Source organism: Panthera onca, chromosome B4 (genome assembly GCF_046562875.1).
Source record: "Panthera onca isolate mPanOnc1 chromosome B4, mPanOnc1 haplotype 2, whole genome shotgun sequence".
Lineage (NCBI taxonomy): Eukaryota > Metazoa > Chordata > Mammalia > Carnivora > Felidae > Panthera > Panthera onca.
Window position 1 is genome coordinate 110,268,471 of NC_138345.1, and position 144,179 is coordinate 110,412,649.

General features: G+C 38.1%; 1 protein-coding gene and 2 pseudogenes across 7 annotated transcripts; 1 reads left to right on the plus strand and 2 right to left on the minus strand.

Annotated features, from left to right (window-relative positions):
* Positions 1 to 19,645: 19,645 nt before the first annotated feature.
* LOC132695290 (ras-related C3 botulinum toxin substrate 1 pseudogene) lies at positions 19,646 to 27,730 on the minus strand (annotated as a pseudogene).
* A 455-nt stretch (positions 27,731 to 28,185) lies between these two features.
* KITLG (KIT ligand) lies at positions 28,186 to 113,140 on the minus strand. Of its 7 annotated transcripts, none has more exons than XM_060656818.3 (11): positions 112,935 to 113,138; positions 87,789 to 87,929; positions 78,741 to 78,854; positions 68,047 to 68,109; positions 54,120 to 54,290; positions 51,816 to 51,975; positions 50,988 to 51,071; positions 42,036 to 42,145; positions 40,997 to 41,064; positions 39,960 to 40,036; positions 28,186 to 31,674 (listed from the first exon to the last, which is right to left on the minus strand). In XM_060656818.3, exons 2-10 carry the CDS (start codon positions 87,810 to 87,812, stop codon positions 39,997 to 39,999), a joined length of 834 nt encoding a protein of 277 aa, XP_060512801.1. In that variant the 5' UTR covers positions 87,813 to 87,929; positions 112,935 to 113,138; the 3' UTR covers positions 28,186 to 31,674; positions 39,960 to 39,996. The 7 variants fall into 7 exon arrangements, with proteins under 7 accessions (XP_060512801.1, XP_060512800.1, XP_060512799.1 ...); XM_060656817.3 differs by lacking the exon at positions 28,186 to 31,674 and adding an exon at positions 31,709 to 33,276 and having other exon boundaries at positions 87,789 to 87,862; XM_060656816.3 differs by lacking the exon at positions 28,186 to 31,674 and adding an exon at positions 31,709 to 33,276.
* Positions 113,141 to 127,690: 14,550 nt separating this feature from the next.
* Positions 127,691 to 128,556, plus strand: LOC144616796 (small ribosomal subunit protein uS2 pseudogene; annotated as a pseudogene).
* The last annotated feature ends 15,623 nt before the right edge of the window (positions 128,557 to 144,179 follow it).

A 144,179-nucleotide genomic window follows, 5' to 3' on the forward strand; every position in this document is an offset into this window, starting at 1 on the left:
GAGGGGTCTTTGGTTTTAGAATCAAAGTAGTGCTGACCTCATAGAATGAGTTTGGTAGTTTTCTTTCCATTTATACTTTTTGGAATAGTTTGAGAAGAATAGGTATAAATTCTTCATGAAATGTTTGGTAGAATTCCCCTGGGAAGCCATCTGGCCCTAGACTCCTGTTTGTTGGGAGATTTTTGATTACTGATTCAATTTTTTTGCTGGTTATCAGTCTATTAAAGTTTTCTATTTCTTCCTATTGTAGTTTTGGTAGTTTATATATTTTTACAAGTTTTTTCCATTTATTTTAGATTGCCCAATTGGTTGGCATGTAATTTTCTATAGTATTCTTTTATAATTATTTGTATTTCTGTGGTGCTGGTTGTGATCTCTCCTCTTTCATTCATGATTTTATTTATTTGGGTACTTTCTATTTTCTTTTTGATATGTCTGACTGGAGTTTGTCAATTTTATTAATTATTTCGAAGAACCAGCTCCTAGTGTCATTGATCTGTTCTGATTTTTTGTTTGTTTGCTTGTTTCTTTCTATATCACTAATTTCTGCTCTAATCTTTATTATTTTCCTTCTTCTGCTGGCTTTAGGCTTCATTTATTATTCTTTTTCTAGCTCCTTTAAATGTAACGTTAGGTTGTGTAATTGAGATTTTTTTCTTGCCTCTTGAGGTAGAACTGTATTGCTATATACTGCTCTTATGACTGCTTTTGCTGCTTCCCGAAGGTTTTGGACTGTTTTGTTTTTATTTTCATTTGCTTTCATGTATTTTTTAAATTTCTTCTTTAATTTCCTGGTTGATCCATTCATTATTTAGTAGGATGTTCTTTAGCCTCCATGTATTAATGGTCTTTTCAAATTTGTTTTTGTGGTTACTTCAAATTTCATAGCATTGTGATGAGAAAATATGCATGTTATGATCTCAATCATTTTGTACTTGTTGAGAGCTCATTTGTAAACCAGTATGTTATCTGTTCTGGAGAATGTTCCATGTGCACTTGAAAAGAATGTGTTTTCTGCTGTTTTCATATGAAATTTTCTGAATATATCTGTTAAGTCCATCTGGTCCAATGTGTCATTCAAAGCCATTGCTTCCTTGTTGAGTTGTTCTTCTGCTTAGATGATCTGTACATGGCTGTAAGTGGGGTGTTAAAGTCCCCTACTATTATTGTATTATTATCAGTGAATTTAAGTTTGTTTTTTTTATTAAAAAAAATTTTTTTTCATTTACATCCAAATTAGTTAGCATATAATACAACAATGATTTCAGTCTTTAAGTGTTATTAATTGATTTATATATTTGGGTGCTTCCAAGTTGGTAGTGTAAATATTTACAATTGTTCGATCTTCTTGTTGGATAAACCCCTTTATTATGGTCTATGTCCTTCCTCCTCTCTTATTAGAGTCTTAAATTACAGGTTTAAAATCTAGTTTGTCTGACTTAAATATGGCTACTCTGGCTTTCTTTTGACATCCATTAAAATGATAAATGTTCTCCATCCCCTCACTTTCAATCTGCAGCTGTCTTTAGGTATAAAATAAGTCTTTTGTAAGAAGTATATAGATGGGGTCTTATTTTTTTAACCCATTTTGACACCCTATGTCTTTTGATTAGAGCATTTAGTCCATTTATATTCACAATGATTATTGATAGATATAAATTTAATGCCACTGTATTACTTGTAAAGCCATTGTTTCTGGAGATTTTCTCTGTTCCTTTTTATTCTTTGTTGCTTTTTGGTCTTTATTCCCAAAGACATCACTTTCATATTTCTGCAGGGCTGCTTTAGTAGTCATGAACTCCTTTAGTTTTTGTTTATCTAGAATACTCTTTATCTCTCCTTCAATTATGAACATCAGTTTTGCTGGATAAAGTATTCTTTGCTTCATATTTTCCACATTCAGCATGTTGAATATATTATGCCAAGTTTCTGGCCTGTCAAGTTTCTGTGAAGAGATCTACTGCTAACCTTATTTGTCTTCCCTTGTAAGTTAGGGATTTCTTTTTTCTTACTACTTTCAGGACTTTTTCATTTCTGTATTTTGCAGATTTTTACTATGATATATCTTGGTATTGGCCTGCTTTTGTTGAATTTGATGGGAATTCTCTGTGCCTTCTGGATTTGGATGTCTGTTTTCTTTCCCAGATTAGGGAAGTTTTCAGCTATGATTTGCTCAAATAAACCCTCTGCACCATTTTCCCTCTCTTCTTCTGGAACTTCTAAGATAAATGTTATTACACTTTATGGAGTCACTGAGTTCCTTAAGTCTACCTTCATGATCCAATATTTTTCTTTCTGACTTCTTTTCAGCTTCATTATTTTCCATAATTTTATCTTCTATATCACTTATTCGTTCTGCTGTTTGTTCCATCCTTGTGGTCATTACAACCAACCAGTTTTGCATCTTGCTTATAGCGTTTATTTGGCTTTTTTTTTTTTTTTTTTTTTTTTTGGTCTTTTGTCTCTGCAGTAAGGGACTCCCTGGTGTCTTTTATGCTTTTCTCTAGCCCAGCTAGTGTTCTTATGATTATTGTCTTAAATTCTGGTTCAGGCATATTATTTATATCTGTTTCGATTAGGTCCATGGCCATGACCTTTCCTTGTTCTTTCTTTTGGAATGAATTCTTTAGGCTTGCATTTTGTTTAGGTCTCTTCTGTGTGTAGGAAAGCCTGTTATGTTTCCTGTTCCTGAGAGTAATGGCTTTATAAAGAAGAGGTCATATACTGTCCAGGGCCTGGCGCTTCAGGAAGCATTTCTGGTGTATGCTACACGCACTCTGCTGTTATGTTTTGGCTACTCTTTCACACTGGTCAGTCCTCTGCAGAGTTCTCCTTGCCTGTAGTGGGAAGGGTTTGGACGTTGTCCACTGTGTGGCAAGTTTTAACTAGGTGTGTTTTGGTCAGCTTGTTAAAAGAGGCTAGATCCTATTGTGACTAAAGCTGAAGCTTTGCCACTTTCTATGGTTCGTAGACTTGGTGCATGTTGGGGTGGGTGTTGCTGGTCTTTTGGGGGAGGAGCCCTGCTACTCTGGCTCTCAGGCATATTTGCCCTAGTAGAAAAGTACCTATAGAGCACAAGAGGGTGGGGCTTGGTGTAAGTGGCTCCAGCCTCCAGTGAGGGTGCTGTATTGCTCACTGGCGTCTCCTCATGCTGCTGGGCAGGGGAGGGTGGGAGTGGGAAGGAAATGGTATCAGCTCATTCTCTAGTCTCTGGAGGAGGCAGTTTGTACCTGCTGCTGTTCAGGAAGCCCTCACAGAAGAGCAAACATTTTGTGATCCTGGCCTCCCCCAAATCCCTGCCTTCACCCTGTGTCCAGGCTGTCTGCCCACATGGCAATGTGGTGCTTTTGTGTTTTATCTCAGGTGCACCGACTGGTTTCAAAACTCCATGTTTTAGGGACCTGGTGCAGCATGGACCCACACTGATCCTTTGGGAGAGGGTCTCACCATGCTATGGCTGGTGTTGGTTTGTCCCAGAAGGTCAGTCACATGACTGTGCAGGGGCTTGAAGTTCATGGTAAAGTGCAGCAAAGAGACGGCATCTGAGCTAGCTGCCCTCAGCAGCTCCTACACTAATAAATCGCAGCAAAATGGTGTCCCCCAGCAATTTTGTCCCCAAAGGGTCAGTGCCACCTCTCCCACTCCAGGAAGAGGAATTGTCTCTCTCAGTGTGACCCAGAAGATCCTCAGACCATGCTGTCCATTCCTGGGCCTCTGCCCTCCTTCTTCACAGGATCACCACTACACCTGCCAGGCAGCATCCCAGCAATGATTTGGACTTCTAAAACTTCAGTCTTTGAGCTCCACTGCTTGTAAGAACTTGTGATAATCAGCCCCTCTCATTTCCCCAGTCATTGGTTTTGGGGACATGTTTTTCTTGTGCAATCCCCTGCATGCTGTTCTCTCCCTCACTCTCTCTCCTGTCTGTCATCAGGGTTCCCTCCCCTCCAGAGCACTCGTGATTCTTTTTTTTTTAATTTTTTTTAACGTTTATTTATTATTGAGAGACAGAGAGACACAGAGCATGAGCAGGGGAAGGGTAGAGAGAGGGGGAGACACAGAATCTGAAATAGGCTCCAGGCTCTGAGCCGTCAGCACAGAGCCTGACGCAGGGCTCGAACTCACAAACTGTGAGATCATGACCTGAACCGAAGTTGGTCACCCAACCAACTGAGCCACCCAGGTGCCCCTCGTGATTCTTTTCTCCCACAAATCATGTCTCCACACCTCCTACCTTCTACCTTTTCTCCCTCTAGTTGTGCAATTTGTTCTCTCAGTCCTCAGATCAATTTATTGTGTGTTCCAAATGATGTGATATTTATCTAGCTCTTTTCAAGGGATAAGGCAAGCATAGAGTCCACCTACTACTCCATCATCTTAATTCTCTCTACCAGAATCTTTTATAGGCACTGAAAACACAGAAATAAGCAAGCTGACAGAAGTTTCAGCTCTTGAGAGCTTATATTCTAGGGTGGGGGCAAAACAAAAACTAACCACTAATAAAATGGTAAGGTGTATACTGATATAAAGTATTATGGAGATAAATAAATTGTGGCAAAAGTGCTAAGGAGTGCTAGGAAACACTGGAATGTAAAATAGGGTGGGCAGGGAAAGTCTCACTAAAAAAGTGAAATTTGAGCAAAGATTTAAAAGAAGTAAGAAAATAGGTGTTTATCTGGAGGGAAAGTAAGACAGGAATGTATGTATCATGTTAAGTGACATTCTGTTATTGAAGAGCAAGTACACCAACATGGTGGGACAGGAGCCAAGAGGGGATGAGAGTGTGCAAATTAAAATAAAAGCCAGATCATACAAGGCTTTGTAAGCCATAAATCATTGACTCTGAGTAGACAGTTTGGGCAGAGAATTGCTGACTCCCCCAACTCCACCCCTTTCTCTCTCTCCAGTTAATATGTGTGTGGTTTCATTTTTTTTTAAATCAAAGTGTAGTTGACACACAATGTTACATTAGTTTCAGGTGTACAATTTAGTAATTCAGTAAGTCTGTACATTATGCTATGCTCACCACAGGTGTAGCTACCATCTGTCACCATAGAACACTATTACGATTCCATCAACTATCTTCCCTATGCTTTGCCTGTCATCTCCGTGACTTATTAATACTTCCCTTTCTAAAAGATCATTCTGGTTGCTGGACTGAGAACAGAGTTTTGGGAAACATTTATCACACAATATAATTATAAATTGTTTATTCATCTTTAGGATCTCTTCTCCCTCTGAAAGCAAAAAATATATGTTGTTTATCTTACTATATTTGTGACTTGTAAGTGTTTGAGAGACTTAATGTGTAATCATATATTTGCTGCATTAGTTCCATTTCCTTCATCAGGCATAAGAGAAATGTTTATATTCAATTCAGTCTGAAAAGATTACATTAAATTTAATTACATAGAAAAGCAACACTAAATTGATAAAGGCAATAGAATGTGGAAAGGGAAAAAGAGAAGAGAATTAAATAAACCTATGCATAGGTAAATAAACATAGGGTGCAGTTTAAAATAAAGAACAATTTGTTTTTAGATTTTTAAATGGAGTAAGAGCTAATGGAATGCAGAATTATAGCTTAACCAAATATATTAAACATCTAAAATGACACTGTGTAAACTATAATGGTATGTGTCTCCAGTAAAATCAAAGTATTGGTGAAATGTTGGAATGTTAGTCATTTCCACATGGCTGTGTAACGGCAGCATAGACAAATCATCAGATAAATATCCCATAGTTAAATAAACTTATCCCCTGAATCTAAGTCAAATTATGTATTTGATGCATGTGTATTACTTCCAAATACAAATTTGCAACTTCATTCAGTTTTCAGGCAATTCCTAGGTTTCCCTGAATGTATTCTTTTGCACCATCATTTGTCTGGTATTTGAAAGGCTGTATTCACAAGTTCAGCTAGAAAATGTTTATAAGCCCTATGGTGCCAGGCATTGGCAAATGTCCTCTCTGGACATGTGCTGAAGGGAACAAGCCATATAACTGCTTCCCTCCCACATAATCCCTGTGGCTCATTGAAATTGGATGACCTTCCTGGGAACTCTTTACTGTGGCCTCCCTGGGTGCCAAAAGCCCAAGAAAGCTTGCTGGGTTGTTCTCATTCAAATACTGAGCTTGCTGGGTTTTCATTCAGGCATCTTTAGACACACTTCCTTCTTGCTCAGCGACACTGCTAATTGGCACGGGAAACATCCCAGCTTTGTCTATTTTCTATAGAAGTTGGAAATACTTCTAACTCACTGTGCTGGCAGAATTATATTTTCAATGGTATGAATGCCGCAGACATTTCAATGATAACTTTGAAGATAAAATAAAACACATAATACAGTTAGTTACTCTTAAACAGCCTCATGCCACAGAATAAGTGGTTACAAGCAAGAGTCCTCCAAAATCAGGAGCTAAAAAAAATGTGTGCTTGGGATATAGTTATTTAAATTTGATAAAAACCGCACAGAGTGACTTTGTGTTGCTTTGCTCTTTACCTTAATTGTGCCATTTGCACAATTATACATTTAATCTGTTTGCCTCTAGTTATAAATAAGAGAATGCTGTGGTCAGTTCCCAAGGACTATTTTTCCATCAGTTCAAGAAAGCATGTTACATTTCCAAGAGTGAAGAAAATTGTCCTTGTATTTTTCATTGGCTAAGAGCCTATGTCTCCCATATATATACAAAGGAGCAAAATAAAAACAAAAACCTCTCTAATCTGTATTTTAGTTCTTGCCTGCTTGTAATGGACTTGTATACAGTGACAGGCAGAAAGGAGATAAAATTAGTGGTGAGAGCACTTGTTGAAATTACTGAAACCTTTTTTAAGTCAGTCTTAACATTTTGTAAGTTTATGTCAAATTGCTGAAAGCTATTTTAAATTCTTTGCATATGTAAATATGTATATATGTCTTCTTTGAATTCAAGTAGATGCAACAAGGTTTTGTCAAGTCTTTTGAGGATAATGATGCTCTTTAGTTGTGAAATTCACATTAAATATATTGATATGAGCAAGGCCCACTCAAAAATATCGTTAAATAGATTATTAATGTTTTATTCTGTGTTTTTAATTCCATATTGTGAGGTTTTGGAATATTCACTAAGAATAAGATATCAATTCATTACATTACTGTTCTTGTGTTTAAAAGATCATGACAGGATAACTGACCAGGTTGCCAGTCATGTACAGGAAAATCCAGTCATTTCTAGTTTTTGCTTTATGTATAAAAAGTTCATTCATGGTGCCCTGTTTCCAGTGCTGGAAGGTATTTGATTCATTGAAATTCTGTGTGCCCACAAAATGTCCGGAACTGTAATAAATACTTGAATGGACAAAAAAGAAGTCTCCTGGAGAACTTTTGTTTAGGTCCTCTTTGAATTATGATTTCTAACTCTTGCCAAGTTGTGTGGTTGAAATCAGCTTTTGAATGGTTTCAAAGGATAATATTTTATGCCTCCCAAAATTAAAGATTCATTAGTTTGTGAAACAAAACTAAAAACAATTTTCAAGATCACAGTAAGTCAAAAGGTTGATGCTTGAGAAGGAACAAAATGATAGCTAAAATAGAGTTGACAGTTCTAGAAATAGAGCCAAAGTACACATAGGAATTTAGTGTGTGGCAATGCTGTTATTTCAAAGCAGTGTGGAAAGATCAATTATTTAATAGACAATGTTGAGGCAGCCATCTAGCCATTTGGAAGAAGATCAAGTTGGATCTCTACACTAGAGTCCTGATAATTTTATCTCTACACTAGAGTCCTGATAATTTTTTAGTAAAATAATAATAATAGGAATCCTAATAAATTAGGAAAAAATGGATATAACATTTTATTTATTTATTTATTTATTTATTTATTTATTTATTTATTTATTTAGGATGATGAAATGGGCAATGTCTGTTTAAACATAAAACATCACCTAAAGGCTATAAAGGAAAGGGAAGGATTGATTATATAAAAATTTAAACTATCTATGCAGCAAAAAGTACCATAAAAATGTCAAAAGAAAAACAAACTGGAAAAATATATGCTGAATATACAATAAGCAAAGGCTGATTTCCTAGATATGCAAAAAATACTCCTAAACCAAAAACAGCACCTGAAAGAAAATTGACAAAAATATAAAGTGTTCATAGAAAAACATAAATGGCCAATAATCATTTATGTCATAAATGTGTGCTGAAAACCTACATGGCCAGGATTATTCAAGGTGTTTATAATATATCAAAGAACAAAATAGACACAAAGTCTTATACTTCAGCTCATTCTATCATGAGGGATGGTGGTGGAGAAGACCATAAATAATACACTTAAAAAAGTATGTAATAAGGGGCACCAGTGACTGGGTGACTCAGTCAGTTGAGCATCTGACTCTTGATTTCAGCTCAGGTCATGATTGCATGTTCATTCATGTGATCTCATCAAGGAACCTACTTGGGAATCTCTCTCTCCCTCCCCCACTTACACATGCATCCCCTCTTTCTCTCTCTTTCTCAAAATAAATAAATAAACATTAAAAAAATAGTTACATGGTAAGATCGACCCATGGTTTCCAAACTTTTGGAATTACAAAAGTTTATGCAGGTTATCTAAATTTTTAAGGGAAGCATGGCAACATCTATCAGAAAATGTACAAATTACTAGCTGAGGTAGCTGAAAGTTTCAACATGAAATCGTGCTAAATTTCTTTTGGTGACATCATGTCTTTTTAAACTCAGCTTTTCAGTGGTTGCTGTAATAACAAATACTATTTACAAAAATCAGTGTGCATCAAGAAATGAGGATGGTGTTGTCCATTATGATTCCAAGTATTGACAAGCCATTCAAAGTCCAACAGGCACACACATCCTATTATTACTTTTTAAAATGAATAGTAAGTTGTTTGGACATAAATACTATTTAGTTGTTCGGACCTTTCTGTTTAATTAATGGAATTGTTAGATATTTGTTTTGGCTAGAGGTGCTGTGAACATTTTTTAATAAACTAAGGGAACCATGAACTGATGCAGTTTGGGAACCTCCATGCTAGAGGGTGATAAATGTTATGAAAAAAATGCCGAACACACTAAATTGGTCTAAGTGCTGAGGGTAGGAAGGGGGCAGGTTGCTTTTTGATATAGGGTGTATGGGATGAACTTCACTGAGAAGGTGACATTTGAACAAAGCCTTGAAGAGGTGAGGAAGTGAGCCATATGGATGGATACCTGAAAGGAGAATGTTCCAAGCAGAGAGTACAGCCAGTGCAAAAGCCCCAATATGGTAGAGAGCTTAGAACATCCAAAGAGTGCAGTGTAGCTAGGAGCAGAATGAGCCAGGGAAAATGGTAGAGGGAAAGGTCAAGTAGGGGTCAAGTAGGCATGTCATAGAGGCAATTATAGAACTTTGACTTTTGCTCGGAGAGAAATACAAAATGATTGCATTTTAATATGTGTTTTAACATATTTACATTCCAAAATAATAGTTTAGTTAAAAAATAAGTACTTATATTAGACTCTTCTGATATTTCAATAAACTCTACACCAGGTAGAGTTCAGGTACATAAAGTTTGAACCATTACTGTGCATATCTCACAATTCACATTTTTTTTTAATAAATATATCTTTTTGTCTTTAGAAACTTAGCTTTATATCTGAAGTGAATCACGTAATAACATTATTGCTTAGAATCTAAAAGTTGTCCTTCAGATTGTCAGAAGCTATAAACATTTCATTCCCCATCCCATTTTCTCCCACAAAAGAAACACTTCCAGCAATTAAGCCCAGCAGTACCTAATCTTAAATTTAAAAACACTTATGCATAAAGAGTAGAGGGAGATAATTTATTTGACAGTTTTCACCATCAAACATCTAAGGACTTATAAATAGTTAATGAGTTATTTTTGAACAGTATTCTTTAAGGTTACACTATTTTCTGAAAGTCTTTAGAGGGAGGGTTATGCTAACACATTTTAAAATATTTCAAATGATGGGGCACCTGGGTGGCTTAGTTGGTTAAGCCTCCGACTCTTGATTTTGGCTCATGCCTTGATCTTACGGTTCATGAGTTTGAGCCCTGCACTACCCGTGCAGAGCCTGCTTGAGATTCTCTGTCTCCCTCTCTCTCTGCCTCTCCCTTGCTTGCTTTCTATCTCTCAAAATAAGTAAAGAATTTACAAAAAAAAAATGTTTAATGTTTTATTTATTTTTGAGACAGGGAGAGACAGAACATGAGCAGAAGAGGGGCAGAGACAGAGGGAGACACAGAATCCTTAGCAGGTTCCAGGCTCTGAGCTGTCAGCACAAAGCCTGACAGGGGGCTTGAACCCACAGACTGTGCGATTGTGACCTGAGCCGAAGTCAGATGCTTACCCGACTAAGCCACACAGGGGCCCCAATAAGTAAACATTTTTAAAAAATAAATAAATAAAATATTTCAAATGATAAATATATGAATATTACATGAATATATTTAATTACATACATGGTTTTCTTCTGAGATTAAAATCCTAGAGAGTCTTTATGACCAAACATAAATACCATATTTGAGTGAATTTATTTCAGAATGAGAATTAGGGTATTTACAAAAAATAGGCACTAAAATCACCGCTTATATTCAGAGAACAATATACCTTCATGTATGAATGTACTTAAGTGGCAGCCAAGATATTATTTGTGTCAAAATTATCCTACTGAATAGTTTTTTACTATGGCAAGCAATCAATACTAGTCATTAAATAACCTCCAGTTAATAAACCTAAGGCATAATTTTTTAATATTTCTAAGACTTCATTTGGGTAATAGCTGCAAAGAACTCCTTCTAAAATGTCCAGTTAAGCAGAGCTTTTATGGGTTTTGTTTTGTGTTTGTATTTTTGCAGTTGGATCAGAAGTTCAGTCTGGGATGCCAAATTTGAGATTACACTCAGATGTCTAAGAGGAAAGGGATCTGGGCTGGAAAAATTAATTGGGTGTACTTGCTGCATCTGTGTTACTTAAGGAGAGTGTACTGAAGGGGATCATTAAGAAACGCATGTGTTCTAACAGAAGAGGCCAGAGACTGAGCCATGGGATATTCCTTCAGTGACAGGATAGGAAGATGAAGAAGGAAGAGAGTAAGAAAGAGCAACAACAAAAGAAGCCAAAATAAGACTTTAAAAGTGTAGCAGGGAATGTACGGCAAATGAAGGTTCCAAAATGACCATTAGAATTCATTCCATAAAAAATCTGGATAACAGTAGCTTCAGTGGAAATGAAGACCCCGGTGAGTTTAACAAAGAATGTAAGATAAGATAGAGGATTTCCATTCTAGTAACCCCATAAGTAAACCGAATCAACCCTCCAGATAAGGAAAGCAAACTTGAAAAAATGGCAAAAAAAAAAAAAAAAAAAAATTTAGGGTACTAGAGAGGAAACAACAACATCAAAAAACCTCAGAGAGATAGGCAAGGCATTCAGGGACACATTTTTCTTTCATTTTCAGGGATATCCACTGATAATGGAATGGCTAGCTAAAAGGTTCAGAAGTTGAGTAAAACTTCCAACCACTCTCAGGTCTGGTAGGCAAACATTGGACTCACTGCTTGCCAAGGAGTATGAGCCCTGGTTTAAAAAAAAATCCAAGCATTATATTGGGATCTTGAAGGTGTGAGAAGGAACAGATGGGCTGTTCAGGGACCCAAATTAGTGTCGAAAGATCTCAATTTCTGATTAGGTTAAGGCAATCAATGGGGGGGAGGCTGATTTTACCCCTCCGACGATATTTGACCATATCTTAGACATTTTTATTGTTATCCTGGGGGATGCTGCTGGCATCTAGTGGGTAGAGGCCAAGGATGTTGCTAAAGATCCTAAAATGCACAGGCAGCTCCATAATAAAAGATTATTCAGTTAACAGTGTCATTAGTGCCTAGGTCCGGAAGCCCTGGATTAAGGACATCTGGAATTCCTAGTGCTCCTAGCTGTTCTAGGAGACTAACAAAACCCTCTTAGAAGAAAAATAATGCTATTCTGGGACTCAAGCTGTATCTATAATTGGTTTTATTTAACATCTAATGAGAGGTTGAAAATAATCAGGTACATGAGGAGGTTAGACAATGAGATCAAAATTAAAAGAAACATGACACAATGAAATTATCTGATGAATTTTTTATTTTTAATTTTCTTATGGAAAATTTCAAACATACAAAAAAATTGAAAAAAATAGACATGATAGAAGGAAAAATGAACACCCTTCTAAATATCTCCCAGGGATAACAATCAATATTAATTCATAAACACTCTTTTGTTTTATCTATGCTGTTTACCACCACTGAATTCTTCTAAGAAATTGTCACAATTTTCACCTGTAAGTATTTCAGCATATATCTCTAAAAGATAATCTTTTTTTTTAAATATGTCATGGACTGAATGTTTGTTTCCCCCCGCCCCATTCATATGTTGAAGCCCTAAATTCCAGTGTGATGGTATCTGAGATGAGGCCTTTGGAAGGTATTTACGGTTAGATGAGGTCATGAGGGTGCACATTCATGATGGGATTAGTGCCCTTCTAACAAGAGATACCAGGGAACTTGTCCTCTCTCTCTCCTCCCATGTAAACACAGAAAGAGGACACATGGGCATAGAGCAACATGACAGCTGTCTGCAAGCCAAAAAGAGAGCCTTCTCCAGAGTCTCACCATACTGGTACATCAGTTTCAAACTTTCAGCATCCAGAAATGTGAAAAAATAAATTTGTATTGTTCAAGCCATCCAGCCTATGGTATTTTGTTATGGCAACATAAGACAAGGAATATAATATATACCAATAATACCATTATCACTCCATGAGGAAAAAAAAAAGACAACCCTAGAATCCATTTTCCAGCTTGAGTTTTACCTTCCTAAATTGCTTCAAAGACTTTTTCTCATCAGATTGTGAACATTAGAACCCAAACATTAAAACATATCTATAAAACAAACATATTCAGAGAAGTTTAGCTTCTTGCTTTTTCCTTCCAAAAGAGGCAGGAACTCCTTTCCCCATAGACAATTAATTTGTCTTATGATTTAGCATTCCATATTTTAAATATGAGCAAAGACACACATACTTATATTCATAATACCTTCCCATTTAAAAAGAAATTTAATTTTTTACATTTATTTAGTTTTGAGAGAGAGAGAGAGAGAGAGAGAGAGAGAGAGACCGCACATGCACGAACAGGGGAGGGGCAGAGAGACACAGAATCTGAAGCAGGCTCCAGGCTTTGAGCTGTCAGCACAGAGCCTGACATGGAGCTCGAACCCATGAACCATGAGATCATGACCTGAGCTGAAGTTGGACGCTCAACTGACTGAGCCACCCAGGTACCCCAATATCTTCCCATTTTTAAGATAAATAGTAGCATATTTACATTTTCTTCTACAGCTTTTGATGTAATATATTTTTGTTACAGTTTTATTCTTACCATCAGAGTAATTTAAATGTATTTCTTCACATCTTTATTGACTTTGTTTCATATGTATTTATTTTTTTATTTAAATAGTTTTTCATTTTTATATTGATGTATAATTGGCACACAATGTTATATTAGTTTTAGGTGTGCAACATATTGATTTGGCAAGTCTGTATAATACTCACTGCTCATCACAAGAAATGTAGTCACTATCTGTCACCATACAGCATTACTACAATATCATTTACTATATTCCCTATGGCGTACTTTTCATCTCTATGACTTATTTATTTTATAACTGGAAGTTTGTGTCTCTTAATCCCCTTTATCTATTTCACCCATTCCAACCCACTTCCCCTCTGACAACGACCAGTTTATTCTCTGCATTTAATTATCTGTTTTTTGTTTGTTTTGTTTTCACATTCCACATGAGTGAAATCATATAGTATTTGTCGTTCTCTGTCTGACTTATTTCACTTAAAATAATAGTCTCTAGGTCCATCCATGTTGTTGCAAATGGCAGGATCTTATTCTTTTTATGGCTAACATTGTTTTATATATACATTTCACATCTTATCCATTCATCTATTGATGGACATTTACTTCCTTATCTTGACTATTATAAGTAATGTTGCCATAAACAAAGGGGTGCAGATATCTTTTTGAACTAGTGTTTTCATTTTCTTTGAGTAAATTATTGGATTTACAGTAGTGGAATTATTGGGTCATATGGTATTTCTATATTTAATTTTTTTGAGGAACCTTCTATACTGTCTTCCACAGTGATTGCACCAATTTACATTCTCACCAATAGTGCAAAAGGACCCAAACATTAAAACATATCTATAAAACAAACATATTCAGAGATCCATATCCTCCACATCCTCAAAAACACTTGTTATATATTGTCATTTTAATTCTAGAGATTCTGACAGATGTGGTTTTGATTTGCATTTCCCTGACATATAGTGATGTTGAGCATCTTTTCATGTGTTTGTCGGCTAGCTGTATGTTTTCTTTGGTAAAATGTCTATGTAGGTCCTCTGCCATTTTTAATTGTGTTATTTTTTGGTGTTGAGTTTGGTGTATAAGTTCTTTATGTATTTCGGATATTAACTTTTTATTGGATATATCACTTGCAAATAACTTCTCCCATTCAGTGGGTTGCCTTTTTGTTTTGTCAATGCTTTCCTTCACTGTTCAAAAGCTTTATATTTTGGTGTAGTCCCAATAGTTTATTTTTCCTTTTGTTTCCTATGCCTGAGGAGACATATCCATAAATATGTTGCTAAGGTAAATGTCCAAGAGATTTCTGCCTGTGTTCTCTTTTAAGAGTTTTATGGTCTCAGTTCTCACATTTAGGTATTTAATCCATTTTGAATTTATTTTTGTGTATTGTTTAAGAAAGCAGTCCAGTTTCATTCTTTTACATGTAGCTAGCCAGTTTTCCCAGAACCATTTATTACAGACTGTCTTGTCCCCATTGTATATTCTTCTTTTTTATTAAAAAATTTTTTTTAACATTTATTTATTTTTGACAGAGAGAGAGAGTGCGAGCAAGGTAGGGACAGAGAGAGATGGAGACACAGAATCTGAAGCAAGCTTCAGGCTCTGAGCTGTCAGCACAGAACCCGATGCAGGGCTCGAACTCACAACCGTGAGATCATGACCTGAGCCAAGGTTGGATGCTTAACTGACTGAGCCACCCAGGCACATGCCACCCCCACCCTCCCACCGACATAGTATATTCTTGCTTCTTTTGTCATAGATTAATTGACCTTGTAGGTGTGAGTTTATTTCTAGTCTCTCTATCCTGTTCCATTGATCTGTGTGTCTATTTTTTTGTGCCAGCACCATACTGTTTTGATGACTATAGATTTGTAGTATATCTTGAAATCTCAAGATTGCTTTGGCTATTTGGGAGTCTTCTGTCGTTCAGTACAAATTTTAGGTTCATTTGTCCTACTTCTGTGAAAAATGCTATTGGTATTTTGATAGGGATTGCATTGAATGTGTAGATTACTTTGGGTATTATGGACATTTTAAGAATATTAGTTCTTCCAATCCATGAGTGTGGAATATCTTTCCATTTGTTTGTGCCATCTTCAATTTCTTTCATTGATGTTTTACAGTTTTCAGAGTGTATGTCTTTTACCACTTTGGTTAAATTTATTCCTAGGCATTTGATTCTTCTTGCTAGAATTGTAAATGGGGTTGTTATTTCTCTTTCGTCTACTTTATTGTTGATGTATATAAATGCAACATATTTCTGTATATTTTGTATCCTGAAACTTTTTGCATTGGAACTTTTCAGTTCTACTAGATTTATGGTGAAGTATTTAGGGTTTTATATATATATACATATACATATATATATATATATATATATACACTATACATATATACATATACACATGTATATATACTATATACATGTGCATATAGTATATATACATATATATGTATAGTATATATAGTATATATATGTATAGTATGTATAGTGTGTATATATGTATATAGTGTGTATATACATATATACACATATATATATGTATATGTGTATATATATAGTATCATGTCAACTGCAAATAGTCACAGGTTTACTTCTTCCTTACCAATTTGGATGCTTTTTACTTCGTTTTCTTCTCTGATTGCTGCAGCTAGGACTTCCTGTGTTGAATAAAAGTGGTGAGAATGGGCATCTTTGTCATGTGTCTGATCTTTGAGGATTTTTGAGGCAAAGCTTTCAGTTTGCACCATTGAGAATGATGTTAGCCATTGGTTTTTCCATATAGGTCCTTTATTAAGTTAAAGTATATTCCCTCTAAACTCACTTTGGTAAGAGTTTTTATTATGAATGGATATTGCATAAATTCCAAATGCTTTTTCTGCATCTCTTTAGGCGACCATATTACTTTTATGCTTCCTGTTGTTAGTGTGATATATCATGATTGATTTGCAAATATTGAACTACACTTGTATCCCTGCAGTAAATCCCACTTGATTGTGGCAAATGATTTTTTTAAATTTATTGTCGGATTCAGTTTGCTAATACTTTGTTGAGGATTTTTGCAATTATGTTCGTTAGAGGTATTGGCCTGTAGTTCTTCTTCTTTTTTTTTTTTTTTTACAGTGTCTTTGTTTGGTTTTGGTATCAGGGTAATTCTGGCCTTGTTGAATAAACGTGGAAGTTTTCCCTCCTTTTCTACTTTTTTGGAATAGTTTGAAAAGAATAGGCCTTAACTCTTCTTTAACTGTTTGGTAGAATTCATCTGTGAAGCCATCTGGACCTGCACTTTTGTTTGTTAGGAATATTGTGATTATCAATTCAGTTTCATTACTAATAACTCATCTATTCACATTTTTTTTTATTTCTTCAGTTTTGGAAGACTATATGTTTGGAAGACTATTGATTCAGTTTTGGAAGACTCTATGTTTCTAGGAATTTATCCATTTCTTCTATCCATTCTTCCAATTTTTAATATGATTTTTATAATCTCTTATAATTCTTTGCATTTTTGTGGCGTTGGTTGTTATTTCTTCTCCATTTCTGATTTTTTTTAAAATATGAGTCTTCTCTTTTTTTCTTAATGAGTCTGACTAAAGATTTATGAGTTTTGTTTATCTTTTCAAAGAACCACCTTTTGGTTTCATCGATCTTTCTATTGTCTTTTTAGTCTCTATTTCATTTATTTCTGCTCTAATCTTTATTATTTCCTTCCTTCTACTAGCTTTGGGCTTTGTTCTTCTTTCTCTAGCTATGTTAGATGTAAGGTTATGTTGTTTGAGATTTTTCTTGTTTCTTGATGTAGGCCTGTATCACTATACATTTCCCTTTAGAACTGTTTTTACTGTATCAGATTTTAGTCCACATATTTTCATTTTCATTTGTCTCTATGTATTTTTTTTATTTCTTTGTTGACTCATTGGTTTATGATAGCATGTTACTTAGCCTCCACGTGTTTCAGTTTTTTCCACCTTTTTTTGTAATTGATTTTGAGTTTTATACCATTATGGTCAAAAAAGATACTTCATATGTTTTTAATCTTCTTGCAATTAATAAGACTTGTTTTGTGGCGACACATGTGATTTACCCTGGAAAATTTTCCATGTGCCCTTGAAAAGAATGCATATTCTGGGGCTTCTGGTTGGCTCAGTAGGTTAAGTGTCCGACTCTTGATTTCAGCTCAGGTTATGATCTCCTGGTTCATGAGATCGAGCCCCACGGTGGGCTCTGTGCTGACAGTGTGAAGGCTGCTTAGAATTCTCTCTCCCTCTCTCTCTCTCTCATCCCTCCCTCCCCTGCTTGCACGTACACACACTTTCTCTCTCACAAAATAAATATTTTTTTAAAAGAAAAGAATTCATATTCTGCTGTTTGGGGATAGAATGTTCTGTGTATATCTGTTAGGCCTATCTGGTCTAATATGTCATCAGAGCCCCTGTTTCCTTGTTGATTTTCTGTGTGGATGATCTATTCATTGATATAAGTAGGGTGTTAAAGTCTCCTACTCTTATTATATCACTGTCAATTTATCCCATTATGTATGTTAATACTTGCTTTATATATTTAGGTGCTCCTGTGTTGAATGCATATTTATAATTGTTATAAACTATTGTTGGATTGAACCATTTATTATGTAATGTCCTTCTTTGTTTCTTGTTATGGTCTTTGTTTTAAATTCTCTTTTGTCCGATGTAAGTATTGCCATCTCAGCTTCCTTTTTTTTGCTCTGTTTATATGGTTAATATTTTTCCACCCTCTCACTTTCAGTCTATATGTGTCTTTAGGTTTAAACTGAGTCACTTGTTAGGTAGCATATAGATGGCTCTTGTTTTTGTTTTGTTTTTTATCCATACAGTCATCCTATATCATTTGATTGGCTCATTTAGTCCATTTACATTTAAAGTAATTTTTTTTATGATTCAAGGATTTATTAAGTTATACATGCAAAACATACTGCTAATTGCATTAGCAAAGATCAATGTAAAAACACTCCACAAGTCTGAAACTGTCAATTTAAAAAATTTTGTTCTAGTGGTTGAAAGGCCCAACCTTATATTCTTGCTGGTGGGTAAACTGTACAGAACTTGGTTAGCAGCAGCAGGGGCTTACAGAGCCGCACAGACCCAAAAGAACTTAGGCAGAGCAACAGGAAGGTTGTGTGTGTCTGGGGGGTGGGAGCAGGGGAGTGAGGTGAGGAGGAGGGTCAGCATTAGTCAAGGTACAGTACTGGTGATCTAGTGAGACAATGATGTTAAGAAAGTTCATAGTTTAGGAATATCTAAAATATTTCAAAAACTATAAAGCTGCAACACATGATTTTTTTTTTTTTTGCCTAATTACTAGAAAACTAAGGAAAACACTTATTAGCTTTGAATAAAGTAACAAGGGAACAGGAATGCACTTTTACTAATCTAAAAAATAATCTAATGCATTATCAGAAAGATTTTATAATACAAGGAGGCATATTGTTCATTAAGAAGGGGTTCTAAAATAAAAGCACTAAGTTAGCAACTATGGGAATGACCAGTTCAAAGATGAACTAAATGCCCCACTTTAGGAGGGATGGCAGGTCTAAGAAAAAAATCTTAAAACACTTAGTGATGATACTGACCTCTCATCATTCACTGCATCTGACAGAAACTAACTTTTTAAGATTTTGCTCATGACACTTTCACTCAGTTTAATAATGATGCGCACAGTGTCGTGTAAATTAACCTCCATATTTTGTAAGAATATTGTCTTGTCCTCTGATGGCCTCCCGTGAAGCACACACCCGCCCCCGTGTGCCCTCGACCACAGCGGAGCCTTCATCACAGGGAAGGGAGTCAGAGGGTGGTTCCAGATCTCAGCCAAAGCTAATACACTAACTTAAAGAAACAAAAATCTCACTACAAAATAAAAAAGATTGATCCAGAGAGCTGAGTCATTACCCTCGATCCATGAGGATCTTAATCTGAGCAACTCTTAATCTGAGCAAGAGTAAGGGCTTTTGAAAAATAAGGCTTTAAGAAAGCTTGCCATTTTAGGGATACATTTTAATGTGAAAATTTGAAGTCTTAAACTTTACAAATAAATCCTAAAAATTACTGATTTGTTCAAAATGGTTTTATGGAAAAACTAATCTGTAACAAAAAGATGACATTGAGTGTGAAGGCTCCACCATATTTGAGCAAAGTGTACAAAGGTTCCGAGGGGGACAGGGCAGGAGAGGGGCCCAGATATTTACAACAGCAGGCATTTTCTTTCCCTCCTCTTGACTGGAGGGGGCCAGAGAACTGCTCGACTAGCGTCATCAAACACTGTCTTGAGGCCTCTCTGCGTGATAGCCAGGCACTCTAGGTATTTTACAGCACCCATCTAACTTCGTTATGGCCAAACCCTGCTGGTAGGTGATGGGAGTCAGCTTCTTGTCTTTCAGTTGCCCAATCCTGTCTTTGTCATCCCTGAGGTCGAGTTTAGTTCCCACCAAGATGATGGGGGTGTTGGGACAGTGGTGTTGCACTTCAGGGTACCACTCTGCTCCAACATTTTCAAATGACACAGGACTCACAAAAGATAAAGCAAATTAAGAATACATCCGTTCGCTGAGAGGATAAGGGACGTAATCTGTCATAATCTTCTTGTCCAGCTGTATCCCATAAGCCCAGATTCACTGGTTTTCCATCCACCATAACATTGGCAGAATAGTTGTCAAAGACAGTGGGATATATTCTCCAGGAAATGCATTGGTTGTGTAACTGATCAGTAGGCACGTTTTACTACAACTCTGTAGTACTCCACCACACGTTTGATGGCCTGCATCTGGGCCGCTTGCTGGGCCTCAGCAGGCTCAGGGGAGGCAGGCAGGCAGGTGGGCGGGTGGCTGAGGGTGGCGGGGTGCGGGGTGCCAGGGCTGCTGTCCATGCTACCTCATCCTCCACCTACCGGAAGACAGAGCCCAGAAGTGGCCACCACCCAAAAGCTGGAGAAAACTCTAAAGTAATTATTGATGGGTGTGTACTTGGTGCCATTCTGTTAATTGTAGGTACTTTTTAAATTATAATTAACATACAGTGTTATATTAGTTTCAGATATGCAACATAATGTTTCAACAATTCTATACTAACACAGTGCTCATCACAATTAGTGTAGTCACCATCTGTCACCAAATAGTGTTATTATAATTTCATTGACTATATTCCCTATGCTGCACTTTTCATCCCTGTGACTTATTTATATTATAACTGAAAATTTCTACTTCTTAATGCCCATTCTTTTTGTTCTTCTCTGTTCTTTTTCTCTTGTTCTCTTCCTGTGTGGTTTGATGGCCTTCTTTAGTGTTATGCTTGTATTCCTTTCTCTTTGTTTTTTGTGTATTATAGATTTTTGACTTGTGGTTACTATGGGGTTCAATTATAACCTGTTATGTGTATAGTAGTCTATATTGAGTTGATGGTCTCTTAACTTTGAACACATCCAGAAGCACGAAAGTTTTACTGTCCACTTCACATTTTATGTATATAATGTCATATTTTACATCTTTTATTTTGTATATCCTTTGACTAATTTTTTGTAGATATAATTGATTTTACTAATTTTGTATTTTAACCTCCATACTGGCTTTATAAATGATTAATCTAGTACCTTTACTACAGGTTTGCTTTTACCTGTGAAATTTTTTCTGTTCATTATTTTCTTCTAGTTATGACCTTCTCTTTCGATTTAGAGAATTCTCTTTAACATTTCTTGTAAGGCTAGTTTAGTAGTGATAAACTCCTTTAACTTATGTTTGTCTGAGAAACCCTTTTTCTCTTCTATGATGAATGATAATCTTGCTGGGTAGAATATTCTTTGTTATAGGTGTTTTCTTTTCAGCACTTTGAATACCTTATGCCACTTCCTTCCGGCCCTCAAAGTTTCTGCTGAAAAATCAGTTGATACCCTTGTGAGATTTCCCTTCTATGAAACTGTTTTCTCTTGGTGCCTTTAAAATTCTCTCTTTATTATTACTTTTTGCCATTTTAATTATAATGTGTTTTGGTGCAGACATCTTTGGGTCCATATTTTTAGGGTCTCTCTGTGCTTGCTGGACCTGGATGTCTGTTTCTTTCTGCAGATTAGGATGTTTTCAGCTATTATTTCTTTACATAAGTTTTCTGCCTCCTCCTCTCTCTCTTCTCCTTCTGGGATACCTATAATGCAAATGTTATTACACTTGATCTCACAGAGTTCCCTTAACCTATTCTCATTTTTTTTATTCTTTTTTTTTCTTTTTGCTGTTCAGCTTGGTTACTTGTCATTACCCTGTCATCCAGATTGCTAATATGTTCTTCTGCATTCTCTAATCCCCCGTTGATTCAATTGGTGTACTTGTTATTTCAAGTTATTGAATTCTTCAGTTCTGACTGGCTCTTTTTTATATTTTCTGTTTATTGAAATTCTCACTGAGTTCTTCCACTCTTAAGTCCAGTGACTATCTTTATGACCATTGTTTTGAATTCTTTATCAGGCATATTGCTTATCTCCACTTCATTTAGCTATAATTTTTATCTTGTTCTTTCATTTGGGACATGTTCTTCTGCCTCCTCATTTTTTCTCTCTGTGCTTGTTTCTATATATTATGTAGGCCAGTTATGTCTTCTGGTCTTGAAAGTAGTGACCTTGCATAGAAGAGGTCCTGTAGCACAATGCCTTCTGGTCATCAGAACCAAGCACTCCAAGGGTGTGCCGTGTGGGCTGAATGCACCCTCCTCTTGTGACTGAGCTGTGATTGCCTTTGGCCTAGCGGGTTGCAAGGATCTGTTTTGCTTGCTGTGGGCACACTGGGCGGGGTTTCCTCCCCATATTATTAAGGACCTTCTTTGTGGCCCACTTGGGCTTATTGGTGAGCCGGGCAGGTACTCACCCTAGCTCTCTGCAATTAGCCTCTCTGTCACAGCAGCAGGTGCACCAAAGGGCAGGGCACAGCTGCAGGACCTAGAGGTGCACTGGTGTGTGGGGTTATCTCCCACCAGCCTCACCAGGGCATGAGCCACTTTGGTGTGGTGCCAGTCATGGCTGGGGCTGCTCCAGGTGAGGTGGGTGCCTGCGGAAGCAGGCAGTTGGGATGCAGTGGGTTCACAGGGGAACGTTGGGGTAAGTCGTGCAGTTCTAACAAGATAAATGGAAGGTGTTAGCACTGGTTCCAGGAAAGTGTCTGGCTATCTAGGTTGGGGGATGGGAAAAGAAATGGCAGCCACCAGAACTTTTGTTCTAGGAGAAATCTCCTACAGATCCCTGTCCCTCTTACACACATTCTAAGATTATTCAATGAATCTCCTTCACATATACCCCAAACGCTTTTCAAACTGCTGCTTCTGATCTGTGTCTGGGGCCAAATTATTTAGAATGCTGACTTTTTAAGGGCAGGGTCTCAGTTTTCTACCACCCTCTGGCTCTCCTGAAGTTAAACCTGTTGGTTTTTAAAGCTGCTGGAGTTAAGCTCCACTGATTTTTAAAGTTCTTGGAATAAAGTCCTGCTGGTTTTTAAAGCTAGATGCTATGGGAACGGTCTTCCCAGGGGAGGTCCCCAGTGCCAGAGATGCCCAGTGTGGTGTCTGATCCTCTTGCTTTTCCATACTTGTGATGTCCCTCCTGTTTCTGGTTAGTCTGACCAGGGGTTTGGTTCGCAACTATGTCTCTATCTCTTCTACCCTTTTCTATGATTAGCAGTGAAAAGTCTGTTCTGCCAGTCTTCAGGTGGTTTTTCAGAGTTAGTCGTATGGATGCAGCTGTTATATTTGTATGTCCATGGGATGAGATGAGTTCAGGATCCTCCTACTCTGCCATCTTCTTAAAACTCCTAGGTCTTTAATAAATAAATACAATGATTACAGAAAGGGATCCTTTATATCGATTTTATATGTTTGAATTAGTTTATAATTTCTCAATTATTTTTATGAACAATTCCAAAACATCTTTCCAGACTGGAGTTAAATGTCTGAGTTTTATCTTTTTTCTTCTAATGTTTTGTTTGTTTTTGTTTGTTTGTTTGTTTGTTTGGAGTCTTTAAAACTATGTTAGAAGTCATTACAAGTTCCAAGTCCTTAAAATGTCATTATGTCCCAACAGCCTTATGTTAGGGAGACCATCTTGTTACGCAAAAATTCTTTAGAAAGTTTTAAAATATGTTAAAAAATGCTTGAGGCTGCCCTATGAAAGACAATGTTAAGAGAATGAAAAGACAAGCCACAAACTAGCAAATATGTGTAGAACACATATCTGACAGAGGGTTTGCCTGTAAATATATACAAGAACCTTTTAAAATTCATCAGTAAGGAAACAAATAACCCAATTTAAAAATGGACAAAAGATTTGAAAAGACACCTCACCAAAGAAGATAAACAGATGGCAAATAAGCTCATGAAAAAATCCTCACCATCATTTGTCATTAGGGAACTGCAAATTAAAACAATGATGATAAACCAGTACTCATCTATTAGAATGGCTAAAATCCAACAGACTGACCATAACAATTGCTAGTGAGTACGTGCAGCAGCAGAACTTTATATTCATAGCTGCTAGGAATGCAGAATGGCCCTGCCACTTTAGAAGACAGTTTTATGTTTTCTTACAAATCTACACATAGGTGTACCATACGGTCCAGAAATCATGCTCCTGGGCATTTACCCAACTGATTTGAAAACTTCTGTGTTCCAAAAACATGAACGTTTAGAGCAGCTTAATTCATAATCACCAAAAACCGGAAACAACCAAGATGTCCTTAATAGGTAAATAGATAAACGAAGTGTGACACATTCATACAAAGGGATATTATTCTATGATAAAAAGAAATGGGCTATCCAAGCCATGAAAGACATAGATGAGTATTAAATGCATATTTCTAGGTGAAAGAAACTCGTCTGAAAAGGCTACACATTATGTAATTGCAATTATATGATACTCTGGAAAACATAGAAACTGTAACAACAATAAAAAAAATTACTGGTTTCTAGAGGTACAGGGGAATGGAAGAGATTTTGAATAGGTAAAGCACAAGGGATTTTTTTTTAGGGCAATTAAACAATTCTATATGTTCTATAATAGTGGATATACAACACTACACATTTGTTGAGACCAGTGTATTGAGAAGCCGAAAACATGTTATCTCACATACGGATTTTCTGGTTCTATAAACACAGCAATTTTATTAAATTCTATTGTATTTCCTCACCACTAAGAGAAAAAAAAATGTATGGTTTTGTTTATAATTGTATACTCTGTACTACTGAGCATTTTGTGATTGGGGAAAGCTATTATTTTGACCAGGCATTAATGAAACCTTAGTCTTCCACTTACAGTTTTACATATCAGGAGACTGATGATTGTGAAAATTTCCCACAAACTGGATTCTGCCTCCATTCATTTCAAAACTCATTTCTCATCCATCACCCGCATACTTCTGGTGCCAGATCCATAAGACACATTCACTAGGGCATCATGATACAACCTCACATATACTTTTAGGTCATGGTGTCCTAGTAAATTGGCACAGTGTCCAGTGGGAGTGTTTCTGGAAGCCATTCCCACATGAGAGGTACTTTAATATCTTAAAGATAAATGCAAATGGCTGCAAATTTTACAAAAATATATTACTATATGAATACATTGCTAGCTCCTCTCTATGACATATAGAGGGCCTGTATAAGTGAGGACCAGAAACCTGAATTTCTTTAGCTTCACAGAAAATCAGCCTCCAGGCATTAGGGGTCTTTGGAAGTTCTATTCTTTCAGTTTGCAGGTAAAATAGCAATCAAGCTTATCGGCTAAGAGTGGGAATGAGGAATGTAATGGGTGGTTTGGAAGAGAAAATAATGTATGAAATAGCTATGAGAATGGAAAAGCAATGGACTAGAGAAATAGAATTGTTGAGCAGCATTAAGACCCACTTGATGGGAAGGAATCTACAGAGAAATTAGTAGGCATGATGGCGTGTTGTACACCAGACGTGTTTAGCCATACGAGTGCAGACAGAGAGTGCATAGAGAACTGGATTTGAGCAGGGTTGTCATTTAACAAGCAAATATTAGGAAATGAGAGGGATTAAATAGAAGGTATATGCAGGAGAGTGATTATTAATGCTGGATTGTGGGTTTTAACCTGTATAAGGAGAGAAGAGAGGACATCAAGTTTGACAATTAGTGGAAAACGGTAGAATCGATAGATTGACAGGGCCACTGGATCAAAGAGAATAAACTGGAAAGATACAAAGTGGTGGTCAGAGATGGAATACATGGAATTGAAGAGATGAATGGATTGCAATTAATGGCAATGACAAAGGCTACAGGAAGACCATCAAACTAGGGGACTAGGATGGTGTTGAGGACTGGTTCATTAGGAGAAAAGTTCGAGGACCTGAAGGGACAGGATGTTGAAAGGATCATTTATGTGCATATCAAAATCCGAAGAATGAAGACAGGAGTACAAATGAGTGACAGTGAACCAGATGCTAACACCATCAAGAAATGAGGCCGTAGAGCCTGGGAGTTATATATGGAAGGAACAGTGAGTGGCAGTGGAAAATCTAATGAGATTCAAATCTGGGAGGGAGGAGGGAGGAGAAAGTAATACAGAAGCGGTAAGAACAGATAACTCACTTCTGGACCCTGTGATTGTTATGGAGGAAACACAGCCACCAAATGAGAGGGCTGAAGAGATAGATACATCCTCAGAAGACAGACTCACTTTAATTTTGAGTAAGATGAAGGAAAAGTTTTGAAAATACATTGGATTTTGCAAAGTATCGGCTTTGGAATTCCAAAGGGCACACATTATATTACAGTCTCAGTGTCCATCTATAATTTCCTGGCTATTGTGGCACAGTGAATAGAGGTCTATTGAATGTTACACATTCTTCTAATAAATGAAAAATGTAAGGCTACAGAATAGCATTATATACATATATATGTGTATATATATATATATATATATACACACACACACACACACGCACACACATATTCACATATATGTATATAGTTTGCTTATGCCAAAAAGTTCTCAAAGTTAACACAAAGTAATGGTGTTCATCTGTGTGTGTGTGGGGGGGGGGATCTAAATACAATGAATGTTGAAGGGATACTTTTGCCTTTATTTTATAGCCTGCTGTAGTGCAATATTGAAATGTATAATGATGAGACAATTGAAATATGAATACTTACTGACTTTAATATTAAGGAATTGTTCATTTTTCTTAAGTGTGGCAAGTATATCAAGGTTTTTTTTTAAATTTAGAAATACATATTTACAGATCAAATATTTTTGGGTATTGGCCTAAAAGTAATATGAAAGGGGGAGTGGATAAAGAGTATAGATAGGAGACTTAGATACAAGATCATTCTGTAGTTGAGTAAAGTTGAACCTAGGCTATGGTTACATGGGGTTACATTACACTACTGTATTTTTATACATATTTCAAACTGTTCATAATAAAATGTTATAGAAAATAACTTATCAGACATTACAATAGGTAGTATCTACTCAGTTAAAATTTTGTTTCATTACACACTTTATTATATTAAATTTGGGGAACATAGTGTTATAAATATTCATGGTCCTACCCCTCACATTGTTTATGGCTTAAAAGTAAAAACAATTAGCAATCTCCTCTCCTTCCCCCAAATTATGAGATGGACCAAGGAGGGCCTTGTAAGCCATGTTAAGGCATTTGGGTTTTCCTTTGAAAATAATGAGAAACGATTTAAGTGTTCCAACCAGAGAAAAATATCAGATGTCTCCATATTATTTGTTCTAACTTGAGGAACTGATTGAAAAAGGGCTAGGTATGTGTGATCAGTTAGGAGGTTATTAAAATTGTCTAGGCTTAAATTGGTGAAATTGCAATACAAGGCTGAACAGAAAAGGCAGAATAAGCAAAGAAGTTGAAAAGAAATGGTGGGTGAATAAATATTATGTCATAAAGCTAGGGTATATGGTCTGAAAAGTCAAATACCGACCAGAGGTTAGCAGGATAATGATTTATTGCCTAAACCACATTAGCCACCATGGTGTTTGATCTTGCCATTCCTCTTCTCAGAAACACACAGTGGTTTCCCATGGCCCCTAAGAATGTCTACCCTCCTTGTTGTGACATTCAAGGTCATGCTCTCATCTCTCTGTGTATCTCTTTTTGCATTATATACTCTGGGTGCACTGATTTGATCTGATAGAATAAGAACTTGTATAGCTTCTTGCTTTGGAAGGTGCTGCTCAGACTGGGCCTAATTCTCCTCTGTCAAAATTTGTCTCACCCTTGTAAGTCTTATTAGCCCAAACACCCAACTCCTCCATAATCCCATGTAGTCTATATCCATTCCTCCTTTCTGCATGCTCTAAGGACATTAACTGGACCTCAGCTTTATACTTAGGTAATAACTTCAGTGTGTTTTTATAAATATTATAGTCGTTTTCAGATCTTCTCCCCAACCAAGTTAGAAACCTCTTGAGGTCAAACAGTGTTAACTTTATCTTCTTCGATTACCTTACCTATTTTAGTAACCGGTAAATACGTCCATATTATAACAAAATCTAGATTTTAGCTTATATGCTCAACCATTTTTTAAATATGTGTGATAACCTTGATATCAAATGACAAGGCAAACTTATGAGAGTGCATAAAATTCTTTATTTAGAACAATAAAGTATATGTATATATATAATGTAATTTCAAATTCAAACCTGTATAAAAAAGGGTCAGGACATATACCTAGTTTAAAAAGTACACATATAGTATATACACATACACATCACATTTTACAACGTTTTTTATTTAATTACACTTCAGTCATAATAAACTAGAATAGTGTTGACATACATTTACATTACAATATGCAAACTCCAATCTATGAATGAACTAGCAATGTATCTATGCATCCATCTAAATGTTTGAATACTTTTCAAGTCCATCAATTTAAAAAATAGCAACAAATGGACACTATAATCACACATTAATCCTTAGAATATAGGATATTTTTATTGAAAAATTTTGAGCCTTATAGCTGAGAAATCAAGTAGTTGAAAATACTATGTTTTTAAAACAATTTTATTTTTAAAAACATCATAAGGATGTAGTTGGAGATGGCAGTTATAAATTTACAATGCTTAGGAAACATTTTAGGATTATGAATATCCACTTTAAATTATTTCTAAAACATCTTGTTAGGAAATAAAAGTACCATTACTTTATTTGTAACAAAGGCATTTCCAGACTTGTTAATGAAAAGCAGCAAAACCATAATTTGTGCAATAAAATATCATAAATTAACTAGTTAGAATTTCAATGTTTATATTTTAATGCCAATTTTACAAAATAATACTGTTTCAAAGACAAGCTGGCTTACTTTAAAATTCTTATCCCACCTTCTAATTTTAAAATGAAATTTATGGATGACCCCTTTCCAAATGGATTATAAATTATTTTTTGGCACTCAAAAACTTTAAGCATCTTACATTTCTGTTCTAAGCTTTTAATAAAATGACAGCATTTAAATGCTTAATTTGGTGCATTTCCAAATGTTGCACATATCTTATAGTATCTCTTCCTGACTAAAATGCACTTGTGGTTTTCATTCTTCAGAGGTGATCCAAAAATGTTTACTTAAGCAAAGGAAAAAGCCATCTCTTGTGTAAATGGTTACCCAATTCACCCTATAGGAGATTGAATTTTACTTTTACTAATGGATCCTATTTACATTACAAACAAGAATAGCAATGACTTTTTGTGTTCAAACTGATTATTCACAGATCAGAATGGAATATCTCATATGGAATAGTTTCAGATCTATTTTGTTGTCTTTGTCAGTCAGATATCAATAGGTTTCACACCTAAGGTGTGACCTCCAACTTCACCATAAATAAAACATGGAGATCCAAAGAGAAGAGGTGACTTACCAATATCCGTTAACAGCAGAGAAGTTTCTCACAATTTTTTCCAACATCTGCCTCACTATGCGAAACTGTCTTTTGAAAAATTTCTAAGAATACGTGGGAAATGGCTAAAAGCCCCATATTGGAATTACATTTTGAAACCAAAACCTAGCTGCAGAAAAATATTGAGATATCCATAAATCATGAATCATGAATGGATTTTTCTGTTAATTTCAAACCTCAGTTGAATTAGAATACCAAAATATGCCACAAAGTTTCCCCGAAGTACTTTCATACTCAATTAAATGTGTTAATTCTTACGAAAAGCAAACACTACATTAAAAAACACATGTTTTCATTCTTCATATACTTAATTCTTTTTAAAGAGAATAGGGTACTTATTCTATTATCATATTGAAAAAAACTGAAATTTGTCTCTGACTCATTAAAAAATGGCAGTGTGGTAAGCACGTTAGATTATAATACAAAATCCGGCAACACTTTGATATTACTGGGCAGGCACCATTTATCACAGAGCCAGTTTCTTTATAGACTTGTGTTCTACCAAAGAGGTGCAAAGCTTTTAGTATAATTTAGAATCTGCAGACTTCTGAGATCATTTTAAAAGGCAATTTTGGAACATTACAAAAGATATCAGATACATGGCACCAATTTAAAAGGTGATTTCATGATTGATAATATCAGTTGTGAGTTTTCCATGATTTCTGAAGGATATTCAGCACACATATCAGATAAAATAAAGCAAATGTGTGTGTGTATACACACATACACATACACACACACACACACATATTCATCTCAAAGCAGATATGATATATAATTCCCAAGCAGCCAGCATCCAAAATCATGTTCAGCCTTTTTCTACTGTTCATGCATTTTACTGAACTTTAGTGTTTTAAAAATTGGTAATTCACGTAACTCTCAATGAACTAATACATTTAATTAGGTAGAATATATCACCCCTTGCCTATGATGCCAGATTTCATAACTTGCTGAATTTGTTATTTAACTCTATTGATTAGGACCATGTCCTTGAGCGTTAAAACCCAGCTCCTGCCTTTGAGAATAAAAGTGCATTTATTGTACTCTCAAGCTCATTAAACAGCATTTTCTCATGGCTAAGAAAATCAAAACCATTGGTGAAATAAACTATTAAATTGAGAAGTATCAATCTTCTCAATCTACACCTGACCTACACACATGACTCATACTAACTTATATCTAGTTTCTTCAAAAAAATCAAAGTCACACACTGAGAGTCAGGTCCTTTCAGCAATTAAACTGATCGCTGGTTTTATTACTAAACGTTTGATCCTTGGGATATTTAAGGGCCTGAGTAAGTCAATGCAGCTTCCCAAAGCACCTGGGTTGTATCTTAGAGAAATGACTACCATCTGAGGAAGCCCAGCACTTTAGAGAAGGAAGGGATCGTAGAAATCATCTGGGCTTTTTGGTACAAAACGCAAAAGCCGCTTCACTGGGGTTGTATTTGGATCTTTTAACATGAAGTCCAACTATACTAGAAATTCTTGGACTTTTGAAATAAAGGAAAGCTAGCAGTTTTTCATGCCCTTTTGTATCACTACATTGAAAATGATCATCTGAGGGGGTAGAACATGACAATAATGTTATAACAAGAATTAAATTATAATAGAAAGCTTTGGATCCCTTCATCTGTATGTTCATGATCTACTGAAAGAATCTTAAACCACAAGAAACCATTTCTTTAGTCAGATCTTCGACTATTAAAAAAAATGTCAAGGGAAATTCACAAAATGTCTTACAAGTTTTAGTTTAAAAGCATGATGTCCATCTTGAGAATTCTTACCAAATTCACTCTTAATACAACAAACGCTGTCACACATTTTAAACAGCAAACTGACATGCGTAACTACATAAAGCTCGCTATTTTAAATTCATAAATATTAATATAGAGTGCCTGATTTTAAATAAATGGATCCCTTAAACTGATAATGGTGATTATATGAGAAATAACTAAAATTTCCTGATTCCTTTCATTCTTATAAAAGCCAAGTAACCTAATTTTCAATACCCATATTACCATGTGGGTGTGGTTTTCTAATCTTAGATACTAAATATAATTTTTAGTTTCTCTCATGATGTAAATTGAAAATGAGACCTTCATACATTCAGCAATTTCTCTTAAGTCCCTTTACATAACTCTGTAATAGTTTTAGAATATAAACATTTCATAATATATTTTGCAAGCACAATTTATACACTCTATAAGTGGTAGGGGAAAGGGGTGCAAAATGTCCTCCTCAGTGACCATGCTGTTCAGTGTTCATGGCTTCTTTGGGCCATAACTCCTTTGGAGAGTCTCCTCTCTGCAAAGGCATCAATGTTTTTTTTAGGGGGTGGTTTTTTTTTTTTTTTTTTTTTTACATTTTTATTCAACTTACTTAAACCAAAGCAAACCAAAACAAAAACAACCCAGTTCATCCATTTCTCCCAACCACCCCCATCCCTTGCAACTACCAATCTGTCCTTTGTATCTATGAGCTTGGTATTTTTAATTTTTTTACCTAAAAATTTTTTTTAGATTCCACATATAAGAGAGATCATATGGTATTTCTCATTCTGACCTATTTCACTTAGCATAATGCCCTCAAGTTCCATCCATGTTGTCACAAATGGCAAGATTTCATTTTTAGAGCGGAATCAACTGTATGTATAATACGTGTGTTATACACACACACATTTTCTTTATTCATCTATTGATGGACACTTACATTGTTTCCATATCTTGGCTATTATAAATAATAATGCAATGAACATGGGGCTTATACATCTTTTAGAATGTGTTTTCATTTTCCTCAAATACCCAGATGTGGAACTCCTGGATAACATGGCAGTTCTAATTTTTTTGAGGAAACTCAAAATTTCCCATAGCGACTGCACCAATATACAGTCCCACCAACAGTGCACAGGGTTCCCTTTTAATTCTTATCTTTTTGATAATAGCCATTCTAACGGGTATGAGGGATATCTCATTGTGGTTTTGATTTGTATTGCTCTGGTGATTGATGGTGAGCATCTTTTCATGTACCTGTTGGCCATTTGCAGGTCTTCTTTGGAAAAACATCTACTCAGATCTTCCCATTTTTAAGTTAGAGATTTTTTTCTTTTTCTTTTTTTTTTTTTTTTTTTTGCTATTATTGTAGGAGTTCTTGGTAGTTTTAGCTATTAGCCCCTTATCAGATATTTGACTTGCAATTATTTTCTCCCATTCAGGTTTTTTTTTTTTCCATTTTATTGATGTCATCACTGTTCTACTACAATACTGACTCCCAAGCATGGATAGATCCAGCTAACCATGTCCATTTGTCTAGTGGGAGATAGGTTTATGTCAAGAAGAGACCAAGATCAGACCCAGACCATTAATTAGCAGCTACAAGGCTGACATGTTGCCTACTCCAATCATTTTGTTCCTACCGCTTTCTAAATGTAGACTGGCTGATGCTGTTGAGTTTTTGTTTTTAACATTTTTTCTAGATTCATTTCAGAAAAATTATCCCCACTATACAGGATGAAATCTACTTGCAAAGACCAAGATTACTATGAACTGCAGGTTGTAACTGAAAATAAAGCTATGTGACTTTTCAGCAATTAGACACTTCTGGAGGCATGCAAAATGGTGCATGCAATCGGGGACACGTGCTTTCTCTCCCAACGTCAGTTGCAAGTTCTAAATGAGACCACCAGTCCCCCAGGTCTTTAAAATAGAGTCCTGCTCCATGCAAGGTCTTCTTTATAGATGATTAATTCAGTGCCAGTTTCACAGTAAAACACTTTGTTCCAATTTGTGAATCATCCATATAGAGTCATGGGTAGCAAGAACAGATAAAAATGCAGTCTGTTACTCCAGACAGAATATGAATTTGTTTAAAGCTGCTTCATTTATGAAGCAAACATGAACTGTTACCCGCCTAGAGAGGAAAGAAAAGAGAGAGATTATGGTGTATCTGCTTTCTGCCTTCTTTCCATTCTCAATAGCTGAATTCATAGGACTATAGAATGAGTAATATACTTAAAATACAAGCTTCACTTACACAAGCTACAAGAACTTGACAAATCTTTTCCTAGATGCAATGATTAGTCACTCTCCGTGACCTCCCTGGGAACATTTAACATTATCTGAATGATCTTACTCATTGTTTGACTCTCTCCTCTCATTAAAATGTAAGCTCCATGAGGACAGAGACCTTTGTCTATCTTTTTTACTGCTGTACTCCAACACCTAGAATAATACCTGGCAGAGGAAATATTCAATAAATATTCCTGGAACATAAGGATGGATGAATGAATACCCAGTGGCCTTCACACCCATTTGCATACTATAGATTGTTTCCATTTGTGGTAAGAGGGTTATTTTGCAGCCTTGAATTTCTCTAACCAGGCTATGAAAAGGTAGTATATACATAGTGAGGGGAGAGGGTTTTTGAAAGACAAAGACAGTGTCTAGAGAGAAATGCAGTAGCATTAAGGAGACATCAGTGGAGAAGCTAATAAGAGACCATCAACAAACAGCAGCCTTCTGGTCACTGAGCAATGCCAGTATCTTAACTGCTAAGCCATCACTTCTCCCAACTGAGGAAACAGCAGCAGCAAGAGGGCTTTCAATACTGTCAGCCAAGGAAAGGAAGAAATCCTCCATCACATCCGGACAAAGTCTCTGGGGAGGTTCATTTGGCCTTAACATAACTTATACTTGTTGAAACATTAAAGCCAGACATTGTTTCAGTTCTTCAGAGCTGGTGCTAATCCACTGAGCTTTGGACTCAGCTTTTAGATTTTCAACTTTCACATCAAGTCTCTCTACTTAACTATTTTTTTCAAAGATCGTATCTTCACAATATCTTCAATCACCACCACTAAATAACCGCGTATGTTGCTTTTTCTTCCCTACTCAATACCCTTCGTCCTTATTTCCTGACTTCAAATATCTCAGTTTTTAAATATTTGACATCAACACAAAGGTTATATATAAGCTGCATAACATTCCACAGTATAAATGGTAAGAAGTGCACTATTTTTTTCCGCTCTCTCTAAATGAATTTACTACAAATTGTACTATGACAAATTATCAAACAGAGAACTCTAGAAACTAGAGAACCTGCATCTGGGAAAAGGATAATTAAATCCCAAGAGGAAAATTAAGAAACAATTAAGAGAAAACTTCAGAAATCCAAAATATATAAGTAGATGATATTTTTAAAATAAGCCTTGATTAAAAAACCAAAAGGGAATCACACAGAATAAAAAAGGATATATTTTTTAAAAAAGGAATAGCTTGAAATTCTAAACTTAAGTAGAGAAGATTGGAAATCTATTTCTAGTTTTGTTCCCAGGTCTCTTAGCAAAGAAAATAAACTTGAAGGTTGACAACAGTTTTCCCATAAAACAAAACAACAATTTTTATAATGATACCCTGGGATCCTTGCAACCACCTCATGAAATAAGCAGGGTGAGTCTTATTATCCCCTTACTAGAACTTGAAAAAACAGGGGTTAAAAGACAACTGACCCATCCAATAACCTACAGCTTAACTATTTGCAGAGCCATGGCCTGAACCCAAGTCTGATCCCTTCTTATCCTCTATGTGTGTGTCCTCAGAAAGAGCTCAAAGCAAATCCTCTGAAATTCTTAAGAAATATCTGGTAAAGAGTCAGAGATCTTTGGCAAATCCTGTGTGTGCCAAATGATAAAAATTTGACTCAACGTTACCCATATTCCAAATCTAGGATCTATTATCGCCTATCTTAGCCCAGATCTGCAGGAAATGTCCAGGTTGTGTTTCTTTTATGAATCTCTCCACCAGCCTACTTGTAATAAGTTTAAGTTTATTTGAGAGAGAAAGTGGGGGTAAGGGCAGAGAGAGAGAATCCCAGACTGCACTGGCAGCATGGAGCCTCATGCAGGGCTCAAACCCATGACCCATGAGATCATGACCTGAGATGAAATCAAGAGTCGGATGCCCAACTGACTGAGCCACCCAGGACCTCCCAAAATTACTTTCAACACTTACCATGCTGGGGTGTCTCAATAACACTGACAAATGAGTGTCTACAAACTCATGTTATTTACTGTCAACCAAACAGGGCCTTCTCAGTGATGCAGTCCTTCTTCCAAGGTCTCAATTAAAATTCTTTGTAGATGACTCCCAAACCCCAAATCTATTACCTCCAGCCCTGACTGTTCTTTGAATTTCCAGTCTAAGACATTTGCCCCCATCAATATTTATTAACAACTCCTTCTCTTATTTCCTTTTAATGGCACCGCCATCTGGTTAGTCTCATAGGCTCCAAATTATCCTTGAGTACTACCTGTGATGTCAAGCCTCACATTCCATCAGTAACTAGAATGTGTTGATTATTTCACTGCATATCTCCAAACAGATCCATGCTTTCCTATTTCCATGGCCCTTACCCCAGTTTACGTCATCATTCTCTCACATCTATTTGGAAGATTGGCCTCCTAGGTGGACTGCCTGACTCCAGTTCACTGCTTCCATCCATCCGGCCACACCAACATTTCATTACTTTCATAATACTCGGTTTTGAATATATTACATCTTTTTTGAAGCCCTCCCATAGCTCCTTACATTACTCAATAGAGTACACATCCTGTATTTGTAATTTTTCAAACTGATGCCCACATCCTTGCTTCTCAGCATTTCAGCCCTTCATGTGTGACCTCCCACTGTAGTCCAACTGTACAAATGGACTCTTGAACACTTTCTCTGTACTTTTGGCCTCTCTTAGTTTATACCAATTGCAGTGTCTGGATTTCCCCTTCCCTATTGCTATTAAAATGTTACCAGTCATCCAAGATCTAGCTCAGTATAAATGCCACCTCCATCACCTACATGATGAAGCCTTTCTCCTATTGCTAGTGATTTCTTTCTCCTTTCAGATAAAGCAACTGTTTATGGGTGTGCATACTACAGTTCTAAGAGGTCTGTCCATACATATCACCATCTATATCTCTGAGTCAAGGACACATCCTGTACAACCATAATCAGTGCCTTTGATCTCTTATTGCATTTTCCTTGTAAGCTCCTTTCATTGTTTTAACTTTGCAAACTTCTAGTTTGCTTTTAAAAATAGGTTATTATGCATATGTCTTACTTCCTTTGGTAGGCTATAGGCAATTTAAGGACACAAGTAGGCTATATTAAGCTTTGCATCCAACAATGTATCTACTAGAGTGTGTTGAAATCACATTTGTGGGAAGAATTAAGAGTGAAATTTTCCTATAATATACTCTTTTCTTTCTTTCTCAAACTGCTACACACAAGCTAATAAATGAAAAATTCTTGTGGAATGCCACTTATGAATACTTGGCATCAGCTAGTCAACTAAGTCGATTTTAAACTGTTTATATAGATTAGTATATTTTCTCTTAGCACCGGTTTCTTTTGTTTCTAGTTCATTACCTTATATTCCATGTTATTTCCTTGTTTTCAAAATATCAAACCTTTCCTCTTTTCATTTTCCAATTACAGGTTATTTCATTTGAAGAATTATTCCATTTTTTGTTCTAGTATTCCAATATTTGTCTTCATTTTTCTTTAGCTGGTGAAACTTCCACTTGAGGGAGAAATCCTTGCAATAAATCTGAGTCATTCCCTGTAATTTCCCCTTCCTTGTTAACCAAGAAAATGACTATAATCCAAATCATATCTAATATTTAAAATATATAACAACAACTGCATATTACATTTCTATCTTGGTACTTTTTACTACGGCTTTCTTATTTCTCAGCAAATTTCCTCTTACTGCATCCTATTCTGCTCTCCCAAACCTTTTCCTTCACCACAATCCTCTCCCCAAATTACAAAGTTCTTCATCAGGCCTTAAACCTCTGTTGGTATAGGGACAAGCAAAAGGCTTTTACTCTACACAGTGGGTACTCAGTAAATGGTAACAAATGATACCTACATATTCACACTTTGGAGTCTGCAGATTCATGATGAAACCTGGCTCTTTTGTCTTCCTTTTTCCTATCCTTTCCAGGTCTATTTTTGTTTTTATTTTCATAAATTTTATTCTCATATTATTGCAATTTTCTGAGATTCTCATCTTCTCCATTTGTCCTCCAACAAATATTTATTCATTACTGTATGCACAAAGTAGATGTTATAGAGTTTGGTGGGATTCCAAAATGAAACTCAGAAACAAACCTTGCCCTGTAAGAGCTTATGGTTTAGCAGTGGACACAAAATAACTATAAAAGTAACTGTGAAGTCCTATTAATGTGTTAATATTACATGAGTATTACATGTCATATGACATAGGATTAGAAGGCTGTAAATTTGGGAAGTCAGCTTTTTGGAGGTGGTGGTATCTGAGTCTTGGAGAGATTTGCACACCTGATGAGTAAGATATTTATGAAGGAGAATGCCAGTTCATTCCTTATCCATTTCACATTGACTACTCAATAATGTGTGAGGAGTTTATTTCTAAATGATCCAGAGCTTCTTTTTAAACCTAATGTGATTGAATGTATACATGAATAACATTTTACATTTTAAGAAAAATAGTCATTTCTCATGACTATATTTCCCCTTTGGACGCTTTACTTTCCTATTGACCCAAATCAATAAGTTAAATACACACGCACACACACACCTACATGATAAAAATAAGTCCTACTTCACCTTCTTGAAGATTTTTAAAAATTTATTTTATTGAGGTACGAACACTTAATGTGAGATCTATCCTCTTACCACATATTTAAGTACACAATGTAGCATTGTTAACTAGGGGCATAATGTTTTATAGCAGGTCTCTACAATTTACTCATCTTGCACATAAAAAACCCTACTTCAGAAGACCTATCTTCCTTACCAGTGGTTAAACTTTCATTCAGGATTTATTCACTCTGTCATTCAACAAGTATTTGGTTTGAGTCTACAACACATAGGCAACAAGCTGAGTTGCTATGAGGAGATACAGCAAAACAGGCTCAATTCCTATCCCTGAATGTTCCCTGACTAGCAGACATATGCAGAAATTGCTTGACCATGGTTGTTTTCAAATGCCATTTTTTCCCTCCTAAACAGGTGCCCTGGGTTTTCCCATCATAATCCATTCTCCAAACGTCATAGGGCAAATACCACAATTAAAAACCGCATGATTAAAGACCTGTGTGCCAAAACAGGATCCCAGCGATGCAATCCAAAACCAACCAGGACATTACTTGAGCCTTTAAGACTCAATTAACTATTTAATGTGTGGTTTCTGGATGTCTAGCTTAAGGGAACTGAAATGGCAGACAGGAAAGCAACAGTCAGGCTCATGTTGAGGTTGAAGGGCAGAGGAATTATTTTTCTTAGAAAGCTAGGATTTCAACTTGAAGAGTACTGCTCCAGAAAATAAAAGTATTGAATGAAAGGTCTATTCATTATTTGACAGAAAACATGACCTTAGAGAGGAGGTAAGATCGTGAGCAGGGGGGGAAAAAAGTGCTATTTATGGTTTGGATATGGTGATCCAGAGCACGATTAAAGGCTGAAATGAAGTCTGTGTAATAGCAGGGTTAAAATGTTAGAGAAATAGGCGACATTGTTATTGTATCATCTTATTTGGGACTGTGGGAAAATGTTTTCCAACTATCAGAGTGAGCTCCTGGAGAAGGCAAAAAGCTCTCTGGAGAGAAATCTCTGAATCTGGGACAGAAATGAAACTGGAAGGACAGTGATCTACAAAGAAAAGGCGAAGCTCACCACAGACCATGTATCTCATAACCCCGGAGAGTGGTTGATCTTCTGACCATGAGGGAGGGCAGGGAAAGAACTGAAGACTCAGGAGGATGAGAGGACATTCATACACCACTGTGATCAATGTGTCGCGATCCGGTGGCCGTAACAAAACTAACAGCCAGCTAGCACAAGTAGAAATGAGAAGGGCAGAACTGACGTTGGCTCAGGTGGGTGCCATTCAGGGTGCCCTCCCCCTCCCCCACACTAATCCAGGGTCTGCCACTCAGCAGCTGTGAAAGTAGACAGGAGAGGAGGTATGAACATCAGGTATCTGTTTCTGGTGTAGGTTTACTGCATCCTGGCTCTGGACAGTCATGGGGCAGGTGGCCCTTTACCTTGACAACTTTCTTCTCCTGATTTACAAGCTATTTTGATCATTTATCCTTTTCCTTAAGATAGCAAGGAAAGATTTGTGGCATGCACTTGTTTACAGCATCTAAAAATGAGTTGCTTTTTTCTATTGCGTTATGGTAGTCACGCCTAACTGAAATTAGTCTTATTTTTACTTCCTCTATTAATATTATCTTATTTTAGCCCTAATTTGTTCTATTTCCATTGGTTAACTTATTTTCTGGCCTCAAAAATAGTAAACACTTGGCTGTTAATTTTTTGTATCCCTTCCACACAGGATGAATCCAGTAATCAGAACGACTAATCACTGTTTGCCTTTCAAAATGTAAGAACACACATGACTGCATTGTGCACATCTAATTCATTGTAACAGCTTCAGTTACCACACCAACATCAGTTTAATAGTCAACTTAATAAATTTTGTTTCTAAATTTTGGCATCTAAGATTCTGTAGGGTTCTTGCTTAATCTTTCAGCTTAAATTCTAAAAACTTACCAAGGCACAAAAGTAACAGTGTTGATATAAGCCACAATTACACCTCTTGAAACTCTCTCTCTTTTTCTTGCAGCATACTGAAAAACAACAAGAAAAATGCTTATTTGCTTTTGGACAGAGATTCTGAGGTACACCATGATCTGGGCATTGTAAAAGGCAGTTTTTTTTTTTTTCTGTAAATACAGTAACAAAAGATGGCAAAACCGAGTGGAAAGTTTATCTTCATCAGTAATTCTAAAGGGAAGAAGGAAGACCTCAACACAGTCTTCCCCAAGTTGTTTAAAAAAATTCTCTCTCTCGCATATGCAAATACACATACTAAACATGCCTATCTGTACTTCATAGGTGTATCTGTATACACGAAGGCATGATACAAGAGAAAGTAACATGCCAAATGAAAACTATAAACGGGGGGTAAATCAAAGTACTAGTGCTGGAGCAATATGGGGTAAGGGAAGTCAAATACATGAAGTATGCAAGAGAAAAGTCACTCAAGTATCCTGACAGTATGCAAGAGAAAAGTCACTCAAGTATCCTGACTAGGAAGTAACCTTATGAACCAGGGTTGCAGGTGGAGTTTAGAAGGGCGAAGGGGAAGATTCTGCCGCAGCTCAGTCAAGACATCATAAAGGGGTGGATAAAGAGGATGACGGTTTCCAAAGCGCTAAGAGACAGACAGAGGAATGAGCATGTCCTGGTTGCTAGTGTGGAGATGGAGATTATGCACAAGTGTGCCTCCAGAGCCCCATGACGGGCAGTTTAAGCAAGATTCTGCTGAGTACAGAAATAGAGCTGAGACAGCCACTATTGATACCTTAAGAGGAGTCACGAAGACGACGTGAAGGTATATTCTATAGGGAAGCAGAGATGTAGGACTGAAGCAAGTGTGAGAGGTAGGAAGTGTGGATAAAGACAGATATGCATTGGGAGCTACCACTGAGAGCAAACAACTTGTTAAAAGATGTATAAGCACGTGCAGGGCAAGTGAAATGGCAATGTCAAGCCTACTTATGCACATATTTAGCAAAACAAAATACCTTATCTCATTATCCTCTTCGTTAATCTGTATATTTTCAACTGTCCTTGTGAGATTCGGTTGTTTCTTCTGGGAAAAGAACAAGGACATAGATTGTAGAAACATCAACGGACAGTATAATATTCAAGAGGTAAATGGTCTCTACTTTGATCTTTATGTCAATAACTCCAACATCAGGGTTTTGTTTCCCAGCATGTAGCATGTAAAATATTTCTACAATAAAAAGTTATGAAAAATGTACCGTATTAGCGACTTAACATTTTCAGGGTGCTGGAGGTGAAAAAGCAACGAAGAAACAGAAAGATTTAAATGGTAATCAAATTCAAAAGACATTTCAAAAAGTTGAATCGTAATGATTTAGCACATTTTAAAATCTGAGGTTTCTGTAAGAAGAGAACAAAAGAAGAAAAATCCAAAATAGCAGATAATACAAATGACATTTCTGTTTGGCTTTAAGTGCATCATATGTTTTTCAGTCTATTTCTTCCTTTTTACATTTAGTTCAAGCTATTAAAACCAGTTATCATTTCTTAGGTGTACATTTAAAAACAATTTTTTTTAACATTTCTTTATTCTTGAGAGAGAGAGAGAGAGAGAGAGAGGGAGGGAGGGAGGGAGGGAGGGAGGGAGGGGCAGAGAGGCAGAGTGGCAGAGTGTGAACAGGGGAGGAGCAGAAAGACAGAGAGAGGGACACAGAATCCTAAGCAGGCTCCAGGCTCTGAGCTGTCAGTACAGAGTCTGACGCGGGGCTCGAACTCAAGGGCCATGAGATCACGACCTGAGCCAAAGTCGGATGTTTTACCGACTGAGCCACACAGGAGCCCTTTAGATATACATTTTCAGATAGAGGGGTTTTCTCCAAAGCATGATAAGGAATGAGGGCAAAGCCTTAAGATTTAGATTTTATTGAGACTAAATTAAGGTAGGATCTTTTCTCAGAAAAGGGGTGGCTTGTTAATCATTTATGTAAATGTAGTATGAGCAAATACACATCTGAAGTTAAGTTTTGATCAAGAAATAAAAAGAGTAGCAACCCTTACCTTCCAGTAGAAGGCTCCAAAAGCAAATCCGATTACAAGAGAAAAGCACGCTGGTAATGCCATGACTGCCCATTGTATGCTGGAGTCTTCTATGGGATTTGTGGCCTTCCCTGTAAGGAAAACAGTACAGTGGTGAACACGGCATATCCATGCTAGTGGTTTGCTCTCATGCTGTGTGTGGTTGGCCCCACCTGTTGCCATAATGTACTCTTGACCTATCTCTGTTTGGAATATTTGGAAAACTGGTTTTTCTGCTGAGCCTTGTTTTGGGACAGCAATACAAGTCCGTGTCGTCTCCAAAATACGTACGAGGAAAAAGAAAAGAAAACCCACAGAAGGTTATCTGACTTGGTTAATGTTGACACATATGGACCACAGACGACATTTTCCTAAAAATTATTTATACTATCAAGGAAATCTAAAACCTTTTCACTTTTTCACTCGTGACATCTTGCCAAGAAATTTTAGAGGACGTGTTGCATTCTGGATCAAGGTCGGTATGCATTATGCTGTTTGGCCTGCTGCATATATTAAGTCATTAAATATACTTTGTGGTTAGGGTCCTTTTAGGTACCTCACCCTCAGAGTCATGGCATTGCCTCACCACATCTCCGGTATACATTTACTGCACGCCAGAGAATGCCCAACACGGTGCTAAGGACTAAAGGTTTAATTTTTCAGACTTACATTGGAAAGCCCCAGAGTACCAAACACTAAGAATGGTTGAAAGAACCAGTGTCCTCTCATTGCTTACTCTAAATAAAGTAACAGCGCGAGAGAGAAAACGTGTGAGATTAAATTGGTCCTCCTCGGCTTTGATCCTGCTTGGCAGAATGATCGATGAATTAAACAAAACACATCTCCCACAAGGGTCTCTTCTCCTGTATCTCCTTACAAGGAACAGCTTAGCTGTTAGAACACACGGACACACATGCCAACTGGTGAGAGTCAAACCTGAAAAGTTTTATACATTTTCAGCAATTATAAGAACAAAATGTAAACTAATCCAAGGTAAAGTGACCATTTGGGGCTATAATATTGCGCGAGATCTGGGTTACTGGGTCAGCCTACGGTCACCTATTTAACATATTAAGTACCTAAAGTATATAATGTAAAAGAACCAAACCACTGTTACGTGTATAAACATTTATAAGGAGAAAATGAACTTACAGATTTAACCTGAGAGGCAAGAAACAAATGCGATCTACTGCAGGGAGAACAGGAATTGCCCATTTCCCCACCATTTGTAAACTGGGAGCAGGAAGTTCAATTCTAGGATTCCTGTTTCCCAAAGGCTCTAATAGGAAGTTCCTGTGTGTGTGTGTGTGTGTGTGTGTGTGTGTGTGTGTGTGTGTTAAGGGGAGGGTTAGTGAGTCATGGGTACCCCTTACACATAAGGAACAGGGAGACTATCTGGATAGGGAAGTGGGGTCATCCATCCTGAATCACTTCCTTAAGACTCAACTACTGTATCTTCTGGCCCACCCCCCATCCTACAGCCCCATGGGAAAGAAGTTTCAGGAGTTTTAAAGTGGAGTTCAACATGAATTCTTTCAGCAAAGTAAGCCAGAGTTACAAAATGGGATTTGGTAGAATTGAAGTAGTACTACTGTCATTATGATAATATAGCTATTTTAAGGGTTACAGAAGATTATGTGTACTAGCCTGGGATTTGACTACCATTTATAAAAGAGTTTTCTCTCAGAAAATGGATTCAGAGTTATAAGCAATTTTTGCCATTTTAGGCATTTTAATATCACTGTCTGTAAATAACTTGGCTATTTGTGGTTGCATTCCAGTAACAAGTTTGATTTCTCCCAGGGGGCCACTCTGCTATGGCCCACAGTGTCTATTGGGACTGCTGTGTAGTTATGACAGATTTGACCAGGTGATGTCCTGGAGGGATCCCCTAATGAAGGTATACAGAGAGAACAGAGGAAGCTTCTGATATTTTTGTCCCCCGACTTCAATGGAAAACTAATGAGCCAGGATGGTGCTATGGAAAATTCCATTACGTATGTTTGGGTAGCCAGATGCCCTGGAATCAAGGCAGCCAAACACCCTGTTTTTCCCCTTCTTTCAAAAAGCCAAATCTTGAATTGAGCCCTTCAGACCACAGGAAGGACCAGGCCCACTACAGCAACAAGCAGAAGCAGGCTACTAGAGAAAGAGGCATCCTGGGATTCCCCACTCACAATCTTTCTCAGGTAGGACGGCCCCTAAAGAAGGTGTTCCAAACAAAGCCATGCTGGAGGAGAGATCTAATTAAAGAGAACTCACCTCACGCTTCCAGAGTATTGTGACTTTTTAACCATTTTAAAAGTCCTTCCCCTCCCTGCTCCAGGACTTTGGCCCCAAAGTCTTAGCATCTAAGACATAGAAGCAATCCACTTGCCGGAGGGAGGGGCCTGGTAAAGACTGGGAGGAGAAAGGGACCAGGAGAACTGAGAGCTTCACCTTCTTATGGGGTCAATGTTACCTTGCTTTTGTTATTTCTCATTAATGCAAAGAGCTTAAGAGCCAGCCTTTGGTTCTCTCCACTGATACTGCCATCCCTCTTGCAGAGAAAGAAAAAGGATGTTGTAAGAAAAGGCTTGTTCACACCTTCATAGTTTGGCTCCCAAGAATTTCTATTGCTGCTATCTATGTGGGATCAATGAGATTTGAACTGTCTGCCTCAAGGCCCATATGGTGGGTGTCTGGGGTCAAAGCCCAAGCTAGTAACAAGGCTTTGCTTTTAGTAAAGATTGTTCCAGAAAACTTGTGAGGTAAGGGGGCTCATCTGGACAGGATTTGAGTAATCCCAAATCCCTGGGTTGTTGTTATAATGGTTCTCTTGTTATTATGAAAAGGGTCCATTGTCCAAAATTTATGGGAACTGATTTGTTTGGTTTGACTAATAACACACAACATCTGTTCAAACACAGGACACAAAAAACTGCGCTACAATTTTGCTGAACTACTATTTCGAATGATTCTGCTTATGGGCATCACCATGTCTGTGAACATGGATCTCTTGGTGCTTAGAAAACCTGTAGCTCAGTCTCCCTCCATGATTCAGATTCAAAGCTCACTGTAGGCTTGCCACATTTACTGACCCACAGGCTTGGTGTATCTGACAATTCTAACAATTAATGATGAACACATACATAAGGCATTGTGAGAAATAAGCCCACTGGCCCAATCAAAGGAGGGACATGGAGACTCGGAGCATAGTGAAGTGAGGCTTTAATCAACGTTCTTGCAAGACTGGGTGTCTGAGGGACAGGCACGCTCAGGGAAGTTGCGGCAAACCATTTTTTTCCTAGCATGCAAGTCCTTCCTCTGGTTCCTCATTGGCTGAGTAATAGAGGTTACCGCCTGGGACACAGACAATGCCTATGGCCCATGTCAAGCAGAAAGCAGTCTGACTGGAACAAATGTACATTCCCTGAGGTGACACAGAGACTTTCAGTCCCTCCTCCCTTTGCTCTTTGGCACATGCTCATTGCAAAGCCTGAAAAACAGAGAGGGTAAGAAGAACCAGGAAGTGAAATGTCTAAGGGTTTGGGTTTCCATTGTGTGTGTGTGTGGGGGGGGGGGTCCGTACTTATTTCCAATAGGTTGTAAACCTGTTAACTAGAGAGCACAGCTTTTTTTTTTTTTTTTAATGTTTATTTATTTTTGAGAGAGACAGAGACAGAATGAGAGTGGGTTAGGGACAGAGAGAGAGAGAGAGGGAGACACAGAATCTGAAGCAGGCCCAGGCTCTGAGCTGTCAGCACAGAGCCTGATGCGAGGCTTGAACTCACGAGCTGTGAGATCAAGACTTGAGCCACCTAGGCGCCCCATGCATAGATAGCACAGCTTTTATTTGGTACTTCTGAAAATACTGCCCTTACTTCTCACAGGCAAGGCTCCAAGTTCATGTGTCTTAACACATTTAAAACCTCACAGAAACCTTCTGAAGGAGGTATTATTATCCTTCATTTGACTGGCAAGTCCAGAGAAATTAAGTAACTCACCCAAGGTCACACAGTTATCCAAGGGCTAATGCTGGGATATAAGCCCAGGAGGTCTGACTCAAAGACTCTCTTTTTAGAAGATGTATAAGGTAATGTCAAAGTAAGAATTTCTTCCAATATTCTTCTCAAATACTGTCTGCAAGGATCTTAAACATCCTTTTAGCTTGGTATATAAAGTTAATTACTTTTACTGTGAAAACCCAATTCCTTTTGGGTAACTTGAACACTTTTATAAGGGAGAATCATGGGATAATACAAGATATGAGAGGACACTCATCTCTCAGGACTCCTTCATAGACTTTGGTCTTCCGGCTAGCATGGCCACTTTTTGATTCTTATCCTGAAAACTAGTGTGATCACTTCAAATTTCTCTGGCCATATTCCCCCCAAAAGTCTTACCTCCTTTATGCTACAACTAAAAACACTTACATACTTCTATTATGATACATATTGTAATCCATACATGGTATATATGATAAAATACTATGAGTATTTTATGTATGTATGTGTCTTTTAGAAAGATGTAAGCTCTACAAGAGCTAGTCTTTGTGCATGGCTATCTAAGTGCTATATTGATGAGTGACATCTGACAGCAGCAAATTATGCAAGATCCATATTTTTTACAAAAAAGAAAAAGCAAAACAAAAAAGAACACTGACCATTCATTCTGTAATTTAAAAAATACCTTCAGACTCAGAGGCACAGGACTGAATAGGTGTTTTATATTCAGTTGTTTTTTGAGGTAAGTAGAAAAGACTTTTGTTTCCAACCATGATAATAGCAGATTAGCCCTCCCAACCTAAATAGTTATTATCATAGACAGATTATAGGCGGCAGTTACTTTCAGACATTAGCCAACAGATAGCACAAGAATGTATTCCCTAAGAGAGTAAAAGCACACATGGTGAGTCCCACGATTGTCTTCATTTTCTAGCTAGGAGGTATGGAAGATAGAGCCCAAGGAAAGTTCAACGGTCTCACTTGAGATAGGGTATCAGAGACTGAAGTTCAGGGATGCAGTGGCCACAGTTTGTGGGGCAGGTTTATTTGTGGGAAAGGAGCGGGGCTGAAAAGAAATCTCTGGAGGAATCTCCTTAAGTCACCAGTTAAGAAATAAACTGTACATGGACAGAAAGAGACTTCACAAAACCTGGCAATAAACAACACCTGGGAAGCTATGACCTTGGCATTCAGAGACAAAGGAGCTCTGACAAGCAAGAATGGAGAGATTTTCTAAGCACTCAATATCTCAGAAATTTCACGCCTTAGAAATAAGGCTACTCTCCCTCTTTCCTCCATGAAAGCTTAAAAACAAGACTGACAAGGAAAATAGTCTGCCAGTAATTGAACTGCCTACCTGAACAAAACTCAAAAGTCTCTAAAGGAATGAAACAAAATCTGCTTTCTCAAAAACATAGTATCCATAATATCCAGCATATATTAAAAAAATTACTAGTTATTTAAAGGGAAATGTGACCCATAATCAGGAGAAAAAAGCAGTCAATATACAATAACCCTGAGATGACCTACATGGTGAGATTAGGAGACAAGAACTTTTAGAGCTTTATTAACTACAGTTGGCACTTGAACAATGTGGGGGTAGGGGCATGACCCCCTTGCACAGTTGAAATCTATATATAACTTTTGACTCCCCCAAAACTTAACTACTAATAGCCTGCTAACTGGAAGCCTTACCAATAACAAACAATCGATTAACACATATTTTGTATATCTATCCTGTATTCTCACAATAAAGTAATCCAGAGAAAAAATATTAAGAAAATCATAAGAGAAAATACATTTATAGTTCTGTAAAAAATCCATGTATAAGTGGACCCATGTGGTTCAACCCCATCCTGTTCCATGGTTCCAGGGGCCAAAAAAGAAAATATTATCATAATGAATATGCAGAATGCAAATCTCAGCAGGAAAATAAGAATCAAATGGAAATTCTAGAATGCAAAATACAGACTTAGAAATGAAAAAAATGCACTAGATCCAAACGCAAAGAATGTACAGCACCAAGAGTGAACCCTATGTAAAATATGCACTTCCAATGATTATGATGTGTCCATGTAAGTTCATCAGTTGTAACAAAGTTACCTCTGGTGGGGGGGGGGGGAGGGGGATGCTGATAATAGAGGCTGCACATGTGTGGGGGCAGGGAGGGTGTGGGAAATCTCTGTACCTTCTCCTCAATTTTGTATGAATTAAACTTCTATAAAAAAATTAAAAATAGCAAAAAATAAAAATGTACTGGATGAAAAATTTAGCAGCTTACAAATGGCAGAAGAGTCAGGGAACGTGAAAACAGGTAAGTAGAAATTATACATTTTGATGAATAGAGAAAAGAGATCGGGGCAAGGGAAAACAATGAACAAAACCTCTAACATCTGAGATAATATTAAACTACCTAATATATGTGTTATTGGCACGTGTGTGATTAAATATACTATGTAGCACAAAAGATATTTCTCCTATTTTTTTCTTGGTGCTCTAATATTAACTAAGTAGAACATTTCAAGTTAAGATATATATTGTAACTCCTAAAACAACCACAAAATAATAAATTTTAAATTTTATTGAAAACAAAATAATTAAAAAAAATTAACCCAAAATCAACCTGGAAAGGAGAAATAAAGAAATGAGGCAAATAGGAAACAAAATGGTAGACCCAAATCCAACCATATGTTGATATGATGATAATAATAATAATAATAATAATATAATAACTGTATTAAATATAAATGGATTAAACACTCCAATTAAAAGTCAAAGACTTGCTAAAATAGCAAGGCCCAACTATATACTGTCTACCAGAGATGTACTTTAAAAATAAAGACAATAGATTGGAAAGAAAAAAATATACCATGAAAAAAGTAAGGATAAGAAAAACTGGCTCTACTAATGCAGATAAAATACACTTCAAGACAGAATACTAGCAGAGGTAATGAGGAATATTTCAGTAACAATATAAAGGTCTGTTAATCAGGGAACCCATAATAATAATCAATATAACCACCTAATAATACAGCTTCAAAATATATGAAGTGAAAAACTCATAACCAAAAGGACAAATGGCCAAATCCACAATCTTAAGATTTTTAATACCCCTCAGTAATTGATAAAAAATTAGACAAAAAAATGTAATAAAGATATTGAAGATCTGAACACTATAACCATTTTGATCAAATTTGAGAATGCTACACTCCGTATTTGAATGATACACATAAAATAAGTCTCAATAAATTTTGAAAGATTACAGTGTATGTTTTCTGACAACAAAATTTAGAAACCAGTAAGGTACCCAGAAGAACCACATATGTTTAGACATCAAGGAACCATTTTAATATTACCCATTAATCACAGAATAAATCACATGGATAATTAAAAAATATTTTTGAGGAAATGATGGAAACACAATATATCAAAGTGTATGGGATGCAACTAAAGTTGTTTACAAGAAAACTTATACCTTTAAGTGCTTATATTAGAAAATTAGAATGGTTTAAAAATCAATGATTAGATTTTTCTACTTGAAGAAAACTAGAAGTAAGCTGAACAAACTCAACCCCAAGTAAAAGGAAATAAGAAAGATTAGAAATCAATGAAATAGGGGCGCCTGGGTGGCTCAGTCGGTGGAGCATCTGACTTCGGCACAGGTCATGATCTCACGGTTCATGGGTTCGAGCCCCGCATCAGGCTCTGTGCTGACAGCTCAGCCTGGAGCTTGCTTCGGATTCTGTGTCTCCCTCTCTCTCTGTCCCTCCCCCACTCGTGCTCTCTCTCTCAAAAATAAACATTAAAAAAATTAAAAAAAAAATGACATAATATAAACTAAGAAGCTAAAAGTTGCATCTTTGAAAAGATTAATAAAATTGGTAGTAGAGATCTTAACCCATGTAGTCCGTTCTTAAAACTTTTCAGATCTGACGTGTTATGTAATTCAAAATTTCAGATTTTACAAAGTTCTGTCTTACAAATATTGTATATAATATCCTCATTGAGGTCTGGGTAGCACACTGTAATCAAACACAGTATTTCTGTAGTGAAATCAAGAAATATTCACTTTTGGAAGGAAAAATACTATATATAAGTAGCCTTATCACGGGTCAGGTCCAGTTTTGGTGGCCAAAATTCCTAAACAAATGGATTTTAGAGGTTTTTAAAATTTTTCTGAATTGCAGATTTGTTATGGTGGATTGGTACTAAATTGATTACTCTTATTTACAGGTAGTTCTTCTATGTCCCTGATCATATGACAGTGCCCCATTACGAAGTTTTGAGGGATGATTTTCTTAGCTAAGATCACAGGATGAAGTTCTTCCTCCTACAGCTTCCGTGAAACTAGAGGATCAGAATATTTAGTAAAACCCAATGATCTTTATAATGACCTTGCCTGTATTTGAAAAGAGGACATTAGACTTGCACAAAATTGGGTTCTTGGTTAAAAGGAAAGAAATTTCAGGCAAAGCAGCATATTCTCCTCTAAAATAATTTTATAGTAAAATAAAATCATCAAATGTACAAACACACAATAGTAAATACTGTGAATAGTAAATATAAACAAAACTGAAAATATCCTTGGAATTCTATATAACCAACATTTGTACTTTCAATTTTTAAATTCCATTTTTGTCAGGCAAATTTCACATAAAAATGTAAGTTGACAATGAATAAAGCTTAAAAGTATCTAAAATTAATTACACGCCTTATGTAAAATAATTTTAGAAGATTTTGACCCAATTCTCTAAAAATTATTTCCAGTTATAGGGAAACCCACTTATACAAGCCTAATATTTAATTCTGAGGAAGACCATAACAGGAAGAACAGTAACAGAACAGTATTAATAGTAGTAATTGCAGAAATTTCCTTTAAAGCCCATGCAATACTCCTATAGATGCTAACTGGAGTCATGCATGCATTAAATCAGATATATGTACTTACTATTACTGCTACTGCTGTCATTCCTAAGGGAGCTGGCTGCAACAGGGGGTAACATAAATGGTTTTGTGACACTGACCCTGGAATCTAAATAGAAAGCAATAATGTGTCAGTGTTGCATGGCGATTTAATGAATTACAGAGTCCGCAAAAGCCTGAAGTGCAATACCAGAATATTTTCTAGGTCTGCTTCCCAAATCTTGATTATTAAGATCCTATTTATTTCATACCGAGTCCTGTTCTATTTTTATTAAATGCACCACAATCACGTTATAGAACAAGGATTCATTGCTTACATAGGTTAATAAGTATGAGTAACACAAATTGTTGGTAATTGGTCTTCAAAACAAAAAACAAAACAAAACAAAACAAAACAGAAAAAGCAATGAAATTAGATTTTGTAATACTGGGACCCAGTGGGAAAAAAGGTTCTTAATACAGAGTAACTACTGAAGATCAGAATTCATGACCCAGAGGCAGACCTTAAGGAAAAGATTTGAAAAGGGTACATTAAGAAGAGTGGAGGTGAAGAATAATATACTTGCACAATGCTAGCAAAGACCAGATAAAAAATATGAGTGACTAATTCCTATATTGTTTACTCACACACAATTCTTATATTTGAAAATGAGGAGTGTTGCTGTGGCTTGAAAACAAACAAATTAACTGATCATTTCTTTCATGCCATTGATATAGGTCTTTGTATTACACATATACACATACATCTTTCTCTAGCTACACATATATTTGAGTCAGAAGTAGATTCTTACCTAAACATTCAAGATTCAAGCTTGCTTTTGACATTTAAATTAGAAATGCTTACATGTCTTACCTTTTTCGGGACTTAATGTTGAAGAAACCACACATTCACTAGTTTTAGATGCCACCATCTCCAAGTCCTTGAAGGCATCAATGGATCTATTAAAAATTCTAAAGAATTCTTCAGGAGTAAAAAGCCTGGGTTCTGGGCTCTTAGATGATTTTTTTACATTCTAGAAGAATAAAAAAAAGGATTGTGTTTTTCAGATAATTTACAGATTTAACTGACGTCAAGGTAATAGATTATAAACATGTCCTCCAAAAACTCAAGTAAAATTGATACTTTTAGACAACTGCTTTAACACACATAATTCAATTGGTACTGCAAGGTAGTGATCCCATCCAGTTAGGTCTGGGGCTCAACTCCAGATAAAAGGAATGGGGTGCTGGTGGGGATGAATAAGGTGACTAGACATGCTTTAAAATAATTATTCCTCAAAAAAAAAAAATACCCTTACATAACACATTCTCCAAATAGCCCAAAATTAACAATTCTGATGATACTAAATATTGCCAAGAATATGGAACAAAGGGAACCCATACACTGGTGGAATGATGTAAACTGGCACATTGGATATCCTCTGGTAAAGTAGGACATGTGTCCACTTTGTAACCCAGCAATTCTACTTCTAGGTGAATACTGTAGTGAAGTTCTTGCACATATGCACCAGGAGACATATAAGAAAGTTCTTAGCAGCAGTATTCTATAACCCTTACATCAAACAACAGAAGAGTGGTTTAATAAATATTGGTATATTGAATCAACTCTATAAGCAGGAAAAAAACTGAGTTTCAGCTGTATGCATCAAAGTGAATATAAGTTATAAACAATGCTAAGTGAAAGAACCAAGTTATGAAAGAATAAAGAGTATGATTAATTTCTAGAAGTTCCCCAAGAAAGCAAACTAACACTATAGTTTAGGAATTTGTAAATGCATGATTACCTATAAAGAAAAGCAGGTAATAACAACACCTATGTAGCACTTGCTATATACCACTCTAAGTGCTTTATATAGATTAACTCAATCGCCAAAAAAATTGAGAAATACCAGCTGGGTTCTTGCCAAAGTGCCATGATTAGTAAGTGTACATTCTCCAGTGTTTGGGGTACTCTTCTCGACATCACCATTTACCTAGCACCTAACTCCATCTTTCAAGCTCCAATGGGAGCTTATTTCCTCCGTGACACTGTTCCTGATATGCCCTACTTTTGGGGTCCTTGACCTTGTATCATTGCCCTCAGAACACTATTTGTACTAACAATATGAAAAGACACGTTAACTCTAAGAGGCTATAGATTTTAAGACACACTATTCAGAAATTAGAAAGTAAAGCATAGAAGTGATGAAATACAGTGAGGAGGCTATTAGTATGGTAAGAACTCTCAGTTTGAAACACAAATGGGACTGACATTGGGTCTTGAAGAGTGACTGGAAGATGGATGAGAAGGTAGTATTTGAGTTTTACAGTACAGAACCATGTTTAAAACCTTAGATTTAAGCATCTAGAAGGCCTGTAGGATAAACCCTGAACTGTAAACTCTATGCCAAAGCAGGCCTCCCAAGACCTATCTTATTATAGATGAGGTGTTCTCAAATAAGAATAAGAAATATTTATTAGGATTTATTTTGACGGACATGGTACTAAGGCATTAATCAGAAATCATCCAATGTCAATTCCGTGAGATGCACCCTGTCATTGTCCTCATTTTAGGCATAAAGAAAGTGAGCACAGAGAGGTTAAGTTCGCAAAGCTAATTAGTGACAGAGTCAGGATTTGAACCCTAACACCTCATTTTTAATCTCTGTACTCTGCCTCTTCAATATACTTAGATCTGAAAACACTGCCATGACCACATTCTGAGGCTGGTGACAACGAATCATCAAATGCCCTGGACTGGAGATGTGAAAATGCACTTCATTATTGTGACAGGATTACTATGGATAAAAGGTTAAGTAAGAGTGTTCATTATAGGTAATTTTCCATTTAAAGATAAATGAACATTTGTAACCTAATAGGTAGGTTAGAAGGACTTCACTACCTTCTGAAATAAAGGTGTTTTTTTTTTTCTTACGTTGAGGTGTGAATAAATTTTATTTTTATGTTAAGTAACAACATTTAAGCCTTAATGTAGATTTCAGCATTGCAGGGTAACTACAAACACCTATTCACTGTGCTCATCTGAAAAGAATTTTTAATTAAAAGTCTTTAAATTAAAAACTTCACAAATAGAGACAACCCCACTCTTGCCACTGCCAAAGGGCATAGGTTTTGGAGAAAAGTAGTAAAAAAGGAATCCCAGGGAATACAAAGTTACCTCAGATGAGTGTCCTTCCACGCACTCCACAAGGTCATCCACTATTTTCACAAGTTTGTCTATGATAGAATAATTACTCAAGCCTTCAGAAATATTTGAAAACTTGTCCAGAAGATCAGTCAAGCTGACTGACAACTGTTCCACCATCACGCTTATCCAACAATGACTAGGCTGAAAGAAATTGAAAGAAAGGAAGATAAAATCTCTATGGTCAGTCACCCCTCAAAGACATCAATGTTTTAGTCACTGCGGGATAAAGAATTTCCTTATATCAGAACAGGTCAGATGTTTTGTTTACCTCAGATTTAACATCGGTTTCAAAATTTGCAAATTAATAAAGATCAGAGCCAATATTGATGATGAACAATATTGCTCTCGTATGGAAGTAAACTAAGACAGAGCCAAGTCTTACCCTTGACAAGTTTACTCACTGTTCTTAGAAAAGCTTTAGCACAGAAGGAGTTAAAAAAAAAAAAACAAAACTGTAGGAGAGAGCCCTAGACTTCAAGGAACTTGCAGTCTTTTGGTGAACTGAAATAATAAGCAATGGATTAAAAATAGCCTGTTTTTCCAAACTGCTTGATAGATTTCAAGGTTTCTCTACACATAAATTCATGTGGGTCTTTAAAAATCAAACAACAATCATGGCAGGAATGTGGTCTGAGAGAGAAGCACTTTTGCCTTAGCAGCAGGACCAGCCACATAACTTGTGGGTCCAAGGACAAAATGAAAATACATTTATTGTTCAAAAAGTTGTTCAAAGCTGACTAATTACAAGATGGTGACAGTAAAGCATTAAACCAAGCACAGAGTCCTGCCCATGATGCTAGCTCTGCCCATTGGTTAGAAGCTCAAATCTTAAGAGTCAGGTATAACTGGGTTTGTTTTGGGCTGAGAAACTCCAGGCAAGCCACGTAAATTCTCTGAACCTCTCTTGGATGGGAATGGGAATAATGGAACAAGGTAGTTATGGGGAGATAATGTACATAATTTGTAAGTTTTATGAAGGCAGTTTTTTTTTTTTTTTATAAAAGCTTGTTCCCCATGGTGTCCCTATGGCCTAGAACTGTGTCTGGCATGTGAAAGTTGCTCAGAAATTATTTGCTGAACAGATGCATGAGTGAAGAAAAAAATACATGAGAAAAAAATTACTCTGTCAGGGATCTATACTTTATGTAAAGAGCCAGATAATATGTTAGACTTGGCATGCTAAGAGGCAAAAATAAAGGATATTATGCAGGTACATATATAGAAAGAAAATTTCTACAAAACTTTTATTACAGAAAATATAATTGAATATAATTTCTTTTGCATAATAACCAAATTTAATCTTTTTTAGTACAGGTCTACCAATAAAATTAATGGAATTCTTTATTTTGGGTCAGCATTTGGTGTGGTTGGGCCTCACAGCATTCTCTATTATCAAACAGACCACAAATGTCCATCTGTAAAAACTAATCTCAGTTAGCTGGCCATATAAAACCAGGTACAGACTGGATCTGACCTACAGGGCATAGTTTCCCAACCTTGGCTATGAATGGTTCTGGGCCAGTAGAGGTTTAGATTATTAGGAAAAAAACCTCCTTGATACATTAAAATGGATTTCAGGATTTTTTAAATTAGTGCGGCATTACTTAAAATAATTACTTAAGTTCATATATATTCTGTATTTTAATGTTATGTTTTCTCACAAGGATCTTTTAAGTAGAAGCTCTGATTTTTTTTCTTTAATCTGCTAAAATGTAACAAGTGAGGGAAAAAAGATTGGGAATGGCTACAATTGCCATAGCTTACGTGATCCTAAATTATTTAAAATAACTTCTGCTGTAATAAATATATTATAATCACAGGGAGTAACTGATGCCACATAAAATGAATCAAACCACTAAATCCGATTTCTACCAGCAGAATATCTCTAAGGGAAGGCCAAGTAATTTATCCTAAATTAGGATATTTGGGGGCCATCTATTCATTTAACAGAACAGTTTTAATTAATAGAACACAGCTAAAAAGGAGACTGGTTTATCTACAGAATGGTAAGCCCCAATTCCTGGAAGCACTAAATGACATTCAAAACTTTCAGGAGTGTTGGCTCTGGCTTCAGAAAAGTAGAATAAACAAACCCCCAAATGGGAATTAGTTCAATTAGGCCATTTCACTCAACTCATCAACCAAGTTCTCAAAGACTATGTGTTTCCAAAGTATGTTCAGAATGGATTCTTTGTTTTGTTTACTCAGTGCTTATCCCAAGCACATGCAAGTTCACATTCACATCATTCGCACGTCTTTTTCCAAGATGTCAGTCTTTCCTACAGGGCTTAATCACTCTCCAAGTCTCCCACCATTTAGGCAGTGATAATTCCCTTTTAGATAGCCAGCCCTATCAGCAAGGGGCACATTTCCTAGGATACAGGACACAGCATATCCTGGAAATACTGTTTGAAGGGTATTTATAGGGCAGGGAAGCCTTCCCCAATTAGTTCATTCTGTTGTAATTGTGCAAATTTTACTGTGGCAAGAAGATTTTAGGTGTTGGGTCTCTTCAAACTCTGTCATTATTCCGCTTTATAAATATTCTTGCCTATCCTTCCCCTCAGATCTTCTGATGTGGAAGAACCAAAATCAAGTTCCCTTAATCTGAAATAAGGTATTCATTTAGTTTCTGCAATCTTTGCCTTAAGTGAGGTTTTTTTCTTTTTTGTGGTTAAAGTAGAAAAAAAATTGTTTATAGGTTTCTTATATTTAAACCTGGGAACTCTGGGGGTGCTTATTGCTACCACTTCTGTTTATCTCTATTTTCAGCTGAACTCTAGGTTTGCATTATGCATTCAAGTTCTCATTTAGCTATGACGACTCCCTCATGGCCACCCACGTTCTGTCCACATACCTAATCAACAGCTGAGGCAATCAACTTTTTCCAGGAAAATCCTCAAGCCTAAACTTGTAATTTCTTACAGTGAAATCATGGCAATCCAACAATCTAATCTTAGCCAAATCTGCCCCTTTAACATGAATTCATCAATAGCCAATACGAAATTTCTGTACTACACTGCTGAAAAACACATCTCTAAACATCTTATAAGTTGTATTTCATTCATTATTCATTCTTGCAATAATTTTCTTGGGAAAAACTGTACAATTCAGACTTCTATCTTTTCATTAATTTGTTCAAAGAGTTACATGTTAGGATTTTAGGATTCTTGGACTTATTTTTTTTATTTAAAAAAAATTTAATGTTTATTTTTGAGAGAGAGAGACTGAGACAGAGTGTGAGTGGGGGAGGGCCTGAGAGAGGGAGACACAGAATTGGAAGCAAGCTCCAGGCTCTGAGCTATCAGCACAGAGCCCAATGTGCGGCTCAAACCACAAACCACGAGCCGTGAAAACATGACCTGAGCCAAAGTCGGACACCTAACTGACTGAGCCACCCAGGCACCCCAGGATTCTTGGACTTATTAAAGATAGATCTGAGGTTAAAAAAAATATATCAAATATCGGCCAGTTTTGACCTGTCTCCCTGCAAAAAAGAAAACCAGTTCTGACTATATCATCAAGCAGTTCCATATTTTCTTTTTAATTAAATATAGTCAATGATTTGCAAAAGAGAACAAAATACAGTAAGCTAATATTTCATTTGTGAGATGACAGACCTGTTTTTTTTTTTTTTTTTTTTGACTGATTCCAAGATTATGATTAGGAAATGGATGATTTAAGGCTATGGGGCTCCCAAATGTAATCTTTTCCTTTGCCTTAATAACAGGCATTATTGTCACACTTTCTTAGCCTTCAGAGACAATTTTAAGCTCAAATAGTTCCATATAAATATTAACTCACAACATGCATTAGAAGAATGTAAGATATAAATAATGTTCTCTATTTTACTAACAGAAGAATGTGAAGAATTAGGAAAGTTGATAAAGCCACAGAGGAGTTCAATGAAGTGATGTAAAAAGTACCTTTCAAATTCTTAAAGTACATGTAACTTAATGTTCGACTCACCCATATACATACAAAAAGAAATACAATCCTTGCTTTGAAAGGGAAAATCCAGGGCTGCCTGGGTGGCTCAGTCAGTTAAGTGATTGACTTCGGCTCAGGTCATGATCTCACAGTTCATGGGTTTGAGCCCCGCAAGGAGCTTTGTGCTGACAGCTCTGAGCCTGGAACCTGCTTCAGATTCTGTGTCTCCCTCTCTCTCTGCCCCTCCCCCACTTGTAGTCTGCCTCTATCAAAAAAAAAAAAATTAAAAAAATAATAAATAAAATAAAAATGAAAGGGAAAATCTATCTGGGTTTTCCTTAACTCCATACTCTCAATTTCTTATCTTCTTTCTTGGTAGCTTCCATCTTACATTTTCTGGGTTAATTACAGCAACTCTGGATAAAACCACTGGAAAGATATGCTTTCAATTCCTATATAACACATATCATTCTAGAATGCTAAGTTAGTCAATGATAATGCATCAATATCCTTAACGGGCTACCACGCCCCTACCCTTGAAGATTTGCTTAAAACTGTGAACCTCCTGTAAGTGATTTTTTTTTTAAGTTTAAAGTGTGTGAGCTGGGGAGAGGGGCAGAGGAAGGGAGGGACAGGGAGAGGGAGAGAGGGGGGTAGAGAGAGAGAGAAAAGTCCTAAGCAGGCTCCATGCTCAGCACGGAGCCAGATGTGGGGCTCCATCCCACAACTCTGGGATCACAACAGTAGCTGAAATCAAGAGTGGGGTGCTCAACCGAGCCATCTGGGTACCCCTAAGGGATTTTAAAGTTTATAGCATCATGACTAAGTTGATGATTTAACTACATGATTAAATGAAAGATATAAAAACTATTATACTTAAAAGCATTCTAAACATAACTAGGAATACTACTGCTTCTAAAGATCAATAATGAAAAAATCCATGCACATTCTAAAACCACACATATTTAAAATACATAATATACGAATATATGAAATAGATAACATATGATATGTGATATAACACCTCTGCAATCCCAGAACTGATACATTTGAGACCCTGGCTGAAATTGTGTGTTTTAAAAACATCCTAGTGGGTGCCTGGGTGGCTCAGTCGGTTGAGCATCGACTTGGGCTGAGGTCATGATCTCACCGTTCATGAGTTGAGCCCCAGATAGGGCTTTCTGCTGTCAGCACAGAGCCTGCTTCAGATCCTGTTCCCCACCCTCTCTCTGCCCCTTCCCAACTTGCAGATGAGCTCTCTCTCAAAAATAAACATTAAAAAAATAAAAATTTAAAAAACAAACATCCTGGGGACTTACTGAGTCTGCCATACTTTCTCTTCTCTGTCCTCTGCTTCATTCAAGAAATTGTTCTGCTTTATTAGCTGAAAGAACCTGACACATTATTCTGCATCAATCTTGGATGCAGAGGGAGTCTCTAAGAGCAGTCACCATTAGCTTTATAGAATCAGAAGGTGAAAGTGGACACAATGTACTGTAAATTTCTTCATGCAAGCACTTGGCGCTTCTTTCCATTTGGTAGCTATTTGAAGACAGATACCTGTGTGCTTCCTTACTGGGTCTAAGGTTGGTATCTGCGTTGTGAGAGTTCCTGACAAAGGAGCTGGGGTAATGTATCTGTTAGGATTCTTACAGAGAAACAGCACTGGCTCATAACCATGAGCCCTCTGAGGAATATTCACAAGAAGCATGCACTCAGTCTTCTATTCTAACTAATCTAATTACTAGCATTACCGCCCACTTAGATTGTTTTTGTTTTCTTTTCTTTAATGTGTGTGTGCCAGTATTAGAGGTATGAATGCCCAAGGCACAAAGCATTCCTTTGTTTCCTCTCCTGTTTCCAGCATTTCCCTTCTGAGAAATCAAAAGAACCTAGAGCCACGCCATTAGAATCACAATAGTTTGGATCTGGAAGGAATACCGAAGACCACCTGGTCCAGCCCCATAATTTCACAGATGGGAATGCCAAGACTTAGAGCAATGACGTGATTGTCCAAGGTTGTACAATAAATTTAAAACAGAAACATTACAAAACCGAGACTCCCAAGCACTCACTTAGTTCTTTTGTCAGTGATACAAAGCACATACAGCTGCAGCATTTCTTCTGCCAGGTTGTCTATGAGTCTTGTGGTCTCACATCTAGACCAGACTATACTGGCCCTTGGACTCAATTAAGACATCTCTTGGGAACGGAAATGGTTCCGTCTCATTTCAATGAATTCAGAGTCTACTGATGAAAATAAATTTCTCCAAGCCAATGGTCACAACCAAACGGCAAATGCCAATTGCCTTTAGTGGCCTTTCTTTATCCTCCTTCTGGTATTTACTCTTAAAGGCTAGAGAACTGACACTCCCCTGCTACTCACAAACATTCCACAGCAGGCAAATTTCAAACATTTCTATAAAAGCACTTTGCAAAAGCAGTGTGTGCTCACATTAGTAGTGTGGAATCTCTAAAATCTTAACTCCCTTTTGGAGGAGCCGGGTTTTGTCAGGATTTATTTTGGTCTTCTCCCTAAACAATTTGGGTCTTCGGTATTTACTTTAGGCATCTAACTTTGCATTTTCTTGCTTGAATTAAAGTGACGTAGCAACTTTAACCTGATTAAGATGGTAATCAGCCCACATACTATAAATATGTGTTGTTTCCCATGGCCTATAAATGGTCCCTGAGCCAGACACAAAATAGCACAGTGAGGAAGGAACAGCACAGAGAGGTGAGGGCAGAAAGGATGAACGAGAGGTTCGGTGTTTAGTCTTAACTGTTAACACACTTTGTGATTTCAGTCAAGTCACTTCGTCTATTCAGAGCTTCAATTTCTCCATAGACTAAAGGGGTCATAAAATACAGGGGCTATTAGCCACCTGTGGCTACTGATCGCTCAAAATGTGGCTAGTATAAAGCACTAACATTTTATTTTACTTACTTTTGTTTACATTTAAAAATCAATACTTGATTCAATGACTGAAAAATTTTTAAGTATATTTAGAAAATCTTAGGTTTGTGAATCTGCACTTTCAACTGTAAACTTTATGAAAATCTAAACATGGAGTAAATATTTCTGATGAAAATTTAACGTCTGCACTGAAATGTGCTGTAGCTATGAAATACACTGTGGATTTTGAATAACATGAAAAAATATAAAATTCCATTAATTTATATTGATAGGGTAAAATGATATTTTGGATATATCGTAGTAAAGAGAGAGAGAGAGACAGAGAGAGAGAGAGAGAGAGAGAGAGAGAGAGAGAGAGAGAGAAGCCCAAGTAGGCTCCACGCTCAGCAGGAACCCCATGAGGGGCTCCATACCACAACCTTGGGATCATGACCTGAGCTGAAATCAAGACTCAGCCGCTCAACTGACTGAGTCATCCAGGTGCCCCATGTCCCCCCCCCCCCCCTTTAACTTTTTAAAATGTGGCTACTGAACAATTTTTAAGATTATATATATAGCTTTCATTATGTTTCTACTAGACAGCAGTGGTCTAGATATTCTGAACAGCATCTTAACATAATCACTAAAGATGGACGCTGCCTGTAGTTTGAGTACACAAAAGAGCCACTTAAAAATAGTTTTGGGATGCCTGGGTGGCTCCAGAGTCAGCTGAGCCTGCTTAAGATTCTTTCCACCCCCCCCCCCCTTACTTATGTGCTCTCTCTAAAAATAAATAAATTTAAAAAAAGACAATCTTCTTAGAATTAGTATTTAATGTTATGTTTTATTCATTTGACTAACATTTTATACCTATTCTTTTTAAATAAATACTTATTCTATGGGAGATAGAAGTAGATAACTACAGTGTCTGCTTGGCTGATTTCATCTATTTCTACAGGAAGTACTTCTAACCATAGGGTTGCCCCTCAGGAATCATACTCACAACTAGTGAAGTTGCTCTGTGGCCATAACTGATTGGACAACTGGCTGGAGTCCCTTCATGAAGCCTGGCTGCATCCTTGCCCTTTAACTTGGAATGCTACTTTTCAGTATCCTTATAACCGGAACTTTTTCTTTCTTTCTTTCCTCTTTAGAATTAAGTTTGAATTCATTACTGTTAGTGAGAACCAAAGAACTCTAAACAAATGAAGATGGACCTTTCAAGATTTGGAAATCAAGACATTTTTTTGCCACAGTTAAATGCTAACTGGTAAGCAGTTTCTGAGTAACAACTATCTGCTTGAAAGGTGAGGAAATATAAAGGAGTGAAAGATTTGATCCCTAATCATTAGACAAATAAAATACAGTAAAAATAGAAAACATAAGAAAATAATAATGATAGCATCTGACAATGTATAGATCTTATATCTTGGGCTTTTCCTATCTTAATTATTTCTCACAACATTTTGAGACAAATATATAACACATACAATTTTAAATAGCTAGGTGAGATATAATATGATCAGGTACCCAAAATGAGTTGTTTTTGGACAAGTTCTATAAAAATTCAGAGATGATGAACTAAAAGGTAAAGTCTACAGATCAGACACCATCTTGGTATTCCTGACCACTGCATCCCCCGAGGCAAGCAGAGTAGGGGTGAAGCCAGTTTTACTGGATGATGCGGGGAAGAGAGCATGGAACAGTAGGAACTAGCCCTGGTGAGAAAGGTAGATCTCACCCTGATCTTGGACAAGAGGCCATGGAGAAGATGCTTTTAGCTGTGAGACACTGCAGGATTCTACAGGTAGAATTGGGATGGCTGGATGGAAGGGGAAAGGACATCCCTGGCCAAGGGAAGTAGCACTGAGCAAAGTCAGAGTTGAGAATAAGCAATGTAATTGTAGGAGGCAGGGATGCATCTAGCTGGGGTGGCTGGTTTGTGTTGGGCAAAAATAGGTATTAATATGAGGTGGTTAGGAGGAGGCAAGATTATGAAGATTATGAACATTAGATTCAGGAATTTGGCTTTCAGCCTTTAGTTACTGGGAACAGTGAGAATGTTCTTGAATATGGAAATGACTCAGTGAAAGCGGTTGGACAGAAGCCTCAAGAAAACCATGATTCCTAAAATTGCATAATACGTGGGGTGGCTCAGTTGGTTGAGTGTCCGACTCAGCTCAGGTCATGATCTCATAGTTCGTGAGGTTGAGCTCCTTGTCAGGCTCTGTGCTGACAGCTTGGAGCCTGGGGCCTGCGGCCTGCTTCAGATTCTGTGTCTCCCTCTCTCTCCACCCCTCCTTCACTCACATTCTCTCTCTCCCTCTCTCTCAAAAATAAACGTAAAAAAACCCTTAAAAATTGAATACCTCACATCTAAGATTTTTAATAAAATACACATATCTAAAAAAAAGACAGCAATAATATTGAAGTGCAGGTATTGTGTGAGGAGTTACAGGCACTCAACACAATAATCTCATGTACTCTACTCAGGTCAAATTTGCTCCTTAGAGAAATTACATGAGATGACATGGGAACTTCTTCCTTCGTCACTTTCAGCAGGGATTTATTAAGTGCCTATTGTTCATCACGCACTGAAGACATAAGAGCAAACATCGACAAATTCCTGCCTTACAGATGTTTACAGGCGTTAACTAGAAGGTTATCAATTAAATAAATCCGCAGATAAATGGAAAACTGCTATTTTGAAGGATGTTACAAAAAGAGTTTCCAACAGGAGGATTTGGCTTCTTCGAGGAAGAAGGGGAAGGCTCCCTTAAAGAAGTGAAATTGAAAGCAAGAGTCAGAAGTTGCCGGAATCAAAGGACTACTCAGGTACACAGAAAGCCGTGTGCAGAGGAACAGTGGCAACAGAAAACACGTGAGGATGTGCGGCTAAAAGAGGACTTGGAAAGGGGCCAGATCATGAGAATCTTGAAGGTGTTATTTAAGGAGCTCCTTTTTCTGTTTCCTAAGAGCAACAGGCACACAGACATCAAAGTGTATGAAGAAGGAGGGGTAAAATAATCAGGTGTGTTTGTTTTTTTTTAATTACTCTGTCTACTCAAGAAGAGTCAAAACCTCAAATGAGAAGTCCTGAAATGGCAAGGGAGATGGGAAGAGCCCAGAGGCCGCAGGGCCGGGTAGAGAAAGGTGGGGAGAATTGAGAATGGGAATCCTGGACACAAGGGTGAAGGTGCTAAAGGGAAGGTGGCCTGCAGGCTTATTGTTACATATTGCCAAGGGCTTCTTTGTTTAACCCTGCCTTTGAAAATAGAAACTGATGTGGCAAAGACTGGTTTAGGTAAGAATCGTCAACACATACTCAATTTATGGGATAAACTTTGATGAAGAACCGTACATGGTCTTAAAACATCTCCCCAAATATTGCTTCTGAGTTGCTCATGAGTAAACACACAGAAACAGTGTAACACCTTAATCAGGTGATCCAAACAGCGCCATGAAGGGGGAAGATGGACACTGTGTGCCTCCGGGTATGATAACCTGAGGATGCTTCATCACTTATATAGCATTCACGGCTTGGAACACATAACCTGAATATAACAGTCATCAAGAAACACGAATCAAGTGTCTCAGAGACACACGTTTTACTTAAAGAGGAGGGCTGTGTTACTCAAAAATCTCAGTGTCATAAAGACAAAAGAAAGGCTGAGGAACTCTTAAAGCAGACTGGTGGGCTTAAAACAGTACAAATTTATGATGTTACAATTGTTGAGGTCAGATCCAACTCCAGGCTGTTTAGGCTCAAATCAAGGTGTGCACGTGGGCTGGTTTATTCAAAGGGGCTCTTCAGGAGAATTATTTTCCTTGCCCTCTTCAGCCTTTGGAGGCCACCACCTGCGTCCCTTGGCCCGTGGCCCCTTCCCCATCTTCAAAGCCAATGGCGTAACATCTTCTAATCACTCTCTCTGGCTCTGATACTTCTGCCTCCCTCATATAAGGATTCATGTGATTAGAATAGAACAATCTGGATAATTTCAGATAGCTTAAGGACTTAGAAATGGGGCATTTAATTATATCTGCAAAATCCCTTTTTACATGTAAGGTGATATGGTCACAGCATGGGACATCTTTGGGAGACATTTGGCCGTCTCACACCTGATGTAAAAATGCAAGCCATTATCCTAGCCTGGATCTTGTACTAGAGGAAAATATTAAAAAGATACAGCCAATAGATTTAAGTATTTTAGTTATTGCTAAATTTACTGAAGTTGACAACCATACTGTGGTTACAAAGGAGAAAAGCCTTTACTTAGGAAACACACACTGAAGCATGTAGCGGTAAACATCCCTTATATATACAAGTGATTCGATGAGTTCAGAAAAACAATAACACACACGCTTGCACATTTACTTTAGTAAAGTAAATGAGGCAAAATGTTAAAAGTAGACGAATACGCATTAAAGAGTTTGTGAGTGTATTTGGAATACTCACAACTTTTCTGTAAGTTTGGAATTATTTCCAAATAAAAAGTTAAAGCTGATAAATCTATAATTAAAAATGGATAAATCTTCTTTTTACTCAAATACCATAAGCAAGTCATAATATATATCATTTTATAAACATTGGGATAACAGCAGATGTGGGGCACAAATTCAGCAATCCAATTTTTGGTCTTTCTGCAATAACGTCACTGGTAAATGAAAGGATCAGAAATGTTTAGGATTTTTAAGGTTAGTGACTTAAAATCCTAACAGTCTGGCAATATTACAGTTTCAAGAGCTTAAGACAGAATTGGTGATTATCATCAGGTTTAAATACCAACTGGCTGGTAGCACCCTGCTATTTGTGAGAAGGAAACTCCTAGGTAATTTTCTAAGAGGTCCCTTAGAAAAGTACCTCCCCTCCCCCCACCATTTTCAGGAGTACTTAGCAGAATTTTAAAGCAAAACTACAACAATAAAGCGTATTCTATTCTAGAGCCACCTTCTGCCCGGTGCTTCAAGACGGAATTTTATTGCCGTGGCCCCAGACAATCTTTCTGGTGCTCATTCTGATTCCTACTCCACCCTTTATTGTTTAAAGACAAAATATAACGCAGCTGGGTCTCTGACCACTGACAAATAATCACTGGCCTCTCCACTGGGAAACTCCTCTGGTCTTGGCAGAAACTAACATTTTAAAATAAAGGTAAAACAAAGTGTAAGACCCCGTTTCTACCCAAAGCCTTATGCACGAGCTTATTTTTCTTGCCAACTGTGGTAGCCAAGAACAAAGTTTCTCCAGTTGTGCCAGGACGGTGTGCCAAGATCAAATAATAGTGGACTTTTCTCAATTACAGAAACAAGAAAAAAAAAACGTGGCAACGAATCAGCTTTATTTTTGCAAGTTTGGCTCTTGCTACCACAGCCCATACTAAAATGTGTGACTGAGCACAACCTAGGATTTTATCAGCACAAAGTAATCTATTTTGTTATTTTCAATTTAACATGAAAAGCTGCATGATTTCTTTGAGTTTGGCAATCGCAGACCTAAATGCTTCTGTCAGGAGCAGGGTGCACCTTTATTACTTACGTGTTTCACTTAGGACACCCTCCCTTGCTATTGATGACTAGAGGTTTCTTTTTAAGACTGTCACTTTTTAGTTGGATAACCCTGGGCAAAATGCTTATAAACCTCAGTGTGTCATTTGTAAAACAAGAACCCATACAAATCACAGAAGCTGTCTTGCCTTCCTTGAAGGGTTTTTCTAACCATCCAAAGAAATAAATATGTGAAATCATCATGAAAGTTAAAAAAAAAAAAAAAAAAAAAGCATTATGAAAAGGCCAGATAGTCCCCCTCAACTAGTTATTAAATTTTTTGCACATAAAGCTAATTGATGTGTTTGTTCCTTAAAATGTCTGCCAAAGGGCTGGCTCCAGAACTTTTCCTAACAAATACTGTACCTGCTGCCTGAGTGATCGACTGAATAGATGAATTAACTTTCAAGCTGCTATGATTTTACATTCCTATTTGAAAAGAACTCCCCCTAATTCAGTGGAACAGACACTAACCTAAACTTGAGGGTATCTGGTTCAACATGAAGAAACACATTCGAAGGAGTTCTAAGGAACTTTAGATAGCTCGTGCTAAAATGTTTACTTTCTTAATGAAAATTGGCCTTTGACATTCTCTTGAAAATAACCTTATAGTCTTTGAATGACTTTTTAAGCACACTTAGTGATGTAACACACTTCAAATGGTCATCATTTTGATTGACTAAGCCACAAAAAGTATTCAAAGCCTAAGACAACTTGCACAGGGTGGATTTATAATAAGCATTTCATAAATCGTGGAAAGATGTTTACTTGCAGAGTAACCCAAATGATTTTAAATTAAGTCAAGGAACACAATCCAGTAGTTAAAATGAATCATCGTGGATCGGCACATTATAGGTCAAAGGCATGTCACAAAATATAGGCAAGTTGCAAAGTGGTATATGTACTACAGTGCAATTAACATAAATATGAAAATATGCAAAAAATACAGTATCTTCTGTATGGGTGCATAGTTTGCTAAATATGAAAGAGCAGGCAGAGTTACTATGCACTGTTGCACTCAACACAACTCCTCAGGCCATGACTTGAAAACACATGGTAGAATGAAAGATTCCAGCTCAAAATACTTGTTCCTAAGAGTCAAATTGCCTGTACGAGACAAAGTGGGGACCACTGGAGATAGGAAAGAGGCATGGTAGTATTTATAATGTTTCATTAAAAATACACATTTATGGAGCGCCTGGGTGGCTCAGTCAGTCGAGTGCCCAACTCTTGATTTCAGCTCAGGTCATGATCTCATGGTTCATGGGTTTGAGCCCCACACTGGGCTCTTTGCTGACAGCACAGAGCCTGCTTGGGATTCTCTCTCTTTGGCCCTCCTCTGCTCTTGCTTGCTCAAAAAAAAAAAAAAAGCCAAAAACAAAACTATGCAAGTCAAATTCCAAAAATACCTTCTTCAAATACTGTCAGTAAACTCCTAAATGGCAGATAATTTCCTGTCTCAATAGAATGTTCTCATCTCTTTTGTCAGCTCTGAAAAAGAAACGCAGAAATGTACAGTTTACATACCAAAACATCCATCCCGGGGACATATTTGAGGGCTATCTTATAGTCTTTTGGAAGATTTGCCACCTACAGAGACCAGAAGAAAAACAAAGAAGGAAAAAAAATCCATGAGAAAATTTATATATATCAATTAATCATTATTTTTAATGGTTTGGAGGAAAACACATACACACGTGTGATATCGTTGTTAAGTTACCACTGAATTTCAATATTTACATAGTGATTTTCCTTTCTTGATTTCCCTTTGTAATCACAGGCACTCTCAAAAAAAAAAAAAAAAAAAAAAGGAAGTGACCATACAAGTCTTTTGGACTCCAAATTCAATAATGAGTGGCTAAGTATAATCCATTGAATTTTGGAAACCTCTAAATTTCAATTTTTACCTGTGGTCTTGGAATTCCCTCCCAGGACTAGTTTCCTACTGTTTCACCAAAGAATCAATAATATGATGTGTCTTCTTTGTTTTGGGTTCTTTTGCCAGTGGTTTTCAAAGCGATGTGTCAACATCACCAGGGAACCTGCTAGACATGTAACTTCTCAGAACACATCAGACCTACTGAATCTTACTTAACAAATTCTCTAGATGACTTTGATGCAAGTTTGAGAATTTATTGATCCTAGAAAAAAATGTCAGTGAAACTTCCAAAGAACTACTACTTATGAGATCCAAGTGCTTTCTAACCTAACTTGTAAAGATTCAGTTCTGTGAGAGAGCTTAATCTGCTTCCCCAGGACTTAAGAAAGGTCTCAAATGTTTACCTAGCTTCTTTCACAGGCTTTTAAAAAATATCTCACACATTTTTATCAGTCATTGTGGCATATGTTGACCAAACATCTGATCTGGAACCAAAGCTAAATTCTGTACTTTGGTTTCTCTCATCTATAAAATGGAGATAAAAGTACCCATGCCCAAATAGTCAATGTATGAACTAACTGAATGTGCCAAACACATCATAAACACAATCTAGATTCTTTACTGAGAGATATATTGGCAACTGACTTCTAGAATATATATCCTGGTGTCTTAGAGTTCTAGATTCCCTGATCTCCTTTCCTACAAACAGTACTAGCTCGGTCATGCCACCACTATTACCATTTCCAGCTGAATACAGCCAACAACTGATTCAGACCATGGAGTCTTAAGACGACATACGGTGGAAAAGTGTGGTTTTACACTATTACGTCTTCAATACATCCAAAAACTTTGCTCTTCCCCACATTAAGCTAGGATCTTGCTCACGTTTGCTGGACTGGGTCACCTCCGACAAGTCTCCTGTAACACAATCTGTATGTTTCTTCCTGGCCATGCCAATAGCTTCTAGAATCTGAGAAAAATTTGGTGAGAAAAGAATCTAGGCACAGGCATAAGTAGTCAGAAGGGAGCCAAGGGAGAAACTGCTCCCTCGTGCTTACCACCATTCTACCTCCAAGGGTACATCTTACTCGTCTTACACTCACCTTAGTCTGGAGCCTAACCTTTTCTGAATATGTAGTATGTGCCAGGCACTGTGGTCATGAAGGGCTTATGTTGCCTCATCACATCTAGTCTTCCAATCCCTGTGACACATTATCTCTATTTAACAGATGGAGAACTTGAGGCTCAAAGAGGTCACACAGCTACGACGTGAGGAGTATGGACGAGAACTAGAACTCAGATCTTGGACAGCAGTGCCTCCCTTTCCTCTTTGTTCTACTACACATTTCATCTACTATCTGCACATTTGTCCTGGGTACGTTCTTCCTCTCAAATTTCTCCCCATGCTTCCATGATTTCTTTTGTCTTTTGGATCTTCATCCCCATGTTTGAAAGGCAAAAGTACCCAGTCATTTTATGTAAGCCCTGCTGGCAAAGAAACAGTGGACACTTCCACATGTGTTAAAACTGGAATTAGACTAAGCAACAACATTCTATTATGTTATGAACCAACCTTGTAAATGAAAGCCATTCCAGATGGAAAAACTGGACAAGAAGTGGCAGGTGTTCCGAACACAACCTGCTAGCCCCTTCTTCGGGATAATTTACATTATCTATTTCCATCCATCTTTATAAAATTGACAGAATTCGTATTCAGCAAATTTAGGACCTGAGTATATATATACATACTCCTAACAAGCAGGAAGAAATATAAGGGATATGGTCAATTAATTTTATTATTAATTTATATATATAAATTGGTTCAAAGAAGTCAAAGAAACCTTACAAGAAGTTCTCTGACCAACACACTGAAATCTCTATGCCTTATTACTTGGGGGGGAAGGGGTATATAATAATAAATTCTGCATTAAACTGATTTGCTGATATTTAATTTCTGATAGGATGAAAAGTAATAGTATTCCTAAAAATGCTTCATAATCCATAACAAATTTTATATACAGTCTGCCACAACTTCATGAGACATATATTATTAGGTCTATTTTATAGATGAAGACATGGAGGCCCAGAGGGGTTAATTGGCGTCTCCAGGTAGCAGAGCTCAAGAGTTCCAGATGCAGGAAGGATACAAACCTGGCCCCACGTGCTGGGCTCAGTAAGTCATCTATAGGGCAGTCTCCCTTTATTATTTTCTCAGCTTACATTGGTTCCTTTCCAATTATATTTGGAAGAGAACTTAGGGAGAACTTAGGGAGTCAAGTTGTAGATTCTTATGGTTGCTTCATGAGTTACTGTATTACTTTCCAAGCACACAAGAGTGTGTTAAAAAGCACTCAGCACAGATAACCTTGTGATAAATTCAGCTTGATATACATGGATTATTATAGGAAGTGTGACAGTATAGAGGGAGCCTTGGGCCCGGAGTTTAGATGTTCCTTTGAGTTAGTCTGATGTAGGAGTCACTGAACAGGTGCTGGGAATATGCCGTTCGGGTTGATCCAGGCCCTCAGCCTGGTAACTCAGAGATCTCGGGCAAGTTCCTTAATCTACTTTAGCCTCAATTTTTTCCTACCTAGAGGAGAGGTCATATGCAAAGACAAAGAAATGGGAAAGCACAAGGTGTGTTTGGGAAATCGTGGACAGATAAATCAAGCTCCAGCAGGTAAGAGGTAGGAAATATGCCAGGAAAGCCACATGAGAGAAGGACTTGAGTGTTGGGTGAAGGCAGCCCACTAGGAGACAGTGAGGTTCGGTAAGACACGTTTTACCAGAACCCTACAGCAAGTCACTTCTTCCTTAGACACATCGTTTCTTCTCTATAGAACCTCTATTTGTCTCTAAAATAAAGGGAACAAACTAGTTACTGAAAATTGAGTCTGATCTAACTTTCTCACAGAAGAAGTGGTGCTGCATTAAATGTCTAAGCAGGGAGGGATGGGATAGTAAATTCAGAAAGATTGGTCTGCAAGGATAGATTACAGCAAGGACAGAAGAGAGACCAGGAACAGTTTAGAAGACCACTAGGAAAGTGTTCAACATGTATTAAATATTCCTGTAGAGACTGGAAGCTGAAAACAAAACAAAACAAAACAAAAACAAAAACCCAGGAACGAGGTTTAGAATCTAGGGAAGTAGCCTGTTGGTAGGGTCAAACAGATAAGTAATCAAAACTGTAGATTCTGAAAACAAATCTATTCTAGTTTCTAAAATAAGTTCAGGGCAAAATATAAAATAATGAAATGGAACTTAACTGATTAAAAATTTTTCTGAACGCCAAATTATCCCAGTGAGCTTTGTGATTTGGAGTATGAGGATGTCAGTACTATGCCAGATTGTAAAATGCATAAAACAGCAACACAAGTCACTTTATGATGGGCCCACTCTACTAGATGGGCCCCTTTGGCTGTATTTTTTGGATGTCTTGAGGACTGACTATACTCAGTGACACTGGGAAGAACAAAGAAAAAAATGCATAAGGGGCAGCATGCAGAAATCCTGAAAACTCAGCCAAGAAAAAGTTTTTTTTATGCCAAATTGTCACTGGCTGCATAGCAGGCCCTAAAGGTGTTTGGACTCAGGAGAAAAAGAACTCAAGGTTAGAACATTTAATGCCCTCTCTAGATCGCTAATCTAAAATCTTTGGAACTCATAATTCAAATGTCGTTGAGGTCTCTAAATCTTATGAAATAGTGGCTTCTTAAATGTCTTTGCTGAGACACATACTTGTCTCCATTGTTCTCCCCAAGTTCAAGGCAACAATCAAAATACAGGAGTGGTAACTCACGGTTCCCTTGACACTGTACATAAAATGTTGCACATAACAAAGCCTCTGGGAAAAGAGTCCACAGTTTCCAGAGTTTCAGACCCAGAGAAGTTAAAGAGTTGCTGCTGTAGAGGGGGGAAAAAATCTATGCTCATATTTAAATATCACAGCCTACTCATGTACAGCTTAGTGTAATGCTGATTTTCAGAAATAACACAGGAGGAAGCTTTTTGCTTTTCAAATTTTCCCTTGTTAAGTCATCTCCTGTTAATACTAACAATCTAATTCACCAGGACAACTGTCTTCGGTTTTCACAGGTATTTGTTTTTTGATAATAACTCAATTAGCAACTAAAACAAAGTTAAGATGGCAATTTTACAAGACTTTTCTGAGTCATCGTTTCTCAGTGAAGAATACCTAAAAGTTAGAGGACTCTTCTCCCTCCAAAAACAAAAACGAGAGAGAAAGAGAGAGAGATTAAAAGAACATCTAGATTATATTCACTGCCTCATCATGTGACTACTACTTAGGAAGTAAAATTCAAGAGGTTACAATGATAGTTCTTAAAACTGCAGTTGACATTTACATCTTTTTTTTTTTAATTTATTTTTATTTTTAATATGAAACTTATTGTCAAACTGGTTTCCATACAACACCCAGTGCTCATCCCAACAGGTACCCTCCTCAATGCTCATCACCCACTTTCCCCTCCCTCTCACCCCCCCATCAACCCTCAGTTTATTGACATTTACAGCTTAAATTAAGACATCATACATTATTAACTAGGTTCTTGTGTTCCAGAAACAGTTACAGGTTCAAACCTCTCCATTCAGCTTCCTATTTCCAGATAAGGATGATCAGGTCACTTATCACTAGGTCTCAGCTTCCTAATCAGTAAACAGGGGGTAAAAATAATTACTTCCTAGGGTTGTAATGATTAAAGGGGACAATGTGCTTTGCATGGTACCTGGATACTCACGCAGTAACTACTGCTTTAAAAAGTCAAGGAGTAGGAGACATAGTACCTAAGTGGGTCATCCTGCAAAGGAAAAAATATTTTTTTTTTCTTCACAGTAAGTTGGACATGCTTGGTAATATAGCAGGCCACATACTTGTTAGTTTTACAAATATTATTTCTAATATACTTCTGTCCTTTCTTTGAATACTGAAAGTCCAAAATTTAGTTTTAAGTGGAAAAGAAGATTTCTACTGACCACAGGAGAAGAAATTAAAATGCTAAATATAGCAAACTAATAAAATTTAAAAACTATCCAGTTGTCAAACCACTGTTTTTCAAAGCTCCAAAAAAACAAAAACCTATGCGGCGAGAATTCTATTTGAAGAACACTGCATTTGAAGAATAAAAATCAGAATTATTCAAAACTGTCCGAAGTGAAATTTATCTAAGATATTTTATGATCTCCCATTATGCTGAACTCCTATTATGTTAAAGTAAGTGCCTATCACAAGACCAGGAAAACCATAAATTCCTGTGTTTTAATTCTATTACACTGATTTGTAAACTGACCTTGAAAGAGTAATTTCACCTTTATAAGATGGGGCTGGGACTGCAGCCTGCCTTAAACATTATTCAAAAGATATTTTAAAATAAATAGGGTTTTAAAAAGCAACATGGTCACATTTAATCAAATACCCCCAAATGGAAGAACACTATGATCACAAATGAAAGAAACAGTAGGAAGAACAAAAGGAGAAACTAATTTGAACTATTTCAATATTTGTATGCCTCCTTATATTAACACAACTGTTAAAAGCTGTAGCCTAATTGTCCCACAGATACAAGTTTTTAAAGTTTGATTCATCCTCTTCCCAGACACTTGACCTTTTCTTTAGGTAGGTCTGAGTCTGCCATTTAAAACAAGTCTTGCAACATTTTTTAGAAACAAAGCAAAATGTTCTGTAAATAGATGAACTATTATGCCGAGCAAACATGCCAGAAGGATTTCAAATGAAAACCATAGGGACTGTAGGGACAGCACAAAGGATCCAAGAAGAAATAAAAAAAAAACAAAAAAAATGACATTAAGGTCGTAAATCATGTGCTTCTGTGACATGAGAATCACCCCAAGCAAACAGACTTCAGGTTGGTGGGCCCCAGTGCAAGTTGCCACCTAATGCCGAGGCAGAATCGGTAGAGACTGTGAAGAAATGAGTTCAGTCAAAAGAAATTACTGTGAGCAAAGGTAAAAAGGTACTGTCAACCTACTTTATTTCTCCCAAATAGAATATACCAAGGTTATGCCTGCAGAACAATTACCTCTTGTTCTATGCAACCTCCTGGAGTCCAGGCATTACTGAATTATTCTGAAAGGTGCAACCGCACAAAGTATCATTATGGAATGAAAGAATTGCAGAGCTGAAAAGGGCTTCCAAGAAGATTTGTTTTGCTTCTCTTTGGGGGGAGGGGTATCACAGGCTTCTCTGGGAAATTAAAAGTATATACCTTCTTCCCAGAAATGTGCATAAAGCGTACAGAGGCACAGTCTGGAGCTCCACTTGTAAGAGTTCGAAGTTTATGAATCCTAGGCTCAGAACTACTGATCATGTCCTTGTTCCTCGTTTTAAAATCCAGAAATTGAATCCCGGATTTATTTGTCCAAGATCACACAGCAAAGTAACAGCAGAGCTGACGCTTAAACAAGCCAGTATGCCTGACTTCAAGATGCTCCGCCCCACTCTACTTTAGAGTGAGGCTGTGATTATCTGTATCCATACAACTCTGAAGTCACTCATGTTGCTGTCTGAATTAGTGAAATTCATGAGTAAGGATGAGAACACTTTCTCCCCCCCCCCCCCCCCAAAGATGAAAAAAACCCAACCTTAACAAGTATTATGGCTTCAGCAGTCCTGGCACCCTATCACCTAGGCTGCTACTTGGCAACATTACCGTTCCTACACCCCATCTCCACCAGCTGAGACTCCCTATTTCTGCAGTAGAGCCCTGATAGCTGTACTTTCAATAAGTACCCTAAAAAAGTATGATTGAATGATGCTCAGATGATATCCTACAAATGCTGGTTTACAGCAGTGACTTTCCAACATTTTTTTCAGAAGCTCAATTCTTTGTTTTTCCAATCAAGTCTTATTTGGGAGTCCAGATACACAAAAGCAGAGTGGCTGAGCAGGCTCTAGGAGCCAGTTTGAAAATCAATGTTGTAGAAGGCACATCACTGGTAAATGGGGCCAGGAGCTGTGCTTCCCTGCTCCTGGGTCTCAGTTTCTTTATTTATGAAACAGCTTGTCTAGATTATCTCTTAAGTTCTCTTTCAGCTCCAGTATCATATGATCCCACAACACCACAACTACCACTAATAGCTAATAGCTACCACTAATAGCTAATATTTAGCAGGTGCTTGCTGTGTTCCTAACACTGTTCTACTAACTGATTCAATCCTTAAAAATCACTCTGTGAAGTACTATTAATCTTAATACTGATGAGGAAACTGAGGCCCAAAGAAGTTATCTGACAATAACTATATTTAAAAATCTGTACATACGTTCTCTCTTATTTAATCTATAAGACAAAATTGGGAAATAGAAACTGAGATTTAGAAAGGTAGTTAGTTACTCATCTAAGGTCAAAAAACTGGGATTTAAGTTCAGGTCTACCAGGGCGTCTGGGTGGCTCAGTTGGTTAAGGGGCTGACTCTTGATTTTAGCTCAGGTCATGATATCACGATTCCTGAGATGGAGCCCAGTGTCGGGCTCCACACTGACAGCATGAAGCCTGCTTGGGATGCTCTCTCTCTGCCCCTCCCCTCCTTGCTCACTCTGACACACACACACTCTAAATAAATAAATAAACAAAACAAACTTATAAAAAAAAATTCAGGTCTACCACCAATTCCAAAATCCATTCCTTAACCAATATATCAGCACAGGTTGGTACATCACAAAATAAATTATATCTATTTAGATTTTATTTTTAGCTAATCTCTACACCCGACATGGGGCTTGAACTCACAACCCCCAGATCAAGAGTCTCACGCGCTACTGAGTCAGCCAGGTGTTCCTACCACGAAATCTTTTAAATGGCATCCATGCATGTCTTATTATTGGGTATTAATGATATGTATTCATATTTTTATGGAGATGATTTATCTCCCAAACTAGATTATGAACATTTTGAGGTCAAGGATTATTTTTCTACTTCCTACGCTATGAAATATGGGCTGTGAATCATGTCAATCTTTACTTAGTTAGGAGTAATCTGAGTCCAAGTTTTTATTAACTTGATTTTTTTTCATTAATCCAAAGTAAACACACTAATTTCACTAAATCAACTCTTCAAATTAAAATATTTCCCAAGTCAGTTGCTGGAAGGGGTTAAAAACAAGACAAAACAAAACAAAACAAACAAACAAACACCTTTTTTCAGTCTTAGGATTTCACATTTGCCCTTGGGGTGAGGAACTATATTTTAGTGTCAACATTAACAAGTTATCCCTTTTCCAGGTACTTCTTTCTCAGTAATGCTTCTTGCCATTTTTCATTGTATCACCTGACAGGTAACAGACGGAGAATAAGCAGATGTTTAAAGACAAGGATGGAAAATCCTGGAAGGTGCTTATAACACCTACTTAGGCCACTTCAAAATACTAGTTTGACATTTCACAGGAAATAGTGCTTAGTGAGTAGTATTCCTTAAACGCTTAGCAAGTAATAATGCTTAGTAATTTTCCTTGAATATCATGTTAATCTCGGACATGCTTGGCCTATGGTCAAATATACAATCATCTTCCAACTATGATTCATTGCCAATATACTTGACATTTGTCCCTTAAGACCACTGCAGGTCTCCATTGCTTATCCCCAGCTCCACGGTCATACCAGCATCCCCAGGAGAACTGTAATTTCCCAGCTATGAACTACTTTAAGCATGTTTTTGAGACTCATGTTAATCTGACATCCATATAAATTCACGTAACACAGATAAAGCTAGTCATAGTAAGAATTGGGACATACTAGGATCAAGACACTTTGGTTTCCAAATGTTGACTGAACAGATCATCTAGGACAGGAGTTCTTAAATCTTTCAGAAATTTCTTTAAAATATAGACGCCTGGAGCCCTTCCTCAGACTGATCATTGTATCAGTTTTTTGGAGTGCTGCCCAGACCCCTGTAATTTTAATAAGCACCACAGGTGATCACGATGCTTATCACAGCAAAGCTCATCAGGTCTTCATTCACTGAACAAACATTTAATGAGTGCCTTCTGTTGATATAAAATTTAGAATATAAGCATATATTTTCTTTTTAGTATAGTTTCTTGGATCACAAATTAACAAGTAACTTGAGGAATAGGTCCATGCTCTATGTTCTTTAAAAAACAAAATCAACTTTCCTTACCACATCTTTATACCCAATATCTAGCAGGGCAGATAGCAGGAAAACGGTGCACTGCTTTGATCACCAGCCCCTTGAATAAAGTGTGTTGATATATCTTCAGGTATTGCATCAGAGAATACTTTTTAAGCCTGGACCCCAGGGCATCTTTCTAAGGAATCCACATAAATTGCGTGTGTGTGTGTTATTAATTCTGCATTGAGCCTAAGCCAGAAAGACTCTGACCCTAGTATTAAACTTTTTTTTTGAAGTTTGGCTATGAACCCCAAATAAAATATAAACCAGGAAACGTATATAAAGAGTAGGGAAGTATCTCAACAAATAGCACTTTCTTTCCTCCATATCACAACCCTTATCTCTTCCTTATTCTCGCATCATCTCTGTTCTCTAGACAGTTTTCAAGTAACAGAATGCCACTTGGCTATTTTGAACCAGGAATTTGTGAAAACGCTTCTCAAAGTCTGTTCATCCTGAAATCACATACTGCCGCTCAAGTGGGCACATAAAATCTCCCCTACATCAGGAGAGTTGGGAAGAATCCATTCCAGATGCTGTATTATCTCCCTCTCTGTGGTGTGCATTTTAAGAGAATGGTGGCATGAAACTGGCAGTGACCAAGGGGCACCGGTGTGAAATTGCTTTTGCTGAGAGAAGAGTTCCCATGTGGCAAATGTGGGAGAGAAGTCATTCAACATTTGGGTAACAAACCACTCCTCCAGCTATGTTCTCACACGGGTCACCCACCCACCCACCCACATGTGACAGGGTCTTTGTGTTGTTGGAAAGGGGAGAATGGCCATCTCAGATCTTTTTTGCTAGGCTTGTTAGAGAATAGTAGGAAGGCATGTGGAGGGGGATAAGACACACTGTGGAACCCACAAAAGAGAAAATGGGGAACAAGCTGGTGCTGCCACATCAGCACAAAGAGAACTCTTCAGTGTCCTTCACTGCCTGTGATGGAGATGAAAAAATGAGCAAAGAAACAAAGTCACTGCAGTGATGTACCAATTTTACCCACAGATTCTCCATGACCTTAAATATCTCCCTACCTGCTCTCTATAAACCCTTCAGAATAACTCCAGGATTTCTCTCCTTGTCTTAGAAAAATACTAACTTGGGACAGGAAAAAAATGAAGTCTTTTTCAAAAACCACAAACAAAAATTCACAGCTATCGAAAGCATTCCTTACTTACCAATTTTGTAACGTCTTTCACATCATCAGTCACACGGTTCCTGCAGAGCCCTTTAGTTTTGACCAGAGGGTTAAATAGGAGCAGCTGAAGATAAATGCAAGTGACAATCCAAGTCTAGATGAAAACAGAAAAACTGCTGGTGATGACCAGTGAAAAACTGTAATCACTCAAACGATTGCATCTTATACCTTAAGGTGGAAAGGACAATCTATATTAAAAAAAAAAAAAAAAAAAAAAAAAAAAAAAAAAAAGAAAAAAACAAACAAACAAAAAACTACTGCCTTAAATATAACTTAAATGCTGAGTGTTCAAAATATGCTGACCAAATTTTTAAAAAATTGACTGTGAAAATGTGGTTTGGATTTTCATTTCAATGACATTATTGTTAACTCTTGTCAAAAGCTTTCTAAGGCCAATTTCCTAATGGCAATTAGGAATGAACATGTAGCAACTTATAAAGGATCTACCACTAAAGGTGTTTTCTTTTTTAAACTAGGAATGTATGAAATTCATACCTTAAGGCACCAAAAAAGGCTTTCTATACTTCAAGTGTAGACTGTTTGGCAAGTAGCAGCAACCCCTGAGCAGTGCTTTAAATCCGATAGTATATGATAGTACTCCAAGTGAGGGAGAGAGATGTATTTTTAGATCTGGGACAGAATTTAACCTCATTTAAGAGACATCAAAAGAATCATCGTTTTTAATCACAGCTTTTAAACCACTTAATAAGGAAAAACATTTCCTTAGTGAAGAGGAAGACATTCCTGAACCCTAGCATGATCTCTCTCTCTCTCTCTCTCTCTCTCTCTCACATACACACACACACACACACACACACACACACACACACACACACACACCACATGTGTGCTCACACACACTTCTCCTTGAAAATCCCACCATGTTTTGTAGTTACTTTTATGCAGGACTTATTTTTTCTTACTACACTAGATTCTAGGTTTTTAAGAACCTGGGCACCCGATTCTTTTTTTTTTTTTTTTTTTTTTTTTATCCTTATAACACACAACACAGCACCTTGCACATTAAGAGCTCTTTATGTAAATATTGGCTGGATGAATCAGCGACCAAAGTAAAAACTGTCTAATGCTTCAAATTCAAATCCAATTTATTGAGCACATATTATGAAACAGGGACTGTGCCAGTCACTAGAGAAACAAAGGTGATGAAGATGCCCTTGAAACTCAGAGGCAGGTGCATAAAGAACACATACAACCTATGACAAATGCTTTGAGAACACAAAGAAGGAAGCAATTAATCAATTAACCTTAAAGGAGGAGAACCCCTTGGCAGGAAGACAGTGCCAAGAAAAGCCAGAAAAAAAAAAAATGGGACTCTGGCTGGCTTTTGGAGGACAAGGAGGAGCTTGCAAGAGTGGACAAAGAAGGGACACACATTCCAGGAAAAATAAACAGCATGAGCAAAGGCATGGATATCTGAAGACATTTTAAAATGTGACGGTAATCTTTTAGGAGTTAACATTTGTCTATGGCATCTTACAATTACACGAAGTCCATCTGCACACGACTAGAAACCTTCCCTATTTATGTAGCTAGCCAGGTACTTTTTAAAAACACTGGATTATTTTCAACTAATATCTGCACACTAACTAGGTGTCACACTGGACCAAGTGAACATCAGCATTTACAAAATTTCTGAGAGTACAATGCTACCTACATAGATAAGAGTGGCTTGTAAACAAAACCTAAGCCTTCTCATTGTTTTAGCATCGTGACCTATTCTAGCAGTAATCCTGTTTAAGTTTGGTTAAGGCTACTTTGAACACTGAGGGGTCATTCTGTTCATAGCACTGTCTCCCTTGGATTGAAATGAAGACTAAATTGTGCAAATGATTTCCTGAAAGCAACCAGGATGTTGTTCAGCAGGTGGATAAACTGTGGCATATCAGACAATGGTATATTTTTATTAAAATATTAATTAATATTAATCACTAATCATTAAAAAGAAATGAGCTATCCAGCCATGAAAAAACATGGAGGAAACTTAAATTTATATTATTAAATGAAGGAAGCCAATCCAAAGAGGCTACCTACATACTGTATGATTCCAACTATTAGGACGTTCTGGAAAAGGCAAAACTATGGAAACAGTAAAAGGATCAGCGGTTGCCAGAGGTTGTAGGGGGAGGGATGAATAGGTGGAACACAGGATTTTTAGGGTAGTGGAAATACTCCGTATGACACTATAATGGTAGATATTGGCCATTGTACATTTGTCCAAACTCACAGAATGTAACATTAAGACTGAACCCTAACATGAACTATGGACTCTGGATGATTAAGAGGTGTCAATGCAGGTTTATCAGTTGTAATAAACATACCACTCTGTGCATGTGTAGGGGCAGGGAGCATATGGGAAATCTCTGTACTTTCCTCTCAATTTTGCTGTGAATCTCAAACTGTTCAAAGAAAGAAAAAAAAGTCATTAAAAAAAAATCACTTCACTGTGGTGAGAACAAACTTTAGGGTAGCAATAGGTAGAAGAAACAGACCACTTAAGGGCTATCGTTATCACCCAAGCAAGAAAGGGCTGTAGCAATGCACTGACCAGAATTGGTTTGATTCTGGATGTCTCCTGCGGGCTCAGCCAATAAGATTTCCTGATAGCTGGGGTGTGATTTGAAAGAGTCAAAGGTGACTCCAAGGTTTCTGGCTTGAGCAAATGAAAACATGGTACTACCATCAACTGAAGTGGGAAGGCTGATGGTGGGAAGGTCTGGAGGTCAGATTAGGAGTCGAATTTTGAGCGTGTGAAGTTTGAAATGTCTTTGAGATATCTTACTGATGATACCAGGTCATGATATTTGAATCTGGGTTTAGGAGGTAAGTTTGGGCTAGATACATAAATGACAGCCTCTGATGTATAAATGGAATTTTAAGCAAAGAGTGGCTGAGTCCATCCAGGGAATAAGTACAAATGGAAAAAAAAAAAGAACAAAGGACTGGGTCCTACAGTGCTCTAACTGTAAAAGGTCTGGCAGAAGATTTAAAAAGCACAAAAGATCTCAGGGAGAAGCCAAAGGAGTAGGAGGAAGCCGAGTTTAAAAAAAGAAAAGTTAGGTTAAGGAGAATGAGGTCGAACTACGTCAAATACTCATAACAGGTCAAGTAAGAGGAGAACTGAGCACTGACCACTGGATTTGGCAGAGTTCAGGTCACTGGTGACATTATCAAAAACGGTTTTACTGAGGCAGGTGCAGGAAAAAGCCAGTGGGGTGTGGGTTTCAAAGAACATGAGGGAGTAATTAGAAACGGTGAATGTAGACGGCTCTTTTAAAGAGCTGTCCTTCAAAGGGGAGCCAATAAGCAAATGAATAAATAAAAACAAGTGGGGTAGTAATTGGCAAGGACTTGAGGGAGGGGAGAGTTTTCTCTGCAAGTTGGTAGGAGCACTGGGAAGTGTGTATGCCCCTGGGGCTGATCCAGCAGGAAGGTGCAACTGGGCGACCTAGGTCAGAAGAGAGGCAACTAATTGCTATGTTCTTGAGAAGGCAAGAAGCGGGGAGATCTAGGCGTCAAGCACAGGGGCTGGCCTTACGTAAGAGTACATACAGTTTATCAGTGCTATCAGACAGAATGTCCGAAAACGTGAGTGCAGATGTGGGTGATTTTTCAACAATACGGTGAATGACAGCTACCCTCTATGTGTGCCAAGCATTTTGTATATCTGATCATAAACAAACTTCAAGTTTCATATATTCTAATTCTAATGATGGAGAAATTGAGCTACAGAGAGATTTGGTGACTTCTAAGTGGTAAAAACCCAGGCCTGTCCACAATTCTAAATCCTGTGCTCTTCACCACCCAATACTGTCACAGTACTCCCACAAAGCTGTCACATCATTGGTGAGAATTCCAAATAGCACAGTTCTAAAATAGTCATAATTTTTAAAATATTGAGCATATCAAGACAAGCATGTTCCATAATCCATGTCAGTTGAATATGTTTTTCAGATTACCGTAATTTTTAATATGTTCTATTAGTTTTTAAAAATATACTAATACAGACTTCTATAACAATTGCAAAATAATGTCACCAAGGCAGCGTCAAAATATTTTTTTTGCATCAGTTATATACAAATACCAGTGAAGATAGATTCCTGTAAAATGAGCAAAAGCCTATTTGGTCAGGGCTAAAATTAAATCTGTTAATACATTCACACATCTCTGACAAACTTGTATTTCTTGAAGCACTTTATTTTAAAGCTGTTAAATAAACTTATGTTGTAATTTAACTTTGTATATACTTAGCTAGTAGTAAGGAATAGTCACCTTTTGCTAAATTCAACAGTTCACTCTGGCAAAACTAGGCATTACAATAGAGGAAAAATCATAGAGAAATGTCCCTCATCAGTGTTCTTGTGAGAGCACTGAAATGCAAAGCCTATTTCTTTGCATGGAAAAGTAATTTTTCGGTATTATTCTATAGAGAATACAGACATTTTTCTAACATATAGTACACGTACTTCCTTGACTTCTTAAACAGTGGGAAGAAGTACTAAGCTTTACTTTTTTTTGATGATTCAGGTTCATCAAATAAAAGAGAGACTAAGTGAAATAAGCCAGACATAGACAAATATGATATGATCTCACTTACATGCAGAATCTAAGAAAGAAAAAATAATAATGGTAACGGAGTAAAATAGAGTGGTGGTTATCAGACACTGGGGGATATCTAGATCAAAGGATACAAACTTTCCAGTTATAAAATGAGTAAATTCTGCGGATCTAATGTACAGTAAGGGGACTGTAGTTAATACTATATTGTAAAGGATAACTATGAGGGGATAGTTTGCTGTCATTTCATGATGTATGCTTATATCAAAGCCATCACATTGTACACCTTAAATATATACGATTTTTATTTGTCAGTTATACCTCAATAAAGGTGAGGGGAAAAAACATTCCAGGTATGCAGTTGTGACGACCTTTGCCTAACTAGCTCCAAATTACTGTATTTGACTGAATGACTGTTTTTAAAATGTTATTTTAGTTTTTGTCGGCTGGCTTCCCAGTTTACCAGTTTCTCCCAGTCTGTCAGGTCATTACTTGCAACATAGTTTACTGCTAGTATGCCTGTTTCTAGCCTCCTGCAGTCTCAATGGCAAAACACAACACACGGACCACAGTGGGTGCCTATGGTAGTCAGAACTCTGGCAAAAAGATGGCCATGCCCTAATTCTTGGAGCTTGTGAATTTTTTGCTTTGTATGGCAGAATGGACTTTACAGATGTGATTAAACTAGGAACCTTGAGATGGAGAGCCTACCCCGTATCTTCTGGGTCCAAGAGAGTGCTACAGCTCCTCATAAACTAAGAATGTTTTCCAGCTCTGGTGAGAGAGCCGCAATAAAGGAAGAGGCGGAAGATGTGACATGGTAAGGACTTTACTTGCCATTTCTGGAAATGGGCCAGGAGTCAAAGAATACCAGTGGCTTCTAGAAGCTGAAAGAGCAAGGAACAAAGTCGACCTCAGAGCCTTCAGGAAGGAACATAGTGGCCCTGACACACCTGGACTTTAGCTCAGTAAGTCCACCAAGTTTGGATTTCTGAATCTACAGAACTGTGACATAATAAGTTTGTATAGTTTTAAGTGGCTAAGTTCGTGATAATTTGTTATAGCGGCAATAGGAAAAAAAATCAGAGCTTAAGAAACTCACTTTTTGAATGAATCAATGCATGAATGGTATAGTGTTGCAATGCCCAAGCTTTTCTGGTAAGGAAAATAAACTGCCTCTGTCAGTATTCTGGGCCCCCAACCCCTGCTTCAAGCAAAGCAGCTCAGCTTTTTTCCTGCTTTATTTGTTCATGCTTCTGGGTAAGATTTTGTTTAAACAAAGGTTTCCAAGGGTAAGAGAGAGAGAAAAAAAAAAACACACAAAAAAACACATGCTTTTGAAAACCGGTGGTGTGATGGCAGAGAACAGAACATGAATCCAGAAAACCTCTCAACTCCTTTACCGTGTGACCTCAAGTAAGCCAGTTAGTCCTTCCAAATGTCTGTAGTGTATAAGAGGACAATAATTTTTGCCTCACGCACTTCATGGAGCTATGGTGAGGGGATCAAATAAAAACTTTTCCAACTACAGGTGCTGTGCAATTATTTGCTGTGCGGTTTGTAGGTTTTAGATAGTCAAGGAAACCAGGGAAAGAAGGGCTTCACACTGAACACTCAGGGAAAGGACTTTACATAGTCAATCTTTCATGAACAAAGAACAGGACCTTTGGGATGGATATTTTGACACTGGTACTGGTTTCACATGCGTTTTTCAATGTATTTCTTAGTTCTCAACTGTGTTGAGAGTAGCTTCAGTTAACACTGCACTTCCAATCAAGTGAAGTATTTCCCCATCTTTGGTTTCACACTCTTCCTCTTTCTCTAATTTCTGGGAACCCTGACAAAGGTACAGGGGTACCTAAATGTGGGGGTGTGCACGCACACACACACACACACCCTATTGGAGATAGAATGCTGAAGCAAAATGTCCCTGTGTTTGTGACTTCTGCTCTAAAATGTATCTTTTCACTTTGGGCAATCATCTCACTGGTTTTTTGTTTTGTTTTGTTTTGTTTTTCCTGTAACATTCTCTGCTTCTGCGGACGACATTTTTCTTTGGCTACTTTGTTTTAGCATCCTACAACTTTTCTCTCTAGGTCACACTCATTGTGTGATAACCTCTCATTTCATGATAACCTTTCATTGCACAGACACATTAAACTAATCTTATTGTCGGCAGTTCTAGATTTTTTATTTGGAGGCATGCGTCAAAAGTGTCCCCCACATACTCCCCACATCACGCAGAATTCCAATAACCCTTTCATTGCTAATAGTTGCCTTGAAATTATTTACATGATTAAAAAAAATGAGAAATCTGTATGTACTGTTAGAACTAAGCCATACAATAGAAATAGTTCTGGTAGAGGGAAATATAGGGAATTAACATTCATAATTATGAATGACAGAAAAGCAGATCTTTTTCTGGGGAGTTTTTATAGTGGCAGATCATACTGAAAAGATCCTTTGAAGAAGAGGGGGAAAGTTACAGGAAGAGGCCAGAGACCCTGAAGACCTGAGACCGATGTCTCATTTTTGTTGAGAACCAGTTTCAGTAGATCCCAGTGGGACATTCATCTGCTCGTTAATTCTTCCTGAACACAAGAACCTTCCTTACAATAAAAAGCCACATGCCAGGAAAAGGAGCTGCAAAATCCCCCTAAAGCAAACTATTTACTTGATCTGAACATGTGTTATGACACAGAAGTCGCTTTGCAAACTTCTTTCCTTTGGTAGAAACTAACATGATTGCAGCCCAAGAACATCAGGGGAACATATGCTGTTTGAGAAATCAGAAGATTCATAGCTTCTAAACTTAAAGAAAAAAAAAAAATCCCGCAAACTTTTCTATGAACTTGAGAAGCGATTTTAAAATAAGTGTTGCCAGGGCCCACGTTACAGACTTCTCAAAGTCAAAAAGGTAGTGCAGTGTCTGCGTAGCTCGTTTTCTTTATGCACAGACCTACAAAGTGGTATTGGGTCTGCCCCGAACAAAACAGCAGCTGCTGCCAAAAACAACATTCATCTTCTCTTTAATCTGGAATGCCAGCTAGCGAAGCAGGCAGTTCCCTTGTAGCCCAAATGTGCTTTGGAAACAAGCCAACTGGCTTAGCTACCCAGAGCCAGGAAAGCAAGTTACCAAGATACAGGTATAGTAATTAGTCCTGAGTTCAGGTCTTTTGAGGTTATATGAACCATATCCTTCAAAAATAATCGTAATGTAAACTACCAACAGATTCTGGTTCAGTGAATAACCATTTAATTCTACAGAATTTCTTCCTTCAGATTTTAAAAAAAATTTTTTTTCATGTATATTTTTGAGAGACAGAGCATGAGTAGGGGAGGGGCAGAGAGAGAGGGAGACACAAAATCTGATGTGGGCTCCAGGCTCCCAGCTGTCAGCACAGAGCCGACGTGGGGTTTGAACTCACGAACTATGAGATCAAGACCTGAGCTGAAGTTGGATACTTAACCGACTGAGCCACCCAGGTGCCCCTTGATTTCTAATCTTTAAGTAATATACCACTAAACATTCTAGAGAAAATACCGAATCATCCTACACAAATTCTTCTCTAGTGATCATCCAGTAAGCTCAAGGGGCAAAGTAAACACTGAGTACAAGCCTCTCAGGAAAGCAGATGTTAACAGGGTAGCTAAGTGAAACTCAAGCCAGCTTCAAGTCCAGATTGGTGCATTAGAATCTTGTGAAGATCTACTTCCATATCTCTCTGTGCAGATGCTTTTGTGAAGAAGTGAAATAAAAATACTCTAGGGACACCTGGGTGGCTCAGTCGGTTGAGTGTCTGACCTCGGCTCAAGTCATGATCTCATAGTTCTGGGAGTTCAAGCCCCACATGGGCTAGCTGCTGTCAAGCACAGAGCCCATTTCCGGTCCCCTGTTCCCTTCTCTTTGCCCCTTCACCGCTTGCAGTCTCTCAAAATTAAAAAAACACTAAAAAAGATCCTAAAGTATTGGTGATCGCTAAAACATGTTAATATGCTCTACTAACAAAAACTGAACAACCTAGAAATGAATTTTTTAATATGAAAAGACAAACAATGGCTTTAATGTAAACAGGGAATTTAAGGATTTCAGTGGATTCAATATATGGAAAAAAATGAGAAAAGTCACTATTGATAGTCCTTACTCTAAATGTAAATGCTATTTAAAGAGGAAATGACTCACATGTATAGACTTCTACTAAGGGCCACACACAGGAGGAACAGTTTGCAGATATTACATATAACCTTCCCACCAACCAGATTTTACAGGTTAGTAAAACATGCTTCAATGAGATTAAGTAACTTGTTTATGGCCACTCTGCTAGTAAACCCCTGAGCTGGGTTTAAACCAGTATCTACACTATACTAGGAAGGAAAATCCTGGGCTAGTCACATAATAAAACTGATTTCATTTATATTTAATGAACTATTCAATTTTTTCGAAAATACCTACGCTGTGGATGGCGTATAGGTCCATTTAGCTGAATCAGTTTTTGATTGAAGCCACCATATCAAATTATTACTAGGCTGGGTAAACAAGTAGCACAGGTAAATCAAGTTATACTTCACTGTAGGTTTTTAAAAAATTGCATAGCTAGAGGGAGGGGAAAAAAAAACAAAGTGATAAGTTGTTCCTTCTGATAAAAACAAAATTAAGTGCTTTCAGACTTCTAAGAGCTACCTATTCATTTAACAAACATGTATGGGAGTGCCTGGGTGGTTCAGTTGGTTAAGCGTCTGGCTTTGGCTCAGGTCATGATCTCGTGGTTCTGGAGTTCGAGCCCCGCAATGGGCTCTGTGCTGACAGCTCAGAGCCTGGAGCCTGCTTCACATTCTGCATCTCCCTTTCTCTCTGCCCCTCTCCCTCTTGTGTTCTCTTTCAAAAATAAATAAACATTAAAAAAAAAAATGTATGGCGTACCTGATAAGTATGTAAGATAAAGACACAGCAGATGTCTTCTTTGGCCCAGGAGGGACAGCTAAACCTGACTTTGGGGGAACTGAAGGAGAGGCTCAGAGACAGCTCCTGGGAGATGACCCCTTCTTTGGGGGTGAATAGCAAGTAGCCAGATCAAAGAAAGCAGGGGTGAAGACACCTGGCAGAGGAAGTAGGAAGTGCCCATAGAATTGAGAAAACAGGGCATTTTCATGGAACTTCACATTGATGACATGACTGGAAAATGAATTTCAAGGAATAAATAATAAAACAGAGGAAGCTAGAGAGATAGGCAGAGGTCCTCCCAATTTTGCTAACTGGCGTGGATTTTATCTTAGAGACACGGGGAGCTCTTTATCTTAGAGCAGGGGAGGATCAAGATCTGATTTTAGAAAGGCTTATCAGGCATCAGAATGAAGGATAGACTGTGGCTTGTGGAGGTCACTGAAGTCATCAACTAGGACAGATGCAGTGGGAGTGAAGAGAAATGGACGAGTTCAAGAGGATATGAAGTTGAATGGGACTTGGGTGATGGGCAGTAAGTGTGTGGGATAAAAGGAGGAGGAGTCACAAATGACCTCCAGTTCCAGTTTAGGTGACGGGGTAAAAAGTAGAGCTGTTCACTGAGCCAGGATATGTAGGAGAAGTGGTAGCTGGAGATTATTGGAAGTTATCACCGAAAACCTTGGGGGATAACCCCTCTAAGGGGGAGAAGAACTGTCTGCATAGCAGAGGAGAGAATGAGAAGCAGAGCACGAGAGGCAAGTCTGTTGATTGTGGGATCTGCAATCACTGTAAAAAGAAAGCACAAGAGGGCAAGTGTGAGCAATAAAACAAGCACTGAAAGAGGTCAACCTGATGGTTGCTGAAAAATACCTAATGGGGTTGACGCTGCTAAGGATAGTTTCCACAGAGTGACAGAGCTAGGAATCAAACCACAGTGGTAAATGAGCCAGGGGGAAATTTCAAGGCGATATACTACAACAGCTTGAAAAGGAAGGAGAACAGGTAATCTGGAAAGGCTAGAGAGTTCACTTTAGTCTGGGTAGAAGCAAAGACAGCTTGGAAAGAATGGAGCCGTAATGATGCACTAAGCTTTCTTCTTTCTTAAAGGGTCTGTGCCTGGGAACAACTCCCCTGTGGTCCATGACAGCCAGGTGAGCTGCGAGGCTTGGCCACTGTGGAAATCCCTGCAAAGAACTTCTACCTCAGGCTAGAATCTAGGGCCTAGGTGTTCAAATTTTGCTATTACTATTTTGGAATAGACATGTACAAGGCAGAAGCATTTGTGCCCGCAGTAGACATTACGTCATTAGAAACAACGGTAATGTAAGTCATTAGCTATTCATAAATACAGCAGTTATATAAAGACGGAAGGAAAGAGTTCCCCCAAGCAGTATAATCTGCTGTATTTTAGGGAAATGCTGGTTGATGACTAATTCTAATCAATTTTATGAGGATGATATGTAACAAACCAAACTACGCTAGAAAATTGCTAGGTGCTAGTTTAATGTTGAACCTAGATGTACATATTTGTTGCCAGATTTTTTTTTTTTGATATAAGTATACATTTTCAAAGAAATAAGAGACAGGCCCCCAAATTGGCAAAAGTATAGGAACATAGAAAAAAAATTTAGGGCAGTTTTGAAATTCAGATATTCACCTTCAAACACTCCACAGGCACAGGACCTTGTTCACTATTATGTCAATTAGCTGCTCTTAAAATTAAACCACAATATGCACTCCCAGTGTCGTAGCTTTCCAACAAACAGCTACAAAAACGCAAATTGTAATTTATACTCTCTCAACTATGTGACTCACTTCTGAAAGTGGGATCGCATGTAAATCAAAAGCTCTGCAATTTTTGAAAACTTGTAAAATCTTTTGCACTCCCAACAACTGAGAGATGGAAAATGAATGCAGATTCCAGCTTCTATCTGATCCCATGCGCTGAATTTGGACTGAATGACTCCCCTATAGAACTTGTGTTTTGTTTTGTCCTATGGTTGCAATTAAATGGGCTCAGATGTCTTGTCAGATCAGCTACCAGGAGTCTTACAAGTTGGGTCTCTAAGGGACTTTTAATCTTTTAATTTTTAAGAACTTAATCTGAGGAAGCAGCTCAGAAAATCTCTGAAGGTCTTCTCACCTGGGCTTTTTTTTTTTTTTTTTTTTTACCACATTAAAATAAACTAAATCTTTATACTCTGCTTTAACTGTTTCCAACAGCATCAAAACCAGTGGGAGTTAAAGGCATAAACTCAAAGAACACTCACAATCTTGATCATTTTCTCCATCACATCAGATGATAAGCCCAGCTTGCAAAGGTCATGGCATAAGCATTCCTGATCATGCAACGTGTGCTAGATACACCAACTGCTTTGGTTGAGTTGAATAAACTGTTCAAATGTTCCCTGCTTTCACTGAAGGTGCCCTAACCGGAAACGGGGGGGGGGGGGGGGGGGCGGGGAATTGGTTTTCTTACCTTTAGAAGAAAATGTAATCATCTGGGGCGTTTATGAAGATTTCAGATTCCTAAGCATCATACAGAATCAAAATTTCTGAGGGTGCATCACAGAGATGTGCACTTATGACAAGCCCTCCATGTGATTTTTAGGTATTCTTTAAAATCTGAGACATGCTATTTTAGGCTGTACTAGCTCATGGGTGCTATATCATTACAGAAAACAAAAAGGTCTAAAAAGGTAAATGAGGTTACATTTGGTTCAAGGGCTACATATTAGATGCTCTGGATTTAGAGCAACTTGAAAAAAGGAAAGCTAAATGTAACGAACAGTGTAGGAGTACTGAGCGTAGAGGATACTACGGATTGGCTCTTTCAATTCCTACTCCATCTCTCTCCTAGCATATTCTCCTACACTGTGGTGGCTGCAAAACTTCCATTCCTTTGTAGTCAGCTACAATTGCAGATGTGACTTAGGTTCTGGCAATCAGGCACAACTCTGCAAGACTGATGTGGGAAGGAAATTCTTGAGAAAAGAAGCTGGGTGTTGGGCATGCATTTTGCTCCCTTGGGTGGTAATGCGGGCAGAAACTCCCTGCCATCAGTAGCAGTAAGAGCTTCCTGCACTAGCTGTCACAGTTTTACAGACAGTGGTGGATTTAACTGGCAACCAGAGTATTCTGGAAGCTCAGACTCCTCTTCTAGCCCTTCCAGTGGTTTTATAAGCCATCAAATACATTTCATTATATGCCCCACTCTGTTTAGCTGGAACGGTTTATCCCATCTGCAACTAAACCCTAAGCAATACTTGGAGAAAAAGAACCCAAGTTATTAAGCACTTCTTATGAAGGTTAGTCTAAACTTTCCACAGGAATTTTCCATTAGTGTTTCAAAATTGAAACTGTAAGATAAGGATCACTTTAAAATTTAAGAAAAAAAAAAAAAAAAAAAAAAGAGAAATTTTTGATGGTCAACCCCGGAGAATGTTAATGTAATTCTACCACCTAAAGCACAGCAAAGCATCCATCTCTGACATGCCCGGGACATGTTCCTTTGGTAACAGTACACTTCATCAGCAAGTTCATTGTTGATGCAGGAGATAATGTTTAGAACAGAAGAACATCAGCAAAGTAAGACATGGATTCAAATCCTGATTCTGTCACTGACATGCTATAACCTTGAACCAATTATGTAACTTCTCTGAACCTCAGTTTTCTCATGGGGCGGGGAGGGAATAGCATTTCTTTAGATTTTTGAAAAGATTAATTAAGACAGTATTATGTAAAGCACTGACAAGAGGCCTGGGACAGATCATGACATGACTGCCAATGCTATAGGTATTTTATCATTATTACTACTCCTTTAGATGCTGAATTCAAAACTAATAGTTGTACTAATAGTGAATTTCACATTCCATTTATGTTCTGCTTCCCTGTAGATTAAAGATCAGCACAGGGAGATGATAAAGAGTTTGTGAAACTGCCCTGGGTTTGGATTTGGATCAGCTCTCCCAAAGCAGGTGGCCATCTTGACCTGGTGTAAAAGTGAGGCTGAACTGTTTGGGCTATGGGTGAATGTTAACCTAGACAACAGAGTTTCAAAAGTCAGCTTGAGCTTCAGCAATAAATAAATTCAAGACCGCTTTCGAAAACAGAATGTGTGTACTCATGCACAGAGAAGCAGTGTGGAGTAGGGCCTGGGGGACAGTGATTCAGACTACCAAGGGGCACCTACGTGGCTCAGTTAAGTGGGTGTCCGAGCCTTGACTTCGGCTCAGGTCATGATCTCATGTCATGGGGTCAAGCCCCGCATCAGTCTCTCCACTGAGCATGGAGCCTGCTTGGTGTCTCTCCCTCTCTATAAATAAATATAAAGTGCCCCTTCCCCACTCTATAAATAAACAAATTTTAAAATCAGACTGCCCAACTTTGAATCCCCACTCTGCCACTGACCTGCCTTGTGGCCTATGGAAAGTTTATCTTTCTGTGCTTTAGTCTTCTTACCTGTACCATGGGCCTAATAGAACCCACTTTCCAGGCCTGTTGAGGACTAATATGCAAAGCACTTGGTACGGTACCGGACAGGAGGCACACCCCTGTAAAAGTTACCATTGTTAACAACGACACTTAGAACAAGCATCCCGGATAATGTTATTTCCAAACTTCAAGCCAAAACTCTGGGCACCATCCTTGATTCTTCCCCTATTTCCATATCCAGTCTCTTATGCCCTGTTAGTTCTACCAGCAAAATAAATCTTGCAACATTCACTTCTCTCTGTCTCATCTTGTACGGCTACAGTACAGGCTCCACGCTTGCCCAGAAGCCTTCAAAGGCCTCTAAATAGCCTTCTCTGCTTTCACGCTTGCTACTTACAACAGTGTGGCCCTTTGGGAATACACGACAGTACTCACTGCTTGCTTCGAATCTCTGCATACCTTTCCGTTCCATTTACAACAACATGTGAGCTGCTGACCAAGGCCTAAAAGGCTCTGTTTAACATAAACTTGCCTACCTCCATGTTCCCATCTTAGCATGCCCTCTCTCCCCACCATACTCACCACAACCCCACCGGCCTCCTTTTTGTTCCGGAAACACCTGAAATGTATTCCTGCCATAAGCCCTTTGCACTCGCTGCCGTGAGCTTTCTCCTCTTGGGCCCTGCAAAGGCAAGTCCTTCTTGTCACTCAGGATTCAGTTCAAATACCACCTGCTCAGAGAAGCCTTCCCAAAGTGACCTGTCTTCAGCAGCTCCAAACCTTCTCCTATCACAGTTTTATTTCCACAGAATCACTTTTCATCAGAAAGTTCTCCTGCTTACCCACTTAGTTTACTTGTTTATCACCTGTCCCTACTGACAAGCATGTCAATGGTGTGAAGATGAGAAGTCTATTGTTCTTGCTCTTCACTCTTACCTCCAGCACCTGGAGCTGCTCCTCACTCACAGCACAGGCTCCTTATGTGTGCGTTGCACACGGTGCAACCTGCTACCGAAGTATCCACAAAACGCAAACCTTCTCTTATACGGGACAGACCACGATGGTTAGAGTGCAAACGCGGGTTTACGAACTGGGGTACAGATGAAGTCTGGATAACGCAGGCTTCAATTCTCAGCAGCCAGTGTCCAGATTCACACAACTGAATTGCAACATCATCCACCAGTTTTGCTTATAATCTGTCTCTTGCACTGGGGTCTGAGCACCACCGGCCAGTATTTGCGGTGTCTCACCATTTTGTCCAGAATGGATAGAGCCCACTGGGAAGCCTCTCGTGAATATTTTTTAAATGAATGAACACAGGATAAACAGAAGAGTTTTGCTCATCAGTTGGCCATAAACCATTGTCCTACTTCTCACTCGAGGGTCCGGTAAGTGCTAAATCCTAATGACATATATAAGTAATATTCCACATTCTCTTAATTATTCAAAGTGTGACATTAGCTAACTGCTTTTAGGTTTGAACTTCTAACCATTATCTCTGTACCTTTAAGTACTTTTCTAGCTCCATGAAAATAGTAAATTGGGATATAAAACCAGGGGTAGACTGTAAGCTCCATGAAGCACAGCAATGAGGTGATTTTTTTCACTACAGTATTTCTAGCCATTAGCACAGTGCCTTACAGTAAATTCTACAGAAACAACTAATGAATAAAGAACTACTAGAAAATGCCTTTCCTGGCAGATGTGGCCAAGGCACAATAATAAGCCAAGGTGCTGACCTGCCTGTAAAATCCTCAGAATTCTTTTTTTTTTTTAAAGTTTATTTTGAGAGACAGAAAGTGTGCACATACATACAGCATAAGCAAGGGAGGGGCAGAGACAGAGAGGGAGAAAGAGAATCCTAAGCAAGCTTTGCACTGTCAGCACATAGAGCCTGATGCGGGGCTCGATCCCACAAACCAGGAGATCAAGACCCAAGCCGAAATCAAGATGGATGCCCAACCGACTGAGCCATCCAGGCACCCCCCTCAGAATTCCCTTTCTAAAGAACCTAGATTAAGTATAATTTTGGAGTTACTTTCCTTTATTGACCCAACAGGAGCATATTAAAACAAAAACAATAAAAACCCCACAGATCTGGAATGCAGACACTTTCCTATGGTAAGTTCAGAGGAAATCTCTGAGAATCCTAAAATTCTGCACTTCATTTAGAATTCAGAATACAACAACTGTAAATTTCTCCCTGTCTCCCCAGTGAGCTGCAATCCATCAAGATTTCTCAAGCAGTCAATAAAAAAAAAAAAAAAAAAAAAAAAAAAAAATTACTCATGGTGCGTCTGCACTGGGAACACTTGCAGAGACTAGGACTTCACTTGGGAGCAGATATGTTCAGAAGCAATGACACAGGTTAAGCTTTTAAATGCTAATCTTAGCTCTTCCCAAAGCATGGGTTGACTTATCTCTAGGTCATCCCTAGAGACCTACTACAGCAGGCAAAAACAAGCTCTTAGGGCTATTATTATTATTATTTTTTGTCATCCAGACCTATTCCTAGTATGATTGAAGACATAAAAAGCTCCCTTTTCTTCAAGAGAGTAACACAAGCATACTTTAACTGCTGCCCTCTCCCTTGACTTGTATGCAAGAAATAAAACAGCATAAGCATAAGCAAACTGGAAAACTCATGCCCAACTCAAATGACACTCTCTGCCCCACTCCCATAGGCTTCAGTCATGCCTAACAGTAGGAAAATGCAATAGTAAGTGGTCAGCCCTTTTATTCCAATTTTTCACCATGATATTCATGAAGTTATACTTAGCATTCTCCATGATATCACTTATGGAGGAGAAGACTCCAAATTCAGTACAGAAAGAAGACTTAACAACAGAAATTAAAAGGCCGAGATTTTACAGTGTATCAGGATACCAGTACAGGCATCACAGGTTTTTAAAATTTTTAAAAAGATTCTGAGCTAACAGTCTTCAAAGTAAATGTAAACTATTTTGTGTTCTGAAATTCTTTCTCACGTTAGACTTGGAAGCTTACTTGATAATATTCCCTGGTTTAAAAAAACAAAAGAAGAAGATGAAAAATGTACTTTAAAACCCTCAAGTTCTTACTCTAAGTCCGGGAGGAAAAAAAGAAAAAACAAAAAACGAACTTTCTTCTTGAGTCAGGAAAGAGGGTGAGTGGGTAGCCATGCAAGATAATCCTTGGGGGGGGGGGGGGGGCGAGAGTTTCTTTTCAAAGCAGCTGCTTTGCTGAGGAATTAAAGGAAGCTGGAGGGAATAAATGTAAACAGGGGGACTGCCTGGGTAGCACAGAGGCTCTCTCACCATAGCTGGGAGAATGGGGATCTACTTCCTCGGGACGTGGAGAGAGGCCTGTGTGGGCAGCACCTCCAGTTAAGTGAAATTTAAAAGATATGCTTCAGCTGCTCTATTTAGGTGCCAAATCCGCACAGATAATTATGCACATCTACTTCATGGTTTCATTTTTGTAGGTTATCTCCTCTTCTCATTTATGGTACTTTTTGGAGCTTTCATTTTCCAATCAGGGCAGGAGGTAGACTTTGCTCTTTTTGAGGTAATAATTATTTAATATCTGAGAAGTTTTATGGGTTCCAGAAATGTTAACATTTTAGTTCTACACCCCAAATGGAGCTTACCTGATTAAGAAAAATAGATAGACCATGCTACAAGGTTGCCTAACTTTAAAATTTCAGAACTTTGGGGCGCCTGGGTGACCTCAGTCAATTGAGCATCTGACTCTTGATTTCTGCTCAGGTCATGATCTCATGGTTTCTGAGTGTGAGCCCAGCATCGGGCTCCACACTGACAGCACGGAGCCTGCTTGGGATTCTCTCTCTCTCTCTCTCTCTCTCTCTCTCTCTCTTTCTCTCTCTTTCTCTCTCTTTCTCTCTCTTTCTCTCTCTGCCCCTCTCACACTCTCTCTCAAAGTAAACTTTGAAAAAAAAAGTTCAGAACTTTGAAAACTTGGCATCCAAAGAGTTTTATGAATTTTTTAAAGTATACGAATCCTATACTATATTGTTACTCTAGCACTGTATGGTAAAGCAGCATTATTACTTCCCCGAGTCACTAACATGGTGTATTCTAATCACAGATGAAACTTGAAAACATCACTTATTAATCCTCCTCTAACCTTCTTCCTCTGCATGTAAATAGATCTTTGATCCTAAGTACTGAAACATCATTTTTTGTTAAATTCCTTAACCACATCAGTCTTAAATTCTTAACTGTCACTCAAATTGAGCCATCTAATACTTCTCATATTGTCATATTTCTGTCTCTTATCACTTTCCAGACAGGGATTATACACATCAGTATCAGAATGTATAGAACACCCTGTCTCTGTCTACTGCACTGGCTAACTATTAAGGAACACAAACTATGAAAAGAAAATCTAAAAGGAAGCATCTTGAATGTAGGTAAGCTGTGGAGTAAGAACCTACTTTACTTACAACAATCGTATTCATTATATTATATATGATTATTAATTGTATATCAAGGAAAACACGCTATCCAGGCAATACAAGAAGATGACAAATACCAGTACAAAGCAAAGGCTTAGGAGCAAACAGATCAGGTCTGAAGACTGACTAGATAGAAGATGCGAAGTCACTTGCTCAACCTCCCCAAGCCCACATTCCTCTTCTGTCAAAAGGAACATCCACAGTACCACTCTCACAGATGGAGACAGGGGAGATAAAGCATGTATTTTTTGTTTTTCATCAGCAACAGTATTATGCCTCAAATCTTTTCTGGCTCTTAAACTTTCTATATATCTTAGCAACACTGCTGGCACCTGATATTCGACCTATTGTATTATTTCCTCAAGGATGGCCAGTAACTTGGGGTGCCTGGGTGGCTCAGTCAGTTAAGCATTTGACTCTTGATTTCCGTTCAGTTCATGATCTCACAGTTCATGGGTTCAAGCCCTGTGTCGGGCTCCTTGCCAACGGTGCAGAGCCTGCTTGGGATTCTGTCTGCCGTTCAGTCTGCCCCTCCCCTCTTCGTGCACACGGTTTCTCATGTGTACACGCTTTCTGGCTCAAAATGAATAAACTTAAAAAAAAAAAAAAAAAAAAAAAGATGGCCAGGACTTTCCCACCCTCCTCTCTGTTTTAATCCATGGTCTCCATTCTCTTCTACAAGCCCAACTGGCCCATTTCTCTCTCCAAACAGAGTTATGTTTGAACGACGTACGTTTGTGTGGGCCAGTGTTATCTGCATGGTTATACGTACTTCTTACTGATACCAATGCAGAATAGTACTATTCTAAAGTGATCTTCTTACCTCCTAACTAAATCACTCTCCTTAGTGCCAACCCATATATCACCTGAGGTCAGCAGGCATAAAAATGATAAATACCCAGATCCAAGCTCAGAATGCAGCATCTGATCAGAGTTTGGTTCAGAAAATCTTTACCAAGATTCTGGTGCTGGGCCACTAACTGGAGATACCAACATGAGGCAATTTAGACAGGCAGACAGGTAAGAAGATAATTTCAGTACATTGTTTTCATTCTATGATTTTTTGCTTTGGTTTTGTTTTGTTTGAGAGTGAGATAGCATGAGTGGGGGAGGGGCAGAGAGAGACAGAGAGAGAATCCCAAGCGGGCTTTGCACTATTGGTGCAGAGCCCGACGTGGGGCTCCAACTCATGAATCGTGAGATCATGACCTGAACGGAAATCAAGAGTCGGACATTTAAACGACTGAGACACCAGGGTGCTCCTATGTGATTTTTTTTTTTTTTTTTTAATGCTACGGAAGCACAGGGTAGATCCGGGGAGTACGGATGAAGAATAAGAGCAAACAAACATCACAGAGGGCTTCTTGGAAGAGGAAGTAACTCAGAGGATGGAGAAGGGCTGACAGGGCCAGAAGACCAAGTCTGGTGTGCTAGGTGTATCACTACACCTTTATTACAGTGTCAGATGACACCATAATAAAATTTACCACTCAGGGAGCAGAGGAAATAAGCAACAGCCAACAGAGAACCCTGTATAGTGTGCTGAGGGTTTGGACTTTATCCTGCGGATAATGAAAAGGCAGGGGAGGATTTTAAACCAGGATAGTTACACAGTGAGACTCCCTCTAATCACTCTAGATTGTGTGCACTAGACTCTTTCAAACTACAGAAATCACCATTTGTTTTGTTGGATAATGAAATGGACACCCTTGGAAAGACTAAAACATCAAGACCACATAACCGTATTCAGGACATGGATCTCCTGTGTGGGCAAATTCTTGTTCTGACATTCCACAGAACCCTTCAAATGTCAGGACACAAATTTTTGGGTAGAGATGCAAAACTAAGCTCCCTTGTACTCCAACTCTCCTCCTAGACCACTAACAAAAATAATATGTGACGATGTTCCATCCCATTCTCCTTTGGGTCTGAAAATAACGGACTTATACTTTTCTCCCCCCTTACCATTTAAAAGAAATTTCGCTTCTTGGTTTCACAGTCTTGGTTCAATTTTTTTTGTTGTTGTTGTTAAATCTACTCTGAACTGAACCCAAAAATCACATCGTACATTTCTAGGTTGGTAATTTAATCACTGAGGTAGCAATGGCAAGAGATTCAGTCAAGAAACCTCTAGAAAGGCTCTTTAGATTATACAATGTCAGGAAACAGGAGCTGTTTTCTTTCACAAGTGCTTTGAACCAGTCAGCACTCCATCAAAAGGAACACAACAGTTTAATGTTCCGTCAAAGAATGGAATGCTTGTTTACCTGAAGTAACAGACTGATAAAAGTAGCTTGTTTGATTGATACAAACTTACTTGAAGATTAACCTGGACAATCAAGCCCTCACACTCTAAACACAATTACCTTCAGGAAAATAGAACCTGAATTCACAAGGAAAACACTCCCAAATTATTGATCCCTACACACTTATTAAATTTAGTACTTGCAAAATAATTAAGTCAAATTAAAAAAACTTAAAAAAGCTTTGAAAGCAAAAACACACTTTGCTTAAAAGCACCTAGAATTTATCGCAGGTACTGGCTCATTTAATCCTGACAACCACCTGAGGAATTAGAACTGTTGTAAACCTCGTTTTACAAATCAGAAAATCAGAATATTGTGACTCAAGGTCATCCTTCTGAAGAGATGACTCCAGATTTAGGAATCTCCAAAGCTATCAATATATACTACACATAAGGTTGTTTGAGGCTCATTTTTGGAAGACATTAATACAAAGTATTTGTATATTTAGAAAGTTTGAATTTTTTAATCACTCAAGAGTTAGAATAACATGACCTAGACCCCTGAGTGGAACAGCATGGTCTACAGAGCACTCACTGCTCAATTATCTTCTCTCTCTCTCTCTCTCTCTCTCTCTCTCTCACACACACACACACACAGAGCTTGTGAGGTAGCCAAGACGTATGTCAGCATCCTTAGTTACAAAGGAGGATGTGGATCCTGAGCCAGACCCCTTACTCATCTCCAATTACCATACACAATCCCATTTCCCACATCACCCATAACCTCTGCCTTTTAACAACAACAGATTTTAAATTATTATAGCCATCACACAAATGGAACAAACCCACAGAGTACACAGTCTGGCATATACTGATCTTATCTTTGCTGGTAAAATATAGCCCCAAAGATTAGAGATACCACTTATCAAACATCGGTTTCGCATCAGCCAACTTCCATAGATTATGTCATTTAATCTTCGTATTCTTCCAATTGTGTACTATTACCTATATTAACCCATTATACACATGAGAACATCAAGGCCTAGAGAAAGAATGTTAACAACATGCACACGGTCTTGGTGAGTAACAGAGCTAGGACTTGGGCCTCCTTCTAACCCCAAAGTCCATTCTCCTTCAAGTGTCTTTGAAGCCAATGAGTCAAGCACTTTCCACAAACATATAATTTTGTGTTTAACAGTATAGTAGGCAAATATGTGTTAAGCCTGACAATTATTTTTTATAGTAGTGTAATTCCATGAGTGACAATCACAAAGCAGGTACATAGGATACTCTTTCTCGGTTAAAAAAAAAAAGGGGGAAACAAGGAAAAGAAGGGGGGGTGGAGGGAGGAAAAGGGAGGAAAGAGGAAGAAAGGGAAGAAAGCCTCTAAGTATTCTTATTTTATTTTATGGAGGAGGAAATTTGGGGCACCTGCTTGGCTCAGTCGGTTAAGCGTCTGACTTCAGCTCAGGTCATGATCTCGCGGTTTGTGAGTTCGAGCCCTACGTCAGGCTCTGTGCTGACAGCTCAGAGCCTGGAGCCTGCTTGGGATTCTGTGTCTCCCTTTCTCTCTGCCCCTCCCCTGCTTATGCTCTCTATCAAAAATAAATAAAATGTAAAAAAAAAAAATTTTTTTTTTTTTAATTTTTTTTCAACGTTTTTATTTATTTTTGGGACAGAGAGAGACAGAGCATGAACGGGGGAGGGGCAGAGAGAGAGGGAGACACAGAATCGGAAACAGGCTCCAGGCTCCGAGCCATCAGCCCAGAGCCCGACGCGGGGCTCGAACTCATGGACCGCGAGATCGTGACCTGGCTGAAGTCGGACGCTTAACCGACTGCGCCACCCAGGCACCCCAAAAAAAAAATTTTTTTAATGGAGGAGGAAATTCCAGGTAAGAAAAGGTTAAGCAGAGTTAAATAACTTGTATAAGATCTCTTGGCAAGCTGGAGTCAAGAGCTGGAGGGAAGGCCTAGGTCCTCTAACGCAAACGCTCTTCCCATTCTCCCTGGACAGGTGGCTGTATTTCTGCTGATGCTGAAAATGACTTCTCCTTCTGGACGGGGAGAAGTAGGAAACCACTCACCAGTTCAGGGGAAGGACTCCTACTCCGTGCCTCCAGCTCCAAGCACAGAGTTTAGGAATAGAGACTCTGGTTCTGAACTGGCTGGTTCGTGAAGCAGCTCTACCTCGGATTAGCTCTGTGGCCCTGGGCACACAACAGAAAGAAGTAATTGCTCCTAGGTAAACTATCTTGCGATTATAAATCATGCACATTTAGCCCTTTTTCAGTTTTTGTTAAAGTAGGGAATGAAAACAATCAAATTATTCAGGACTAAAGGGAGTCTGAAGCCTGAGTTATCTGGGTGAACTGCTTCAACTCTCCCTTTCATTCTGACAGTCGAGACCTGACAATTAAAGTCACTTTAAGACAGAAGTCATTGACACTAATAAACTTACCACGTCTTTAATGCTCACGATAACAGCAAACATGTATTATTGCCAACGTGCCAGGCACTGGATTAAGGGCCTTTTGTGGATTTCATGTAATCTTCATTACCACCCTGGGTAAATGCACTATTGGTCCCCTTGTTTGGCAGATGGGGAAACTGAGGCTCAAGATGATGTGCTTAGCCAACCAAAGTAGGCCATCTATTTGGTGTCTGTTTGGTTCATCACACCCCTGTTCTGTTCCCTTCACCTGTACTCAAATGATTCCTTCTAGTTAACACTTTCATTTCCAATAAAGTGCTGCTAGGTTACATACTGATGCTGCTGATAAAGGTATTGTGACTGTCATTTATTTAAACAATCCTAACATCAATGCAGAAAATAAATTTTTACTACTCCTGCACTTGGGCAAAGAATGACAATGCAAAGGTCACAACTTAAATGGCTGGTAGTTTTAAAAGCCAGACATAATAAGCATAAGGGCATTATTATGAAATAGTTTTCTAGTATCATCAGAGCCACTTAAAACTGTCTTCAAAAATAGCACGAAAGAAGGTCAGAGCAAATTGATTAAAGTAATCCCTGAAGCCTCCCTGTTCCTCCAAGAAGTTTTTGAAACACAATTTTAAAATATTTTAAAATTTCCCTCTGCCAAAAAAACCCACAAAAAACCAAAAACAAAAACCATTTTCTTTGAAAGACACCAAGGATTTGGCAGTACTTCTTAATTCTGTAAGTAAAAGGCATTTTTACAGTTTCTAAGGGGGCCTCCCTTATAACAGATGAGGGATGCATCTGATGGCTAAGGAGATGGGGGCGGGGGCTGGGGGTGGGGGGAGAGGCTGGGGACCAAGCCCAGGCTCCTGTTGGCCTTCACAACTATTTATACTCCTGGGTCAAAAGCAGCAGGTCACTTAAGCAGAAACTCAGCCCCACCTGCTCTCAGTCTTGCCCACATTAGATTAAAAGGCATAATCTACACACACACACACACACACACACACACACAAGTCCTCTGGACCACATGTGTGTATACATACTTAAAATACAGGTGCATTCTACTGCAGCGGTTAGGAGGAATCTAGTCTTTGTAATTAAACAGGCTTGTCTTGCAAACCAAGGTCTTCCACTTACTTGTATTTTTTTCCTCTTAATCTTGGGAAAATTTTCTTAATCTCTCTGAACTTTAGTTTCCTTGTTTTTACAAAAAAACATCACTATCTCCTTAAATTTTCTCCCCCCCGCCCCAAGAATCCAATGAGATCCACCTGTGCAGTTTGTGGCACGGTGCCTCATCCACGGTAATCAACACTATTAACTTACTAACTAGTCTTACTTCCATATTCTATTAGCTGCTGTCTCTCTTCTTAACCAGCTTGTCTTTTGGCCTATTTATACAACTGTTTCCTTTCTAAGAAAGGGGAGAAAGGTAAAAGATAAAATTGGGGGGGGGGGGATTTTGCTGAATTTGCTAAGAGTACTTGAGTATTAAAGAAGGTAGATGATATATAAAAAAGGCAGTTAAGGAATTAATCTGTAAGGATTATTGTAATTCATTTATTCATTCAAGCCCTATAGCCAAAACCAGGTATTGCTAATAATGAATTTATTTCTTATAGCATGTGGGTTTGCTGTAATGTTCTGTGATTCACTATTCTAGCAGAGAATCAGAAGATTATTTAGTAAGTACAAGTCACTGTGCCCTTAGACATGATCTCACTTAATCATTACCTCTTCAGTAGTATAATAGGCAGTTATTTTAAGATTGGGAAAGTAAAGTTCAGAGAGAAACACTAAAAGTCATATAAATAATAAGTGGCAGAACCAATAACACATCTGAGCTATAACTCAATCCAATGTTTTCTATTTTCTTGCATGGTCTCCAGTTTTGGTTAGTAAATTATATTGCATATATACTGAAAATTAATGCTGTAAATGGTGAACAGAGTAACCCTTCCAATCATCAACCAAACACATGTGTTTGTATAATAGACTCAATATAGTAGTTAAAATTTGCCTTCTGTTAAAAAAAAAACAAAAAAAATTCTTAAAAATATATCAGTACCTAACAACCTGAATCAGGTATCTATTCATTCCACAACATTTGGTATGTATTTATTAAGCATCTAGTATAAACCACTCGGTTAGGGAACTAGAATCACGCAATTTTTGTTGTTCAAATTAGTATCACTGGCAGCTGTTTTAATATCTGAATTGCAATTGTTTTTGGATTCAATGTTCCTATAACAGAATATGCATCTTTGAGGTACTGAATTAGCCTCACGAATGCACTGTGGTTGTGCCAGCTAAACATCTTTGGGTGTTAGTGTTGGCAATCAACACTTGGAGTTGGCAGAGAAAAGACCTTATCTTAATTTCCTCATCTGTGAAATGGGATTTGGAAAAAAAAACAACAACAAACAGCACCTACCTCCCAGAAGAAAAATTCTATGAATTAATTAATCTTGGATCAGTGTTCTACTAAGTGTCATTTTGGCATGATCTTAGTACCAGGATGATTTGATTTTATAAAAAACAATGATGGGAGCTATTTAAAATGGCTACACATTTAAATGTCAAACACTTAACACTTAACTACAGTAAATTTCCTTTTTATTTTCCCCCAAGATGAATCATTTATGTGTGACATTTGTACAGAGGTACAAACAATGGTCAGATCAGTTTGGGATTTAAAAGCGCATAGAATTGTTCAGAAGTAAAAAAGATCTAAGTTTCAAATGGGAGAAGAAAAGCCCACTTTCTGAATGTTGTTAAGACACAGCACTATGGCCATGGAACATTATAAACAAATACGTACTGAAGTTTAAAAACTATTTTCCTGGGCAGGGGTTAAGAAATAAAAAGTTTTAAAAATGAAAAAAACAAGCCTGTTATAATTGTTGTGAAGACAAAGATTATATAAACCCTATTTTGCAGCTCTGTGCTTTTCTACATAGAATTTATTTCATCTAATATTAAACACATTATGCTAATAACCTCCTGTTCATTTTTCATGAATGTTTTCTAGCTCCTCTATTATCCTTGGCATTTTGGTGTCCACTTTGGACCACCTGGAGGCTGAAAACACCAGCCAACTCCCCTGTACTGTGATAATTTATCTAACAAACAATAGAATAACATGTGTTAGGCCTCTGCATAATGGAACACATCAGAGATGTCTGGGCAGGGCCAGATAAATAAAGCAGTTTTCTAAAATCACCAGAAGATCCCAACTAAAGCAATCACAGGAGGTTTTAGTTGGTCATGAAAAACGTAAATCCCTAATGTGTTGACTGTTTCAGAAGCGTTAAATTGCAGGTTTACACAGAACCATAAATAATGATGTGTGACTGCCAAGGTTTGTTTCGCAATCCTTGGGTTTTCAAAATCACATTTCATATGAAACCTCTCCACCCTGCCCCCCATCTGAAGTTCTGCAGTGAATATAAATTTTGAGAGCCATCCGTATGGACAGCACATCCCAGGAGGGGGTTCAAGACCTTTATAACACAACCCGCTTTCTCTGCAACACTCTTCTTGGAAATCAAGGAATCTGTGTTTTCACAAGGCAGTTGCCTGGGAGGGCTTTAGAAAGAGACCCCAAGGAAACAGTGGAAAACTCAGCAGAAGAGAGACCCTCACAATAGACAGCTACTATTAAATTGTCATTTCTATCAGTGCCCTGGTTTACAACCATTCAAATGCGTGCATTAAGGAGAAACAAGCCAATTAGGAGAGGAGTTGTGGTCCTGGAGTTTAGTCAAGGCACTTCAATGGAAAGGTCATTGGCTTCAGAGATTTTATGTCAAGGTGAAAAAGAGGCGAAAGTTCTCAGCACCCACAGGGCTTTTGTTCAGAAGATAAACTTCTGTTCCTCAAAGAGCAACAGCATGTGTATAGTATACAAGACAAACACAAGGCCCTGCTCTGGGCTGTGCTCTTTCCTCCCAGGTCCACAGGGGAGGCCTATTATGCAGTGGGGATGCCCTTTCCTCAAAGGTGAAACAGAGGGAGGCTTGCTCTTTCAAGTGAGCACTGATGGTGGGTTTGCTCTTGCTCTCGCCCTTTACGCCCTTTTCCATGGGAGCAAGGCATTCTTTGCAAGGCAACTGTGGGATTTTTGAGCTGCCATCTATGTACCAGGAACACAGAAAAGGCACCCTAACTGCCCCTGTTAAGACCACATTCTAATCCACGGTATTCAAGGCCTCAAGGCAACCTGCAAAGTCAAGTACTGAATTCCTGCATCCAGGTAACTGCTAGTTTAACTGTCTGGATCACTCAATTTTGACTTTGTTTTCATGGGTAGCACATTTGACTCTGCGGGCGTTTTGAGAAGAGCATTACCATCATTGTCTCGGCTCTATTTTCTGAGGCATCCACATTCTCTTGCTGGAGGAGAGGTCCAACTGACCTTTGACTAAGAATGTGGTCAACAAGAAGAATAGGAGAATTCATGCCAACAATAAGAAAAAAAGGCAGCCATGGCTTCTGACTGTTAAGGAAAACCGACTGCCTGTTACTGGGCTTGCCCCAACTCTCAGCTAGTATCAGTCCTTAAGGAAAGCTAAGGAAAGGAGATAGGTGAGAGGTGTTCCAGAAACTGAGACCACATTAGAACTGCAAAAAAGCCAGGGCAAGGAGAGACTCTGCCACTCCAAGTGTCCTATGTGTTATCCGCAGGAAAGGTCTCTTCCCTGCGGCAAAAGGGTTATTCCCTCTTTTTTCCAGCTTCAGTGCCTCCAGCTACAGGTCTCCACTTCATGATCTTCTCAGGATTAACTGTGAGTGAGATGCACAGATACTACTACCACTCAGAGACTTGCCCATGACTTGCCCATGATTTGCCAATGACTTGCCCATGACTTGCCCCTGACTTGCCCAAGACTTGCCCAAGACTACTAAGATTCAGTGATGGGCAGTGGAACAAGCGTGAACATTGGACCCATTCCTCTGATTCTGCCCACTAAATGCTCCTTCTACTCCACTCCCTGCACACAGATGTGGGGGGCTGCAGAGGCAGCAAAGAGAAGCAAATAAATACTGGGAGGCCTTCATTACCTTTTGTAAATTTACCTCTTCTGGCTGTCTGACCTTGCCTTAGGATTCTTCTTCACTTGGAGAATTTAAAGATTAGAAGCGAAAAAAAAAACCTCGTCAACTGTGGATATTGCTAAAACAGGAAAAGTGTAAATACCATTATTATTATTATAGAGAAATTGCATGTAGTAGGTGAAATGGCTAAAAGTAGAACAGTCTATACTTAAACCTTCATTTCTCCCCATTGGCTAGTTCATAATCATAAACCAATGGTTATAATTTGTATTCACACCAAACCAAAGCAATGGTTACATAAATCTCAGAATCAAAGCTCAAAAGTCATGTGGTTCAAACCTTTATTTTACTAGGATCTTAGAAATAGAGAATTTTAGAACTAGAAGGCACTTAGAAATCACCTAGTCCTGGGCACCTGGGTGGCTTAGTCGGTTAAGCCTCTGACTCTTGATTTCATCTCAGATCATCATCTCTTGGTTCATGGGTTTGAGCCCCGTATCCTGCTCTGCACTGACAGTGTGGAGCCTCCTTGGGATTCTCAGCCTTTCCCTCTCTGCCCCTCCCATGCTCATGCTTTCGCTCTCAAAACAAAAAATAAAAATAAATAAACTTAAAAACAAATCACCTAGTCCTACTTTCTCACTTTACAGTTGAGGAAACCAAGGTTCAAAGAGACTAAAATACCTTCCCAAAGCCATACAACTTCTATCTGGGCTAATAAGAGAACTCTATCCCCTAATATCCAAGTCAATGTGGCAGCCTAGAAACATAGTAAAATGTAGCCAAAAGAGAAAGAGAGCTACATAAAGAACAGTCTTTCTTTAGATGACACACATTGTGATTTTAAAAAAAGAACCATGAGGCCTAATTATAAGAAAATCACCACCCCCGCCCATCTCCTTTTTTTTCTGCGCAGAAGGAAATAGGTAGAGATGAAATGACAGTTTCTCAATCTCCTGGCCCTTGCAAACAGTTTTTAGTATACCCATAATTAAGTGAAAAGGCAAAAACATCTTGTTGCATCTACAAATTAGTAAGGGTATAGTCAATGGTTTCTATGAGACAAAGTCTACACAAAATAACTGAAAACAGCATTTATTATAAAAGCATCCCAGTGTTCCCTCCATTTGTTTTATAAATTGGTCTAACTACGCAGGTGACAAACACCAAAAAAGGGTCTCCTGCAGCTGCTCATGATTCATGTAGTAGAAAACAAAGATAAAAGATCATTCCTCAGATTTATATCCAAATGCTTTACACCCTTATTTACAAAAGGGAACATTAAGGTAATCGAGAAAAGGGGGAGGGGGAAGTCTCACAAACTTGCATAATGGGAAAAAAAAAAAAAAAAAAAAGTCACTGCATGTTGCCCGGTAAAGACATTCTGCAGAAATGAATGCATGGCCTCCCTCAGGAGAGCAAGTGCAAGAAAGAACATCAAGGATAGGAAGCTGACCAAGTATATTCAGTCTACAGTAAACTCTCAGAATCCTACCAGGGGAACACAGAAAGTAAGTGAAATATGGATATGAATCAGATATGGTAATAATACTTCCAGTTTCTATTTTTCTTTTCTTTTCTTTTTTTTTTTTCTATTTTTATTTTCAATTCTAATTCCCTCATTCAGGTTTACCTTTAAAAGAAACAATTTATTTTTATTTTTTTTTAATGTTTATGGCTTTACTCTTGGGAAAGAGAGAGAACGCACAGCAGAAGAGGGACAGAGAGGGAGACACAGAATCTAAAGCAGGCTCCAGGCTCTGCACTGTCAGCTCAGAGCCCAACACGGGCGGGGCTCGAACTCACAGACTGCAAGATGGTGCCCTGGGCTGAAGTTGGATGCTTAACCGACTGAGCCACCCAGGTAGCCCTAAAGAAAAATTCCAAAGAATTTAACATCTCTCATGCCACATAGAGCCTCTGTCTTCACACATTCCTATTTGAGGTGTATTAATTACAGTCTATAAAAATATAACCATGTATAATGAGAGGCACTGAATCCACAGATCCAAATTTATAAAATTTTCGTCTGTCTGCTTTGTTGAATAAGCATCATTTAGCTGCAATAGCCAGTTTTTCTTTGGTTTTTAAGTTGCCAGCAAGGCAATTCTCTTCTGGGGGATAATAAATTCTGACTGTAACTATAGGAAGTCACAGTACTGGGATAAAGACCTATATAAAATTTTGTTTAGCCCTTTACAATGATCAGGAAAAGAATCTTTATAACTAGTTTATCATCATACAGATTATAAAACAGAAATCCTAAGAAGTTTAACCATTTGCCTAAAGTCATTTGTCTTACCAGTGGTAAAACAGAAATCAGAGTTTAAGTCTTCAAAAGCAAGATCCTAGGATCTTTCCATTATAGTTGAGGCACTCCCCAGACATGGATGGAGAAGGCACATGCAGTGGGGTTCAATGGACCACGCAATAAAATATCCTCCAATATTTAGACCAGCTATTTGGGCAGGGATTTTTTTTTTCTCCAATGTTATTTATGGTGATGGAAGAATTTCAACCACTTATCATTAAAGAAAAAATGTAACTCACAATTGCTATCTTCAAATCAGTAGACATAAAATTTAGCAATTTTAATTGGTTTGGCTCAGGCCTTCAGGTTTCCATATGGTTTCTTTCCTTGTTTTATATTAAATGTAATTGACTTAGCACTTGACTTTTAAAGTCTTGGCAGAATCTATCAATTAAAAGCTATCTAAATTAGAATTATTCAAAGCACGCAATCCAAATTGAGCGATTTTAAAGACAAAATTTTAAAATGCTCTCTTCATAAATGCTATTTTCTATAAACTTGCATTATCACCCAGATGCAAACTTCATACAAACAAAAGAGGATTATTTTTTTTGGAATAACATAAGCTAACAAGAATTCTATTTGTTTCTTTTCAGAGAACTAACATGTGCCTAAAATGGCCTTTCTACACTGTTTGCAAGATGAATTTTTCCTATGTTACGATTTCTAAAACTGACAGCAGTCATAAAAACTCTCACAAACCATCTCAAAACTAAAATACAAGTACAACATCGATAAACATGGGACCAGGCCCATTAAACTGACAGCACTCTTCTAATTGGTCTTACCAAATATGCTGCACAATTGTTATTCAATATACCAGTATAACAGAGCATTACGTTGAAAAAAAATGATTACACATTGAAATAGATGTTCTTTCTCAGCCAGAGCCACCATTCTCTTCAGAAACTGTAAAAACCACACAAATACAATCAGAAATAGGAAAAATGCAAAGTGCATTCATTTCTATAGGCTGATTGAATTTGTTACAATTGTTCCTAAGGACTACTGCCCGTGTAATTATTTTCCAAATACTAAAGTCTTATCACACATGCTAAATGACAGAATAATTTATCAAACCCCAAGTGGTTGTTGATGGAATTTCCACACTTATTTGGTGTGAGTGAAAAGCCAGAATGCCTGGTGTCCCTGGGATTCTTGGAGAGCTTGTAATTCAAGTTAAAACTATTACAATTAATAAATTATCATTTTAGGTATTGGGTAATGGAAACATATAGAACCATATGCCTTAGAACTCTGGTATCGAGAGGCCATCTTTATAAATGATCATTTAACTGTTAAGCATTAATAGATATTCCTCCCTGGCAAGAACATTAGATGACCTTACATCTATGGTATCTATTAGACATCTATTAGATGACCTTACAGAACAAATGACCTTACATATTAATGTCTAATTTCCTTATACTATTCTCCATCCTCATACAGTTGCACAGAAAACTTCTAACTTTTGGATTAGGAAATTTAACAATATGAAGGAGAATCTAACTCCCCTCCCCCATTTCCACGGATTATTTTATCGATTTCCTGCTATTTCCAAGTGTCTTCTTTTTTAGTGGCAAGAATGTGGAATTGCTAGAAGTATCCTTAAAGGAAACCTTGAAGGTCATCAAATCCCTGGCAATGAATGCCTTCATTCAACAAAGGGCACTGCCCTCCTTTGCCTGCAAACCCTTTAACATCAGCAAAATCCCCAGAGGGCTTGCACTTTAACTTGGTTGGAGCAGGTCACATTTCTAAAATATTTAGCCCTCTCAAATGTCCCTGGTCGGCAGCACTGAGTCACTGACGCCGCAGCGTTTCAGCCTAGATCGACCTCTTTCAGGTTTTCAATGGAATTATTCCATGTAATCCGATTTACACAGCCATTTAATCAAAGTGAGAAAGGAGATTACAGAGCTCACGTTTGTTTTGCAAAGCAAGGGTGCAAGGATCATCAATCCTACTGACTCTCAAAGTGACAGGATAGTACATCGTCTCCCTTTGGAGTGTTGGTCATTAACCTGATCTGTCTCCTGTGTTGTTTAAATAGGAAAGTTTAGGCTTTTTTTTTTTTCTTTCTGAACTAGAAGGTAACGGTTTCTCCACCAGATCCCACCACTACTATCCACCTGAAGAGATGCTACTATAACAAGGAATTGGTCCTCACCCCCCCCGCCCCCCCACCGCCCTTACATTCCACAAAGCAGAAGGCTTGTACAAGTCAAATAATTACATTATAACTTTTGTTGTCAGTCTTTAACATTTGCATTTCAACATCACAGTGTGCAGATCTCAGGTGTGGCGGCGTTCAATGCTCTGCCTATGAACCTGCTTTCGAGAGGAACCCGCGCTCCGCTTAGTCTTGGGCGGCTGCCCTGGAGACTGCACAAACCTCCTTTCTGCCAGGCAGCATCCCTTCCCCCCGCCCCCTGCCGACCTTTCCACACCTGTGCACTAAGCTCAATTCTTCCTACTTCCTTCTGAATGTGTACATTTCCCAGGCCTACATATCAATTTAAAGTAGGATACAAAGCAACTCATTCAGTAAAGCATTTTCTGCTCACGGATGCCTTCATTCTAAACTGACGATGTGGACACATTCTCAATTTCCTTTTTTCCCCACCACTTCCACCCCTTGGACACATTTCAGATAGTGCAGTCTCTGAGAGATCCTCTTGGGGGTGAAAGGGCAGTTTTACCCAACTCGCGGCAGTTACGCAGATAGATTCCTAAGGGGAGAAGTGAGAAGAGGTAAGAACCATAATGCAGAACGAACTGTGGGTGGGAGTACCTCGGCAGTCCTTTCCAAACGATAAGTCAAATATTTGCTTCAAGGGAAAAAAAAAAAAAAAAAAAAGTCTAATTGTACCCCTGGGCGGTGCTTTACCCACAGTGTTTATGTATAATGCACAACTGAGCAGCACTGGGAATTACCTCAATAACTATCATTAGAGGTGCCTATTAAAAACAAAACAAACGAACAACAAAAAAAAAACCCCTTCTCCTCTTTAATGGAAGAAGGTGGGTGCAGTGTGGTGGTATTACCCCATCTGTGGCTCTCTGGAAACTCACCCAGAGCCGCAAACCTGGCAAACGCCTCGCAGAGCGAAGTTTCCCGGGCTGGCCGGGCAGGGCAGGTTCTCCGCCCCGCCGAGCGCAGCTGCTAAGGAGCTCCCGTTGGCTTCGCTCCCGCGGCTGCACCCGAGTCCACACGAGCCCCACGCCCACTTGGGGGGCTGCACAAAAACCTGGGTTCGAGAGCGAGCGTGGTGCGCTGGGAGCTGTTTTGCAATCTCCCGGAATCCACGGGAAAACATCTCCCGTGCAAAGAAATGCCTTCTCGTGATAACTTAAAAAAACAAAAAACAAAAAACAAAAAACAAAACCCTCTCCGGCCAAGGAGCAGATCCTTCCATTTTACAGGAACTGCGGTTCCCGACTGACAGCTCCAAACTTAACGGCTGCGGCTCCAAACTTGACACCAGCTCTCTCTCATCGCTCCCACTCCTCCTCTCTCTGGCTCACCCGGCCACAGCCGCTCGGACGCGCACGCCACGCCCGCCTCCCTCGCACCCTCCTGGCTCGTGCGGCGGGCAGAGCCCCACTCGCCCCGGCAGCCGGTGCCGAGACAAGCCGGCCTCCCGCGAGCTCCGGGCGCGATTTCCTGGGAGACCCGGCGAGCTCCCGGCGCGCCCTACTCACTTGTGTCTTCTTCATAAGGAAAGGCAGCGCTGTGATCCAGTCCAGGCAGCGGTATGGCGACTCCGTTTAGATGTTCTGGAGCTCCAGCATATTGCACGAGCAGCGGCTGCAGATAGTCCACGCATTGGGTAGCCCGAGCGCAGCGCCCTCTCCCCGGCCCGTGCTTTCCCGCAGCGCTCCCAGTCCCGGCGCAAGGCGGCGAGTGAAGCCCCGGCCGGCGCGCCGCCAGCACTTTTATACAGGTCCCTCCCGCCTGCTCCGGACACGCCTCCTTCCCTTCCGGAGCCCCGGGGAAGCAAGACGGGGCAGGGGCGCGGCGGGGAGACCCGGGAGGGAGGCCGGAGCGCAGCGAATGCCCCCGAAGTTGAACAGGCAAGGCGCTTCCCCTGGCGTGGCAGCCGCGGGCGCACACCAAAGGGAAGCCGCGAGGGCGCTTCCCTCCGCGAGCTTAACAACCTGCAGCCGCCGCTCGCGCCGCGTGCCTGGCGCGGCGAGTCCCAGCTCGGCCTCTCTGCTCCGCCGGGGCTCACCTGGCACCGCCTGGGGATAGACGCGCGCTGGAGAGAGCTGGGAGGCCCCCCTTTTACACAGGCGGTTCGAGAGGAGTTCGCTGGGTGCCTAGCAAAGAATTCACCCCCCTCCCCGCCCCGCCCCGCCTTAGGGAAATTTAAAAAGAAGCTTAATTGGGATCTGTAGCAGGCCATTGTCTTACCTTCTATTTGCTTTAACAATTTCTTCAGTGAATGAATGAATATTTATAATTAAAAAAAATTTGTTGACTCAGGGTTAAGTATTGCTAAGGGAGATGCTATTTTCAGGATGGTTTGCTGTTGTTTCTTTAGAAATCAAAAAATAAACATAAGAAAATAAATTAACATTAAAAGAGAAGGGATAGATTATTAAATGTGCGGGTCTCTAATAGCAAGTGTTTGAAAAGCTGTACTTTTTGAAAGCTGTTAGGGAAAGTTTTGAAGTAGGAAAAATAATGCAAAAACAGTGATAATAGCTAACACCATTATGTAATGCACTTAATTATATACCGGGTGCCATGCTAAGGACTTTTTGTAGATTATCTTGTTAAATCTTTTCTCAAACCTATTGTGTAGGTCCTGTCATTTTTATTCCCATTTTATAGGTGATGAAACAGAGGCTTAGGTCAATTTTCCCAAACCACATCTAGTAAATTGTACAGGTTAATTGGAATCCAGAGCCTTCTGGCTATATAGCCTTTAAAAAAAATACTTAGAACAAATATTTTATTGCCTCTCCAAAACCCTTCTATATTTGTTCTTATAACTGGAGACCATTAAAAAGCATTTTATTAATTTTTTAAAAGAAAATGATAACCAGACATAACACCAACAGTTTTTTGGAACAAGAATAATGTATAAATTTAGGAATTAGGTATTTTAATGAGAGGATTCCAAATTTGCATTAATTAGTTCAGTGTACTTTTGTTAAAAAATGAATATGCCAAACTTATAACCATTAGAGATCAAGAAACTAGGTAAAAGTTGAAGCTCACAGGGTGCCTGGGTGGCTCCGTTGGTTAAGATCTGACTTTGGCTCAGGTCACGATTTCGTAGTTTGTAAGTTCAAGCCCTATGTCTGGCTCTGTGCTGACAGCCTGGAGCCTGCTTCAGATTCTGTCTCCCTTGCTCTCTGCCCTCCCCACTCACATTCTGTCTCTCTCTCTCTCAAAAATAAATAAACATTAAACAAAATTTTTAAAAAAGTTGAGGCTCACTGTGTTGGTTTTCTATGGATGCTGTAACAACCACAAGTTTAATGGCTTGAAGCAACACAAATTTATTATCTTACACATTGAAGGTCAGAAGTCCAAGATGGATTCCACTGGGCTAAGTGTTGGCAATGCTGCATTCCTTACAGAAGCTCTAGGGGAGAATCCCTTGTCTTGCCTTTTTTGGCTTCTAGAAGCTGTCCACATCCTTTGGCTCATAGCCTCCTTCATCTTCATCGGTAAAGGTGAGTTGAGTTTTCACATCAAACCACTCTGACTTTCCCTTTGGACTCTCCTACTTCCAAAGACCTTGTGCTTACATTATGTCCACCAGAATACTCTAGGAAAATCTTCCTATTTTAAAGTTAGCTGATTAACAACATTAATACTCTTTGCAATGTTAATTCCCCTTTGCCATGTAACATAACATATGCACACGTTCCAGGAATTAGGATTTGACATCTTTGGGGGGGTCATTATTCTGACTACTGCATTCACTTAATGGCAAAGGACTCTGGGGACTTGGAAATGTGAACTTCGTATGTCATTATGCAGCCTTCAGCAAGTGCTTTGCTCCAGGAGGCTAGAGCTCCCACTGAGAAGACTACTTACCCCTCCATAATTATGAAAATAAATGTTTGAAAAAAAGGACACAAGAAAAGTTCACAGTATTAAATGACCGTTTTTACTTTCAATCAGAATAGTGCTGCAAATCATTTTAAGCAGAAGTGGAAAGAAGCCTGAAAACAGAAGCAAGTATGACAGTACTAGACAATCATTTAATTGTTGACTCCTCCCTGGTAATCCCAATCTTAACACAACCAGCCCTTTGGGGTAATTTTGCTATGCCAAAAAATCTTCCAAACACTTGCATATATATTATGTCTAAAGGATCTACACTCCTGAAATGTATTATTATACTCTAATGGAAATGAGTATGAGCAAGGTTGTTTCAGATTGTGCTGCAGGCTATATGACCTTGTCTCAAATCATATAACAGTGTAACATGCATAACTGTAAAGGTTCCCAGGATGGTACACAGATTAGTATTTTTATTTTATCAGAGGAGTATGAATCAAAATGTATACATTTTAAATGTGTATATATATAATACACATATATATCACATCAGATGACCCTAAGTAGTTTCTTAGTAAAAAAATGTGAAGGGTCAATTTAAAGACAGTTTAATGTATAATATTAAATAAATAATAACTAGTACTAAAGGAGGGTGTTTGTGACAAAAATCATGAAGTTGGTAGAATTACAAAAGCTCAGTAAACATCAATCTAACCATATTAATTTTATGAAATCAATAGGAAGGAAAGGCTAATAAATTAGACCAGGTTTAAGGAACCCAGGGGGTAAAACTCTCAGAAATTCAGGTCAATTTTTTTTTATTATTCAACTAAGTCATTCATCTCAGTACTCAATACATTCATCTCCTATAGTGTACACTCTCACCCGCTCTCTCCCTCCCTCCTTCCCTTCTTTTCCCTCTCCATTCTGTCTCCTCCTCCCACCTGCACAGCCCAATCAATGGCCCTAGCTACATTAATATCATCACTGACTTTCTTATCCATAACTGTATTTTTTGTTTCCTTCATATTGCTGCATCACAGTTTTGCTGTAGAATCATGTTATTTGAAATCAGGTCAAGAGAATAAAAAAGCATATCTCAAAGAGATTAGGAAGAGCTCATATAAAATTTGAAGATTCTCCATCAAGCTCATGAGGTAGTCCAAAGTGGGCCAGAAAGATGGAGGTCTTCCTTTAAGGTAGGCCTTTGGAGGAGACACAGGCCAGTATCCAGTCCCTTAGCAGAAGAAAACTAGGAGCTACTTGAAAGTGAACAAGAGGCAGGGCTATGCTTCAAGTGGAAAAGGAGACATGGGGAATATTTTCTTGTGGAAATAGTAGCTTCCCATTACAGGGTTCAGGGAGTTCAACTTCGGTACGTTGGGAAGAAAGTCTCTCCATGATGATCTCATCTATGCTTGCATTCTTTCACTGCTACTTTGTCCATCATGCTGTTTCTGATTAATTGTTGGAAACAGTTTTTGGTTTTGAGCTTAACACTTGCTGTTAAGAAACAACTTTCATTTAGCAAGTAAGTCTTGTAAATCTTGTCTCATGCATGTAAAACATCTCTTGTTCATTCACCATTTTGTGACTGCCCTGTGTTAGACACACATGTTATTTTCAGTACCTTTCTTTACAAAAATGGCACCCCAAACTAAAATCTCTTTGTTTGACCAGGCTGGACCAGAGGGTTTCCATCCATTCCCATCTTTGGGGGAGGTGGAAATGGAGAAGGATTAGAATTGTTCTTTGATCATGCAACTTCCTCTGCTGAAAACTCTTTGGTGACTTTCCATTGCTCTTGGGATAAAGCAGTACATACCTTAGCAAAGACTTCATGGTTTCCAGGGTTTGGCCCCTTGCTACCTCTCCAAAGTCCATTCATTTTGTGCTCCCCTGCTCCAGAGGCAAGGGCCTTCTCTCTGTTCCTCATAGTTCCTTACCCTTTCAGAGCCTCTGCATATCTCCTTCCTTTAGACTCCACTTGCATCGCTTTGCTCAACCCTTTCCTCTTTGCCTAAATAACTTTTCATTCTCATTAGATCTCAATTCAATATCCTCTATATTCTCTTCCTTAGGCAGGCTTTCCTTAACTTCTGATTTAGTCAGCTCTGCTTTTATTATAAACTCAAGTGTGAATTCCTTCTCTTCTGTAGAACTTACAAAGTAGCTGCAGTTTAACATTTGTCTGTATGATTATTTGATTAAAGTCACCGACTATGACTGTCCTCACTCATTTTTTTATCTTCAGTGTCAAGTATAGTGAGCAGAACATAGTGAATCTCTGTTCTAATTAAGTTGCTGATGCCAGGCTTGAGGCAGGGACTGTGCCAGGCTCTTAGCTTATACTATGTCACTAACTTCTCACAACAATCATGTAAGGGAGATAATTTTTCGATTTGATAAATAAGGAAACTGAGGACAACAAGATAAAGTAGTTTCTTAAAAGGTCCCTCAATCAGTAAGTAGAAAAAACATTGATCTAATCCAGGCATGTGGACTATGGTAAGCATGTTTTATCTGCCCAGCACACCTTGCTATTCCTCTTCTGCTACCAGCACCCTACTTTCTTTTGTAGAATTCACATGGATTCCATGTCTTTCAGGATGGATTGTAATTCACAAGGCTCGGTTTCCCTCATCTGCAACCCCACTGTAGGGGTGAGTTTATGACACAGGCCTGTCCATTCCCCAGATTGGTGAGGTTGGGATACATCGCCTCAGGTGGACCAATCAGAATCCACTGTGAGACTTAGCTGCTAAAGTTAATTGAAAAGATCAACTCTTTCCTGTGGAGTTGCCAAGCTACAAAAATGTAAATCCTCCTTTATCCTTCTAGGTGTATGATTTTACCAGCCCTAAAAATGATGAAAAGCATCAGTTAATGGAGTATTCTTTGAGTAACCCTATTTTTTAGTATTCAGGGAATATCATCAAACCCATTTGTTTAGTTCATTGTTTTTCTTGGTTATAGAACAAAGATTAGCAAATATTGCCAAAGATACTAAATACTTAAATTATTGGTAGTTGGATTTTTTCCCTTTACACTGTGCCTAAAAATGAATCATAGATCCAATTTAAAAATTAACAGTAAATAATTACATTTCTGAAAAGAGTTGAGCCTGGGTAATACCAAATCAGAGGGATGTTAAAAAAAATGTTTAAACTCTTGGGGCACCTGGGTGGCTCAGTAGGTAAAATGTCCCACTTCAGCTCAGGTCATGATCTTGCACTTCCCACCCGGCATCAGGCTCTGTGCTGATGGCTCAGAGCCTGGAGCTTGCTTTGTATTCTGTGTCTCCCTCTCTCTCTGCCACTCCCTCATTCATTCTCTTCTCTCTCTCTCTCTCACACACACACAAAATGAATGAAACATAAAAAAATTGTTTAAATGCTTGTGAAATTCTAGAAATGTTTATAATATTAACTCAGAATGTTCTGTTTAATGTTGTCAATAAAAATTGATCATATATCAAATGGAGTTTGAAATTGACAAAATAAAAGAATTAGTGTTTCATGGAGATAATTATAATAAAGATAGATCATTATTCTCTACATTTATCAAGTAATCAAGAAGCTATTAACCATATGATTCAAAGAAAAATTGAGATTATCAAGAAATATTTTTAAGTTTATTTATTTATTTTGAAAGAGAGAGAACATGAGCAGGGGAGGGACAGAGAGGAAGAGAGAGAATCCCAAGCAGGCTCCATGTTGTCAGCACAGACCCTGGCACGGGGCTTGAACCCACAAACCATGAGATCATGACCCGAGCTGAAATCAAGAGTCTGACGCTTAACTGACTGAGCCATCCAGGTGCCCCAAGAAATTCTAAAGTTATAAACTTATTCAAACATTCTGTTACGAATATGAGAGAAAAGAAATCCAATGGATCCTAGAGAAGGAATTTCCTGGCATATTTAAAATTGTTAAATTTTATGGAGATAACTCATATCATTTATTCATGTGTACTATTCATTAATCAATTTAACAAATATTTTTGAATACCTCCAAATGACTAATAATTTTCTTTAAAACATATTATCTATTTCTGTTATCTACTGCCCTACTTCAGAGTCTCAAGAATTTCACTTAAATTATTTCAACAGATACACCAATGGTCTTCCTTGTTTTTGTTTTTTCCAGTCCATTTCAAATTCAGCGCCAACATTTCAGTAGCATCTGTAATAATCTGGTCATATCACCTCACTGTCTATAAATGTATGTTGATTCTCAGTATCTAGAGAATGAAATCCAAAGTTCCTCACAGTTTGGCCACAATATTTATAGCTCCCTACGCTCATCTATTGTATGAGCCACTTCTGTCCATCTAGCCATGTTGGACTTAACATTTTCTCTGACACCTTTGTTCCTGTGTTCACATTATTCCTTGATCATGGAGTAGCTTTTTTCCTATTTTCTGCCTGAAATCTCCTTTTCATCATTCAAATCCTGGTGCAAATAACACTTCCTCTTTGAAGCAGAGTGCCATTCATTCTTTATAACCTTAATTACATTTACAATTAATGGGAAAATTAATTTGTAATACATGAGTCCTCACTCAGTGAAAGGGAAAAGGATATTGGTCACAATGTGATGAGTAAAAGAGTAAAGTAAGCTGTGGGAATTTGATGGAACATTCTTGGGAAAGAATATGAAAAAAGGGCTTGATAAAAGTTAACAATGTTTTCATGTCATTATATTGGGTACTAAAAGTTTAACAAATATTTTTTTGACTCAAATTTATTTTTTAATAAAAGAGGAAAACTTATTTCAATTAACTTATATCAACATTTTGCTTGTCATTTTCTAATTCTGAGAGATTACAGAAGCTGTTATTTCATGAACACATTGTTTTTAATTTTTTTTAATGTTTATTTATTTTTGACAGAGAGACAAAGTGCGAGCAAGGGAGGGGCAAAGAGAGAAGGAGACACAGAATCTGAAACAGGCTCCAGGCTCTGAGCTGTCAACACAGAGCCCAACGCAAGGCTCAAACCCATGAGCCACGAGATCATGACCTCAGCCGAAGTCGGATACTCAACTGACTGAGCCACCCAGGCGCCCCGTGGACACATAGTTTTTAAAACTATAAGGCAATTTTGATAAATGTAGTTTACACAGTTAATCTACAGATGAAGAAACTGAGGCCACAAAGGGCTAATTTGAAGGAGGGGGTAGACTCCATATCTCCAGAACTGACTTATGAAACACTTTATGGCTGGTCCAAAAGCACTACTTCTAAGGAATCAAGATCAAAGAGTAAATATTCCACTTTTGTTTATAGTAAAGAGTGATTTATTATCAGGGCACCTGGGTGGCTCAGTCAGTTAAGCATCCAACCCTTGATTTCCACTCAGGTCATGATCTCATGGCTTGTGAGTTCAATGCGGAGCCTACTTGGGATTCTTTCTCTTTCTCTCTTTCTGCCCCTCCCCTGCTCGTGCTCTCTCTCTCTTGAAATAAATAAATAATCTTTAAAAATATGAAAAAAAGTGATTTATTTTTTGAAGAGTGATTTATTATTAATAAGCAAATGATTTAAAGATTATTCAGAGAAGGATTTCTAGAGAAGAAGAAAAGTTGAAATTGATTTTTTAAATGATACGTGTGTTATACATATTCTATGTATATAGGGGTCTACTGAATATGTATATATTTTTTTTTAATTTTTTTTTTAACGTTTATTTATTTTTGAGACAGAGAGAGACAGAGCATGAACGGGGGAGGGTCACAGAGAGAGGGAGACACAGGATCCGAAGCAGGCTCCAGGCTCTGCGCGGTCAGCACAGAGCCCGACACGGGGCTCGAACTCACGGACAGCGAGATCATGACCTGAGCCGAAGTCGGCCGCCCAACCGACTGAGCCACCCAGGCGCCCCTGAATATATATATATTTTAGATGCTTAAATACCATGAGATATTACCTACCAACTTGAAATATTTTGCCAGAGATCCCTCTTCTCCATGACATTTAAAAAATATATCATCTAATTGTACATTTTTGCATACTTTTCCTGGTTATGACTTTCATATGTGTCTCATAACTGTTATGTGTATAAGAAAAATTAATTTACATTGTGTTTTTGGCAGTGACGCTATCATTTTCAGTTATCTGATTTTAAAAGAGATTCATGGCTCCAGTTGTGGCAATATTTTTTTATATATTGTTCTTTTGAAATGTGTGTTCTTTCACAAATCACTTAAATGAGAAGTTTTGAACATGGCTTATTTCCTAATTGACAAGTGTTTTCTGTACAACTCTTGAATGGCACAGTTAATAGAGTGTAGAGAAATAGATAAATATACTACTTTGCAAAGCTCTATGGCAAGGTGTAATTCAACTCCCCTGGCTATTTCTTTCTATAAAAACTAGAAACAGGGAATATTGGAGAAACTCACATATTTGGAATTTTTTTTCTTTCTTTCTTTTTTGAAGGAGTGGTAGGTGATAAAGGATGAGTTTGACATTAAGATGGCTAGGCAACAGAAAACTTTACTATTGTGGGTTCCACAGTCTGAAATAAGCATTGTAGATACTTTTTTTCCTTTTTTTTTTTTTTTTTTTTTTTTTTTTAGTGGATGTGCAACTTAATTAGACAAGTAGCAGATTTTTCATGTCTCTCTCAGCGTCATCAGACCATTTATCAAAGACCATTTATCAAGTTTGGATAAAAGACATTTGTTCACAATGTACCTCATTGTCCGTGTTTTCCCTCAATTAGAAACTGTTTGCAATGACCCTATCTGTAGAGGTTATGGGGATCTTGACCAGTTTTCAACCTATGCTTCAGAGGCCTCGAGGAAAGAGAGGGCTTTCAAAATTTAGAGATTCAACCTTAAAATGGCTACTAAGCCCTAGACATTGTCATCATTAGCCACATACACCAGCCACCCTCACTCACCTTCCTTTGCTTTATTCTGTTTCCATTCAAAGCTGCCATTCCATGTTATGGAGGCTCTCATGGCAAATCCCAGATAGCACCTTTCTTATTCTGAAAACTAAACTCTAGGTGAGACAGTGTGAGACAGTAGAAAAAAGTAAGATGATTGTTGTCATAACAATTGATTTTTAAATATGTACTTTATTTTTCATTTATAAAGAAGGCATGCTTAAATTGGACTGATTATTTCTATGATACCTTTCCTTTGCCTTAAAATATGTAGGATGATATTGTGTGTGTTGTATCATTGAAAGTGCATCCCCCAGGTGCTGTAAGTATTCTATTTAAGAATTTCAGTCCAGGGCTGGCCGGCTAGCTTTCTAACTAGAAGTTACATGCTCTAGAAGATATCAATGCCAGTACTTCTATTATCTATATCTATACCATCCACATTTACCTTATTCATAGATGTTGGAAATATGTTAGAAATAAGAATGTCGGATATCACTCATTAATAGCATACTATATGGCAAAATAGGCAGGAAAATGTTTGCTTATTGACTTACACCATTAATGTAAGAAAGGCTCACTGGTAAAATTAAAGCTCTTCAGGATACGTGGTTTGGATAAAATTGCTTTAGAGGCATGGACAGGAATAGGGTATAAGAATTCAAGGAAGTCTGAAGCCTTTGGCAGTAGAAATGAGGCGTGAGACTTGAGCCGTAAACAGACTGATTCCAGTTACCGGTGTGGGAGGATTTCTAATGACGTGTTTGTCTTGAGTAAATATTTCATGCAAGATGTTAATGAGAGCACTTAACTGTACAAAAAGCTAGGACTTTATCAAACTTTAAAGAATATTTTATATGACCTGAGTTGTGTCTATTTGTCGATATAGTGGTCTATATGTGTTACAAAATTTGGTTTGTAATTCGCTTTCAGTATGATCTGGTGGCCACATAATACACCACAAAGAACCTAAAAGCTGTGCATATTAAATTGGCTTGAGGTCAGTTCATGATTATCTATGGAGCACTTACCAAATGCTAAGTACTTTGCATATATTATTTAATCTTCATAGTAATCTATACAACACTCCTCGCAATACTCCTAACACAATTGTTACTTTTTGGTTGGTAAACCATCTATGCATAGGGTGTTGCTAATCATTGCCATTATTTGGAGAAAGAGAATCAAGATGATCAAATCCAGCTAAAGATGGGTACAATTACCCTGTTTTACAGATTAGGAAATTAAGCCACAGGGAGTTAAGTGACTACTCAAGGTCACAGAGCTCGAAAGTGACCAATTTTGGATTTAATTTGTGCCTGAGTAACTCTAAAAACCCATCCTTCTAATTATGATGATTTACTGCATCTGTTAATGATTCTTTGCTGTTAAAAAGAATTTAGGGACTAAGAAGTAAGTTAATTTCTGATACTACAGTATTTACACTGTAGAGTTTTCTTGTGTGGTCAAAAGGTGGAAAATAACTTGTCAAATCCTAGGGCATGCTGGGTAGCTGTCAGGACTATAGGATAATTAGATACCTTTCAAAGGAGTACGCCCAGCATGGAAAATGTCCTTAAGGACTCTGGTTCAAATGACTGATTTCATGACAATGAAGGACTCTGAAAGCGGAACAAGGTTCTTTTATGTAGACCAAAGGAAATAGTTAGGTTAGCATTGAGTCTTTTCAGGGCAAACATTGGAAGCCGAAGATTATCTGCGCTGATTTTTACCCTAATCCCCGTTACTGGGTTTCTGGTTACCTGACCTTAGTATAGGTTGTACAATATCATCTCTGTAACCTTTGTGTTTGTCAGTTTATTTGATCAACTATCAGTGCAAAGTGAGAAGCTGTCTTTCATCTGGTTTCCAAGGGTGCTAACTAGAAAAGGAGAAACTAAAAAGTTTACATTGAGCAGAAATAAAGTAGCCAAGGTATTAAAGCACCTAACATTGAATCTAAAGAAGGTATTTGAAGAAGGAAGACTTCCTAGGGAGAAGGTTCACTAAAGGATATTGGCACCATAGGACATTGCGAACAAAGAGGGTTGGCTAAAATCTTGATTTGCAATGGTACAAAGTTTTCCTATCTGAACTACAATAAAGAGTTTTTGTCAATTCATCCTTATGCTGAAGCAGTTCTCCTAAATCTAATGCATCAAAGATCTGGCATCATTAAGGAAGATAATCCTAAGAACTGTTAGCAATATAAGCAGAGCTGGCAAAAAAAAAAAGTGTAATGCTACATAAGCTTTCCTCTCTGGAAAGAAAATAGCACAGGTTTGACTTTTGGAGACCAGCTAAATCAGATGGACGAGCAGAGAGAGGCTTTGTAGCCAAGGAGGTAGGGGAAAGTGAACAAGAGAGCTGTAAAACACAAAATGATTTATTTACAGCTGTTTATTAGATGAAAGGAAGAGGCACATATCACTTATCTAACATGTTTCATTTTTTAGTGGAAAGAATATTAACTTTTCAGTAAACAGACCTGGGTTTAAAGCTGGCTCTACCATTTTCCACCTGGGAAGTTTAGAGCACATTCTTTAACCTCTCTGGGCCTCACTTTCTCCAGAGGTTAAATGGAGCTTCCAGTATCTGTCTGTGTTGGAGTCTGTATTTGTCACTAGCTGTCTGTTTTTGACTCCGGGCAAATCACCCTACTGAGTGTCAGAAGCCCCTCTTTAAAAAGGGAATAATAATGCTCCCTGGTCCCACTAGAGAACTTTTTCCCATACATGTGGACCAAACATACAGGACTGATGCCCTTGGTGGCTTTTGTTCTGTCAAACCAGAATAATAATGACTACCTAGTAGTGGCATTTTAAAGATTATGCAGTAATTTCTTTCAGATTTCTAGTTTATGATAGCCAGGCTATAAATGGTGCATAGTAGGTATGCAGTAAATATTAGAACTACATTATTAAATTTATACAAGGTCTATAGGTATACAAGGTCTATAGGCATTGGCTTACTCAAAACTTGCTTTCACAGAAAAAAATGAATGCCATAGTAGATGACATATGAGATAAAAATTTCTCATATTTAAATTGTGTTCTCCATTTTTTTCCAAAGCATAATCATATCCTCCTAGAGAAGGACACACATATATCATACCCCTTATTTTCCAGAAAGGAAGGCTGAGATCCAGAGAAATTTAGCAATACTTACCAGAGATGATGTGACTTTACGTAGGAAGTTAGGCTTGGATTCTGAATTCCTGAATTCTATCCCAGTGATCTCCTCACTACAGAAGAGTCTCTCTGTTCTGTGGGTATGGCACACCTTTCTAGAAATCCTCTGTTATGGTAAACAGCAAGAGCAAGACAAAAATAATTAAAATAGGCTTTCCTCTTATGAGCTCATGATGTGTTGATATCCTTGGCTTATTGGTTCAGTTTTTTAAATGTAAAAAAAAAAGATACTGAATTCTCTGTAACATTTAGAGAAGAACAGAGAGAACACACTTTTGCTAAATTGAGTGGACTCGTGCCACTATCAATTTTGAGCCTTGACCTGATTTCAGACCCTTGAAACTTGAAAATTAGCAAAATGTTTTGCCATTTTTCAGAAACAAAGATTGAAGCTTTTTAAGATTACAAATCAACTTCATCAACTTTAAATAGCTAAGGAAAACATATTTTGACCAACAAAGAAAACTGGAATATCAACAAAATTATTTAATTTTCTTTGAAACATGTCTGCTTACAGTACATGACTACTTACCACACATCGTTTAAAAGCATTGGGTTTATAAGAATCAAGCCCAAACTGAGTTAAATTCCTTAATGTAATTTATTTTGCCCTGGAAAATAATGTTCGATAGGTTTTTTTTGCACTATTAGAATACTTCTAGAAAGTATCAGAAATATAAAGCATTGTGTAAATGTAATTTACTATTTTAGTTCAGTCCAACCTACAATAATTTAATTCAACCTATAATACCCATAAAGAGTCTACCCTTTAGGGCATACTGTTGGCCCTAAGATAACTAAGGTCTTTGAGGAATTCAGTGTCTGTCTGAGCTTTATGATAATAAAAGCATATAGTTAAATTTATTGATCTCTTGCATGTATCAGCCACACCACTAAGTTTTGCTCATGTTTTCTTATTTAGTACCCCAACAACATCCTTTGGAGATATATTAACCCATTTTATAGATAAGGGAAAAATGGCTTAGATTAAGGAATATATCCAGGGACACACAGCTCATAAATGGCTTAATTTATTCACCTAATTAATATATTAACATAGATATGCAGACACAAACCAACATGCTTACACAAGTAGACACAAATACTTGCAACTTTAAAAAAACTATGAATATACTTTTTCTTCTTTAATTGAAGCCGAGGTGTTCTTTCTGTTAGTATTATTTCTCCTGCCAGCTTATGTTTAAATAATGACTATGTGATAGTGTCATCATTATCATGCAGAAAGGGCAATGTGTTTATAATAACAGAGGAGCACAAAAGCCTTTCATGGCTATTAACTCCAGTCTCAAATACTCTGGCCCTACCACTGCACTTTGTTCATTTTTTTAAAGACAAATTATAACCAAAATGATATTTAAATTTTCAGTTGACTTCATAATAAAACTTCTCCTCTTAAACCACATTTGTGTTTTTCCTACAGAATTATGGTAATAGCATTCTTTGAATATACTCAGAACTGTCTTTTATAAAAGTATCCCAATAAATTTCATATAAAAATATATATACATATAAAAGGATCCCAAACACACAAGGCTGGAGAACCTCAGACATGTGTGCATGAGGGGCACACGTATAGGAAGGAAATTCAGAGAAACATGAAGTTTTAAAAAAAGAATAGACTCCTCCCCCCCATTTTATTTAAAATTTGCATATAGAAAACTCTTGGTAGAATATTTAGAAAAGTAGAGATTTCTAAATCCATTCATGCATTTAAATAGTAGATTGAGTGTCTGTGTTAGTTTATCAGGCTGCCATAACAAACTACCACTGACTAGGTGGCTTCAACAACAGAAATCTATTTGCTCACAGTTCTGAAGGCTGGAAGGGCTGGCTTCTTCTATGGCGTCTCCTTGGCTTGCAGATGGCTGCCCTCTTGCTGTGTCCTCCCAAGGGTGTCCCTCTGTGCACACAGGCCCTGGGTATCTCTTTGCATGTCCAAATTTCTTATTATAAGGGCAGCAGTCAGATTGGGTTAGGGTCCATGCTATTGGCCTCATTTTAGCTTAATTACGTCTTTAAAGGTTCTCTCTATAAACACAATCACATTCAAGCTACTGGAAATTAGGGCTTCAACATATGAATTTTGAGGGAAAACAATTCAGCCCCTAACAGCGACCTTTAGCTGTAAAGAACTGAGAGTTCTTCCAGATCTAGAATTCCGTGTCTCTTCTACAAAATTTTCACTGCATATAAATTGACCACAATCTAATTTTACTGTATAAATGCTTTTCTTTTTTAAAAATGACATTCCCGGTTTTCTGTGCTATGCAGAGAAGATCCCTATTACATTGTCTGGGTTTCCTTCATAACTTAAAGGGAAATTTTCACAATGTCTGGAGCCCTAAATGTCCTGCAAATGAAGGAGGAGGATGTGCTCAATTTCCTTGCAGCAGGAACCCACTGATGTGGCACCAGCCTTGACTTCCAAACAGCGCAGTACATTATGGGAAGGAAAAAAAAAAAAAAAAAAGCCGTGGAATTACCTCATAAATCTGCAGAGAACCTGAGAGATGCTTCTGCTGGTAGTTCGTGCCATTGTTGCCATAACCTGACCAATGTCAGTGTCATAGCCCCCAGGAATACTGGCCAGCGAGCCTGAAGTTTGTTGCTGCCACTGGAGCCATTCCTGTGGCTGGCCCCGTAGCTCCTGGAACCTTCCCTAACCAGATCCAGGCAGGTTCTGGGAGCCGCGACTTCCTGTGGTTACTGATCCCAGGTCTAAGCACCATCTGCTCACGGTGGCCTCCTAGGTTAACCCGCCCGCCACGGCGCCTCGCCGTAGAACAGACTCTCTTCTGCACCAGGTGCACGTTGCCGTGTCTCTCTGAGGGTCTGATAGGGTGGCTATCGCTGTGGGAAGTTCTACGCATGCGCGCCACAGTCTTGCGTGGGTGCCCGTGTGAGGTCACGTTTGGTCTCTGTGTCTGCAGAGATCCTGAAGGGATTGGAAAGGAAGAGCAGGCCGCTGCTGAAATGACCATGACCAAGGAAGAATTTCAGGGTGAGTGGACTGCTCCGGCTCCCAAATTTACTGTAACTCAACCTGAGGTCACAGAAGAGAGTGAAGGCCTGCAGGTGTCCTCTGGCCTCTTCCGTGGTTCCCTGCTGGAGTGCAGCGCCCAGCCTGCCCCTCAAGACTGCAGCGACACTGCTCCAGCTACTGAATGGGTAGGAACAACCACTGCGTGGTCTTAAGCTCTTCTTCTACACACTCTTGTTTTTAAATTTACTTTGAGAGAGAGAGAGAGAGAGAGAGAGAGAGAGCGCGCGCGCACAGGGCGGGGTGGGAGGGGGAGGGGCAAGGGAGAGAGAGAGAGAAAGAGAGAACGAGAGGGAATCCCAAGCAGGCCCCACGTTGTCAGCACGGAGCCCCATACGGGGCTTGAACTCGCCAACGGACCCGAACGGTGAGATCATAACCTGAGTGAAAAACCAAAAAGTTGGACGCTCGACTGAGCCACCCAGGCGTCCCTCTTTTTCCACGCACTCTTAAACGGAAAATGGAAATGAGATTGCTGGAAAAGAAACAGTTTCAAAAAAAAAAAAAAAAAAAAGATATTCCTGAATTAGCTTTAGTAGGATATTTTATATATCTGTGTGTGCATATATAAATACACACGTATGCACACACTAGCAGGCAAAGAGACGGCTGTGGTTATAGCTACCTTGTGTTCACTCACATTTACAACCAAAAGTATGCATCCATTTATTAATTAGACATAACCAAACGAGTAGCAAGAATCACATATTCTTACCATGCTAGAAGCATTCTTTTTAAAAATGCATTTGGCTAAGTTTCTCTTTTAGATTAACACAATTTCACGCTATATTAAGCCTGATTTTGGGGTATGTTTATATAGACTAAAATAAATTATCTGCGGCTGTACCGAGTTAAACGCCATCCCGAGTACATTCAGCAAGGGCCTTGCTGTTTTCAATTGAATTTTCCAAAAGTGGCAGCAACAACATTTCCAATACCACAGGCTCTTGCAACCTTCAGTCAAGAGGTGGAGCCTGTGTCTCTGCCTTCCCCCCATCTACACCTTTAAAACTTGGTGGGCATCTATGACTGCCTCAATAAATGGAACGCAGCAGAAGGGATAATATGGGACATCTGAAAACAGGTCATAAAAGACGATGTAACAGTTATTTTTGTTTATTTGACTATTTTTAGGCAAGTTCTTCAAATATGTTTGCTTTTTTAATGCTGCCTATAGTTCAAACTTTTACTTAGTTTCTTTTTCATGATTCATATAATATTGGTGTTCTCATCTAATACATTTGTTTGCCATTCTATATAAAATAGCCATCTGTTTTTATTGTGGAAGTAATATATTATGAATCTTGGATTATTCTGTCTACTGTCTTCAAGTATGACATAAACCAGTGAAATGTTCATTAATAAGTTGACTGTCATGAGCTGTACCCATTTTGCTTTTCTAGGTCAGTTTTCTCATTAAAAAATGGGAGGTTATATCAAATCAGTATATGATCATTAAATTACTTAAGACATTTGTTATAATGCTCTGAGTCCCTCCTTGTAGAGATTCAGTAGGTCTGGAGAAGTGCTCAGAAGACTTTTTTAAAATTAAAAGATTTTTTTTTTAACAGGACCTTGATATGACTCTATGGTTAAGAAAGTTTTTGTTGTAATTTGTAGTTGTGCAATTCTTTAGGAAGATTTCAAACTCAGTAGAATTACGTTTAATTCTTAATCACCATTGATAATAGGAGCAAGATGCTAATAATTCAAGGGGGTGTAAGTAAATCCCAGATTTTGTACTTTTGGATTTCAAGTGAGTTTTGCATAATTTTGCTTATTGTTATATAGTCCTAATTATTCTTTATTGTTGAGATATAAAATTTAATATTAATTTTAAGATCCTTATCAACCATATACAGCTCCAGGAAAAAAAAGTTTTTAAAAGATACACTTTTCAAATGATTCAGTCATTCCACTCCTCAGAGAAATGAAGGCATATGCCCATACAAAGACATGGCTACAAATGTTCACAGCTTCTTTTGTAGTAGCCAAATAATGAAACAACCCAAATTTCCAATAAGTAAATGGATAAACAAACCATTTTATATACATATGATGAAATATTACTCAACAATCAATAAAACCAACAATTGATACACATAAAATCATGGATGAATCTCTATAAAAATAATTATATGGAGTGAAAGAAGTCAGACAAATAAATACAAAGTACACACTGTATGATTCCATTATTCAAAATTCTAGCAAGTGAAAAATAATCTATAGTGACAAAAAAACCAGATCAATTTTTGCCTGGGGATACCAGTGGAGGGTGGGTAAGAGGGACACAAAAGTACATGGGAAACTTTTGGTGTGATGAATATGTTTATTACCTTGGTTAGTCTGATGGATCCATCAGTATACACGTATATTAATACCTATCAAATTGTACACATTAAATATGTCCCTTTTGTATGCTAAATATACCTGAAAATAGTTTCTAAAATAATATAAAACATCTTTAAAAATCAACAAAAGGTATGTGAGAGCTATGCAAAGAAAATTTTAAGACTTAAATGTACAGCATCTGTGGGACATTTTATTAAATTCTTGGAAGAATTTTTGTGCTTCTACTGAATGGCATGATGAATATTTCAGTTTCCAGTTTTGATAATTATGTAGTTTGGGGATATTTTTTATAATGAGTTTGCATTTGAAACTGGATACTTGAACAATTAATATACATCTATGCCCATAATGAATAATAATGCCTAATTTAAAAATTCAGGTGTAACCAATGTTAATTTATTGCTGCAGCAATGTTCACTCTGCTGTCTTGCTAAAAATTGTGGTTTTCTAACCTGATTTACTACCATTCAATTACTCAACATAAATGTTTGAACCACATTATGATACAGGTTGTGGGTAGGGAGATGATATATACGAATTGGACAAACTTTGAAATCAGATAAAGGAGTGAAGACTCAGGCAACTCTAAGAGAAATGATAAATACATTTAAAGAATTACAAAAATAATTATTAAAAAAGTGAAGATTTACCAAAAAATAAAAATAAAAAATAAAACCACAGTCCACCCCACATGAATTTCTGGGCAGGGCAACTCATCACTCTCAATGGATATGTAATGCATTCCTATAGATCACTTGTGTCTGAGAAGACCAGGGATGTCTAATGGGAAAAAGGCTATTCGAGATGACATTTTAAGGCAGGATAGAATCTGAACGTTAGGTTTGGGTTTGGAGAAGAGAATTTTCCAAATGAAGGGAACTATGTGTGCAAAAACAGATGGCTAAAAGTGCCAGATGCCTGTAGAAAATTTTGACTGGTACATTACTCTGTGAAGGCCAGTACTTGGAGTATAATTGGAGTGGTAAACTGATATCAGATCAGATCTCAAACACTCTGTTTGGTTAGATTTGAGTTGGTAAGCAAGAGGGAACCATCAAAGTTGTTGAGCATTTTCATGTCATGATAAGATCTATATTTTAAGCAAATGATGTGACAGTAGAGTGTAGGAGAATTTGAAGGAACAAGAAAAAAAATTTTCTGCTTTAATAGTTTTTCATTTTTGAAATGGTCACCTATTTGCCAAAAGATGCTTTCTTACACATATCACATTGCCTTTATTAGGGATGCCAAGAAAGAAGAGTTGCTTTTAAGAAATGGGATGGATTAAACAGCTAGTAACTGTACAATCCACCTGTAGACTTGGGTTTACTTGTATTCTATCATACTGATCATACCAGATAATACTCTGGATGAGAGGGATATTTGTCTCCCCTGATGGGGCAACTTTTGGCAGAATATACTGCCTTGCTAAGACAAGGTGAGTTAAGAGTCAGGACTATGAACCTGCAGACAGAAAGTATTGGGTAAGTATAATGATACATCTGGAAATTAGGTAAAACAGGGATCAGCATGCACGTTTAAACTAGGCAGGGGATTAGTAGTGGTTATAAGGGGTCATGAGGCAGGTGTGGAGTTAAGGGGAGGAGAGGAGAATTTGTAGCATGTACCAGCTTCCCTGGTGTAAATATTCCTACCACAACCAATTTCAAGCTACCAAAATGGGATCAATAGGCTCACAAAATTTTTGAAATTTAAACAGTCCATTCTCGTGAGCCATCATGGGGCCAGCTCCAGCACACTACCAGTGCCGCCACAGAGATTTGTAACGTAGGCAGGGATAATGGACCAGGGATCAGGGACTTAGGCAGACAGACTGGATGAGAAGTTGTCTGAATCCAGGCAAAGCATCTGAGTGATATGCACCAATATCACTAGCAAGAAAAAGCTGGCTATATTATTGAAAATTTTATGAGCCATGGCCTCCCTTTGTTCTTTTCTTTCACCTCTCTGGGGGGGGGGGGGTAGGTCAGAGATAGGTGGAGGCAAATTGGAGTATCTTCTTGAGTTGTGAGCAAGGAATCTAAGAATATGGCAGTCACTGTCTTCTTTCTCCTGGATAGACATGATAGGTTTCTGGGTCATTGGTAAGGCTTTGCCTCCTCCTTTTGATTAGAGGCTTCATTCTCTAAGTATGGAAAAGGTAAAAGTAGTCACTGAGGGAAAGCATTTCTCCATCTGCTAGTGAGTTGCTTGCTTCTAACCAGCTTTAAAAATGAGATAAATGAGACAATTTCTACAAGTCTTTCAGCTGCTCTCTTCCTCCCTCCCTGCCTCCCTCCGTCCCACCCACTAAGTTCTGTCTTGCTTAAAGCAAGCTATCATTCCCAGTAACACCATTCATAAATATGGTATTATAAAAATATTATTTTTTAAATTTTATTAAGCTTTATTTATTTTTGAGAGAGAGAGAGAGAGAGAGAGAGAGCATGAGTGGGGGAGGAGCAAAGAGAGGGAGACACAGAATCTGAAGCAGCCTCCAGGCTCTGATCTGTCAGCACAGACAGCCCGACACGGGGCTCAAACTCACAAACCGTGAGATATGACCTGAGCCGAAGTCGGACGCTCAACCGACTGAGCCACCCAGGCGCCCCTATAAAAATATTCTTTAGCTCACATTCTAGGATGAGTTTCAGTGTTTAAATATGTGAAATGAGGGACGCCTGGGTGGCTCAGTCAGTTAAGCATCCAACTCTTGATTTCTGCTCAGGTTATGAACTCATCTTTGGTGAGATCCAGCCCCACATTGGGCTCTGGGCTGATAGCATGGAGCCTGCTTGGGATTCTCTCTCTCCCTTTTTCTCTGCCCCTTCCCAGCTTGTGCACATACACACATTCTCTTTCTCTCTCTCAAAATAAATAAATAAACTTTAAAAAAATCTGTGAAATGATTTTATTTCCAGAAGAAATTTACAATCTAAATAATAGTAAAAAGATTTCCAAAATGACACGACTGTAGTTTTCATCACTTAATAAATCTTTTAAAAATGGCTGTTCTAACATACCAATTTTTTTTTATGCGTTAACCTTTGTGTACAGTTTTAGTAATGGTATCCCCATTGATAATTTCTGCCAATTAGAAGTTTAGAGAAGCCCAGAGAAGTCCAGAATGCCAATAAAACAATTAAATATGGTATTTAAAGGATCTAAATTTTGTTAATGAAACTAAAAATTTCATTAGGCTATTCCCTTTCCTTTCAAATGTTTTTTGTTAGTCGTACTAAATATCCTTATGCAAATAATTGTGGAAACAGTGTCTTCTAAAGATACACATCAGCTTTATACCATAAAAATTGTTGACACAATTTAAAAAAATGGTATATATAATGGGGTGCCTGGGTGGCTCAGTCAGTTGAGTGTCCAACTCTTGGTTTCGGCTCGGGTGATGATCTTGTGGTTTGTGGGTTTGAGCCCCACATTGGGACTTTGGAGAAGAGGCTCAGGCACATTATCAGAGACAGTCTAGGACTTGAACTCTCTAATCAGGTAGAGGCAGGCTTGGTAGCATGGAAAAGTAGAAGTGGCCTAGTTAAGAGTTATGGAAGGAGAAATGAAGTGGGCAGTAGGCTTGGGTAGGGTGACTTTTAAATTAATATTTAAAATTTTTGTTTATATATCTTGTTTTCCCCTTCGCAAGAGACAGAGAACCCAACCACAAACTGCTTCCAATTCCACGACTTCCAATGATTTTACATAATTTCATATATTTAATTACATACATACAATTTTTTAATTTTTTCTTTTTTCTTGTTTATTTCTTTTGATTGGTAGGAGGGGCAGAAAGAGAGGGAGAGAGAGAATCTTAAGCAGGCGCTGCACTGACAGCACAGTGTCTTCCCAAAGTCACTAGGCTTTAAGCTTTCTCTTTCTCATAAAGCCCAGAGGCTCTCCCAGGGAGAGGTATGCACTTACAGTTGTATGCCTGGGTCAACAACATTTCTGTCCTGCTCCTTATGAATCCACAGAATGGTGAAGTGCTATAGTCCTCTTTGTGAGTTTTAGGTTTCTTTGTTTACCATACCATTATGTACTGTTTATAACTCCTTTTTTTTTCTTTCCTGAGAAGGGCTGGGGAGGTAGATTTGGTATTCCATTTCCCTTGGATTTCGTAAGAAGCCACCCCTGGAGTACAAGCCTGTATTATGTTACCCAAAGTCATTTATTGACTTCTCTACTTAGAATTGCCCTCCCTCAAACCTTTAACCATGCTCCATATACTCTCTATCCCCTTTTCAGCTCTCTTTTCCTCCCTAATATTCATCACTGACTGGAATGCCTTATATTCTACTTCTGTATTTGTCTATAGTTTGTTTCTTTTCCACTAGAATATAAATTGCGTAATATCAGGGATTATATCTGTGTTGTTCACTGTTGTATTCCTGGCACCTGGAGCCGTACATAGTACACAGTAGGTACTAGATAGTTATTGAATTCCTGAGTAAATAAAATAATGAATGAACAAATTCTGAGGATAGGGTTCAGAGCTGGTAATAGGGTCAAAGCTGTGGCTTTCTAGTTGCCAGCTTCATAAGAAAGGAGATGAACATAATTTCCATTCAGGACTATTATTTAGTATAAATATATGCTTCATTCATTCATCCATTCACCTAAACATTTGCTGAGAACCTTTTACGTAAAGGCATTGTTCTATATGATGGAGTTGGTACAGAGTTCTAGGTTAGCAGGTTTGCTAAGGCAAGTAGGGTTTAGAAATGATGTGTATTATTATGATATACTGTATGGATGCTTACTTACATGCTGGCTGGAAGAATATATGAATGAATGCTAGAATAAGCATCCTGATAGAGGTAGATATAAAGTAGGAGCACAGAAAAACTCGAGAGTGCCTTTAGGGAGGTTGTGAAGAGATATTGCCAGTCATGGATCTACTGAGGAAAAATAATTTATTTTACATGCCAAAGGAGTTTTTAAGAGAGGTTACTCTGAGCTGAGGGAACTAAATGGTCAAAAACATAAATGGGGAAGCTTATGGCATTTGAGGGGAATTGCCAAGTTATTTGTGACCAGAGATAAGACTGGGAATGTAGGTTGGGGCAGAATTAGAAAGTATCTTAAGAATTTTTAATTTGTATCCTGTAGGCTCTGAGAAACTACCTAAGGTTATTAAGTGAGGAGTGACATATATGTTATATGTTTCAGAAACATAAACATTTTTGGTGCAAAATGTTTGGGAACGGAGGAAGAAAGAGATTTCATACAGAGATGCATGCTAGGGAGCCATGACTTTGGTCCAAGTGAAGGTGATAAGGACTAGGGTGATAGCAGTGGGAGCAGAGAGGAGGTGATAGAGTAAATAAATATTTTGGAGGTTGAATCTATAGGATTTGAAGAGAAGAATAAGGTAAAGGAAGGAACAAAGAATGAAAAAGTTTCTAATTCAGGGAACTGATATATTGTTTTATCTTTAACTAGTATGACTAATACATGGGTAGAGGGAGCAGGCTTGGTATAAAGAAGGGGAGGGAGACACCAGTTTGCTATTAAACATGCCATGTTTGAGTTGCCAGATGCTATTAAGAAGATGACCCCTGAGCTCAGTGTAAAATGGGGCTGTAGAGGCAGGTTTGGGTGTCATTGCTGAGGCTATAGGATTTTATGGGTGCCATCTGCTAGAAGGTACAAAGCAAGAATACAAGCACTCCTAGGATGGAATTCTGAGGTGCATGAATATTTAAGAGGAATTGGTAAAGATGGAGAATAAATACTCAGTTTCACCAGAACCAGAGGAGAGAGAAAGGAAGGGGAATCTGCAGAAGGAAGAATCATCAACCAAAAACTGCTGCAAAAGTCAAGAGAATGAGCAGTTAAGAGTTTTGGGTGACCTTAAAAAGAGACATTTCAGTTGGGTGATGGAAGTGACAGCTGGATTGTGAGGCCTGAAATGTGAGAAAGCAAAATCAATGCTGTACGTTTTATATAAATGCATAGCAGCATCCCATACTGCACCCTTGGCCCTGCCCCATGCAACCTTTTCCACAGAAACAGATTCTCAGTCATGCAGGGCTTGCAGTGAGCTGAATTAATTTAGCACCTTGTGCTCACATGCGAACTCTATAATAGTATTCACGAGTTATACAATGTGACTGCAAGCCCTTTCCTTTTCCTTTAGCACCCTCACGGATACTTTTTATGACTGAGGAATATCACTTACTGAACAAAATGTGTTTGAGGCGGTGGGTGAGGAAGTCTTCATTTCTAAAAGAATCAAGAGTGGATGTTCTGATTATCAATAGTAGTCACCTATCCTGACGTGTCCTTAACTTAGGTTTGATTGCTAGTGAGCTCATGATAATAGCCTCTGTCACCTATATGATGAAAAAAATTGCCGAGATCATTTTATAAGCAGAATTTTTGTCCAAAAGCAAAAGGAAAGAAAGGACATATATATCTATGTATCTATATGTGTAAATATATAGAAAAATCTGAAGAGTACACACCCAATAGTTGTCAGCAAAAGCTTTGGTTAAGGGAGTGAGATTAGGGAAGGCATAAAGGCAGAACTTTGCTTTTTAATTATATTCTCCTGTACTATATAAAATTTTCAATCAACATGTATTCATGGATTACTTGTATAATTCTTTAAAAGAAGTACTATCTCCTGATGTGGAAGACTCCTTTCTACACCTACACCCACACAAAATACTAGAGTGTATAATGCATTGAGGGTTTAAACATCTATTTGTTGACAAGTTAGTCTTAATGATGAGCCTATTGGTGAAGGGAACAATGTGAGAGAGGCTAACCAAGGATATAATAAAAATGTGTATAAATATGGTGAACCAAATTTGGTGTTCTTTCAGCAGGCAAATGGTACAGGACACTTTCTCAGAGGGTAGACCTCTTGCATGTGACTCATGGCAGGGGTGGGGGGAGGTTCTCAGTAGAAACACAGATTCCCAGGTTCCACTATTGATCTACCAAATAGGATGCTCTGAGGGTGATACCTGGGAGCTTGTATTTTTAAAGAACACTGTTGGTGATTCTCAGGTATATCAACGTTTTTTTTTAAGGAGGCTCCGCGCCCAATGTGGGGCTTAAATTTACAATCCCAAGATCAAGAGTTACATGCTCTACTGACTGAGCCATCCAGGTACCCCAGTTATACCAACTTTTGAGGATCATTGGTACATTGAAAAGAGTACTAACTTGAGAACCCAAGGGCCCGAGTTTTAGTTCTAATCCTTGTCATTTAGGTGGCCTTGCACAAATGGCACATCCTCTCTGATACTCATTTTCTCATCAGACAGTTGGCATTCCCTCCCAGTTCTGGGATTCTGTGATATGTATGACTGTAAGCATCATGTGGCACTGTGAAGAAGAAACTTACCTTTAAATAAATCTCCTTGTTGTCATGTGTGTGTTTGTTCCTGGGCCTACCAAGTAAGATGCCTTTGGTGAAATTGTGTTTATTGTTTCAAACTTTTAAAATCCTGGCTTACCAAACCCTCAGGTGCCTCTCTGCGATAGGAATTCCTGCTGCCACTGGGTGTCAGTCATCGGGGGAATCCTTGCTGACATAATACAGCAGTCATTAAAATTTCCCTTATTTCTTCCTGATTTGTAAATATTTAGATGTGAAGTGTCTGTAAAGCGGCTGGGATGGGAAATGGGGTTGGGTGGAGTAGGTATGGGTAACAGACGGAGTGTTGCAAACATAAAGAAGTTTAGTTCCTTAACGTTGGAGGTTATTGAAATTCTGTGTTTCCTTTAGTGTGGGTATGATCTTTCTCACCTCCTGTCTTTGTTTTATTAGCTGATTAAATAGGTAATTAGGTCTCCTACAAGCTTGTTTTGGCCTTGTTCTGGTACTCTGGACCAGATTCCCCATTTTCTGGCAACAGTGATTGAGAGTTAACTTGGTGAAATGACCTTGGAGTTACACCCTAAAGTGAGAAAGCTAGAGTAAGGGGTTGGTGAATATCAGGGTAGAGACTCTCTCTTCTGTTGACCTTTCCTCTGCTTCCAACCTAGAGAAGAAAAAAGGAAGAAGGATTGATATACTTTTGGTATTTCACTGTACAGAAATTCATGAGAATTTCTTATATTTGTTTAAAATTACAATTGTTAAGGACATAAAAATGTGGTTTCCCTGGTATGTGTAACACTCTACTGAATTTGGTATAGCCTAGTATATCATAACCACAACAAAAATAACCACATGCATGCGCGCGCGCGCACACACACACACACACACACGCACACACACACCAATATCCTGAAATTTCCTAATGGTACTTAGGATACCAAAGTCCCAGTTGTATTTTGTAAGACGCTGTGTCCCTTCTTGGCTATATTTCCTTTTTCAGTCCTAGAACTATTGCCCTCCCTTTTTCCCTCCCTTTTTCCCTCAATTTCAACCTCTCTTCCTTCTTCCTTTTAAAATTGATGTCTAATACATTTGAGACCCAATAGAATTTTTTCATAAACTGCAGTGATTTAATATATGCAGTGGAGGCATATTTTATTCACTTTTAATAAATAAAGTTTTTAATGAGGTCATATTTTTAAAAGTACAACTACTTATGAATTCTATGGTAAGGGAAGGTTGAAAGGAAGCAGGATTCAATTTTGAGTGGAGACTCTCCTTTTGTTTAGAAAAATCACCCCATTAGTATGAAAAATCAAAGTCCAGAGTATGTTGGGAGAGGTTTGCACAAAGAAGAAAAACTGCTATGCTATCTAGTGAAAAAGGCAGTATTCATTGAGAAAGCAGGCAATTTTGAGAGATGGTTAGGTTAACTGATTCTGCTTCTGCTGGCTGGTGGATGGTAGGTACAAGAGATAGGGGTCACTGGGGGATGATGAGAAACAGAGTAAAAGACCTTGAATTGTTGTCTAGGGCTCACTGCGGGGAATAAGGGAAAAAGCAGGGAGATTATAAGTAGGGAACTTCTCATGGAAGGGCATGACCCATGAATTTTAGGAGCTCAAATAATATCTGTTGTTAATTTTTTCCTTATTCTCATTTCTTTATTTATACTTAAATTTATATTTAAGCTTTATCAATCACTAGTGTCTGGATTAAACTTTGCTGAGAGAAATCTGAGACAATTTTTTGATCACAGTTGTATTGAGCTCATGACATGAGAGTAGCTGTTTGTTTGTTTGTTTGTTTGTTTGTTTTTCCCTGAGATTAATGGGAAGGTAACAACATCCTTCCAATAGATGTCATCAGTTTGTGAATTCTGTGAATTGGTCAGCAATAATGAAAGTGGCTCATGAAAGAGCAAGAAATGACTAGTGACACCCAAGATTGGCCAGTAGAATGCACAAGTATTCTTCAAAGTTGACTGAAAAATTAAGAAACAGGAATATGAAAACAACATGGATATCTGCAATCATGCAAGATGAAGAGTTGAATGATTTATATTTGGATATTAAAGGAAAGGGAATCTCCAAAGTCTTGCAAACTTGAGACCCTCAGATTAGTCATGGTATATTGTGTTTTCTAAATGCCCTACATTTAGGATTATACATTTTGTAAACATGAATATCATACTTTTTACATTCTATAAGTCAACATTTAAAATTTTTTCCTAAGTTTAGGGATATCCTGTTAAAAGTAATTTTATATAATATTATACCCTATGTGATGGGGTGAGGGTTACATTTTGTCCATATAAGACTGCAATTTGATGGCAATAAAAAAGATGGGTAATGTTGGAGGACCTCTTAGAGGTCATCTAACTTTAAAATGATGAATGGAGTTTATTTGATTGACAGATCTCATAAAAGAGAATTTTGATGGAAAAACAATCTGACTTTGTAATCAGTCACAGTGTTGTTTTTCACAATCACCCTGGAATTCTGCCATTGATACAGTGCCTGCTTTGCAATCTGTTTTTTTCTTAATCACTGCTTTCTTCTCCAAAATTCTCTTCAGATTAAGAAATACAAAACCACACTCAGTAATAGTGATTCATGAATAAAAAATTCACAATCCCAAGTGCTTCTATAGTTCCAAATTTGTTTTCTCTTCCTTGAGCTTTTTCAGTTTGAAAATAAATAGAGACACTACTGGTAAGATTAAATTATTTTGTTGTCCTCAAGTTAAAAATCATCTGATTCATATTGGCCTCATTCTAGCCCAAACAGTGAAGATTTTATAGATAATATTATTTAAGCATAGTTAGTTTTAATCTTTGGGGAAAAAGAATCTTTATTACTAGTCAGTAGTCCAGTTCCTGGGATTGGAAGGTGAATGTGGGTATGAATTGTGGCTGACACTGCACGCCCTACATCAGTGATTATATCAGGAGTCAGAGGCCTCAAAGGGAGATACAAATTGGTGCTACAGACTTGGCGCCAGGCACAGACAGGGCCTGGCTTTCAGCCATGACCAGTGTTGCACTGTCAAAGTGATTTCTGGATGTTGCGACCTATTACCAGCTCCCTTGCCCTGGGAAGCAGAGCCAGTATTGAATAAACTTGCTGTTAATTTGTCTTTTTGCTTCTGTGTTCCTTTACTTCTCTGGCCTCCCTTTCTTCATTTTAGCTCATCAGTAGTTACAAAAGTATGATCTGGAAAGTGACTCTTGAGAGGTTGACTGAGGGACCATGATTGAAATGGAGTTAAAGAAGAAGCCCCCCGTTGCAGGAAACTTGAAGGAGCACAACCTCAGAAAATGTGGACGTTATAAGGAGAATCTTAGGAGGGGGAAGATATCAAGCAGGAAAACTTGACAGATGAGAGATTTTTCTCAAAGAATGTCATGGCAAAAAGGGACAGACATATGGGTGTTACCTGGGAAAGAAAGCATCATAGCTTAAAAATGAAAGGGAGCCAGAATGGGAAGGAAAAGAAGGAGCTGGTTAGGAAGAGAACTTTTGTGTAATTTAACAGCCTTCAAAGCAGAGGTATTCCTAATAAATAATTAAATACGTGTAAGGATATATATTATAAAAGTTCATAAAAATAAATTCAATTGTTAGATGTAAAAATTGAATTTCCTTTTTCCCTCCTCTAGTCTTCAGAACCTAATAAAGAAAGGCCTCAGAGGATTTTCCTTAAGTCATTATTAACACAAAAAAATTCCTCTTCTCTTCTGCCATTAAAACCTTGCATGGCAGTGGACCAGAGTACATAAGAGTCTTACTGGGGAGATGCTAGTGAGGAAACTTACAGTAAAGGGGATGAAAATATTTCTGCTCGCCTCTGTTCCCATGGCCTTAGTTTACTAAAGTCACCATCAGCATTTTCCTCAAGCTGGATTTACTGTATATATTCAATTTTAAATTAACTGCACAAGGTTTATTTACTTCACGGATTATCTAAGACTCCTTTTAAAATATCCAAATATTAAGTAGGGTTTTAGGGTCTGAATTTCCTCCCACTGTTCAGTTGATATATATTCATGAAGAAGGCTGTGGTGTGTGTCAGCGAAACATAGGAAAGCTGGATGTGAAAAAAAACCCAATAACTCAAACATACAGAATGTCTAAAATCAAATACGGTATGCTTTAGATCTTCTATGGTTTGAGATTATTTATGTTGTTAAAATTACTCCTCTTCATTAGTATAGTTAACTGCCAATTGACCAAATTCTGGTGCTTGGAACTCATAAATAAGAAGACTATCAAGTACTATAAAATCACTGATAGTTGCATTCTTAAATGACTGAACTTTTGATATTTTCTCAGAATCACTCTTGACCTCATTTTAAAATCCAAGCAATAGTTAAAAAAAAAAAACTATATATATATATGGTTTCAAACAGTTTCAAAAGCTTCTAATTTTCTGTACTTATGATGGGTTAGAGTATTACATATACATTTTTGCAAAAATTAGGCCACTTCATCCAAGATAAATATTGTGTAAGCCCCGAGCTATTATAATGGCCCAGAAGTAAAGTTACAACAAATAAAAAGAAAACAGTCTTTTACAGAAAGCATGATCAGCAAGGCAGTCAATGCAATGCATTCTTGATAGACATTTAATATATACTTTATCTTAAATGGAATATAAATATTTTTGCTTATATTTTGAGATAAGATCTAAGAAGCAGCTCATGTTTGTGTTGTTTTAGTTTGCTCATGTTACAGAGAAGTGGTACAATACCGCTATGCCCTCTTGACTGCCTTTGTTAACCATATTTATAATAGTCAGCATTAGCATCTGAAGTCTTTTTTTGTTCTGCCTTGGACTGTGATTGGTTCTCCTAAAAGTTTCTTTGGTCATCTTTCCATTTGAGGTCACTATGTTGTTTAATCTTGTGTGTCCACTTGACTGGGCCACAGGGTACCCAGATATTTGATTAAACACTATTCTCGATGTATCTTTGAGGGTGTTTCTGGAGGAGATCAACATTTAAATTGGCAGACTGAATAAAGCAGATTGCTCTTCTCAGTGTGGGTAAGTCTCATCCAAATAGTCGAAGGCTAGAAGAGAACAAAAAGGCTGAGTAAAGAAGAATTTTCTCTCTTTGCCTGACTGTGTTTGAGTTGGGACATCAATCTTTTCATGCCCTTCGAATTAGACTCAGACTGGAACTTACACCATCAGCTAGCCTGGTTCTCAGGCCTTCAGACTCTGACCCAAACTTTTACATCAGCTCTCTTGAGACTCCAGTTTGTGACTATGGATCTTGGGACTTCTCCACTTTCATAATTGCATTGCTAATTCCTTGTAATAAATATCTTTATATGTATATATATTCTATTGGTTCTTTTTCTCTGGAGAATCCTGACCAATGCAGTCACCTGTTTACCTTTCTCATGAGTTCATCAGAAGGAGCTAAACTTTACCATAAACACACTAGCTTCAAAGATTTGCACTCCTTTCTGCAAAGTCTCTTTAAAGAGAGAGCTCCAAAAGAGAAAAGCAAAGGGGAGCCATTCCTATTCATGGGGCTAGATGCTGTCCCAGGGCAACCCCATTTAAGCAGAGTCCTGCTCTGAAACACCTACCTCAAGCTCATTTCATGTAGCTCTAGGTCTGTTTTCCTCTGGCTTAGAGACTCAAAGTGCTTTTAGGATCTGGCAGCCACTTGCTCAGTTCTCAACTGCTGAAGCTTAGCTGCTAGAGGACTCACTTGGCCTCTGGAAGATTATACCCATCCTCTGAAGTTCATCTTTGCTCTTGTTATTTTCAAAGCCCCCCAGTTTGGTCGCTTCTACTGGGGGCTGCCTCTGACTTCTTCAGGGGTCTTTACTCTCATATAGATGGATGGGTTTTAGAGACCTTGGAATGCCAGATATATATATATATCTATATCTGGTTCTTTTCTTTTCCTTCCCAGGGAAGAGATACCAGTCAAAGCATTGATTGTTTTGTTGAGCCCAAGAAGTTCAGCAGTATCTTAGCACTTTCTTAGCTAAGTGCCCTCCCATTGACGGAAAAGGTTGCATATACTTATTTCTCAGAAGGACATATGAAGCATTTGCAGCT

What these genes read in the sequence shown, in the direction of transcription:
- KITLG (XM_060656818.3), bottom strand. Translation starts at nt 87,812, where the DNA reads ATGGACCTATACGCCATCCACAGC. An exon ending in TGAAAGACGTTACAAAATTG is followed by an intron (nt 68,110 to 78,740) that starts GTAAGTAAGGAA and finishes TGGTCTCTGTAG; the next exon opens with GTGGCAAATCTTCCAAAAGA. An exon ending in TTGGAGCCTTCTACTGGAAG is followed by an intron (nt 41,065 to 42,035) that starts GTAAGGGTTGCT and finishes TTCTTTTCCCAG; the next exon opens with AAGAAACAACCGAATCTCAC.